This window comes from Carcharhinus amblyrhynchos, chromosome 9 (genome assembly GCF_965287045.1).
Source record: "Carcharhinus amblyrhynchos chromosome 9, sCarAmb.v2.hapA, whole genome shotgun sequence".
In the NCBI taxonomy this organism is placed as follows: domain Eukaryota; kingdom Metazoa; phylum Chordata; class Chondrichthyes; order Carcharhiniformes; family Carcharhinidae; genus Carcharhinus; species Carcharhinus amblyrhynchos.
In genome coordinates this window covers 18,279,101-18,400,996 of record NC_137332.1, presented here as the reverse complement: position 1 = coordinate 18,400,996, position 121,896 = coordinate 18,279,101, and the positions used below count along the sequence as shown (strand labels likewise).

Here is a 121,896-nt window from a genome sequence, read left to right as displayed (position 1 = left end):
ATAAAAGTAGGGAGGTCTTGTTGCGGCTATATAGGGCATTGGTGAGGCCGCAGCTGGAGTACTGTGCAGTTTTGGTCGCCGTACTTACGCAAGGATATTTTGGCCTTGGAGAGAGTGCAGAGGAGGTTTACTAGGCTGATGCCAGAGTTGAGGGGGTTGCGCTATGAGGAGAGGCTGAATAAACTAGGCTTGTACTCGTTAGAGTTTAGAAGAATGAGGGGACATCTCATTGAGACATATAAGATGATGAATGGGATGGATAGGATAGAGGTGGAGAGACTCTTCCTGCTCAGAAAGGACAGTAGGACTAGGGGGCACAGCCTCAAGATAAAGGGGGGGGGGGGCGGGTGGCTTAGAACGGAGTTGAGGAAGATCTTCTTCACTCAAAGGGTGATGAATCTCTGAAATTCTCTGCCCGTTGAAGTGGTGGAGGCTACGTCGCTAAATATTTTTAAGTGGGTTGATGGGTTTTTGATGAGAGGGGATTAAGGGTTATGGGGAGAGGGCGGGAATGTGGAACTGAGCCACGGCAGATCAGCCATGATCTTATTGAATGGCGGGGCAGGCTCGAAGGGCCAGATGGCCTACTCCTGCTCCTATTTCTTATGTTCTTATCTCACCCCAAACTTGAAAGTTGCTTTGTGCAGGCACGCATTGCTTCGTTATGAGGGGTTCCAGATGGAATTGAATAGTATGTTTTTTAAAATTAATAAGATGTGGGCATTGCTGGCTGGATCAGCATTTATTGCCCATCCCTAATTGCCCTTGAGGCACTTACTAGCTCATTTAAGAATCAACATGGATCTGGAGCCTTATTATATCTGAACAGGTAAGGATGGCAAGTTTCTTTCCCTCAAGGAGAAGAAGCAACATGCAGGAATAAAACACGATTCTCCCCAACTAATAGTGGTTTAATGCAGATCTTTCTTCAGCTAAGTACAGCAAGTATGGTGGTAATTTGGTGATGAAAGCAGCTGTTAAATTACATTGGGTAGTTTTCAGCTTACATAATGAAAACCTCTTGTGAATTTTCTTTTGGAAAATATTTTCCAAAATTCTCCTTCATCACTTAGTTTTATTGGTCATCATTTAAAACAGCATGTAGGGACATTAAATAGTCAGGGCTAATGGAATTAAAGCAGTATCTTTCCAAAATCTCTAACTGGCATTTTGATCAAGACCTTGCATTCCATTGCTGGGTATTTTTGTATTTGTGCTTCATGTTTTGTAGCACAGTAAGGCATTGTTACAGCTCAGTGATTGGGAACCAGCCAACTCCCTGTTATAGCTTGCAGAAGTGGTAAAATTAAAAGTCCCATTTTCTTTCTGATGTTCTAGTAATAATGAAGCTAAACAATGCATCAATTGTTGTATGTTTATTACAGGCCTGGGACAATTTAACAGCTGAGCTCCAAGCCATCGCTGAACAAAGTCCTAGTTTTAAATGCATACGGATTCTTACATTTAGAACAGTGACTACACTTCATTGGCTGTGAAAAAAGTACTTCTGGATGTCCTGAGCACTATGTGAATTACATGTCATTTTCTTTCCTCCTACACTGTTCTACTTGTGCTCCAGTGTCAGCGAATGCTTTTTCTTTGCAATTGGATGACTGTCTCATAAGTGCTGGAGCTTTTCAAAAATAGAGAAGATCATGTAAATTACTGCTAGGGCACAGGATCAGCATTACTGCAGCGATCTTAATTTCACAGATGATGCTAATGAGAGCACAACGTTCTCCAGTTCCTTGTTTTCAATTTAATACCAAACTTTTGTAAACGGATACAGATTGGCTACTATGTGTATTAGAATCAAATGAAGGTTGGGATTCCACAAGAGGGGACACTCACTGTCTCATCATAATTAATCTTTCATGTAATCTGAATTTAACACTACCTGAGTAACTCCTGGTTATTTTAACAGCAATGCCACACATTTTGTTTTTCAACTCATTGGACAACTTAGTCAATGGCTGGGATTTTCTAGCCCCAGGTTCCCCAAAGGCATGTTTTCTGGCAGCAGAGGCAGCTTGCCATTGGATCTTCTGGTTCTGTGAAGATGTACAACATTTTGTATGGCCAACTATTGTGAAAATTTTTCCTAATAAGTCTAAAAAGATTAATTCCCGTTTCCCTCCCCCCTCCCCCCCGCCCTTCCCCAATAGTACTGTGGATGTACCTTTTCTACATGGATTGCAGTGGTTTAAGAAGGCAGCTCACCAACACCACATCAAAGACAATTAGAAATGGGCATCAAGCATTGACCTAGCCAACAATGCCCACATCCCTTGAATTAATAAAAAATTACCATGTGCAGTCTTCACAATCTTCAACAGATTGATGTGTTAGTGTATCAAGTCAATGTCTTAGTAGTATGTGTGTTCTGGAACCTAATTCAATCAATTAAATTATGACAACTTTAAAGTGCAAATTTTTAATTTTACAATGAGATTTGGGATAGTATAAATGTCAGTTTTTACATAGTGTTCTGTGACAGTACTAAAAATTGATTCAGCCAGTCAGTATCAACTCAAAAAGGTATTTTACATCTTTTAAATGAAGTCTCTTGTAAAAGACAGGACCATGAATTGTGATGTGATTTGAAGGATAGCTTACCCACAGCTGCTTCTATTAAATGCAAAATAGTTCAATATTGATCCTTGTTTTCTTGAATTAAACACAAAACATTTTGAGGGTCACTTCAATATGCTTCTGTGCTTGGTAAGTGAAATATTTGTAATGTAGATGATTAAAAAGGAGCAATTTTTTTAAATCGGCAGTGTCCTCAGCGTTAGAACTAATGGCAGTGAATGTATCTTCGCTACCAGGGAAATCATTCAATATCAATGTCCCACCGCATTCAGTTCATTTTGGTTACCTTAGGACTAGGAAGGAGATACTTTATTAGTTCTGAGCTTGTATTGCATGGAATTTACAGTACAAAAACATGCTGTTTCACCCAGCAGGTCAAGACTATTGCTTTGGGGCCACATGACTTTCCTCCCACCTTGACTGATCTACTTCCTCAGGCACTCTTAATTACAGGAAAAATGTCAGGGTGAAAAGTGAGTCAATTTAATGATAATTTCACAAATGTATGTGGCTATATAGTACCTAGCTACCTCTGTGCAGCTCCATCCAAATATTCAAGTCTGTCCTGCTCCCTGAAGCTAAGTAAGGTGGACCTGAATTTCTGATAAGTACTGCCAGCCCTTGAGGCCCACCAGCAGCAGAAGCCTTGACATTAACCATTTATTTGAAGATGCGACTCAAAGAAATCTCCCAACAGGTCAGCAGACTATTTAGATCCACAAGGTTCTATACTGTCCTCTGGGCATCATAGTGAGATTGGGATTCATTCTTACTTACACTGAGTTGGGAGTGAGCTTGCTACTTGGAACTGCTGCATTTTCCTCTATAGCAACTTGATAGAATCAGTGAGTAGAGGGCAGTTAAGGTTCGAACACCACGGTGGATCTGTATTCAAATATGGGTCAGAGGAGGAAAGGATGACAGGTTTTCTTGCTTCAAAGGTCACTAGTCATCCATTTCAATTCTTATGACACTGATAGCTTTGTGGTCACTTTTCATGATGCCATCTTATATAAGAGACCATGTGAGCTGGGATAAGCCTCAGTAGAAGGGATCAGTGAGTGATGTTAAGGGTTTACTACAATATATATATTACAGATACAAAAATTTTATAAAAATAAAACTTTTAAATGTTATTTCAAAAGAAGGCTGAAGCTCAATTCATTTATTAGCATTTCTTTCTGAGATTAGTGATTAGCATTGGTGTTTATGTATTTAACAGGACTATCCAAGTTCTGGTAATAAGAATTAACATGTCACAGCTCTCTAGTATAAAATAATCACTTCAATTAATGGCACATTAACAAATATTCTAAAAAGTTCATGTTTTCAATGAATATATTCATCTTCCCTGAAACATGGATGGTAGCACTCTCTTCAGTCATTAGCTACAGAGCTAACAGCCATGGGGGGAGAACTTTAGACCATTGCATATTTTATCTTTTAATACAAGAAAATTCAGTTTCACATGAACAGTTTGTGGGCAGACCTAACACAAACTGAACTAACAGTAATACCTTATGAATGGATGTTGGTGTCACAGTAAAGAGATCTCAGCATATCTTAAGAGATTGAACAACAAGAAAACATTTCTTAAGAAAAATGGATTACTCAAAATGGAGAAAAATACTTCTGTGTCGAACAGCCAACTTGAGATTAAATTGATGAGTGGGGCTTAGTTCTCCATTTGGCTTGCGGTAATCAAAAGTGAAGGGATTGTTGAAATGTTGATACTTTGTTCTCTGGAACCCCATCACGCTGTATTAGTGACCTGCTAAATAGGAAAGAGTTACATTGCAATTTTAATTCTATTAATCTACATATTAACAAACCACAGTATAATATATTCATACTACAGAAACCTGTTTAGGATCTGTCCAGTAGTGTAGTTTGCCACTTATGCAATCACCAGCTATGCTTTCCTCCCATTCGTTTTAACGGACAGGCAAACGACAGACTGAGAACTGGAAAACCCTGGCTCTACTACACAGGATTTTTGCTGCATAAATTGTTGAATGCTTTTAAGCAGTGTGACAGTGCTCCTGCCCGTGGGCCTTCTGTTTTGAATACCTTCAATCCACAAATGATTAAGCCCCCTCTATCCTACATGGACATTTTCTGAACTTCAAGTCTGAGGGCTGTACCTGGGACTTTATTAGCCTGGTAGCTCACAGTTTTGGCTTTACCTACCTCAAACCAACAATACACATCACAGTATGGGAGTCATTTTGGGAGGTCCAGACAGATCCCACAATCCTAAACAAATCTCTACCTCCTCCTTCCTCACATACAACAGAAGGCATGAGGTGCTCATGTATATTCTTTTCCAGACAATCCTCCTTCCCTTACCTTCCTAACCCCCTCAGGACTTTTTAAAAACTGTGTAGCTTCTTGCTTATGTGCTAAATCCCTTCGGACCAATTCTCCTCTGACAGCACGGGACTGCCCTGTTTAACGTCACCAATTATACCTCCCTTGTTCATTATACATTCCTGACTTTTCTGTTTAACATGGTTTAGTAGTCTATCCATCTCCAATGGACTTATATAGTTTTACAGCACAAAATGAAGCCCTTCAACCTATCATGTCTATGCAGCCATCAAACACCTATCTTAATCCCATTTTCCAGCACTTGATCCATAGCCTTTTATGCTAAGGCATTTCAAGTGTTCATTTAAATGCATCTTCAATGTTGTGAGGGTTCCCATTGCTAGAGTGTAGGAGGGTGCTTAAAAAAGAAATCAGGAGGGCAAAGAGGGGCCACAAGATATCAATGGCAGATAAGAGTAAGGTAAACTCCAAGTGAGAAGCTATGTTGCTCCTGCAATGATCTTTCCACTGAAACAATGCCAAATTCTTTCTAAGTCTTACAGCTTACTGACATTAAAATGGCTCCCGTTAGACCACCATTTCCTTCTGAAAACCCACTCTCAGCCTTCCCAATGTTTGCCCCATGTCTAACCTCCCTATTCTCTCAGCTCTTTGAGTCACTGCCACTGAGTTCAACATGATTGGTGGATGGCACAGTGGTTAGCACTGTTGCTTCACAGTGCCAGGGACCAAAGGTCAATTCCCGGTTTGGGTCACTGTCAGTGTGGAGTCTGCACATTCTCCCTGTGTCTGCATGGGTTTCCTTCAGGTGCTCCAGTTTCCTCCCACAGCTTGAAAGACATGCTGGTTAGGTGCACTGGCCATGTCAAATGCTCCCTCAGTGTACCCAGAAGGTACCGGAGTGTGACAGCGAGTAGATTTTCACAGAAACTTCATTGCGGTGTTAATGTAAGCCTACTCGTGACACTAATAAATAAACTTTAAAAACTAAATACCTTCAGATCAATTCTCCTCTGACAGCACCGGACTGCCCTGGTTGACGTCACCAATTGTGCTTCTCTTGTAATTCATTGTACATTCCTGAATTTTCTGTTTAATATAGGTGAATAGTGCATCCATCGCCTCTTGCGCCACCTTACCAACTTGCCACACATTTACCACCCCTTCAGGCAGTGAGTTCCAGATTCCCAACACCCTCTGGGTGAAAAAGATTTTCCTCAAATCCCCTGTCCCTTAACCTTAAAACTATGCCTCCTGGCTATTGACTCTTCTACTATGGGAAAACATTCCTTCCTATCTACCCTATCTATGTCCCTCATAAATGCATGTTGTTGAAATTGGTTTCAAAGAAAAAAAAATTACAGCACAGGAACAGGCCCTTCAGCCCTCCAAGCCTACAGTGACCATGCTGCCTGACTGAACTAAAACCCTCTACCCTTCCACGGACCACATCATTCCATTCCCATCCTATTCATGTATTTGTCAAGACACCCCTTAAAAGTTACTATTGTATCTGCTTCCAGTATCTCTCCCAGAAGCCAGTTCCACCAGGCACCCACCACCCTCTGGGTAAAAAACTTGCCTCATACATCTCCTTTAAACCTTGGCCCTTGTACCTTAAACCTATGCCCCCTAGACTCTTCCACCCTGGAAAAAAGTTTCTGACGATCCACTCTGTCCATGCCTGTAGACTTCTTGTAGACTTCTATCAGGTCACCCCCCTCAATCTCTATCATTCCAGTGAGAACAAATCGAGTTTGTCCAGCCTCTCCTCATAGCTAATGCCCTCAATACCAGGCAACATCCTGGTAATCTTTTCTGTACCCTCTCCAAATCCTCCACATCCCATTAGAGGACATGGCTAAAAATAATTGGAAAGTTTCATCTTTTGTAGACTGAAAGAGCTGTATTTCTCCCTTCAACTCGTCCATCCATTACTGTCTTTCCTTACTTACTTACTCCATAAACCTAACCAACCCAGGAGATTATACCTGCTGCTTAGTAACAGAAAATGATATCTACCTGTTACACATCATTTTAAATAGATAGAACCCACTATGAATGTGAGAGACGGATATAGAAATAAAATGCCAGTACAGCAATTTATACTCTTAACGCAAAAACAATTGACCACACTGACCATTGGCAGTAGTTCTGTGTTTTGGTTATTTTCAAGATTTGGTTTGTCACTTTGACTGGTCCTCTTGAGTTCTTGATTGCTTTTGTCAATAAATTCCTGGGAATGAGAAACAACATTTAAAAGATCTGTCGCGTTGTTTCAATAATTCATCTGTAAGCATGATTCTATATCTATTGCACTGGAGGAGATGCAGAGGAGACTCATCAGGATGCTGCCTGGGATGGAACATTTAAATTACGAAGAGAGGTTGGGTAGGCTTGAATTGTTTTCGTTGAAGGAGCAGAGAAGACTGCGTGGCGACCTGATCAAGGTGTACAAGATTATGAGGGGCATGGTCAGGGTGGAAAAGGAGTTCCTCTTAGTTGAAGGGTCAGTCACAAGGGGACATAGGTTTGACGTGAGCAGGAGGTTTAGGGGAGATGTGAGGAAAAACTTTGTTACCTAGAGGTTGGTGATGGTCTGGAATGCGCTGCCTGGGAGGGTGAAAGAGGTGGGTTGCCTCACATCCTTTAAAAAAGTACCTGGGTGAGCACTTGGCACATCATAACATTCAGGGCTGTGGGCCAAGTGCTGGTAGATGGGATTAGGTGTTTCTAATGTGTTGGTGCAGACTCAATAGGCCAAAGAACCTTTTCTGCACTATACGGTCCTATGATTCTACGGGATTAAAAGAGCTTACAATTGTAATGACAGTAGTGACCACACACACACCCCAATGTAGTTGCTGTCAATTATGAAATTGCTCTCCAATTCTAATATCTCTTTCACTTGAAGGATGCCAAGACACGCGAATATCAAGGGCCATCCTTGTGGAGTCCAGATCAATCATTAAAGAAAGAGCAACTACTGCCAAAGTGGATGAAAAGTTGCATTGCCCCAGCCAATCTCTCATTGCTCCAAGTAATGAGTGTGAGCTACAGATAAAAGCTGACTATTAATTGAAATTCATGGCTGTTACTATGTTTGCTTCTTCAGGTTATCAAAGTAAGAAATCAGTGTTTACACACACAGAGGGTCCGGTGCATTACTGGTTTTTAATTTGCTCATCCAAGTTTATTTATTAGTGTCACAAATAGGTTTACATTAACATTGCAATGAAGTTACTATGAAAATCCCCTACTTGCTACACTCTGGCACCTGTTCGGGTACACTGAAGGAGAATTTAGTGTGGCCAATGCACCTAATCAGCATGCCTTTCAAACTGTGGGAGGAAAGTGGAGCACCCGGAGGAAACCAGCGCAGACATGGGGAGAACGAGCAGATTCCACACGGTCACCCAAGCTGGGAAATAAACCTGGGTCTCGTGCGCTGTGAGACAGCAGTGCTAACCACTGTGCCACCGTGCCGCCCCAGTAGAACACTCAAAGACAGTAAGAGGTAAATTATTTGTTGCACTTATTAAAAATCCATGAGATTACAAGCTACTGAGGTGAAGCACGCCATGAAATTACATTTAGACATTCCTGAACACTCAAAAGTTTAGACAGATGCACTAGTGTACACAGTGCAACATCTGTGATGTTAAATTTAGTTCAAATTACTGATACGTACTGCCCCCTCCCCACCAACCAATCCCACTTCCTGTGATTTGAGAATGAGGGAGTGGAGATTAGAACAGTCAGTGCCTTTAATACTCACCATTAACTCCTTGTCCATGAAGTAGGGTTTTCCTGCCGACCCGTCATTAGTTGCCAGATCAACAGCGTAACACAGGAACAAGACATCCACCACCATTTCAAAAACTGACAAGAAGCAATGTGCCATCAAATAGGCAAAAAAGGACACCATTATCAGCGGGATAACCCAAACATTCAGATCACGATTGTAATTAAAGGCCACCAGACCACCAAAGACTGTAAAACACACCACAAATACCTGAAAAGAGCAAAACACATTGATGCGTATTACTTACACAAAATGTCATGCAAAGTCCTGTTACTCATTTAAGATGATTATTTCATTAATGATAATTTATACAATGAGGTTTTCTCAGCCAATTTCTTCCCTCCATCCTGGAAGACACTTTGCTGGGATCGAGGGAGCTGGTAGCCTCCTGGTACTTCATCCAAATAGTCATATTCACATCAACCTTGAAGGTGAGGTGCCTGCAAACTATTCATTGGAAGCACTGCTTTACGACAATCACTGGCTCAGTGGGTTTATCCAGGGAAGACATTCCAACAAAGACCTTTCCCCCTATGGACTGCCATTAGCAGCCTTTCCCCTTGTTTTTGTGGCTATCATTCATCTTTCATTCCCTCACCCTACAGTATAAATATCTCCTACTTTCTGTACCTTTGAACTTTGACAAAGGGTCATCTGGACTGGAAACGTCAGCCCTTTTCTCTCCTTACGGATGCTGCCAGACCTGCTGAGATTTTCCAGCATTTTCCCTTTTGGTTTCAGATTCCAGCATCTGCAGTAATTTGCTTTTATTCAGGAAGTTTCCCTGATTTAGCCCCCAGTTCTTGCCCAAGGCAGCACTAGAGGTATTGCATTTGACCTGTGTTAACAAGGGGTAGCTCAGCCTTTAATGATACTTTTCAGTTGACCTGTCCTGGGGATGTATTCCAGGAGGTTGTGAAAAAGGCATTTGGGACACTTCCTTTATCAATCAAGGCATAGATTACAAAAGCAGGGAAGTGTTGTTGGAGTTGTATAGAACTTTGGTGAGGCCACAGCTGGAGTACTGTGTACAGTTCTGGTCACCACATTATAGGAAGGATGTGACTGCACTGGACGGGGTGCAGAGAAGATCCACCAGGATGTTGCCTGGGATGGAACATTTCAGTTAAGAATAGAGGTTGGATAGGCTTGGGTTGTTTTCATTGGAACAGAGAAGACTGAGGGGGTGATTGGCTGAAATGTACAAGATTATGATAGACATGGAATGGATCGGGAGCAGCTGTTCCCTGAAGGGTCAGTCATGACGGGACATAGGTTCAAGGTGAGGGACAGGAGGTTTAGTGGGGATGTGAGGAAAAACCTTTTTACACAGAGAGTGGCAGAGGTGGGATGCCTCGCATCCTTTAAAAAGGTAATGGGTGAGCACTTGGCACATCATAACATTCAAGGCTATGGGCCAAATGCGGATAGAACCATAGAACCATAGAAAATTACAGCTCAGGATGAATAGGATTGGGTGGGAGATCAGGTGTTTCACATGTCAGTTCGCACTCAATGGGCTGAAGGGCCTCACCTGCACGGTATGATTCTGTGATTCTATAAAAATCCACCTGATCGGCTACTACAGGCAAACAAGGACTCAGTTTTAATGCCTCATTTGAAGGGATGACACCTCTAACCATGCAGCGTTCCCTCAGCACTGCCATGCAGTCAGTCTGGACAGCAGGTTGTACACTGAAGTGGTGATATAAATATTCGGCAGTACCACAGTCCTATAAAATGGTCTTTCTCTGAATGATGCAGCTTTAGGAATGCTCCAAAAACACCCTGATTGCAAACACTGCTGCAGGTTAGCCAAGTTATCTTTCGCACAGTGGTTAGCACTGCTGCTTCACAGCGCCAGTGACCCGGGTTCGATTCGCCGCTTGGGTCATTGTCTGTGTGGAGTTTGCACGCTCTCCCCGTGTCTCTGTGAGTTTCAGAATGTGGGAGGAAACCGGAGCACCCGGAGGGAAGATGTCCTGGTTAGGTGCATTGACCCGAACGGGCTGTGGCAACTAGAGGAATTTCATAGTAACTACATTGCAGTGTTTGTGTAAGCCTTACTTGTGATTAATAAATAAATAACACCTCCTTTGATTTTGCCCTGAGTTATTGGGATGCTGAAAAGCCTTGCTTGACTATCAACATAAGGGTGCAATTTACCCTCCGTTATAGTCCCATCTTGGTTACAGGTTGGATCGTGCATTACAACAACAACGTAGGGGCTTTAATCCCAAAGCACTTCATTGGAGCATTGGACAAAGGTTCAATGATATTACATTAATTATATTTGTTTACTATTATTATTTAGCATTCACCAGGCTATTAGACTAACAAGAATTCTCAGTTTCAATGGTCTGTGTAATAACAAAGTATGGAATGTGTTAATGATCCCAGTAAGAATGACAGGGAATATATTCTTGGATGTGAAAATAGCAAAGTTAATGCTGTTAATAATAAAGTATCAATATTCAGGGAAAATGCTTCATCAGTATAACAAGAAAGCAGAAGCCTTTTTAAAAGGGCATTAAAGTACTCACTTTTCCAAGAAACAGCAGAAAGTCTCCAAAGCAGTTGATTGCTGCCACACTCAGTGCATTGTTTACAATGAGAAAGAAAGCTTCTTTGGCTGAAGTGCAGAAATTTGTCCCATTGATTGCGGTGGCAATGTATGCATTCTGAAATAGAAGCGGGGGAATGGGGTAGTTCATTTTGTCTCACTGGGCTACTTACTAAATACTGGTCCAGTAGACAGCATATTTTGCACTTCCTTTAAAGCAACACCTTAAAAGTATGAATTTGAAATCATTTTCTCTTTCTGACTTTCCCACAAATATGCTTAGTAAGTGCCCTTGCTGCTTTGCTTCTCTAATAATCAACACCATCCATCCCCTTCTGATATTCCCTTGTTTCTTTGCCCCTCAGGTTACCACACAAAGGTCCATTTTAGAGGCATGAAACAAGACCATAAGAATCAACAGATCATTCAAACTGTGTTGGGTGAGAGAGGACCTGATTAAGATTTATCAAATTTTATAAGGGATTGATAAAGTAAATGTTTCTTCCTATGGGGTAATGTAGAACAAGAGGTCACAGGTATGGGGTGAGAGGCAGTAGATTTAAAATTGAAATGAAGAGGGACTACTTCTCACAGAGGGTGCTGACTTTGTGGAACTCGCTGCCCCACAGTGTGGTGGAGTCTGAATCATTAAATGGTTTCAAGAAGGAAATAGATATATTTCTGATTTTAAAAAGAGATATGGGGAACAGGTGGGGAGATGGATTTGAGATCAGAGAGAGATCAGCCATGATCTGATTGCATGGCGGAGCAGGCTCGAAGATGGGCTGAATTTGCCTACTTCTGCTCCTAATTCCTACGTTACGATGTCAACCCTCAAGGTATTCACTTTTTGGAAGGAGTCACTGCAGAATGATCTGCAGTTGGAACCCAGGCTGACTGTAACAGCTCCACACAATGAGGTTAAGTCAAACCTGCAACTGTCTAATTTCCAATACATTTTCTTATACGCTGTCAGCAAAAGGAAAGTTGGTTTCAACATAAAACTACTCTCCTGATTAAACCTAGACTGAATTTTTCACTCACAAATTGATTAACATTAACCCCAATAATATTACAAATTATTTCAGCATCCAAAATAACTGGCTTTGAATCGGACCCAAGATGACAATTTTGAGAAAAGAAGGCAGGGTCAGATGGAAACCAATGTAAAAGTGTGCTTTAAAGAAGTATTATTTGGGATCTTAGTCCTTTGAAACAAGTGAGTTAAATGAAGTCTTTGTTAATCTCAATCATAAACTGTTCCTTTTAGAGTCGCACGATGGTAGGGGAGTGCTGGGGGGTTGGGGGAAAGGCTCACTTGTTGTAAAATCCTACCTGGGAAGGCAATCTGTCATCCTAACCTGGTCTGGCCTACATTTGACTGCAAGACTGTGGTTGACCCTTAACTGCCCTCTAAAATGGCCTAACAAGCTACTCAATTGTATCAAAATCTCTACAGAGTCCAACAGAAATTAAAGCAAATGGACCATTCGGTATTGGCAGAGACACTGGAAATGACAGCGACAAACTCTGCTTTGTTGATCCTGCAAAGTTTTCCTTACTGACATGTGAGAGCTGTCTCACAGATTAGTCAAGCATCAGCCTCACATAGTCATACTCATGGAATCATACCTTATAAATAATGTCCCAGACACCACCATCACCATCCCTGGTCCAACTGGCAGAACAGTCCCAGCAGAGGTGGCAGCACAGTGATACACAGTCAGGAAGGGGATTGCTGTGGAAGTCTTCAAAATAGATTTCGGACCCCATGAAGTCTCATGTCATCAGGTCAAACATGGACGTGGAAACTTCCTGCTAATTACCACGTACTGTCACCCCTCAGTTGATGAATCAGCGCTCCTCCATGTTGAATACCCCTTGTAGAAGTACTGAGGGTGGCAATGCACAGAACGTACTCTGGGTGGGGACTTCAATGTCCTTCACTAAAAGTGGCCCAGTAGCGCCCAATTGTCCCCCTTTCACTCCAGTAGGGTCGGGCTGCTAGCTCCCCAAAAGTAGGGATTGTAAACACGGCTGGAGTGAAACACTCTGGTGGGGTGGGAGAGGCTAGCGGGCCGGGAGAATTCAGTCCCAGGCCCGCTAATTGCATTTAAATGATATGTGAAATATCATTTAAATGCTAGCCCCACCTCCCTGCCAATTTTAGTGCAGAACAGATCGCGCTGGAAATCCAGCGCTGGGAGGCACTAACGGGGCGCGAACCCTAGCATGAGTCCTGCACATTGCCCCCTGTGTGATTCTCCCAGCGTGCTACGCTAAGAAAATTAATGCAGCGGGATGGGGGAATTGCAGCCATTACTGCAGGAATTCCTCAGGGTAATGTCTGGGCCCAGCCATTTTTAGCTGCTTCATCAATGTTTCCATCCAACATAAGGTCAGAAGTGGGGATATTCACTGATGATTTCACAATGCTCAGCACCATTTGCTACTCCTCAGATACTAAAGCCATTCATGTCCAAGTGCAGCAAGATCTGGACAAGATCAAGGCTTGGGCTGACAAGTAGCAAGAAAAACTTGTGCCACACAAGTGCCAGGCAATGTCTATCTCCAACAAAAGAGAATCTAACCATTGTCCTTTGACATTCAATGATATTACCATTGCTGAATTCCCCATTATCAACATCCTGGGAATTACCATTGATCAGAAATTGAACTGGATTAGCCATATAAATACTGTGGCTACCAGAGCGGGTCGGAAGCTGGGAATCCTGCAGTGAGTGACTCCCCTTATCCCCAAATGCTGTCCACTATCTAGAATTCACAAGTCAAGAATGTGATGGAAACACTCCACTTGTCTGGATGTGTGTAGCTCCAACAATACCCAAAAAGCTTAATACCATCCTGGACAAAACAGCCTGATGATTGGCACCTAATCCACAAATATTCACTCCCTCTATCACTGACACATAGTGGCAGCAGTGTGTACTACCTACAAGAAGCACTGCAGAAACTCACCAGGATTTTTTAGAACATAGAACATAGAAAAACTACAGCACAAACAGGCCCTTCGGCCCACAAGTTGCGCTGAACGTGTCTACCTACTAGGCCTACCGATAACCCTCAATCCTACTAAGTCCCATGTACTCATCCAGAAATCTCTTAAAAGACCCTATCGAATCCGCCTTCACCACCACTGCGGCAGCCCATTCCATGCACCCACAACCCTCTGAATGAAAAACTTAACCCTGACATCTCCTCTGTACCTACTCCCCAGCACCCTAAACCTGTGTCCTCTTGTGGCAGCCATTTCAACCCTGGGAAAAAGCCTCTGAGAATCCACCCGATCAATACCATTCAACATCTTATACACCTCTATCAGGTCACCTCTCATCCTTCGTCTCTCCAAGGAGAAAAGACCGAGCTCCCTCAACCCATCCTCATAAGGCATGCCATCCAATCTAGGTTACATCCTTGTAAATCTCCTCTGCACCCTTTCAATGGCTTCCACATCTTTCCTGTAATGAGACAACCAGAACTAAGCACAGTACTCCAAGTGGGGTCTGACCAGGGTCTTATAAAGCTGCAGCATTATCTCCCAACTCCTAAACTCAATTCCTCGATTGATGGAGGTCAGTACACCATACGCCTTCTTAACCACAGCCTCTACCTTTAGGCAGCACCTTCCAAACCCATGACCATTACCATCTAGAAGGACAAGGGCAGCAGACACATGGGAACACCACTACCTGCAAGTTCCCCTCTGAGCCGCTCTTCACCCTGACTGGGAAATAGTTTGCTGTTCCTTCACTGTTCATGGATCAAAATATGGAAACACCCTCCCTATCAGCGCTGTGGCTGTACTGATGCCACATGGACTGCAGCAGTTTAAGAAGGCAGCTCACCACCATCTTCTCACGGGCAACCAAGGATGGGCAATAAATGCTGGTCCAGTCAACTATGCCCACATCCAGTAAATAAATTAAAAAATGAAGTACTGTTAAAAGTAAGATGCTGTATAAATATGCTGTAGCAGTAGAAAAGAATTGGATGGCAAGAGTTTTACGTAAAAGAAGAAGAAATCAGGTTCCCTCTTAGCACTACATCAAATTACACCATTCACCATGAATTTTCTCAACACTGTGTTCCCCAAGATGTACTGGCCATGATCCTGGTATAGTACTGAGACATCACCCAATGTCTGCCCTGGTGCTTATCTGGCTGTGAGGTGCCCATGCATGTTTGGCATTTGTCTGCCATATCCTGCTGAAAACCCAGGTGCCACCCACCATTGGGATTTGGGGAAGGGGTTGAGAGGTGCTCAACCTCCCCTCTACCCACATAGTTTCTCCCACCAAACCCTACTCTCAGTGTCAGGCGACTGATATAAAAGTTTCTGCCTCTGTAAGGGATCACGCGCTAACTTCGCCTGCAAGGGGCTAAATGTAAAAGCTGAGAAATTCGGGCAGGACCCTTTCCCAGATGCACAGTGGAGAGTGGTGGAGGATTATAATGTTACGTTCAATCCACTCTGACGAAAGTGGTCCCCTGCTTCTGAGTGCAAAGGGCTTAGTCTATTTCAAACATAGACACTGCACGTTATTTCCTTTGTCTGTAGATGGCAGACAGTACATGCTGGAAGCTCCTGTCCTGAATTTCTAGGCCCACAAGTGAAGGCTAGAATTCGAGGTATACATTTGGGGTGGCACGGTGGCTCAGGGATTAGCACTGCTGCCTCACAGCGCCAGGGACCCGGGTTCAATTCCCAGCTTGGGTGACTGTCTGTGTGGAGTCTGCATGTTTCCCCCGTATCTGTGTGGGTTTCCTCCTGGTGCTCCAGTTTCCTCTCACAGTCTAAAGATGTGTGGGATAGGTGGATTGGCCATGCTAAATTGCCCCGTGTCAGGGGAACTAGCTAGGGCAAATTCATGGGATTATGGGGATAGGGTCCGGATGGGATTGTGGTCGGTGTAGACTCGATGAGTCAAATGGCCTCCTTCTGCACTTGTGGGGATTCTATGTAAAATTGCAGAAGAAAGAGATGACGGGGGTATCAGCCCGTGAAAGAGGTTGGAAGGGTTTTTGGAGTGTACAGACAAATAAATGTTGTTAGGGGAGATAGGTAGCCATAGGGCAAGATCGTAGAGTGTGCCTTGATCGGAGCGCATTTTGAAGGGTTAGTTCTGCAAACATTGCTTTAGGAAAGTGAAAAGGGCACTGGAGTTGACGGACAGGATTTTGCAGCCATGCTCGCCCCCAAGACAGGAAAATCCTGCCCAAGTCAATGAGCCTTTGCATGGTCCTGTCCTGCCCACTGTGATTCCCGTGGTGGGTGGGAGGGGAAAACTCTGCCCCACGAGTCTGTGGAATTCATTACCGCAGAATGTAGTTGAGGCCAAAATGTTGTATGATTTCAAGAAGGAATGAGATAGAGCTCTTGGGAGCGAAAGGGATCAAGGGATATGAGGGGGGAGGATTAGGATATTGAATGTGATGATCAGCCATGATCAGAATGAATGGCGGAGCAGGCTCAAAGGGCCACAGGGCCTACTCTTGCTTCTGGTTTCTATGTTTCACTATGTTTAACACTTTGTCTTAACTCCCAGCAGATGGTGCATGTCCAGCACACCACAAAACCGTCCACAGACGTAATCCTCCAAGTATGAAGAAAAGATTAATGAGACTTGCAGTGAAGTTACTGAAGAAGGGAGTGAGCCAAATGCTTTACCGTCCAGTATGAGATTGCTCCCCCATCTGTTACTGAAGCGTGTTCGGTCGAATTGTCCTTTAAAAAGGCTGTATCTCAGTTCCCATACTTGGCAACGAATTGTACCCGCTTTACACATGCTTGATGGCAACAACAATCCCAATGGCTATGTCAGTAAGTTGCCTCAGGAAACTCTCGTGTCACTGTCCATCTGCACCACCAGCACTGATCCAGCTCACTGCCTGGAGATCAGCAGCTACATCTTTACCTGTTCTCCAAGAATGCTTCCTAATTACAAACATAGATTTCTGGTGTGGAGTTTGATAGATGTGCTTGCTACAGTAATGAATAACAAGATATTGGCTGCCTTTTCTTAAAAAAAAAATCACTCCATGATCCCTGCCAGGAAAGAATTTGCCCCGAGCACTTCAAATTGGAAGAGGTTTGTGCCAATGAACTCAGCTGTTGTGATCTGTGAAAAGTTTAATGCTTGGGACTAAACTGATACCCAGCGCTCACAGCTTCAAGGCTCCGAGATAATCTCTGTTCTGTGAAAAGCGCTGCTGAATTTTGGTACATTTTTCTCTGACTGGCGTTCCAGGAGTTCAAAATCTGGTGCCTCTGCAATGAGCTAAGTGAAATGCGCAGTGATCCCTGACAGTTATTCAGTCTCTCTTCTGTGTAACTATAAAGAGTGCTGTTGTTCCAGCTATGCTGGACTTGCTCAGATCAAAGCGCTGGGCCCCTTTCTCTTTGACCTTCTTTGCGAGTGTTGACAGAAACTGCATGTTGCAAAGTTATCGCCAGGAAGGTGGAAGGCTGAACCAGACACACTGATCGTAATAACTAGTGTCTAGAAGGTTATCACTACTGCGTAAATGGAAATGAGGAATTTAAGTCAAGCATTTTCCATTCACATTATGAAATAAATTCTAATCATAGAATCCCTACAGTGCAGAAGGAAGCCATAAGGGGGTGGCACGGTAATTAGCACTGCTGCCTCACAGCGCCAGGGACCCGGGTTTGATTCCCAGCCTTGATTCACTAACTGTGTAGAGTTTACACATTCTCCCCGTGTCTGCGTGGGTTTCCTCCAAGTGCTCCGGTTTCCTCCCACAGCCCAAAGATGTGCTGGTTAGATGGATTAGCAATACTAAATTCTCCCTCAGTGTACCCAAACAGGCGCTGGAGTGTGGTGACCAGGGGATTTTCACAGTAACTTCATTGCAAAGTTAATGTAAACCTAAATAATAAATAAACCATTCAGTCGGTGGAACCTGCACCGATTCTCTGACAAGAGTATCTTAGCCAAGCCCTATCCCCATATCTCTACATATTTACCCTGCTAATCTCCCTAATCTACGTATCTTGGATACTAATTTGTCATGGTCAATCCACCTAACCTGCACATCTTTGGAGTGTGGGGGGAAACCCACGCAGACACCAGGGGAACGTGCAAACTCCACACAGACAGGAGCACAGTGTATAAAAGTTAGAAAGTTTTGCAAACCCTTAGATCACCAGTTAGCCTTCAGCTAGACTACTGTATCCAATTCCAGGCACAATCCTATCGGAAGGATCACAAAACTTTGGAGAGGGATTTGAGGAGATTTCTCTTGGGCCACAGTGAATGTCTTCAAGATATAGAGACTGGAGAAGCTGGAATTATGTTTCCTAGAGTACAGAAGGCTACTGGAGAATTTAAAAGATTCAGATTTAATGGGGATTTTGATTAAGTTTAAAGCTTATTTATTAGTGTCTAAAGTAGGCTTACATTAATACTGCATTGAAATTAATGTGAAATTCCCCCAGTCGCCACACTCCGGTGCCAGTTTGGGTACACTGAGGGAGAATTTAGCATGGCCAATGCACCTAACCAATACGTCTTTCAGAGGAAACTGAAGCACCCGGAGGAAACCCCCACAGGCATGGGCCAGGCTGGTGGTGCAGACGCCACACAGACAGTGATCCAAGTAAGGAATTGAACCTGGGTCCTTATCGCTATGAGGCAGCAAGGCTGATCACTGTGCCACCTTGGCTGAAGTAACTAGAGGACTCAGGGTAACAGTAATTAGCAGAAGAACCAGAAGAGTGATAGAACAGAATTCACACAGCAAATGGATAATGGACTGAAAGCACGGTGGAAACAAGTTCAACAGTAATTTTCGAAAGGGAGCTGGATGTAGACTTGAAACAGGAAATAACCAGGGTTATGGAGGGACAGGGCGAATTTCTGTTTTAAACAGTCAGTGAAAATACAAATGGTCGGGTGGCCCAATTCTGCGCCATTAAGTTCTATGATAAACTTCAGTCTGTAAGGAAATTACATTTCAGAGCTAGGAAGTTTCTTGATTTTTTTTCAAAACAGTCACTGTGAAGATTGTTCCACTTTCATATCTCTCCCACCTGGGATATTACTAGTAACCCTCTTTCTACACAAACTGTGATTTACGTAAATTATTATTTGACAGGCTTGGAAATAGATTTATCTAAACAAAGATGTTTTCTCTAAATGGTGAGAGATTGCAGAGCTCCTGAAGTGTAGAGGGACCTGGGTGTCCTAGTGCAAGAATCACAATAGGCTGGACTGCAGGTACAGCAAGTAATTAGGAAAGCTAATGAAATGTTATTGTTTATTGCAAGGGGAATTGATTACAAAAGTAGGGAAGTTATGCTTCAGTTAAAGAGGACATTGGTGAGACCACTTCTGGAACATTATGGACAGTATTGGGTGCCTTATGTAAGGAAAGAGGTAAATGTGTTAGAAGCAGATCAGAGAAGATTTACGAGACTAATACTAGGACTGGGTGGGTTGTCTTATGAGGAAAGGTTGGAGAGGTTAGTTTTATATACTTAGAAATGTAAGAGGCGACTTAATCGAAACCTTTAAGATCCTGAAGATTATTGACAGACCAGATGTGAAAAGGATGTTTTCTCTTGTGTCAGAGAATCTCGAACTAGAAGTCGTTGTTTAAAAATAAGAACTCATTTAAGGCTGAGATGACAATTTATTTTCTCTCAGAAGGTGGTGAGTCCCTGGAACTTGCTCCTCAAAAGGCAGCAGAAGTAGAGACTTTGATATTTTTTCAAAGTAGAGCTTGATAGATTCTTGATTAACAAGGGGGTGAAAGATTATTGGGGGTAGGCAGAAATGGGGGGGGGGTCAAAGTTACAAGCAGATCAGCCATGATCTTATTGAATGGTGCAGCAGGCTCGAGGGGCCAAGTGGCCTACTAATGCTTCTGATTTACATGCATGTACTTACGTTCGCAGAAGTGTCCAATAGACACAGACACTGGCCTCAAACTGGCACCAGGGGAGCGTGATGCTCAATCAGTGGATTTAAGTTTACTGCTGACTTGCAATCGCACTAAACTCTACTGAAGAAAAAGATAAATTGAAGGCTTTGGAAAAAAGAGAGAAAATTGAAATACGACATGGCGGGGGTGGGGGGCGCTAAGGGAGGAAGGTTAAAGTTCCAGGGCTTTAGTGTAAAAAGTCTCCTCCTGATCCCCTATAACAAGTACACAGGAATGAAGAATCGTCTGAACTGTCCAATGAACTGCGCTACATAAAAACTGGACAGTAGCAACACGCTAAACTAGAGCGGGAGGGCTCTGCCCTCAGCGCTTCTGTTTGAACAAAAACAGCTTGCTGAATTATTAAACTGAGCCATCCATTGCGGAGACGTGTGATGACTTTTTTTTTCGAATGGTTCCATTGCTCTCCTCCCCATCTCGCTCCCAAAAGAATGGCTTTGTTTACAACCTAAATCAGCCTAAAGGAAAGTGCGGCCCTGTAAGGGATAGTGACAGAAGGAGCTAACATCCTCGGTATTGTACAAAAAGTCTGGAGCGATCACTTCGTTAGACATTCACTTCGCAAAAGTACGGATGTTTATGGAAATATAGATGTCTGGCCAGCCTCCAGTAATGACAATGGCAGGAGATCAGCCAGTCAGAGTCATGAGAACAGCACTCTGGGCCCCTGTCCAGTTTCTGCTCTTTTTCCATGGACTGCTGGCTGTGAATAATCAGTGCTTTGTGAAACAGCTGAACCCAGCGGTAGAATGGGAGATGCCCTGCAACGCACTCAGGCCACCGATAGATGGTTGTCATGGCAACAGCTGATCTCCCCTTCACAAGCTTCAAGTGTTCTTTCTAGAATTGGATACCTAGGAATGGCCAACACTGAAAACAGAGGAGAGTAGCAGTGTCCACACCGTCATTACACAAAAAAAAATCCCAAGAGACCAGCGCCTCCCCCTCCCCCGAAGGAACTACAGTCCTACAAAAGTTTGTGTCTGCGTTGAAGATTCTTGCAAAGTTTAAGTTTAAAGGTAGCAGAAGCAGTTTAAAGTTTTTTTTTTAGAAGTTTATTTATTAGTGTCACAAGTAGGCTTACATGAACACTGCGATGGAGTTACTTTGAAAGTCCCCTAGTCACCATACTCTGGTGCCTGTTTGGGTACACTGAGGAAGAATTTAGCACGGCCAATTCACCTAACCAGCATGTCTTTCGGAGTATGGGAGGAAACTGCAGAACCTGGAGGAAGTCCATGCAAGCACTCTGATTTGATTTATTGTCACATGTATTGGTATACAGTGAGAAGTATTGTTTCCTGCGCGCTATACTGACACAGGGAGAGCGTGCAGACTCCATACAGGCAGTGACCCAAGCCAGGAATCGAACTCACGTACGTCCCTGGTGCTGTGAGGCAGCAGTGCAACCACCGTGCCAATCTTAATACTTCCGAAGCCATCGCCCTTCAGTAACCTTATTGCATCTTTTGGCTTCAGCCGTCCCAGTAACATGGACAATCTCGCAGCTATTACCATGCAGTTTGATGCATTCACCCCTCTTGCCCCTTGTCTAAAAACACAACTGCCATCGCAGCAATGTGAACCACACTGTTCAACTGACTGGAAAATAACACATGGATAGGTGATTACAGACAAAAAGGTCAGCAAAGAGAAGCATTAAAAACTGGTTGTAAAATGAATGTGCTTTCTGTTTAAGAAATTAAGGGAATTTAGATAATGAGGCTAATCCTGATTAGTTTAAAACACAAGAAAAAGTAATGCATTTAAACAAGGAGCATATGGAAAGGCTGGTGTTAAAATTAAAATTCACACGGAAAAAGGACATCCCTAAAAGAAATCAAAAAAATTAAGGAAATACAGTTTTACTTCCAGAATTTTTTTAAAAATTGCCTTTAAGAGCAGAAAAACAAATAGATTAACCATGAAAAATGAGGTACCTGATTTTATTCTTCAAATTTAAAGCAGTTGTACATCTTTTGTTATTCAAATGATTTCTCTTTCCCCTGACCTTTTCTGACTCAATGAGAAACCTTTGACTTTGGCCATTCAGGCTGGTTTCCCCAAGCCATGAATAGCAAAGTTGGATAAATAGATTGGCTTTATACACCACACAACTAACAGATAAAATCACCACAGTTAAGTTTATTTATTGAAGTCACAAGTAGGCTTCCATTAACACTGCAATGAAATTACTGTGAAACTCCCCTGGTCACCACACTCCGGTGCCTGTTCGGGTACACTGAGGGAGAATTTAGCATGGCCAATGCACTCAGCACGTTTTTCGGATGTGGGAGGAAACCGAGTACCCAGAGGAAACCCACGCAGACATGGGGAGAACGTGTAAACTGCACACAGACAGTGACCCAAGCCGGGAATTGAACCTGCTGGTGCTGTGAGGCAGCAGTGCTAACCACTGCACCGCTGTGCCATTCCCTGGCCTGGAAGTCTGATCAATGGCACAGATTTCAATATAAAAGAAGCATCCAGTGCTACAATGTAAGCACGTATTTTCTGGAGAAAGACATGGGCAAAGACTGACTCAAGGATGGGCTGGTTTGCGACCATTTAAATGGATAATTTCGTGCTCAATAGGAGCCATTTGAAAGATCTGCCTCAGGCACATGCGAGTCATGTTGGAAGAAACTGCAGTTAGTTTCCTCTCTCCCTTTTTTAGATGACCCTTGAGAGCTGTGAAACAAACCCCCAAAGTTTCCTAGAAAGTGAAAATCAACTGCATGCATGCTACAATATCATAAGAACATAAGAAATAGGAGCAGGAGTAGGCCATCTGGCCCTTCGAGCCTGCCCCACCATTCAATAAGATCATGGCTGATCTGTCGTGGCTCAGTTCCACATTCCCGCCCTCTCCCCATAACCCTTAATCCCCTTGCCTATCAAAAACCTATCAACCCACGTCTTAAAAATATTTAGCGAGGTAGCCTCCACCACTTCAACGGGCAGAGAATTCCAGAGATTCACCACCCTTTGAGTGAAGAAGTTCCTCCTCAACTCCGTTCTAAACCGCCCCCCCTTTATCTTGAGGCTGTGCCCTCTAGTCCTACTGTCCTTTCTGAGCGGGAAGAGCCTCTCCACCTCTATCCTATCCATCCCATTCAACATCTTATACGTCTCAATGAGATCTCCCCTCATTCTTCTAAACTCTAATGAGTACAAGCCTAGTTTATTCAGCCTCTCCTCATAGTTCAACCCCCTCAACTCCGGTATCAGCCTAGTAAACCTCCTCTGCACTCCCTCCAAGGCCAAAATCAATACCTAAAAAGTTTTCATAGAATCATAGAATCCCTACAGTGCAAAAAGAGGCCATTTGGCCCATCAAATCTGCATCAACAACAATCCCACCCAGGCCCTATTCCCAAACCCCACATATTTACCCTGCTAATCCCCTGACACTAAGGGGCAATTTAGCATGGCCAATCAACCTAACCCATGCATCTTTGGACGTTTTATCAGTACATAAAACAATAAAAACTGGTGGCTAAAGAAGCAAACTTTTTTAAACCAAGCAAGCACAATAGAGTAACACATGGGACAGTTCCACGTGTGACAGTTTACAGCATGGAAACAGACTCTTTGGCCCAACCTGCCCATGCTGCCCCTTTTTTTAAAGCCCCTAAGCTAGTCTCAATTGCCCACGTCTGGCCCATATCCCTCAATACCCATCCTACCCATGTAACTGTCGAAACACTTTTAAGAAGACAAAATTATACCCGCCTCTACTACTACCTCTGGCAGCTTATTCCAGATGCTCATCACCCTCTGTGTGAAAAAAATTGCCCTCTGGACCCACTTGTATCTCCCCTCTCACCTTAAATCTATGCCCTCTAGTTTTACACTCCTCTACCTTTGGGAAAAGCTGTTAACTATCTAGCTGATCTATGCCCCTCATTATTTTACAGACCTCTATAAGATCACCCCTCAGCCTCCTATGCTTCAGGGAAAAATGTCTCAGTCTATTCAGTCTCTCCTTATAACTCAAACCATCAGGTCGCAGTAGCATCCTAGTACTTTTTTTTGCACTCTTTCTAGTTTAATAATATCCTTTCTATAATAGGGTGACCAGGACTGTACATAGTATTCCATGTGTGGCCTTACCAATATCCTGTACAACTTCAACAAGATGTCCCAACTCCTGTATTTAATGATCTGACCAATGAAACTAAGCATGCTGAATGCTTTCTTCACCACCCTGTCCACCTGTGACCACTTTCACTTTGTACCCCTAGATCTCTTTGTTCTATAACTCTCCTCAATGCCCTACCATTAACTGAGTAGATTCTGCCCTGGCTCAATTTACCAAAACGCATCACTTTGCGTTTATCTAAATTAAACTCCATCTGCCATTCGTCAGCCCACTGGTCCAATTGATCTAGATCCTGTTGCAATCCGAGATAAATTCTTCACTGTCCATTACGCCACTAATCTTGGAGTTATCTGCAAACTTACAAACCATGCCACCTATATTCGCATCCAAATCATTAATATAAATAACAAGTAACAGTGGACCCAGCATCGATTCCTGAGGCACACCGCTGGTCACAGGCCTCCAGTTTGAAAAACAACCCTCTACAGCCATCCTCTGGCTTCTGTCATCAAGCCAACTTTGTATCCATTTTGATATCTCACCCTGGGTCCAGTGAGATTTAACCTTATGCAACAACCTACCATGTCGTACCTTGTCAAAGGCCATGCTAAAGTCCATGTAGACAACATCAACTGTACTGATGCCATTTACCTTCCCTTCAAGAAACTCAATCAAATTTGTGAGACATGATTTTCCACTCACGAGACCATGTTGACTGTCTCTAGTCAGTCCTTGTGTCTCTAAATGCCTGTAGATCCTGTCTCTCAAAATACCTTCCAACAATTTACCTACCACACATGTGAGGCTGACTGGCCTGTAGTTCCCAGGCTTTTCCCTGCAGCCCTTTTTAAACAAAAGCACAACATTTACCACCCTCCAATCTTCAGGCACCTCACCTGTGACTATCCATGATTCAAATATTTCTGCTAGGGGATCTTCAATTTCCTTCCGAGCCTCCCACAACATCCTAGGATACACTTCATCAGGTCCCGGAGATTTATCTACCTTGATGCGCTTTAAAACTTCCAGCTCCTCCTTCTCTGTTATTTGAACACTCCTCAAGACATCACTATTTCTTTCCCCAAGTTCCCTCACATTCATGCTTTTCTCAACAGTAAATACTGATGAGAAATATTCATTTAGGATCTCACCCATCTCTTGTGGATCTGCACATAGATAACCTTGTTGATCCTTAAGAGGCCCTACTCTCTCCCTCGTTACTCTTTTGCCCTTTTTGTATTTGCAGAAGCTCTTTGGATTCTCCTTTGCCTTATCTGCCAAAACAATCTTGTGTCCACTTTTTGCCCTCCTGATATCTCTCTTAACTCTACACCTACACCCTCTTCAAGGGATCCACTTGATCCCAGCTGCTTATGCAAGTCATGTGCCTTCTTCTTCTTGACCAGGGCCTCAATATCCTGAGTCATCCAGGGTTCCCTACTTCTACCAACCTTGCCCTTCACTTTGAAAGGAACGTTCTTACCCTGAAACCTGGTTAACAGACTTTTGAAAGCCTCCCACTTACGAGGCATCCTTTTGCCAAAGACACCCAAAGACTCCCCCAATTAACTGTTGAAAGTTCCTGCCTGACACGATCAAAATTGGCTTTGCCCCAATTTAGAATTTTAACTTTTGGGCCAGACCTATCATTCTCCGTAGCTATCTTAAAACTAATTGAATTATGGTCACTGCTCCCAAAGTGATCCCTCACTAACACCTCTGTCACCTGCCCTTCCTTAATTCCCAAGAGGGGAAGTCAAACTTGATGTCTAGTTGGGCCATCCACATACAGAATGAGAAATTCCTCCTGTATACACTCAACAAATTTCTCTCCATCCAACCCTCTAATGCTATGGCTGTCCCAGTCAATGTTGGGAAAGTTAAAATCTCTGACTATTACCACCCTATTTTTCTTGGAGCTATCTGTAACCTCCTTACATATTTGCTTCTCAATTTCCCATTGAGTATTTGGAGGCCTATAGTACAACCCTATCAAAGTAATCTCTCCCTTTTTATTTCTCAGTTCTACCCACATAGACTCAGTGGGCGAACCGTCACATATTTCCTCTCTCAGTACTGCTGTGATGTTTTCCTTAATCAAAAGTGCAACTCCCCCTCCTCTGTTACCTCCTGTTCTATCTTCCCTATAGCAGCTGCACCCCAGAACATTGCGCTGCCAGTCCTGTCCCTCCCTTAGCCATGTTTCAGTAAGTCTTACAATAACTCAGTCCCACGTGTCCATGTCCTGCGTTCATTTGTCTTGCCTATCAGGCCTCTTGCATTGAAATAAATGCAGTTTAATCTGCTCAGTACAGACTCGATCAACCAATTGGCCTCCTTCTGTACTGTAGGGATTGCAAGATTCTATGAATTTATCAAGACCTCCACAACAAGAGGTCATAGTTTTAGGATTAGAAGTAACAGATTTAAAACAGGGATGTAGAAAAAAAACTTCAAAGGATTGTCAACCTTTGGAATTCACTGCTCCTAAGTGTTCTAGATGGTGGGATTTTGAGTAAATTTAAGGAAGATTTTTAATTAGTAAGGGTTTGAAGGGCTATAGCGAATGAGCAAGTAAGTGGAGTTGAGGCCAAGATGAGATCCGCCATGATCATATTAAATGGCGGAGCAGGCTTGAGAGGCTGAATTGTCTTCTGCTGCTCCTAGTTCTTATGGAGAGCTGTTTGACGAAGCAGTCAGGTTAAAGTGATTAGCTGGTCTGGCCTTCTCCAGCCCCAAGGCAAGGTGGCCAACTCCGAGCTGCACTTTTGAATGGCCCTACATGCCACTCAGTTCAAGGGCAATTGGGGACTTACATTTATTACGACACAATTTACAAGTTATGATAAAACAAAAGCAAAATGTAAAGGCTATTTTATCCCACTGATTAGTTGGGTGGCACAGTGGTTAGCACTGCTGTCTCACAGCACCAGGGATCCGGGTTCGATTCCCGCTTGGGTCACTGTCTGTGTGGAGTCTGCATGTTCTCCCCGTGTCTGTGTGGGTTTCCTCCGGTTTCCATTCACAGTCTGAAAGACGTGCTGGTTAGGTGCATTGACCATGCTAAATTCTCCCTCGGTATATCTGAACAGGTGCCGGAGTGTGGCGACTTGAAGATTTTGACAGTAACTTCATTGCAGTGTTAATGTAAGCCTACTTGTGACACTAATAAATTAACTTTAAACTTCCAACTCACTTAGAGGATCGCAGTTCTGTTTCCACAACAATCTTGTATTCTTAGAATGTTATTTTGAAAGTTTTACTGGCTAGCGCAGTGTGACTAATTGCTTATTTGTTACATTCAAACTCATGTCCAACGTTCTGGGAGAGGAGCCCATTTAGATGATTGAGCTCAAAGGAGACTGGCACTGCAAGAAACTTTTTAAAATTCTTCCATGGGTTATCGGTACCATTAGCAAGGCCAGGATTTGTTGCCCATCCCCAATTGCCCTTGAACTGAGTGGCATGCTGGACCATTTCAGAGGGCAGCTAAGAGTTGGCCTCCTTGCCATGGGGTCAGAGTAGGCCAGATAAGGTAATGATGGCAGATTTCCTTCCGTAAAGGGGATTACTGAACCAGATGATGCTTTTCTCTTACACCCAGTTTTACAACAATCAATGGTAATTTCATAGTTACCATTATTGAAGAGTGACATTTTTCTTATAATTTAGGTTGATACCCTGAATTCAAATTCCACCAGCTGCTGTTGTGGGATTTGAACCCATCTCCTCAGAGCATTAGTCTGGATTACTAGTCTAGTGACAATTCCACTGGGCCACCATGTTCCCATAACGATGACAAGATAATCACATGACACCTTCCGTAATGGTCTCTTCTACCACAGAGGTATTTTGGGATTGGTAATCTTTGGTCTAATCTTTGGAATTGTCAATGGGGTACCAGCAGAGCAGGATTGTGTGGGGAGGTCAGCTGTTGCAGTTCCAATTAAAACAGAAAAGAGCTGAAAATAAAATATCACCAGCCTGAACTCCTGATGGTCTCCATTTCACTGGAAGCCCCTAATGCTGCTGGTCTACATAATACCAACCAGCTCCAACTCCCACTGGCAATGACTCATAGAATCCTTACAGTACAGAAGGAGGCCCTTCGGCCCACTGAGTCTGTATCAACCACAATCTTACCCAAGCCCTATTCCTCCAACCCCACGCATTTACTCAGCTAATCCCTCTGACACTACGGTCAATTTAGCATGGCCAATCCACCTAATCCACACATGTTTGGAGTGTGGGAGAAAACTGGAGTACCCAGAGGAAACCCATGCAGACAAGGGGAGAATGTGCAAACCCCACACAGACAGTGAACCAAGGCTGGAATTGAACCTGGGACCCTGGCGCTGTGAGGCAGCAATGCTAACCACTGTGCCACCATGCCACCCTAAAACTACTATGCCACTGCCTCCTTCTCCTTTATTACATCAAATCAAGCAAGTTTGCCACAAGAGGATATTCAGCCCCTCTAGGCTATGCTGGGTCTCTGTAGCACAATCCAGTCAATCCCATTCTCTCCACTCTATCCCCGTACACCAGCAAGATTATTTCCTTCAAATGCCCGTCAGTGGTGTTAGCACTGCTGCCTCACAGCTCCAGGGACCTGGCTTCTATTCCAGTTTTGGGTGATTGTCTGTGGGGAGTCTGCACATTCTCCCTGTGTCTGCGTGCGTTTCCTTAAGGTGCTCCGGTTTCCTCCCACAGCCCAAAGATGTGCAGATCAGATGGATTGGCCATGCTAAATTACCCCTTAGTGTCCAAAAATGTGTAGGTTAGCTGGGCGGGTTTGGGTGCGGGGAGTAAGTGCAGACTTGATGGGCCAAATGACCTCTTTCTGAATTATAGGTATTCCATGATTCTAATTTCCTTTGAAATCATTGAACATGTCCACTTCCACTGCTCTTCTAGGCAACAATTTCCAAATCATTGCTACACACTTCTTAAAAGAGCTCATCTTTGCATTCCCCTGTATAGATTCCAATATTTTATTGGTTCCTTAAACCAGTGCTTTTCAAGCTTCTGTTCCCGTGACCTACTGTTACCAAATGGCCATCCCTTGTGACCCACACCATGCTCACTTACTACTTAATGTGAGCCTGTTTGGTCCTCACCGCACAGCATGCTGGCACAATGGTTAGCACTGCTGCCTCACAGTGCCAGGGGCCCGGATTCGATTCCAGCCTCGGATCACTGAGTGTGTGGAGTTTGCATATTCTCCCCATGTCTGCCTGGGTTTCCTCCGAGTGCTCCAGTTTCCTCCCACAGTCTGAAAGACGTGCTGGTTAGGTACATTAGCCATGCAAAATTCTCCCTCAGTGTACCCGAATAGGTGCTGGAGTGTGGTGACTAGGGGATTTTCACAGTAACTTCATTGCAGTGTTAATGCAAGTCTACTTGTGACACTAATAAATAACTTTAAAATAGGTTTGCTAGTGTCACACAGGAGGATAAAAACTAGTTTGGCAGTGGGGTGGGAATCAAAGCAAAGGTGAATTACCTGAAGGGGAACTAGGGAATTGGGCCAGTAAGACTCAAGAAAGAGCAAGCAGGGTGTGATTACTAATCAAAGAGAGTCTGGTGGACTGAAGTGTATTTGTTTCAATGCGAGAAGTCTAACAGATAAGGCAGATGAACTTAGACCTTGAATTAGTTCTACGAACTATGATGTTGTTGCTATTACAGACTTGATTAAGGGAAGGACAGGATTGGTAGCTTAACGTTCCAGGATACAGACGTTTTAGGCAGGATAGAGGAGGATGTAAAAGGGGTGGGGGAATTCCACTACTGGTTGAGGAGAATATCATAGCTGCGCTGCGGAAGAATACCTCAGAGAGCTCATACAGTGAGGCAATATGGGTAGAGCTCAGGAAGAGGAAGGGAGGAGTCACAATGTTGGAGGTTTACTATTGGCCACCCTTCAGCCAGCAGGAGGTAGGGAAACAGATATGTAGGCAGATTTTGGCAAGCTGTAAAAATAGCAAAGTTATTTTGTTGGGAGATTTTAACTCCCCCTATATTGACTTGGACTCACTTTGTGCTCGGGGCATCGGGGGCAGAGTTCGTAAGGAGCATTCAGGAGGGCTTCTTGGAACAGTATGTAGATTGTCCAACTAGGGAAGGGGCCATACTGGGCCTGGTATTGAGGAATGAGCTCGGCCAGGTGATCAATGTTTCTGTAGGGGAGCAGTTCGGGAACATAGAGTCATAGAGATTCACAGCATGGAAACAGGCCTTTCCGGAGAGATGGCAGATGGTATTTAATCTGGACAAATGTGAGGTAATGCATTTTGGAAGATCTAATACAGATAGAAAATATACAGTAAGTGGCAGAACCCTTAAGAGTATTGATAGGCAGAGGGACCTGGGTGTGCAAGTACACAGGTCACTGAAAGTGGCAATGCAGGTGGAGAAGGTAGTCAAGAAGGCATACAGCATGCTTGCCTTCGTCAGCCGGGGCATTGAGTTTAAAAATTGGCGAGTCATGTTGCAGCTTTATAGAACGTTAGTTAAGCCGCACTTGAAATATAATGTTCAATTCTGGTCGCCACACTACCAGAAAGGATGTGGAGGCTTTGGCGAGGATACAGAAAAGATTTACCTGGTATGGTAAAAGATTTACCTTGTACCTGGTATGGAGGCCATTAGCTATGCAGAGAGGTTGGAGAAGCTTGGTTTGTTCTCACTGCAATGATGAAGTTGGGGGGGTGACCTGATAGAAGCCTACAAGATTATGAGGGACATGGACAGAGTGGATAGTCAGAACCATTTTCCCATGGTGGAAGAGTCAATTACTAGGGGGCAGAAGTTTAAGGTGTGAGGGGCAAGGTTTAAAGGAGATGTATGAGGCAAATTTTTTACACAGAGTGTGGTGAGTGCCTGGAACTTGCTGCCGGGAGAGGTAGTGGAAGCAGATACGATCGTGACATTTAATGGGTATCTGGTCAAATTCATGAAGGGATGGGAATAGAGGGATATGGTTCCCGGAAGGGTAGGGGGTTTTAGTTCAGTCGGGCAGCATGGTCGGTGCAGGCTTGGAGGGCCGAAGGGCCTGTTCCTGTGCTGTAATTTTCTTTGTTCTTTGCTCTTAAAACACAGGATGAGAGGGCAACACACACATCAGGTATAGATTTCAGCCTTTGTGCTGTCTTCACCTTTTTGAGAATGGAAAATCCCAACTCACACAAGTAGGTAAAGGGCAATAGCAACAAGATGCTTGTTTTACTCAGCACTGGGTGCTCCTGGGAGATGCTAAGCCAAAATGATGACAACCTCATGGACTTGTGGAGTGGGACTTTACATCCTTGCTCATCCCAAAACGGTAAAATCCCGCCTGAGGTCAACAGACCTTTCCATGGTCCGCCCCTCGCCTGCTCCGATTCCTGTGGTGGGCGGGACGGTGAAATTCAGCCCTAGGTGTGATTTTAATGTGCTGTCACAGGTCAGTGGCAGCCAAAGAGTCTTCTCATTTGGAGTCAGCTGTAAGTTAATGACTGATACCGAGCTCTCAAACTCAGAGATTTTTCATTCTACCCTTCCGTTTCAAAATGTCAAACTTCTCCACTGGAAAGTAGTGACTAAAACTGTTGCTCAGTGCAGCCAGATGTGGCTGAATAAGGCTTGTCAGTCTATTGACATTCCTTTACTAATACTGTGTTCTTTGATGTGCTGTAGCAGTGCGGGGAACATGTAGTAGATGAGGCTTTTTGGTTGCACTTGCCAATCAGCTTTTGGAAAGTGTCTATTTGTTCCCCAGTATTTTCCTGCTAATAACTCATGTGGGCTTTACACCCTGATTTGCACTGGCACAATTGACAAAACTACACTGAAGAAACCACCGTTATATTGCTTTGTTCCTGATTTTAGGTTTTACTTCGCAAGTTGTTCACCGCATGCTCTGGTGCTCTGTTCATAGCTGAGATTAGCTCTGCTCTATTCTGTTGTGGACACAGTGGAGCAGGTAGTGCTCTCTCTGACAAGTTCAGATACAGAATCCTGGCCAGTAGGCTAACTGGCTATTGGCATCTCTGGTCCTCTCTTCCAAATACCAAAACGATCTATTTTAATGATCGGCTTACTAGAAAGGGAAAGAAAACTGGCGCCAACTGCACGTCCCTATAGGATGGTTGGCACCAAGTGCAGGTACAGGGTGTACTGTCCTGTTCATTGTTGCCGCACGGTGGCATAGTGGTTAGCACTGCTGCCTCACAGCGCCAAGGACCTGGGTTCGATTCCCAGCTTGGGTCATTATCTGTGTGGACTTTGCACGTTCTCCTCTGTGTGTGTTTCCTCCGGGTGCTCTGGCTTCCTCCCAGAATCTGAAAGACGTGCTGGTTAGGTGCATTGTCCGTGCTAAATTCTCCCTCAGTGTACCCAAACAGGCGCCAGAGTGTGGTGACTAGGGGATTTTCACAGTAACTTCACTGCAGTGTTAATATAAGCCTACTTGTGACTAATAAATAAACGTTACTTTGTTGCAGCAAGAATCCACCCAGAGAGACAAATGGAAGAAAAGGTGAGGCGGTCCTTTGTGATCATTTTTGGTGACCCATTTTTCACACCCAGCACGTGAAACGACCCTCACTTTGGAAAACGCTGCCCTCATCCTTGTGGCAGGACAAGAGGAAGGCAAAGAAGGAAGTACACTGACAGTTTAAGAAGCAGAGCTGGGATAAAGATTTGAGAGCAACACCAAGATGTTGACTGTTATTAAAGACCATGGAAGTTGGAGAGCCATGATCAACAACATTGTAAAACATGGTGCCTGAAGAAGAAGAAACCCTTGTATCATCAGCCTATGGGAACTGATTTCTTTTCTCTGCTATCCTTAACTTGTACACTTCTATCAAATCTCTCCTCAGCTTCCTTTGCTCCAAGGAGAACAACACCAGCTTCTCCAACCTAATTTTGTAGCTAACATTCCTACATTTCTAACATCCCGTATCCATTTTCTCTATGGAGTATGCTTTGTCCGTATTGTGTGCAAGAAATAATACTTTTCACTGTATGCTAATACATGTGACAATAATAAATCAAATCAAATCAAAAAAATCCCTTCAGCCACTCTGGTAAACCTCCCCTGTGCACCCTCTCAAGGGACCTCACATCCTTCCTGAAATGTGGTGACTAGAACCCAACCCAGGGGTGGCACAGTGGTTAGCACTGCTGCCTCACAGCAGCAGGGACCTGGGTTCGGTTCCCAGCTTGGGTCACTTTGTGTGGAATCTGCACGCACTCCCCGAGTCTGCACAGGTTTCTTCTGGGTGCTCCAGTTTTGTCCCACACTCCAAAGGTGTGCGGGCTGGGTGGACTGGCCATGCTAAATTGCTCCTTAGTATTAGGCGATTAGAAGGGTAAAAATGTGATATAATGGGGATAGGGCATGGGTGAGATTGTGGTCAGTGTAGACTCGATGGGCCCAATGGCCTCCCCCTGCAATGCAGGGATTCTATAATCCAATGCTCCAGTTGTGGCCTAATCAGAGCTTTATAAAAAGTTCAGCATTGATTCCCTACTTTTGGGAAGGCAGATGATGGGATCGCTGCTATTTCAGATTTACTGCCGGCCTTTGAGCCTTTCTGATTTTACAGTCTCTATTAAAATCGGATTACAAATCTCCGAATGACATTCAGACTTTTTAAAAAAGTGTCTCTCTCATGACCACACATCAATATTCTCAGATCTGGCCATCTTCACACATTGAGTGTTGCTGCAGCCAAGTGAAAAGCCTTTACACCCCCGCTCATTGTACAATACCCATTGCTAGCTCTTACAGGAATACCTGATTTAAAAATCGCAGCCACTTCTCCAGACAGCAGAGACAGCACGTACAGCACTTAACCAGACATCTGGCACAGGAACTTTCCTAAAAGAGAGCAAAGCAGTCCATCAAATCCAATCGTTCTGTCAAATCCAGCACATTTGCAGCCCAAACGTTAATCCCTCCTCATTATTCTTTCAAACCTTTCTTTAATGTTTGCGACGGCAATACACCCAGACCCCCTTTATTTTAAATTGAAAAATTAAAGAGATGAAGCCAAGTACACAATTCAGGAAAGTACCAGCGTTAAAAATATTACAAGAGAAAATGAATGATTGCAGTGTTAGAATCTGCCAAGGACTCTAGAGATACCAGGACAGAGATCCAGAAGTACTAAACGCAGACAGCAATCTCACAGGGAAAGTGGTCAAACAAAAAGTCACGGTGGTAACAGTGGAATGGTACGGTGGCACAGAGGTTAGCACTGCTGCCTCACAGCTCCAGGGACCCGGGTTCAATTCCTGGCTTGGGTCACTGCCTGTGTGGAATCTGTATGTTCTCCCGGGTTTCCGCTGGGTGCTCCGGTTTCCTCCCACAATCCGAAAGACGTGCTGGTTAAGTCCCGAACAGGCACCGGAATGTGGCGGCTAGGGGATTTTCACAGTAAATTCATTGCAGTGTTAACGTAAGCCTAATAAATACACTTGACACTAATAAATAAACTTAAAAAATGAAATGGATTCTGCCAGAGCTCAGATGATTGCTTGGTCTCAGCTTCCACTAGTTTGGAAGATATCACATAAAAACAAGTGAGTCTTAATAGATACAAGGAAGTAGCAGACCGGTTATAACAGATAGCCAAAGTAGCCCAGGGGAAGGGTTAGTTCGGTTCAGGCACCTCGAGGATAATGTGAAGGTAAAGGAAGACAGCCTCACATTTCTAAAGAACCTTTAACGGCCACAGGATGTCTCAAAGTGCTTTACAGCCAATTAAGTACTTTTGAAGTGTGGTTATTGCTGAAACATAGCAGCCAATTTGTGCACAGCAAGCTCCCACAAACAGCAAGGCGATAATGACCAGGTTATCTATTCTTTTTGGGACACTGATTGCAGGATAAATATTGGTCAAGTCACAGCAGATAAGCCCCCCCACCCCCGACTTTTTTCAAATATTTCCGTGGGGTCCTTTGCATCCACCCCAGTGGGAAGACAGGCCCTGGGTTTGACTCCCTTCTGCTTCTGACAGTGTAGCTCTCCATCAGTAATGCGGTGAAGCACTAGCCTTTGTGCTCAGACCCTGGAGCGGGACTTGAATCTTGTGACTGCAAGTCGAGAATGTTGCCAACTGAACTTTCAGAAAGAGGATAGAATCCGAGAATCCTGTACTGCAGAAGAAGGCCATTCAGCCCATCAAGTCTGCACTGACCATAGTCCCACCCGGGCCCTATCCCCATAACCCCATGCATTTACCCTAGCTAATCCCCTGACGCTAAAGGGCAATTTAGCTTGGCCAATCAACCTAACCCACACATTCCTGGACTGTGGGAGGAAACCGGAGCACCCGGAGGAAACCCAAGCAGACACAGCGAGAGCATGCACACTATGTACAGACAATGTCCCAAACCAGGAATCGAACCCAGGTCCCTAGCGCTGTGTGGCAACAGTACTAACCACTGTGCCACCATGCCGCCATCTGGTCATTAAAATCAATTGTAACGATGAAACAGAATGAAACAATAGAGGGAGGTTCTCCATCATAAACAAATGGCTTGTATTTACATGGTGCCTCTCACACCAAAAGATTCTCAAAGTCATTGAAGTGCTTTTGAAGGGTAGTAACATTAAAATTACAGATGTATGAGAAAAGAGAGCCAAAAAGATATGTTATTCTTTTCGAGGGATTAAAAACTGCAACACATGAAAAGAGAGGCTTAATGGAAAAGGTACAAAAATGTTTTCTATCAGGAAAAAGATACAAAAGTCTGAGGTCACGTACCAACCAACTCAAGATCAGCTTCTCTACCTCCTAGCTATGTCTGTAACACTGCATTCTGCACTCTCTCCTTCCCTTCTCTATGAATAGATGCTTTGTCTGTATAGTGTGCAAGAAACGATACTTTTCACTGTAAACTAACACGAGTGAGAATAATAAATCAAATCAAATCAATGCACCACTGAGTGCAGGTGAACTCCCTCCCTCCCTAAAGGCATTGTGGGACTGCAGTGATTCAAGAAGGCAGCTCACCACCACCTTCTCAAGGACAACTAGGGATGGGTAATAAATGCTGGCCAACCAGTGGAGCCCATGTCCCATGAGTGAATAAAAAAAGGAAGAGAATTGAAATGATTGAACTGAGATGTGCTTCAAATCTGAAGAACAAAATATCTCCAGTGGCAATCAGACAATCATCAATTAATAATAAACAATTTTATTGCACAAGTAGGCGGTCAGAAGCGTGAGTAGTATCTGGACCTGGGAGGAGAACCAGTGAATTCCACAGGCAGCCACCGTTGGCTGACTTATAAAAGGATGGATTCAAGGGAAGCAGTTTGACGGCCTCTGGGACCATTGTGTGAGGCTCAGAGAGCGCAGCCCTTGTGATGAGCAGGTCTTGGTAGACACTGTAAAGTCACTCCATGAATAGCACGTTCATATGCACCCTCCACAGCTTAATCCTTGCGATCCTTGTGTAAGGAATGAGACAATGAGGGGTGGGGACTGCACAGAACATCACAACTGCTGCAGTGAAAGATGACTGACCCGAGGATTAAGACATATCAAAGTCTTTTTAAGTCTTCATTAGTCACAAGTAAGGTTTACATCAACACTGCAATGAAGTAATATTTTATTTTACCAAAGTATGTTTCTGCTAAATTTTCAACCTTTGTTTTCGAAGGAAGAAGCCACAACAACGGACAGAAGGATTGAAAAAACAAAATGGAGGCATGTCTGTAACTGAACACTGCAGCTCTAAATTCAGTGTCTATCAAAATGGATAAGCGCACTGTAAGTAGAGGAATATTGCTACAATTGTATAGGGTGTTGGTGAGACCAATTGTATAGGGTGTTGGTGAGACCAATTGTATAGGGTGTTGGTAAGACCAATTGTATAGGGTGTTGGTAAGACCAATTGTATAGGGTGTTGGTGAGACCAATTGTATAGGGTGTTGGTGAGACCTATTGTATAGGGTGTTGGTGAGACCTATTGTATAGGGTGTTGGTGAGACCTATTGTATAGGGTACTGGTGAGACCAATTGTATAGGGTGTTGGTGAGTATTGTGTCCAGTTTTGATCTCCTTATTGAGGAAGGATGTGGTGGCATTGGAGGCAGTTCAGAGGAGGTTCCCACCAGATTGATTCTGGGATGAAAGGGTTGATGTAGGAGGAGAGGTTGAAAGTTTGTGCTTATATTCACTGGTGTTTAAAAGAGTGGAGGAGGGGATCTGATCGAGGTATATAAAATTTTAAAAGAGATTGCTAAAGTAAATGTGAACCAAATGTTTCCCCTTGTTGGGCAATCTACAACAAGAGGTCACAGGTATAGGGTGAGTGACGGTAGATTTAAAGCTTGAGATGAGGAGGAAGCTACTTCTCATAGAGGATGGTGAATTTGTGGAACTCACTGCCCAATAGCGCGGTGGAGTCTGAATCATTGAATGGTTTCAATAAGGAGATAGATATATTTCTGATAAAAAAAAACAGGTTAAAGGGATATGGGGAACAGGTGGAGAGAAGGATTTGAGACCAGAGAGAGATCAGCCATGATCTGATTGAATGGTGGAGCAGACTCGAAGGGTTGAACTTGCCTACTTCTGCTTCTAATTCCTATGTTCCTATAAATTATGGAGGTGAGGAGGGCTGTGCTTGACACTCCTCAGTACAGAGTAGCGCTTTGTCCTTGCCAAGGGATGAAAACCCATTTCAATGCTGTCTACAGGCGGAGGTGGCACGCTAACTAATCTGGCATCCTACCCAGCAGGACTAAGAACATAAGAACATAAGAAATAGGAGCAGGAGTAGGCCATCTAGCCCTTCGAGCCTGCCCCGCCATTCAATAAGATCATGGCTGATCTGTCGTGGCTCAGTTCCACATTCCCGCCCTCTCCCCATAACCCTTAATCCCCTCTCTTATCAAAAACCCATCAACCTGCGTCTTAAAAATATTTAGCGAGGCAGCCTCCACCACTTCAACGGGCAGAGAATTCCACAGATTCACCACCCTTTGAGTGAAGAAGTTCCTCCTCAACTCCGTTCTAAACCGCCCCCCCTTTATCTTGAGGCTGTGCCCCCTAGTCCTACTATCCTTTCTGAGTGGGAAGAGTCTCTCCACCTCTATCCTATCCATCCCATTCATCATCTTATACATCTCAATGAGATCTCCCCTCATTCTTCTAAACTCTAAAGAGTACAAGCCTAATTTATTCAGCCTCTCCTCATAGCTCAACCCCCTCAACTCCGGCATCAGCCTAGTAAACCTCCTCTGCACTCCCTCCAAGGCCAAAATATCCTTGCGTAAGTACGGCGACCAAAACTGCACACAGTACTCCAGCTGCGGCCTCACCAATGCCCTATACAGCCGCAGCAAGACCTCCCTACTTTTATATTCAATCCCCCTCGTTATGAAGGCCAGCATCCCATTCGCCTTCCTGACCACCTGCTGCACCTGCAAGCTGGGTTTTTGTGACTCATGCACAAGGACCCCGAGGTCCCTCTGCACCGTCGCCTGTTGCAGTTTTTCGCCACGTAAGTAATAACCCTTCCTACCATTATTCCTACCAAAGTGGACCACCTCGCACTTGCCAACATTAAATTCCATTTGCCATTTCCTGGCCCATTCGCCCAGCCTATCTAGATCCTTCTGCAGACTCTCCACACCCTCCGCACAATTTGCCGTTCCACCAATCTTGGTGTCATCAGCAAATTTCGACACCATACACTCGGTTCCCTCCTCCAGATCATCTATATAAGTGGTAAATAGCTGAGGCCCCAGCACCGACCCCTGGGGCACTCCACTAGTCACCATCCGTCAATCCGAATAGCACCCATTGACCCCCACTCTCTGCCTCCTATTTGACAACCAATCCTCTATCCACGCTAACACCCTACCCCCAACTCCATGTCCCCTGACCTTCTGCAATAACCTCTTGTGAGGTACCTTGTCAAACGCCTTCTGAAAATCAAGAAAGACCACATCCACCGGCTCTCCTCTATCCAACGCCCTAGACACATCCTCATAGAACTCCAGTAAATTTGTCAGACACGACTTCCCTTTAACGAAACCGTGCTGCGTCTGCTCTATCAAGCACTTTCTCTCAAGATGCCTCGCTATTTCCTCCTTGATGACGGATTCTAACATTTTACCTACAACAGACGTTAAACTAACCGGCCTATAATTCCCCGCCTTTTGCCTGGCACCCTTCTTAAACAACGGCGTAACATTAGCCGTTTTCCAATCTTTCGGCACTTCCCCGGAATCCAGCGAAGTCTGGAAAATAACCACCAAGGCATCCACTATCACCTCCGCCATTTCTTTCAGAACCCTCGGATGCATTCCATCCGGTCCTGGCGACTTGTCCACAATCAGCCCCTCCAGTCTGGTCGAGCACCGCCTCTCTAGTAACAGTAATGTCATTAAGACCCTCCAGTCCTGCCACCTTTCCATCTCTAACACTCGGCAAATTATTCACGTCCTCCTCCATGAAGACAGAAACAAAAAAGTTATTCAAGACCTCAGCCATATCCCCATCCCCTACCACTATGTCCCCCTTCTCATCCTCTAAGGGACCAACGTTCACCCTAGCCAGCCTCTTCCTTTTTATATATTTATAAAAACTCTTGCTATCCTTTTTTATATTAAGCGCTAGCCCAGCTTCATAGTTTCTCCTACCCTTCTTTATCAACTTCTATGTCAATCTTTGTTGACATTTAAACCTCTCCCAATCCTCTTCTCGCCCACTACTCTTAGCTACTCTAAACGCCTCCGCTTTTAATTTAACACTTTCCTTCACCTCCTTCGTTATCCATGGCTTATTACCTCTCCTCCTACGGTCCTTTTTGACTGTCGGAATAAATTTCTGCTGAGCACCAAGAAAGAGCTCCTTAAAGATCCTCCACTGCTCCTCAGCAGACCTACCTTCCAACGCGCTCCCCTAGTCAACATTCGCCAATTCTTCTCTCATCCTACCGTACTCCCCTCTGTTCAAACAAAGGACACATGTCCGGGAACCCACTTTCTCCTCCTCCATCTGCACCAGAAACTCCACCATACAATGATCGCTCTCCCCAAGAGGATCCTTCACCGCAAGGTCCCTAATTCTACCCGCCTCATTACATAACACCAGATCCAAGATAGCTCGCTCCCTCGTCGGCTCCAACACACACTGTTCCAGGAAACTATCCCGGCAGCATTCCAAGAACTCCTCCTCGAGCCCACCGCGTCCAACATAGGTCGACCAATCTATATGTAGATTGAAATCCCCCATAACTACGGCCGTCCCATTCCTGCACGCCGCACTTATTTGCGCGTTAACAGCCCGCCCCACCTCCAGATCATTATTCGGGGGCCTATAGACAACACCCACCAGCGACTAGATAGATGATCGAACATTTCCAACTGACAACACCACCATAACAGCCCTGTAGGACCACAAAAATTAAACCAAGCAGTTTTCGAGCATTCTGTAATAAACAAACCTGTCAGTACAGCTAGTAGTGAGGAAGCAGTTGGAATGTAAAAATTTTTATTTTTGTTTACTTTATTCCAATCCAATCAAGTCAAATTAAAGCCAATTCAGAGTCCCAACATGTTGGGACATTCCCGATCCAAGCTGACAAGACAGGGCTCTCACCACCTGTCTCGGGCTTGATCTACATGATCCAAGCTGATTGGAGTAGGTGTAGCTCCTCCTCCAAGGCTTGATCTCATTTGCATCTTAGCCAAAAGGCCGAAATGCCACTTTAAAAAATTGCTTCAAATGAAGCTGAAATGTAACCTAATGACTTCAACCAAGCGCAGCATGTTGATACTACACTTGATCTTAGCCAAAAGGCTGGAGCCGAGGGAACAAACATCTAATTGATGGACTGGGTCTCTGGGATCAGATTGGCTGCTCACTAATTCAAAGCCTTTCAAGGTGAACAAAGCAGCCTCAGAAGTGGAGTACAGTCAGTCCTTATGGTGAATATTAAAGTCAGCAAGGACGTGGGAAAGGTAGAGAAACCATTATTAACAGTCAAAAATGCTTGAGGATCATTTATTTATTTTTAATTAATACATGGGACATGATACACAAAGCACAGCACGTTAGCATTTTGTTAAATACATTCATGGAACATGAGCATCATTGGCTGACCAGCATTTACTGCCCATTCCTAGTTGCCCTTGGAGGGCAGTTGAGAGTCAACCACATTGCTGTGGCTCTGAGGTCACATGTAGGCCAGACCAAGTAAACTCGGCAGATTTCTTTCCTCAAAGGACATCAATGAACCAGATGGGTTTTTTGTGACAATTGACAATGGTTTCATGGTCATCCAGGTTTTTTTATGGAATTCAAAATTCCATGTGTGTGTGTGCGTGTGCGCGCGTGTGTGTGGAGGTGGGTGTGTGTGAGGATTGTCCAGCTGTGCTTGACCCAAAGCTGGAGAATTCCGTCTGTGGTCAACGGACCTCTGTGTGGTCTGCCTCCGTGGTGGGCGGACGAGAAAATTCTACCCTTTATGTTCTATGTTTCTATGAATTCACTGCCACAAATTGTAGTTGAGGGCAAAGCATTGGGGTGACATGGTGGCACAGTGGTTAGCATTGCTGCCTCACAGTGCCAGAGACCCGGGTTTGCTTCCCACTCTGGTCACTGTGTGGAATTTACACATTCTCCCCGTGTCTGAGTGGATTTCCTCCGGGTGCTCCGGTTTCCTCCCACAGTCTGAAAGACGTGCTGGTTAGGTAGATTGGCCATGCTAAATTCTCCCCAGTGTACCCAAACAGGTGCCGGAGTGTGGCGACTAGGGGATCTTCACAGTAATTTAGTTGCAGTGTTAATGTAAGCCTATTTGTGACTAACCAATAAATATATAAATAAATAACATTGTGGGATTTCAAGAAGTTAGATTCTTGGGGGCTAAAGGCATCTAGGGATACGTGGCAGGGGAGGGGGAGAAATGGGGACATCAGGATATTGAATTTGATGATCAGCCATGGTCATAATGAATGGCGGAGCGGGAGGAAGGGCCTCCTCCTGATTCTTGTTTCTGTGTAACTGATTTTCAAAATTGTAAAGCATCAGAAAAGAACCTAGCACATTCTCCCCATGTCTGTTTGGGTTTCCTCCAGGTGCTCTGGTTTCCTCCCACACTCCAAAGATGTGCAGGTTAGGTTGATTGGCCGTATTAAATTAGTGTCAGTGTCAGTAAATATGTGGGGTTGTGGAGAGGGGGCCTGGGTAGAATTGTTGTCGGTGCAGGATCGATGGGCATAATGGCCTCCTTCTACGCTGTTGACGTTCTATGATTCTAAAATGATGCAAAGCAGGGATGGCAGCATGCACTGACTGCAGCATCCACTGACTGCTGATTAGAGGCGATTGTGCGTAGATTAAATCAGAACACACTAAGGCATGGCTTTGCATTGGCAGGGAATATCATCTCGCCCCCTCATGCGTGCTGTCTCTCCCCTACTGCTACCAGTAGGAGCGATCCCATCCAATCTTAGATCCACTATCAGAGACATCTCACCGGTTCATCCCATTGTTTAAAAATGCGAGGGAAGGCATTCTGAAACATAAAGGTTAGAAGCAGATTCCCTCAGTCCCTTTAACATTAATAGTCCACCATCAATAGCTGATCTCAGAGGCAGACCTTTGACGCCAAGACAATTACTGGAAGAGGAATGCACTGAAGAAAAAGGACATTCCGAATCAAAGACAAAATACCCTATCATTAAGCAGCTGAACGTAGTTGGATCCAACTTTCTTTTATACATAGTTCACAAAAATCTGAGAAATTGCACGTCAGTAACATTTACCGTGGTTTGTCACGGGATAGAAAAATGTTACCATAAATGGTAATGTTCCCTTTAAACAGGAGGCATATCTTGAAACACATCAGATAGACTCAAAATGAAGCCCAGCCCTCCTCCCCCCACCCCGGCCCTTATCTTACCTTTCCTTTCAGAAGGCTGTAAACGTACAGGAGAACAATGCGTGGAATCCGGACAAGTGTGATTATAAATGAACCCTTAGCAACCGTTCCCAGGTGGTAGTTAAAGAGTCTCGAAACAGAAGTGAGGATTGGGTGGCTGGGTGGGTTATTTTTGTCCCTGAGGAAAGAATTTGTGTCGTTAGGGCTCCGTTCTCCAGCAATAAAAGGCGCTTAACACAACAAAGTAACGCTACTGCACCAGGTGTTTAAACCTACCGCTGAGAGTGATGCTGAGCTAAAGAAAATGCCAACAGGTTCATCGTGCCAGAGTGGCACGATGGCACAATGGTTAGCACAACTGCCTCCCAGTGTCTGGGATCTGGGATCAATTCCAACCCTGTTTGCATGTTCTCCCCATATCTGCACGGGTTTTCTCTGGGTGGCCTGGTTTCCTCCCACAGTCCAAAGTTAAAGTTTATTTCTTGGTGTCACAAGTAGGCTTACATTAACACTGCAATGAAGTTACTGTAAAAATCCCTGCATCGCCACATACCAGCACCTGTTTGGGTACGCTGAGGGAGAATTTGGTGTGGCCATTGCACCTAACCAGCACTTCTTTCAGACTGTGGGAGGAAATCAGAGCACTCGGAGAAAACCCACGCAGAGACGAGGAGAACATGCAGCTCCGCACAGGCAGAGATCCAAGCCAGGAATTGAACCCAAGTCCCTGGTGCTGTGAGGGAGCAGTGCTAATCACTGTGCTACCGTTCCGTCCCTTGGGTGGATTTGCTGTGCTAAATTATCCCTTAGTGTCCAAAGATATGTAGGTTAGGGACATTTGTTGGGTAAATAAGAATATAGGAACCAGGAGCAGGAGTAGGCCATTTGGCCCCTTGAACCTGCTTCGCCATTCAGTAAGATCATGGCTGATCTTTTTGTCGATTTAGCTCAACTTATGTGCCCGTTCACCATAACCCTTAATTCTTTTACTGTTCAAAAATTTATCTACCCTTGCCTTAAAAACATTCAATGAGGTAGCCTCAACTGCTTCATCGGGCAGGAAATGCCACAGATTCACAACCCTTTGTGTGAAGAAGTTCCTCCTCAACTCAGTCCTAAATCTGCTCCCCCTTATTTTGAGGCTATGCCCCCGAGTTATAGTTTCACCCGCCAGTGGAAACAACCTCGTTGCTTCTATCTGATCTATTCCCTTAAAATTTTATATGTTTGTATAACAGCCCCCCTCATTCTGTTGAATTCCGATGAACATTGTCCCAGTCTACTCAGTCTCTCCTCATAAGCCAACCCTCTCAACTCCGGAATTAATCTAGTGAATCTCCCCTGCACCTCCTCCAGTGCCAGTATATCCTTTCCCAAGTAAAGAGACCAAAACTGTACACAGTACTCCAGGTGTGACCTCTCCAGCACCTTATACAGCTGCAACATGGGGTTATGGGGATAGGTCCTGGGTAAGATGCTCTGTCGGAAAGCTGATGCAGACTCGATGCAGGAAATGTGAGCAATGCTACCTCGCTCTACACTGTAGGGAGTCTGTGACTCTATGAACTGCTGTTGTGCTTGGTGAGAGGCCTGAGTTAGCGGAGTCGGGGGGAGGGGTGGTGATGGGGGTGGACAGGGAGAAATGCTATTTAGATTCAGCTCTCAACAAGAGGCGGAAGTGATCAAGACGATGACCAGACTTCTGCTGCAGAGCTGCAAGTCCCTTCCCCCAGTCACTGAAAACTTGGCCTCATGTGAGAGATCAGCCGCTGTGGGGGGTGAACCAGAGATCAAATAGACCAGCAACTCGATCCCAGTCTGTCAGTGACCGTGAATCCAGCTCCATTAAGCCGGTGAAGAGGCGAGGTGTGAGAGATGGAAGGATCAGCAATGACTGAGGGAGCAATGAGAAAACTCAGCATTCCCCCCTCCACCATCTCCCATCCCCGCACCCACCCAATCCCTGCATCCACCCCATCCCCGCACCCATTCCATCCCCAACCCGCCCTATCCCTGCACCCACTCTGTCCCCGCATTCACCCCGTCCCCAACCCGCCCTATCCCTGCACCCACTCTGTCCCCGCACCCACTCCGTCCCTGCATTCACCCCATCCCCACACCCATCCCATCCCCGCACCCACCCTATCCCTGCACCCACTCTGTCCCCGCATTCACCCCGTCCCCGCACCCACCCCGTCCCCTTCACTCACCCCGTCCCCGCACCCGTCCCAACCCATCCCTTCACCCACCCCATCCCCACACCCACCCCACCCCCTACCCACCCATTCCTGCACCCACCCCATCCCCTACCCACCCAATCCCCTTCACCCATCCCGTACCCGCACCTGCCCCGTCCCCACACCCGCCCCATCCCCTTCACCCGCCCCGACCCCTTCACCCGCCCCGACCCCTTCACCCGCCCCGTCCCCTTCACCCGCCCCGTCCCCACACCCGCCCCGTCCCCTTCACCCGCCCCATCCCCTTCACCCGCCCCATCCCCTTCACCCGCCCCATCCCCTTCACCCGCCCCATCCCCTTCACCCGCCCCATCCCCTTCACCCGCCCCATCCCCTTCACCCTCCCATCCCCTTCACCCATCCCATCCCCTTCACCCATCCCATCCCCTACCCACCCATTCCTGCACCCACCCCATCCCCTTCACCCATCCCATCCCCTTCACCCATCCCATCCCCTTCACCCATCCCATCCTCTTCACCCACCCCATCCCCTACCCACCCATTCCCGCACTCATCCCATCCCCTTCACCCATCCCATCCCCTTCACCCATCCCATCCCCTTCACCCATCCCATCCCCTTCACCCACCCCATCCCCTTCACCCATCCCATCCTCTTCACCCACCCCATCCCCTACCCACCCCATCCCCTTCACCCACCCCATCCCCTTCACCCACCCCATTCCCACACTCATCCCATCCCCTTCACCCACCCCATCCCCTTCACCCACCCAGGATTTTCCTGCCCCGCTTGCCTCAAGGCCGGAAAATCCTGCCCAAGGTTGATGGACCTTTGCATGGTCCGTGTCCCACCCGCTACAACTCCCGAAGCGGAGGGGACGGGAAGATTCTGCCCCTTGTCTTTCTCAGTGGAGAATGGTCTACGCTTGTTCCTGTTCCTGAGGAGCCTGTCTGAAACAAACTCCTACCGATTGAAGTAACAGCACACCACAGCTCCAGCGATGGTCATCTGCTGACAGGCCACAAGAAACTCACTGGTCCAAATCAGTCCAATCACATGGTACCACCACATGTACCGTATTCCAGACAGTGATCGGTACTCAACCTGATTATCTGCTATAACATAAGCGTTACCTGGGGGGGAGAGTAAAACAAAAGGAAAATGTGATACACAGCAACACCCAACACCCAAGAAGAACAGCGTGATGACCGTGACATTTCTTCCCTCCCCCACCGTGAAAATCCCAGGCGAGGAGGTCTCACTTTTCCTTTAAACCCAATACTGGTCAACGTTCAAAGATGAACAAAGCAAGCAGAGTTGCCAAGAAAATTAAAATTGAAAAGTGAAGTCTCAACTGAATTGTAAAATGAGCCTACGCAGCCCCTGAAGCATATATTCTAGCCTTCGTTAATCGAGAGATTGAGTTTGGGAGTCGGGAGATAATGCTGCAGCTTTATAAGACCTTTGTCAGACCCCACTTGGAGTACTGTGCTCAGTTCTGGTCACCTCATTACAAGAAATATATGGAAGCTATTGAAAGGGTGTAGAGGAGATTTACAAGGATGTTGCCTGGATTGGGTGGCAAGCCTTATGAGGATAGGTTGAGGGAGCTTGGTCTTTTCTCCCTGGAGAGACGAAGGTTGAGAGGCGACCTGATAGAGGTTTATAAGATGTTGAGAGTCATAGATAGGGTGGATTCTCGGAGGCTATTTCCCAGGGCTGAAATGATCGCTACGAGAGGACACAGGTTTAAGGTGCTGGGGAGTAGGTACAGAGGAGATGTCAGGGGTAAGTTTTTCACTCAGAGGATGGTGGGTGAGTGGAATCGGCTGCCGTCGGTGGTGGTGGAGGCGAACTCATTGGGGTCTTTTAAGAGACTTCTGGATGAGTACGTGGGATTTAATGGGATTGAGGGTTATAGGTAGGCCTAGTAGGTAGGGATATGATCAGCGCAACTTGTGGGCTGAAGGGCCTGTTTGTGTTGTGGTTTTCTCTGTTCTATGTTCTATTCCAATCCAGCCAAACTATACAGCACTGTGGTTATTGGGCTGTTCATTCTCACGTCTCAGAAGGACCATCTCACACCCCCTTCAGCAACCTGAAGGGCCTGAGCTGTGTCAGTGGATGGTAAAAGGAAAATCCCATCATTCGCACCAATGTCTAGGTGATATTGTGTTTGTTTTTTGGGAGGGAGATTTCGGGGAGGGGATGGAATGCTGACTCTCCCTAATTTTATTTGGCCCATTTGCTAACACTCTGCCGGTGAGATTTTCCACTGCTGGAATCCAGGTCTGAAACTCCAAGATGTTTTACAAAGTTAGGCTGGACCATAAATTTTGCACATTGAATTTGGCTAGAGTAAGCATGAGATGTTTCACTCCAGGTATGGTTCAAGTGACCCACTAGGGAGCTATTATTAAAAAATGTTAATTTAAGAATACAGTTAGTATTTAATAAAAACATTAGCATAATTTGTACCAATTATAAAAAAAGGAACAACCATGATATTGCATAAACCTTAACAACTAAATATACAGTTCCAAATCAAACAATCCCCACAAACATACACCCCTTTCGAGGCTTAGCACAGAAAGCAAGTATGCTCACGTGATGCTGGGTTTTGCAGCTTTGCAATACGTGCTGTAAATTACTCCTCAGGATGTTGAATTGAAAACACTGAGGCCTCTTAGCTCTGGAACTTCCAGCACATCTTGAACACACACACACACACACACACACACACACACACACACACACACACACAGATACTGCTTGCCTCTAGCTTCTAGCTGCACCTCACACACAGCAGAATTTTCACTCCACAGAGAGAGAGCGAACATTGCTTTCAGTCTGCAGTCTAAACCACTTTGAAACTAAAACCTTTGGATATCTCCTATGAGAAAAAAAAACTGTCCAAAGACACCTGACCTGTTAATCATTTTTCAACCAACAGTTCCAAAAGGGCCATAAAACCCCAGGACACTGCATTAGGCCCAGATTAGAAATAAACAAGATACACATTATATCACTTTGGCAACAGTTAGAAGACGCTGGCTCAGACATCATGGCAACAATACAAAGGCACAGTATCATCACACTATATATCTAAAGATATTGTACAGATAAAAGCAAAATACTGCAGATGCTAGAATCTGAAACAAAAACAGAAAATGCTGGAGAACCTCAGCATCTGTAGAGAGAGAATAGAGCCAACATTTGGAATCTGGATGACCATTGTAACTTCACTGCAGTGTTAATGTAAGCCTACCTGTGGCACTAATAAACAATCTTTAAACTTAATCATTTGTCAGAGTGGAGAGCAAAAAAAAATCAGCAAAGATTTACACTATGAAGGTGGGTGGGGGAGTGAGCGTGGTGGGCTGTAATCAAACAAAGAGAATGTAAATGAAGATGAAGGTGGCCCAGAAAGGTGCTAAAAAGTGCCCATTAAGTGACCAGAATGTGTGAATGGCAGAACAGAGGGACAGATGGTTCAGGAGGTTTCACCTGAAGGGGGCGTGGGAGGGGGAGGGCAGGGGTGAGGGGGGGGGGATGGTGCAAGATGGAGAGTGGGAATAGAAAAACGGAAAAATGTGGAAGTGAGAAAGAAGTATGGTAAAAATGGATGAATGAAGTGAAAAGAAGAAACAAAGTGAAGTAAAATAAATGGAAAGGGGGTGAAGGCGGAGGGGAGAGTTCACGCTCTGAAGTTGTTGAACTCAATGTTCAGTCTGGAAGTGCCCAATGGGCAGATGAGGCTGTGTTCCCCCAGTTCCTCCTTTTTGTCAAAGATATTGTACGATGGCTCGTTGGTAATAAGACGGATCAATCACTGCTGAGTTAGGGCTTTGCTAACGGCAGTCCAAAAGCAACTGAATTACTTTGGGCAGTCGGGAGATACTGATAATGTTCTAAATGTGAAGGCCAGCTTTGTTTTGCTTCAAACTGTACAGAACGCTGCTGCTACTGAAATAAATTAGAACTGACAAATAACAGTCCTCTCCATAAAGACCTTTCCAGACAGAAAACCGTTCTAGCAGTCTCGGAAATCCCCCCAGCACGGAGCTACCACTCGCCTAATTCGGCAGAATGTGGTTCTCTGTGCTCGCAAACAGAAATGGCAAAAGCAGCACAGACGGTGGAGAGAGAGGGAAAAATAATAACACTTTGGAAATAATGAAAGTGCTGGAAAAACCCCACAGGTCTGGCAGTGTCTGTGTGCAGAGAATCAGAGCTCGCTGTTTGTGTTCAATACAACTCATCTTCAGAACACAGCTTGGGAACTGAGTGCTCCCAGTTAGGCAACGTCCGAAAATGGAACTGACACTGCGAACGGTTCCAGTCACTTTCCAATCTTCCCTTCTGGACGCAAAGGAAAAGGGAGAGGGAGGAAGCGACGGAGCAAGGGATGGAATGAAGGAGAAGGGGATGGAGGGAGGAAAGAAGGAATGCAGGGAGGGATGAGGGGAAGGCGCAAGGGAGGATGTGATGGAGTGAGGGAGGAGGGAATGTAGCAAGGGAGGAGGGGAGGGAGTGATGGAGGATGTGATAGAGTGAGGGAGGAGGTCACAGAGTGAGGGTGAGATGATGGAATGAGGGAGGAGGGACGGAGTGTGGCAGGAGGGAATGTAGAGAGGGGGACAGAGCGAGGGAGGAGGGGGACAGAGCGAGGGAGGAGGGGGACAGAGCGAGGGAGGAGGGGGGCAGAGCGAGGGAGGAGGGGGGCAGAGCGAGGGAGGAGGGGGGCAGAGCGAGGGAGGAGGGGATGAAGTGATGGAGTGAGGGAGGAGGGACGGAGTGAGGCAGGAGGGAATGTAGCGAGGGGGACAGAGCGAGGGAGGAGGGGGACAGAGCGAGGGAGGAGGGGGACAGAGCGAGGGAGGAGGGGGACAGAGCGAGGGAGGAGGGGGACAGAGCGAGGGAGGAGGGGGACAGAGCGAGGGAGGAGGGGGACAGAGCGAGGGAGGAGGGGGGCAGAGCGAGGGAGGAGGGGGGCAGAGCGAGGGAGGAGGGGGGCAGAGCGAGGGAGGAGGGGGGCAGAGCGAGGGAGGAGGGGGGCAGAGCGAGGGAGGAGGGGGGCAGAGCGAGGGAGGAGGGGGGCAGAGCGAGGGAGGAGGGGGACAGAGCGAGGGAGGAGGGGATGGAGCAAGGAAGGAGGTGACAGGGTGAGATAGAAGAGGACAGAGTGAGAGAAGGGACAGAACGAGGGATGGAGGGGATGGGTTGAGAGGGGGCACAATGATGGGGGGAGTGGGGGGGGGGCAAAGGAGCCACACCGATCGGGGGCATGAGAATGCACAGAAAGGTGGGCATAGGAATCATGGAAGTGGTGCCTTCAGTGTGACGGCACAACCTGAGGATACCTGAGGAAGAGAGTGTTTGAAGGGCAGGACCTCAGACCTAGCAGCAAGCCCATGCTTACAGGTACTGCCCTCTATGTGGCTCAGAGATGTGGATGTGTACAGCAGGAACCTCAGTCTCTGGAGAAATACCAGCAGCCCTGCTCCATAAGATCCTGTAAATCCACTGGCAGGATAGACACGTTCTCACTCAGGCAACATCCCCAGCAACAGAACATTGACCACGTTTGATCAGTCCTGCTGGATGGGCCATATTGTCCATACGCCTGACCTGAGATTCCCAAAGCAGGTACTCTACTCAGCGTTCAACACTGCAATCAAGTCCCGGGTGGGCAGAGATACACTGCATCGATACACTCAAAACCCCCTTCAAACAGTGAAACATTCCCACTGACACCTGGGAACCTGGTCTGAGACCACCTGGAGTGGAGAAAAAACATCCGAGAAGGAGCTGAACACTTTAGGGGTGATCTTACCAAAAGAATAAGTGCTGATCGAGCATAAAAATGGGAGGAAAAAGATCAAATTTTATGACACTCAGTTCAAAAAATGAGCCACAATTTGATTCTCACCAGCAGGGGAAGGGGTGGGGTCTGAGCTCACTGGCAAGCTGGCTGCAGACTGCTAGAGGGCACTATTGCGCATGCGCCCTGATCTACCAGTGTACTGCATATGTGCACACAGCGCACTGGGAGATCATCACTTCCCCACTCCCCCCAGACATTGCACCCCTACCCTGTCCGATCACACTCCCTGATTGCCGACTTCAATTCTCCTCCTCCCCCTCAGCAATCGCCGTCCATGCCAATCATTACCACACGGGTGCAATTAATTACCACAGGAAGTAGTTGACGCCAAAGCATTGAATGTATTCAAGAGGCAGCTGGATACAGCACTTGGGATGAACGGGGTCAAAGGTTATGGGGAGAAAGCAGGATTAGGCTATCGATTTGGATGATCAGCCAAGATCGTAATGAATGGCAGAGCAGACTCGAAGGGCCAAATGGCCTCCTCCAGCTCCTACCTTCTGTGTTTCTATCCCTGGCCAACTTCTGCTGCGAATCCCCCCTTTGCCACTTGAGAATCCATTTGGGAATGTGAACATGGGAGAGGAACACACATGTGTTTCTTCATTTAAGTTTGTCCACAACCCCATTGCAAAATTAATTAATAACTAGTGGATAAGGTGTAAAACAACTGGAGCAATAACACAACAACTCTTCATGGTCATTTTTCTGCTGAAATCTCAAAGTCTGTTAAAAACCACTGGATGAAAGCAAATTATTGCAGGTGCTGGAATCTGAAACCGAAAGAGAAAATGCTGGAAAATCTCAGCAGGTCTGGCAGCATCCGTAAAGAGAGAAAAGAGCTGACATTTCCAGTCCCGATGACCCTTTGTCAAACAGACCTGCTGAGATTTTCCAGCACTTCTGCTTTTGGTTTCTGTTAAAAATCTGCTGGTAGCACAAAGCTGCCACCTAGTGATCGATGTGAGGTAAGGCAGGTGGGGACAATCCCAGTGCAATCTTACAGCAAATTTCGATCAAATGGTTAAGCAAGCTAAGCCTGAGAGGAAGGAAAACCATCTAGCGCGCGTTAGTGTTTAAAATAAAACTGTGCCAATATTTGTTCTAAAGCTAGAAGTGGTTTATTTCTCTCTTCTATCTAATTCCCTTCTTTCAATTCCAAATTTTTATTGAATTCAAATTTCACCATCTGCTGTGGGATTCGAACCCCGGTCCCCAGAGGATTACCCTGGCTCTTTGGATTACTAGTCCAGTAACAATGCCATTATGGGTGCCACCTCCCCAATCCTGGCTGTCAAGTGGCTTACAAGCCCAGAGTATATTATAAGAAGATAATCCCTGGAATTCTCTGCCCATTGAAGTGATGGAGGCTACCTCACTGAATATATTTAAGTCACGGGTAGATAGATTTCTGATAGACAAGGGAATTAAGGGTTATGGGGAGAAAGTGGGAAAGTGGAACTGATCCACTTCAGATCAGCCATGATCTTATTGAATGGTGGGGCAGGCTCGAAGGGCTAGATGGCCTACTCCTGCTCCTATTTCTTATGTTCTTATGAGGTGATGGATGGATGGGATAACCTCAGAGGTAGGTAATAAATGTCTGCCCAGCAGTGACACCCTCACAAATTCCTAATCCAGCAAAGAATAGACAGGAATAATCTTTTCGGAATAGAACAGAAAATGAATGAATCAGGTGCTGTTTCTCTAACATTTTTCCAACAGTGACCACTCGGTCAATTCCAATCTCAACTAGGCAACTAGGGATGGGCAATAAATGTTGGCCAGCCGGCAACCCCCATGTCCCATGAATGAATAAAAAGAAAGCTCCAATGGTTTAATATCAACACACTGGTAACAGTGATACAACCACTCACCTGCAGTGCCCAAACTCAGAAGCACGGCCACCCAGTATACCCAGAATAAAGTGAGGATGATGAAGGTCCACACTGGTTGGAAAAGTAAGAGAGGAACATTCGCGAACAGGTTACTGGCGATCCGGAACAGCTGGACTGTCAGACCGATCCTCTTCCACATCACCAAGGTCAATGCTATTAGGATCACCTGCGGAGATGATGAATTTGTCAACACAATAACCCGGGAGAATCCCGCCAAGGCCAAACGCTGAGGACCCCGGGAATCTGAAACAAAGAGAGGAAGAGCTGGAAATGCTCAGCAGGTCGGGCAGCAACTGTGGAGACAGAGACAGAGATGCTCTTTCATCTGAATTGTGGGAAGTTTGAGATGTAATTAGTGTTGAGCAAGGTGGAAATGGAAAGTGGGGGACAGGGGGGCGGGTCTGTACAGCAGGGCCCGCAGGACAGATTAAATGAAGAGCGGGGGTTTCATTCAAACAACCTGCAAAATAAGAGACACGAAACAAAAAGGGAGCCGAGGGCGTGATCTGAACTTGTTGAACCCATCGTTGAGTTGTAATCCTCCGCTCTCACTGGTGGGGGTGGGAAGGTCGTGTGATTAGGCAGGATGGTGGTGTACCGGAATCCCGCCACCTTCCTGCACCCCCCCCCCAGAATTCCGAGCGGCAAGGCCCACAGTCCAACCTCCAGCTCGCCATCCCCGGAAGCCCTTAAGTGGCCACTTAATGACAACTTAGGGTTTGCATCCTGCAGCCACTGGTCAACCCAGCTGCAGCGAGCCTGTCGCCATGCATGGCAACTAAATCAGTGCAGCCAGCTTGTCACCTCCAGGGGAGGTGGAAACTGATCTGACATTGGGAAGGTGGTGGGGGGGGGGGGGGGGGGGGTGGGCTCTGAGAGTTAACCCCCATTATCCATACTGTTGATGCCCCCCCTGCCCCCCCCATACCCCTTACCCATCCAGCCTCTCACCACATTACTTACCTGTGGCCTGGGTCACTCTGCAATGCTGGAACTCCAATGCCTGCCCTTCCTGCAGTAGTTACTGCCTCTTCTGTGGCGCTGCTAAGCACAAAACCCACTGGCCTCCGACCAGCTGACAACTTTTGGTAGGTGAGACGCCCAGGTTGTGAATCTGTGGAATTCACTACCCCGAAATGCGGTGGATGCTGGGACAGTGAGTACGTTTGAGGAGGAGTTAGACGGACCTTTAATTAGAAATGGGCTGAAGGGTAATGGGGAGAAGGCAGGAGAATGGAGATGAGGAGCACATCAGCCATGACTGAAGGGCGGAACGGACTCGATGGGCTGAATGGCCTAATTCTGCTCCTATAGATTATGAACACCCCTCTGGGTCCTGACTACAAAGGGGAAGCCTGCTGGTGGCCTCTCCATTGCCTGATTGGCTTGTCTTCCTGAATAGAGGCGAGCCAGTCTCCAGCCAACAGGCAAAAGCTGCCATGCCTCAGGGTCCTGTTCCTGCAAGGCTGCATGGTGTAAAGCTGTGGAGCTGTTCCTCGAACATTCACTGAGCTCCATTAGAGCAGGCCAAGGATAGAAAAGTCAGAATGAGAGCGAGGTAGAGAACCGGAACGACAGGAAGTCAGAGACTATTTCCTTGGGTGGATGTAGCTGTTACTAGGGGACATAACTGTAAGGTTCATGGTGGGAGATATAGGAGGGATGTCTGAGGTAGATTCTTTACTCAGAGAGTGGTTAGGGTGTGGAATACACTGCCTGCTGTGATAGTGGAGTCAGACACTTTAGGAACTTTCATGCTGTTATTGGACAGGCACATGGAGCACACCAGAATGTTAGGGAGTGGGATAGCTTGATCTTGGGTTCAGACATAGCTTGGCACAACATTGAGGACTGAATGGCTTGTACTGTGCTGTACTGTTCTATGTTCAGGGTCAGGCTTACGGACTGAGTGGAGAAAGAAACTTGTACAATTCTAGCCTCTAACATACTTCACATCCAACCTCCTTCCTTGCAGTTCAGTCACTTGTTACGCACACAAACATGGCAGGATTCCACAAACAAAATGGGAATAAATGATCAGCTGAGGCATAATTCACCCGAAAACTAAAATAGCTGGGAAAGCAAACTGCAATGAGGAAATTAGAAACTTACAAATGAATGTGAATATGTTAGGTGAGTGGCCCAAAATCCGACAGGTGGAACTTAACGTGAAATAAGCGTGAGGCTAACCATTTTGGTCGGAGAAATGGAAAGGCAACTTGTTATCTAAATAGAGAGAATGTTTTGGTGCAGAGGGATCTGGGTGTCCTCATGCACGAATCTCACAAAGCTGGTACGCAGGTGCAGCATGTAATAAGGAAAGCAAATGGAATTTTGGCATTCATTGCTAATGGAATAGAATGTGAAAGCAGGGAAGTGCTGTTACAACTGTATCGGGCATTGGTAAGACTGTATCTGGGGTCCCGCGTACAAACTTAGTCCCCTTACTTGAGGAAGGATGTAAATGCATTAGAGAAGAGGTGGTTCAGAGGAAGTTCACTAAGTTGATTCCAGGGGTGAAGGGCTTGTCTAGTGAAGAGAGATTGAGCAGTTGATATTGGAGTATAGAAGAGTGAGAGAGATCTAATTGAGGAATATAAGATGCTGAAGGGGATTGGCAGGGTAAGGCGTAAAACGGTTGTTTCCGCTTGTTAGACAATCTAGAACAAGAGGCCATAGTTTTAGATTAAGAGCTGCCAGATTTAAAACACAAATGTGGAGGAATTGAGTTGAGGGATTGAGTTGATTGAGGGATACCGGAGTTGAGGGGATTGAGCTATGAGGAGAGGCTGAATAAACTAGGCTTGTACTCGTTAGAGTTTAGAAGAATGAGGGGAGATCTCATTGAGACGTATAAGATGATGAATGGGATGGATAGGATAGAGGTGGAGAGACTCTTCCCGCTCAAAAAAGACAGTAGGACTAGGGGGCACAGCCTCAAGATAAAGGGGAGGCGGTTTAGAACGGAGTTGAGGAGGAACTTCTTCACTCAAAGGGTGGTGAATCTCTGGAATTCTCTGCCCGTTGAAGTGGTGGAGGCTGCCTCGCTAAATATTTTTAAGAAGCGGGTTGATGGGTTCTTGATAAGAGAGGGGATTAAGGGTTATGGGGAGAGGGCGGGAAAGTGGAACTGAGCCACAACAGATCAGCCATGATCTTATTGAATGGCGGGGCAGGCTCGAAGGGCTAGATGGCCTACTCCTGCTCCTATTTCTTATGTTCTTATGTTCTTATGAATTATTTCATTCAAAAGGCTGTGGTTCTGTGGAATTCTCTACCCTAGAGTGTAGAGGATGCAAGAACACTGAACAAATTTGAGGAGGAGATATATAGGTTTTTGACTAGTAGCAGGATGAAGGGCAGGAAGGTGGAAATGAGATCATGATGAAATCAGCCATGATCATGTTGAATGGTGGAGTAGGCTCGAGAGGCTAAATTGCCCACTCCTGCTCCTAGTTTCATATCCTTATAGAAAGCTCCCCACTTCTTCTTTGACTTGTACCATGGGATTTTATTTACAACTACCTGGTGAGGCAGATGCAGTCTTGATTAATATCTCTTCCGAAGGCTCACACATCTGATTATGCAGAGCTCCTTCAGTATCAGCCAAGATTATAGGGTCAATTATTTCCTGGAGTGGTGTTTGATCCAATGACTTTCTGCCTCCGTGGTGAGAATACTGCATCAGCATCCTCTTGTGGCCATTTGGGTATTTATGTATACAAGTCAAACCGGATTAAACTCGTTCAGTTGGGTGTTAGAATTCAATGGCCGGAATTTTACCGGCACGCCTGCCCTGATTGTGGGAGTGGGCGAGGCTCAGAGAATTCTCTGTTGGACTCGGATGGGTTCGTACGAATCTTGGGCAGACCTGCCGGTAAAATTCTGCCCAATGTGTGTGTTTCAGATTTTTCTATCCTGCAGAGATGTCACAAGGACTACCACTGAGCCAAGTGTAAAATGGAAATTAAGCAAAGGTGAACACAGCCATCCATTGTGTGAAAATAAATTGTATCGCAGTCACTTTAATAGGACCCCAAACTGATACCATGGGTTGGCCAGAAGTAGCGTCATTGTTTTTATAGGTACGGTTTACATTGATAAACGGAACTTTGTGGAAACAAAATACAGGGGGAAACATAGAAGATTGGAGCAGTAAGAGGCCATTTGGCCCTTTGAGCCTGCTCCACTGATCATCCAACTCAATAGCCTAATCTTGTTTTCTCCCCATAACCTTTGATCCCATTCTCCCCAAGTGCTATATCCAGCCGCCTCTTGAATACATTCAATGTTTTGACATCAACTACTTCCTGTGGTCATGAATTCCACAGGCTCACTGCTCTTTGGGTGAAAAAATGTCTCCTCATCTCCGTTCTAAATGGTCTACCCTGAATCCTCAGACCGTGACCCCAACAGGATGTTATTCAATAGGGAAACAGGATGTTATTCAATACTCTGACATTTTTAGTGAATGATATATATTAAGATGTGGAAAACCCCTTGTGCTCATTGACTTAATTTTTACATTTACATGAAAAAAACTAAAAAATTGAACTTCTAACTATAGTGACAAAATGTTATTTTAGCATTAATCAGAGGGAGGGGACCGGGGAAACATTTGGGATTTCTTTGCAAAATTCCGATCCAGAATCTGTGTTTGTTTAGTCCTGACTGTTCCAGTTAGTTCATGACCTGAACAGTCACACCTGTACACGGGTGAGTCACGCCTGTTCAATTCAGATTTCAACTCTGTGCTGTACATTTACCCCAGCACTTCCTCTGATATATTAAAACTACAGACGTGAAACGTTCCAACTGAAGTAAAATGAACAATTTTTTGGGTGGCATAATTCTGGATACGGCTGATGAAAATGGACTACTTTCAGTGCCCAGCTAAATAACAGACAGCTCAAAGCAGATTTCTGTCAGTGGAACAAAATTTGCCGTGCTAAATATTTGAGAATAAATGCACAGATATAGCCTGATACTCCACTGTCAGCATTTATCACATATCTCTTTCTTTAAAAACGGACACCTGAAAATAAGTATTTGATGGACATTTGTGTCGAATAAATGGAAATAGTGGAGTAAGTCATCCATGATGATGAGTTCTTGTAAATACACTGTATAAAAAAAAGACTGCATTGGGATACCTTTGAACTTGTATAATGTTTGAAATGATACTCGAAACTTGTATCAGATGTACAAGCTACGTGTAACTTTACAAGATGTAAATTTTAAATTTAAACTCGGGTTCGATTCTGGCCTTGGGTCACTGTCTGTGTGGAGTTTACATGTTCTCCCTGTGTCTGCATGGGTTTCCTTCAGGTGCTCCAGTTTCCTCCCATAATCCAAAGCTGTGCGGGTTAGGTGTATTGGCCATGCTAAATTGCCCCTTATTGTCAGGGGGACTAGCAGGGTAAATGTGTGAGGTAACGGGAATAAGGCCCGGATGGGATTGTGGTCAGTGCGGACTTGATGGGCCGAATGGCCTCCTTCCATACTGTAGGGATTCTATGATGATGATATAATTGCAGACCTGAGGTTGGCAGTGGATTGATCTGAAGCCTGTCTCACAGATGCGGCTTTTCTACAACTCGACAGCTTCCGGTTGCTCAAGGCACTCCTTCAAATCGTCAATAACCCAGAAGGATTTCTATTTCTGGTATCTTACCGATATGATGGTGGCAGTAATAGCAAATCCCAGAAGCGCTTTTGTGTTTTCCTTCTCTGTTTCCAAGACGATGTTGGGATCATGCAGGTTGTCGTAGTACAGCCACCACAGAACGCCTGACACAACTGGACAAACAAGATACATCACAGCAAAATGAAAAGAACTTTACAGAGAATGGAATATCTTCACACTTACATTTGCGCTCTGTACTGTGTGTCATATGCTCAATATATGCTGCTTCCTGAGATCCAGATCTTTTTGAATATTTTATGTGTGTGCATGCATGATGTATATCTGTGTATATGTGTTGTATGTACGTGTACAGCATATACGTCTGTGTTGTATGTGTGAATTACATTGAATTGAATTGATTTATTATTGTCACATGTATTAGGATACAGTATTGTTTCTTGTGATCTGTTACACAGACCAAACCTATCGTTCATACAGTACATAAGGGAGAAGGGAAGGAGAGGGTGCAGAATATAACGTTGCAGTTACAGATAGGGTGAAGAGAAAGATCAGCTTAATGTATGAGAGGATCATTCAAAAGTCTGATGGCATCAGGGAAAAGGTTGTTCTTGAGTTGGTTGGTTCGTGTTTTCAGATTTTTGTATCTTTTTCCCGATGGAAGAAGGTGGACGAGAGAACGTCCAGGATGCGTGGGGTCCTTGATTATGCTGGCTGCTTTCCCGAGGCAGCGGGAAGTGTAGACGGAGTCAATGGATGGGAGGCTGGTTTGCGCGATGGACTGGGCTACATTCACAACCCTTTTCTTGCGTGTGCATGTATATGTATGTGTGTCTGTGTGTGCATCTGTGCTTATGTGTGTGTTTACGGATGTGGATGGAATGTTAGGTCACAGCTTTACAAAGCGAGCCCAGGTGTAGAACACCTGCATCGCACAGATCACACACTGGTCATCCAAAACAGAAGTATCAAACAACATGATTAGAACAATCTAGTCTCGGCCAGCAGCAAGCAAGAATTTGATGAAGCCAGCATTTAAAGCCAGCATCTTGCCTTCTCTGACCATGCAGCTCACCCCAAGAATGTCAATTAGAGCTATGATCCAATTCAGACTCAGGCAGTGGGACTGTGGCTCCGCAGCGCTGAGTCTCAGAGTGCGCCCAGGCTATATTCTAACACAGCCCAAATACAAAGCAGCTGGAGCAAGTGGAGGTGGACACTTTGTTAGAATTTTCGATTCTGCGCATTGTTCTTGTCCAGAATATTCACCAACATTTCCTCCTCTCTGATGCCTTTGCTGCATTTCCTGTTACCGTTTTCACCTCTTTTCCACCTTAATTCTTTATTCCGCTGCAGGATTTTACCAAAGCGGAACTCCCACATAATCTGGAAAGAAATAAACTGAACATTCTTTCTGAAATAGGGACATGCTGCATCCCCTCACTCGCCTCAGGATTCATAGTTGTCCTGGAGGGCTGCTCTTTCCTACTGTTTGGATACTCTGGCCTCCCAATCGGATGGCTTCTAGTGGGAAACGTACTCGGGTCACTACAATGTGACTGATGAAACTGGTTTAAAATAGACGCACTTACACAGCAATCCAAAAATGACCAGAGCAATGAAGATATGAACCAATAACGTGGCGATAAATCTGAAGACAACCACCATGATGAAGGAGAGGACTGTGGGATAGAGAGACAGAGAGAGGGTCAGCATGTTCAAACTATCTGAAATTCCGATTTCCATCATTTCAATAAAAATTAATGGTGAATGTAAAACAGGTTTTCCAATCCCGCGCCCGCATTTTCCTTTGCGAAAATTGACACTTGATCTCCCTTTCTTTCCAAATGTTAATGCTGCTTCTAGGCTGGATTTAACTCTCCCATTTCCCGCAGCCATTAACCTTACAGCCTCTGAAGAAAATTGATTGTGCGCCTTGCCTGTTGGTGAATTGGAGGCAGTTTCATGATGAAGGCCTGTGTCCAGAGGGTGGTGAACCAGTGGAATTCGCTACCACAGAAAGTTGTCAATCTTTTTGGCTCAACCGAATAAACTAAACCAAATTAATTCATGGATAAATTAAAATGGGCAGCCCCCAAAAGGAGGGGAAAAGCCCGAAACAAAAAAAAACAAGAGGAAAGGAAACTTCAAACATCAAATTAAAATGTAATCGAAAGGATCAATAATACACCCCCGCCTCTGCGGTGTCCAGCGTGCATGGAAGACCTCCACAGTGCCCTCGGACACTGCATGTTCCTTCTCCAGGGACATCCAGCCCCAAATGTAGCCATGGTAGAAAGACAGACAGTCGGGTTGGATGACCCCACCTTGGTCATCCACTGTCTAGACCTGTTGATGCAAGCCTTGCCAGACCCAACAGCAGGTTCAGAAGGAGACCTCCTCCTTCCCCGCCCCTTTCTGTCCTTAGATCAGGAGCGTGGGGCTGAAGTGCAAACAAAACATCAGTAAAAAGTTTTTGAGAAAATTAAAAAGGGAGTGCAGTCCAAAACATGAAACATAGACACGGTCCACGAACTCCAGAAGATTGCAAAAAGGACATGTTTCTTGGGAGTCTGTGAACTGGCACAGAAAGTAGTTGAGGCCAGAATATTGGATGTTTTCAAGAGGCAGTTAGATATAGCACTTCAGGAGAGGGGGATCAAAGGATATGGGGGGGGGGGGGGAAGGCAGGATTAGGATATTGAATCTCATGATCAGCCATGATTATAATGAATGGTGAAGCAGACTTGAAGGGCTGAATGGCCTCCTCCTGCTTTATTTTCTATGTTTCTGTGTCCATTGGAAAGTGGTTACAGGAGCACAGGGGATCATTTTAATCTACAAAACGGGTGGTCAGTCACTATTTCCAATCTTGCACTTGACACTAAAGGTTATGATGACTCCAGGGATGCAGAAATAATTGAACACATCAGGTACCCAGGCTCTTTATCAGGAATGTTCAAACCCCAGCCCAAAGTCCAGGTGCCTCAGCTCCACTGTGTTTGTATGGCTTGTCCCAGTTTGAATTATGTGGGGGTGGGGGGTAGGGGGGGGAGGTGGGGTGGAGGTGGGAGGTGGGAGAGCAGAAGTGAATTAACCCAATTTGTTTCCCAGGAGTGTAAAAAAACAATCATATCTGACATTGAGCCAAAGGAGCAGAAATTAACACAGGTCAACAGAAACCTGTCTCTAAAGTGGAGCATAGCAAAAAAAGCGGCGAGACAAAGTTTAGAAGATATAGGAGCTGAGTGAGGCCATCGGCCCATTGAGTCCACTCCACCAGTCAACCATGGCTGATTTGCTCCTCAATCCTATTTTCCTGCCTCCTCCCCATAACGCTTCAACCCATTACCAATTAAAAGTCTGTCTAACTCCTCCTTAAATTTACTCACTGTCCCAGCATCCAGCATACTCTGGGGTGGAGAATTCCACAGGTTCACAATCCTCTGGAAGAAGTAGTTTCTCTTCAACTCTGCTTTAAATTTGTTACCCCTTATCCTAAGATAATGACCAAGGTTTAAGGAGTTATCCTAATAAGGACAGCTAGGTCAGTTAGTGGAAAATATGAAATTAATTGCAACATTGATGTTGATTTTATATCAGAGCTGTAAAGCTGCAGAGGGGAAAGTTAGAGCATTAATGCGAATTTACAACCTCATTTCTGTAATGATCTTTGATGCCAGCAGAGGGGGCATGTTTGCATCTAGTCAATCTGGGGACCACTCACTGGTACAGCCCAGTGCACCAGCCACTGGCACATCCAGTGCACCAGCAATTGGCATGGCCCAGTGCTCCAGCCACTCGCATGACCTAGTGCGCCAGCCACTGGCATGGCCCAGTGCGCCAGTGACTGGCACGGCCCAGTGCACCAGCCACTGGCACGGCCCAGTGCACCAGCCACTGGTACAGCCCAGTGCACCAGCCACTGGCACAGACCAGAGCACCAGCCACTGGCATGGCCCAGAGCGCTACCCACTGGTACAGCCCAGCGCACCACCCACTGGCACAGCTCACAGCACCAGCTGTTGGCACACCCCACTGGCATGGCCAGTGCACCACCCACTGGTACACCCGAGTGAAACAGACACTGGCACATCCCAATGTACCACCCAGTATAGACTAGGGTGGGTGGGTGTGAATGTTTACAAGGTGAGATGGGTGGGGGTGGGTGGGGGTGAGGGAAGGACAGGTCAGAGTGGGTGGGGTGGGGATGAGGGTGGAGTGGGGGGAGGTGGTCATGGTCAGTTTCTGGGTTTAGGGTCTGTGTTTGGAAACTGGTAGCTGATTGGCTGTTGAGCATTTCCTATTTGTCTTACCTAATCCAGGAAATAAACAGCTGAACCTTATCTTCTTTTGAAAAGTAAGATTTCTTACTGCTAGTAAAATGTTTTATGTGTTGGGATCATTAGTGAGGTTTCTCACTACTTGGAGAAGTTTATGAATAGTATTAATTGAATTTAAATTCCACCAGTTGGTGTGATTGCCATTATTGCCATGTCCCCAGCTTTCTCCGCCATCTGTGAAAAAACAGATACGAGTAGCAAAGAGGGAGTACGATAAGAGACTGGCAGCCAATGGGCGGCACGGTAGCACAGTGGTTAGCACTGCTGCTTCACAGCTCCAGGGACCTGGGTTCGATTCTCAGCTTGGGTCATTGTCTGTGTGGAGTTTGCACATTCTCCTCGTGTCTGTGTGGGTTTCCTCCGGGTGCTCCGGTTTCCTCCCACAGTCCAAAGACGTGTGGGTTAGGTTGATTGGCCATGCTAAAAATTGCCCCTTAGAGTCATGAGATGCATAGGTTAGAGGAATTAGCAGGTAAATATGTAGGGATACGGAGGTAGGGCCTGGGTGGGATTGTGGTAGGTGCAGACTCAATGGGCTGAATGGCCTCCTTCTGCACTGTAGGGTTTCTATGACTCTAATGTAAACGGAATCCCATAGTCTTCTATAGGCTCATAAGTAGTAAAATGGTGGTAAAAGGACAAAGGGTCAATGAGGGACCAAAAAGTGATGGAGACAGAGTCCATAGCTGAGGTATTAAGTGAATACTTTGCACCTGGCTTTACCAAGGAAGACGTAAAGAGAGGGTTAAAATACAAGAGCAGGGATGTACTTCTGAGGCTGTATAAGGCTCTGGTCAGATCCCATATGGAGTATTGTGAGCAGTTTTGGGCCCCAGATCTAAGGAACCATGTGCTGGCCTTGGAAATGGTCCAGAGGAGATTCACAAGAATGATCCCTGGAATGAAGAGCTTGTTGTATGAGGAACGGTTGAGGACTCTGGGTCTGGGAGTTTAGAAGATGAGGAGGGTTCTTATTGAAACTTACAGGATACTGTGAGGCCTGGATAGAGTGGACATGGAGAGGCTGTTTCCACTAGTAGGAAAAACTAGAACCAGAGGGCACAACCTCAGACTAAAGGGACGATCCTTTAAAACAGAGATGAGGAGGAACTTCTTCAGCCAGAGAGTGGTGAATCCGTGGAACTCTTTGCCACAGAGGGCTGTGGAGGCCAGGTCATTGAGTGTCTTTAAGACAGAGATAGACAGGTTCTTGATTAATAAGAGGACCAGGAGTTATGGGGAAAAGTCAGGAGAATGGGGATGAGAAAAGTATCAGCCATTGAATGGTGGAGCAGACTTGATGGGCCGAGTGGCCTAATTCTGCTCCTATGTCTTAGGGTCTTATGATGCTACCCAGGCCATGGTGAAAGAGGAGGCAATTCTAACAATAAAACAGTTTATGTTTGATCAGGAAGTGGGCTTGGATAGGCTGAATGAACGTAAAGTTGATAACACACCAGGGCCGGATGAGGTGTATTCAAGGATAATGAGAGAAATGAGGGTGGAAATTGCAGAAGCCCTGGTCATAATTTCTCAGTCTTCCTGAGACACAGGGGAGGTACCAGAGGATTGGAGAATTGCAAATATTACCTACTGTTCACAGAAGTTACTAAAGTGCCCAGCAACTATAGGACAACCAGTTTAATGTTGATGGTGGGGAAACTTTTTGAAAAAACAATTCAAGACAAAATTAGTAATCACTTTGACAAATGCAGATTAATTAAAGACATCCAGCATTGATTTCTGAAGGGAAAATCATGTTTCAATTACTGGAGTTTTTTGAAGAGAGATGATAAGAGTAATGCTGTTGATGTGGTGTACATAGATTTCCAAAAGACATTTAATACAGTGCCACACACAGACTTGTGAGCAAAGGAATAAAAGGGACAGCAGCAACTGTTCCATCCAGTGTCATGGCCCACTCACCCAGTGCCATGGCCCACTCACCCAGTGCCATGACCCACTCACCCAGTGCCAGTGCCATGACCCACTCACCCAGTGCCATGGCCCACTCACCCAGTGCCAGTATCATAACCCACTCACCCAGTGCCATGGCCCACTCACCCAGTGCCATGACCCACTCACCCAGTGCCAGTGCCATGACCCACTCACCCAGTGCCATGACCCACTCACCCAGTGCCAGTATCATAACCCACTCACCCAGTGCCATGGTCCACTCACCCAGTGCCATGGCCCACTCACCCAGTGCGATGACCCAACCTGCAATGCACCCAGCCTTTCACAGATAATCTGTTAATGAAGAGTTACAGCCCATTTGTAACATAAAAAAACATTATAACATGTCACCAGTGGGCCATGTCTGTTGCTGCTTCTAAACCTTGCGTTGCTTCAACATTGGACAATTGGCCAGATTGCAATACATGATAACAGAGTCTACATGGCCTTAATAATTGCTCCATCAGTCTCACTATTATTGGTTGGTCACCCTGCACAGGGTGTCTCTAACACACCTTTCCCTGCTGTCACCAAGGACAACCTTCTCTAAAGTTAGGGCAGTTAGACATTAATCCAGTTCCTAGCAGAGAACAATCTTTACCTACTGCGAAAAAGCTGAGTCCTATAATGTATTCTTTGTTCGCCATGACGCCACCAATGACGCGCTGGAAGAAGTCACTCTCCTTGACCACGTTAATAAGGACAGTGAGAAAGTGGGAGTAGCAGGCAGGGCTCCGGGGAACACAGCGATTGAAGAGTGGGAATGACTTGCTAGGAGAAGAAAACGGTTCAATCGTAAATAACAAACACGTCATTGTGTAAAGAAGGAACAAACTGACATCAATATGGTGCCTTTCATAATGTGGGTATGCCGGCGTTGGACTGGCGTAAACACAGTAAAAAGTCTGACAACACCAGGTTTTAGTCCAACCTATTTATTTGATAATATACTCGCAAGCTTTCGGGTTAGCCCCTTCGTCAGGTGAATGGAGAGTTCTGGCCTCAGACAGAGCATATAAAGCACAGACAGTTTAGAGATTACTGATTAGAATGCGAATCCTTACACCTAACCTGCTGTTCAAGACCTGAAGTGGCTGATAATGTGAGTGGAAGGAGCACTGATCACAGTTTAAAGAGATGTGTATTGTCTCCAGACAGTACAGTAAGTGAGGTTTTGCAAACCCAGGCAAGTCACGGGGGTTACAGATAATGCGACATGAACCCAAGATCCCTGTTGAGACCGTCCTCATGTGTGCGGAACTTGGCTATCAGTCTCTGTTCAGCGACTCTGCGCTGTCGTGTGTCGTGAAGGCCGCCTTGGAGAATGCTTACCCGAATGCTTGACCTTCGGGTAAGCATTCTCCAAGGCGGCCTTCACGACACACGACAGCACAGAGTCGCTGAGCAGAAACTGATCGCCACGTTCCGCACACATGAAGATGGCCTCAACCCGGATCTTGGGTTCATGTCACACTACCTATAACCCCCACCATTTGTCCTGGGCTTGCAAAATCTCACTAACTATCTTGGCTTGAGACAGTTCACATCTCTGTGATTATCCCTCTCTCCACTCACACTGTTTGTACCTGTAAAGATTTGATTACCTGTAAAGACTTGCATTCCAACCATTATCTTGCAATTATGTCTCTGTCTATGTATGCCGTGTTTGTGAAACCTACTTCTCCACTCACCTGATGAAGGAGCAGCGCTCCGAAAGCTTGTGATTCCAAATAAACCTGTTGGACTTTAACCCAGTGTTGTGAGACTTCTTACCATGCCCACCCCAGTCCAATGCCAGCATCTCCACAGCATAACGTCATAATATCATAGAATCCCTACAGTGCAGAAAGAGACCATTTGGCCCATCGAGTCTGCACCAACAACAATCCCACCCAGGCCCTAACCCCGTAACCCTAAGGGACAATTTACAATAGCTACTCAACCTAACCCTTTGGACTGTGAGAGGAAACTGGAGCACCCGGAGCACCCTAATGGGATTGAGGGTTATAGATAGGGCTGGTAGGTAGGAATATGATCAGTGCAACTTGTGGGCCGAAGGGCCTGTTTGTGCTGTAGTGTTCTATGTTCTAAACCCACACAGACACGAGGAGAACGTGCAAACTCCGCACAGACAGTGACCCAAGTTGGGGATCGAACCCATGTCCTTGGTGCTGCGAGGCAGCAGTGCTAAACAGTGTGCCACCGTGTGCAGTCACTGTTGGAATGTGAGAGAATGGCGCAAAGCAACTGAGCACAGCAAGCTCCCACAAACATCAGAGGCAAGGGAGAAGAGAATGTGTTCTGATGGTGCTGACTGAGGGTTGAATATTGGCCAGGACAAGAGTGTTGCAGCATTCTTCACGTTTGCCCGAGAGGAACTCACTTTACCGTCATATCTGAAAGGACGCACCTCCGACAGTGTAGCACTCCCTCGGTGCTTGACTAATCGGTCAGCTTGGATTCTGCGTTTAAGTCTCTTGAGTCGAACTGAACACCAACCTTCTGATTTGGATCGGAGAGTGTTACTCACTGAAGGACAAGGAAACTTGTTTTCACAGAGACACATCCAAACTTTGTTTAATAATAAATTCAAAAAGTACGGATGAGATAGTTGATGGGGTAACAATAAATACAGATGTGTGAATCCCTCTTTGGGAGGTCATTACCCTCGTCCCACTAAAGCATTAATCCCTTTTCAAGTCATCTTTAGGTGGCACAGTGGTTAGCACTGCTGCCTCACAGCGCCAGGGACCCCGGTTCAATTCTGGTCTCCGGTAATTTTCTGTGTGGAGTTTGTACATTCTCTCCCTGCGTTTGCGTGGGTTTCCTCCGGGTGCTCCGCTTTCCTCCCACAATCCAAAGATGTGTGGGTTAGGCCATGATAAATTGCCCCTTAGTGTCAGGGGGACTAGCTAGGGTAAACGGGATTATGGGATAGAGCCTGGGAGGGATTGTAGTCGGTGCAGATTCGATGGGCTGAATGGCCTCCTTCTGCACCGTATGATTGCATGATTCAATGTGTGGGTTAGGTTGATTGGCCATGATAAATTGACCCTAGGGTCAGGGAGATTAGCAGGGTAAATGAGGGTTACGGGAATAGGGTCTGGGTTGGCACAGACTTGATGGGCCGAATGGTGTCCTTCTATACTGTGGGGATTCTATGATTTCTAATGTGCACTTCACATATTTCCTTGAATAATTATTCAGTATAATCTATGCAAACTTATTGTTCCCATTCATTTATTGAACAAATGGAATGGCACAAAGGCTCCACTGTGCAGATAATCAACAAGTTCATACAAGAGAGCATTGACTCTGAATCACTCTTTATTACAGGGATATAAACTGGCACAAGATAACTTCAAAAGGTCTAATCACAGGGGACTGTATCAAGGTACAATGAAATACATGGCTTCAGCTTGTCTAGGCAAGATATGCTTCTCCGAATGGTAAACAGATCCACATTGAGAGCCATAATTGATGGAATAAACTCACCTTGGGGGGACCGGTAACTGGGGACAGAAGCGAGCTGCTTTAGAAGGCTCTGTGTAATCAGAGACGTTTAAACTGTACAAACATAAATAGGAACCTGAGCAGGAACACAAAGATCAGGTTAATCACAGCAGGAAGCTGGGATCAGAAACTCAGATTAAGAATGCAGCTTTTGAATGTTTGATCAGTAAAACAAGACTGTGTTGCTATTTTACTTCTCCCCACACTGGGGCAGAGCTTTGCTGTTCATGTTTGGTATAGTGAATCACAAATAACATTGGCAAATCGACAGACCTTTAGAAACCTCCAGATGTACACACAAGCATGCATACACATATATACACACACACACACACACAAACATACACATGTAACTGTGCATACACACACACACACACACACACACACACACACATTCGATTTTCAAGTTTGCTGATGGCACCACCAAAGTAGGTTGGATCTCAAACAGAAATGAGACGGAGTACAGGAAATAAGTAGAGAAGTTGGTGAATTAGTGGGATGACACTAATTTCTCTCTCAATGTCAGTAAAATGAAGGAGTTAGTCATCGACCTCAGGAAGTGTAGTGGAGGACATATCCCTCTCTACATCAACAGGAATGAAATGGAAATAGTCAAGAGCTTCAAGTTTTTAGGTGTCCAGATCATCAACAACCTGTTCTGGTCCCCCCATGCTGGCCCTATAGTTAAGAAAGCCCACTAACGCCTCTAATTTCTCAGGTGACTGAGGAAATTTGGCATGTCCGCTACGACTCTCATCAACTTTTACAGATGCACCATAGAAAGCATCCTTTCCAGATGTATCACAGCTTGGCATGGCTCCTGCTCTGACCAAGACTGCAAGAAATTACAAAGGATTGTGAATGAAGCCCAATCCATCACGCAAACCAGCCTCCCATCCATTGATTCTGTCTACACTTTCCGCTGCTTCGGAAAGCAGCCAGCATAATTAAAGACCCCATGCACCCGGACATTCTCTCTACCACCTTCATCTGATGGGAAAAAGATACAAAAGTCCGAAGTCACACACCAACCAGCTCAAGAACAACTTCTTCCCTGCTGTCATCAGACTTTTGAATGAAACTAAAGACAGTAGGACTAGGGGGCACAGCCTCAAGATAAAGGGGAGGCGGTTTAGAACGGAGTTGAGGAGGAACTTCTTCACTCAAAGGGTGGTGAATCTCTGGAATTCTCTGCCCGTTGAAGTGGTGGAGGCTGCCTCGCTAAATATTTTTAAGAAGCGGGTTGATGGGTTTTTGATAAGAGAAGGGATTGAGGGTTATGGGGAGAGGGCGGGAAAGTGGAACTGAGCCACGACAGATCAGCCATGATCTTATTGAATGGCGGGGCAGGCTCGAAGGGCTAGATAAGAACAAAGAACAACACAGCACGGGAAACAGGCCCTTCGGCCCAACGAGCCCGCGCTGCCGTCCCATTGTCTCAGTGACCTATTCATGATTTTAGTCTACGCCTAATGTGCGAGGATTATCCAATATAGGGACAATTTGTTACCCAATCAGCCTAAAAGCACATCTTTGGGATGTGGGAGGAAACCGGAGCACCCGGAGGAAACCCACGCAACCACGGGGAGAACGTGCAAACTCCCACAGACACAGGCCCAAATCCATGTGTCCGCACAGCAACAGAAATAGTCTCTGAGCTGTCATGTTGCCCTCGAGATGGTCCAGTTTAAGCACACTAACGACATGAAGCAATAGGCAACTCCCGAAGCAACGTCCAAGAGCAGCCCACTACAACCTGCCGCATGCATGCCCCTTGCTGGTCAACAAGGTGGACTTAAATGCCTGTGGAGACAAAAAATTCATTATTAAACAGGCAAAGACTGTAACATCCCTGAGGCAAAAAACGTAATCCCAAGCCTACAATGTTTAGTAAGGCCTGCTATATCCCCCTATACGTAGACTGCTCATGTGGCTGTCTAAATGTCTCTTAAACAACCCTAGCGTGCCTGCTTCCACCACCTTACTCGGCAGTGCATTCCACACCCCCACTACCCTTTGTGTGAAAAACTGCCCTCTAATATTTGTCTTATACCTAGCCCCCCTCACCCTAAGCCCGTGACCCCTCGTTCTATCCATTTCTAATAGTGGAAAAAGCTTACCACCATTTACTCTATCTATCCCCTTCATAATCTTATAAACCTCTATTAGATCCCCCCTCAGCCGACGTCTCTCAAGGGAAAACAGCCCAAGTTCGTTCAATCTTTCCTCGTAAGACAGCCCTTCCATACCAGGCAGCATCCTGGTAAATCTCCTCTGCACTCTCTCCAGGATCTCTACATCCTTCCGGTAGTACGGCGACCAGAACTGGACGCAGTACTCCAAGTGAGGCCTAACCAACGTTCTATACAACTGCAACATCAGACTCCTACTCTTATATTCTATACCCCTTCCCTTATTGGGACATCCTCGGCCTCTTCCCTTACCTGTACCCTCTCCTTCACTTTAGACCCCGTAATGTCACCTACCCTCGCACCCTCCCCCCCCCCCAATTAGTTTAAAGCCCTGTCTACAGTCCTCTTTACTCTATTCGCCAGCACTCTGGTCCCAGCACGGTTCAGACCAACCCCATCCCGCCCAAACAGGTCCCACCTACCCCAATACTGATGCCAATGCCCCATAAATTCAAACCCATTCCTCCCACACCAATCCCTGAGCCACCCATTCACTTCCTTAATCCTTATTCCTTAATCTCGGTGAAGCCTCAACGGCCTCCCTTCACTTCAGCGGGTTCGGGCCACTAGCTCCCTGCAAGTGGGGAGCTATACTTAACCCAGATGGATTGAGCCAGTTCTGGCAGGTGAGGAGGTGCTTGTGGGCCCACTAATGACTACTTTAAATGTTAAAATTAAAATTTAAATAAATTATGCAACCCCTTGCCAGAAATTGGTGCAAAGCTGATGGCACCGGAAATCTGGCTGCCAGAGACTCGCAGAGACCTTGGCGTCCAATGGGGAGCCTGCGAAACAGCCTCCACTTGAGTCTCCCAGCCCGTGTGCTACAAAAGCAGCGCAGCTGGCTGGGAGAATCGCTCCCATACCTCTGATGAAATGTGGAATAAAGGGCAATGGGGAGCAGGCAGGAAAGTGGAGTTGAAGCCAGATAAGATCAGCTATGATCATGTTAAACGACAACACAGTTCAAAGGGCTAAATTGCCTACTCCCACTCCTAATCCCTATGTTCCTATGAACCATGACACAGATAATGTACCCATTAACCATAATCTCATTGAATGGTGGAATAGGCTAAAGGGGTTGAATGACTTTCCTATGTAGTGAAAAGGTTTAAGCTAATTTTTTTACCATTTTAGCTATAATAGAGTGCTTGTTATGTTAATAAAAAGGAAATAAGTAAAATCAGTTGTCAAATCCCAGGCCACTTGTCTGCTTATACAAGGTTCTGTTCGCTCTAGTACCTAGTTGTCAATATTATTTCACATTATGTGCATTACTATTGCAAAGATATATATATTAGAATAACAGATGTGATCATGATGGCCTACTCCTGCTCCTATTTCTTATGTTCTTATGTTCTTATGTTCTTATGTTAAGTTGATCTTTCTCTACACTCTAGCTATGACTGTAACACTACATTCTGCACTCTCTCCTTTCCTTCTCTATGAATGGTATACTTTGTATAGTGCGCAAGAAACAATACTTTTCACTGTATACTAATACATGACAATAATAAGTCAAATCACACACATGCACTATGCACACACACAGACAAACACACACCACACATGCACAAACACACATGCACACACACTGTGCATAAACACATGATGCACACACAGATGTATAAGCAACACACATAATCATGCATGCACAGACATCATGCACAAATAGACGATGCATACGCACAGATACACGCAACACACAGACACTGCAGACTTTAAAAATAGAATATAGATACTGGTATCAGGTAATTATTGGTGTGGGGTGGAAGGTTGTCGCAGAGTTAGAAGCACAAAAGGTGGTTATTCAGCTCACTGAGTTGGAGTTGGCTCTTGTCTGACTGGAAGCAGTGTGTAGCCACTTCTAATCGCTTCCAATCAGATACTGAAACAGGTTTTTGTGGCAGGGATGTATAACTGAGTGTATCTGGTTACAATCTATTTGAAAGCTGACTTTCTAGTTCATCCACTGAAATTTCAGTGCTCGTGTTTACATTTGCTGATGTGAAAAAAACAAAATCTATTCTTTCTTTTGCCCCTTTCGACAGCAGAAAAGTTGTGATAAGCACAATAACCATGCTAAAAACATGACTACAGTTCCTGATCACTCACCAGAGTACAGTACTGTACTGTTACAATCTGATTTTCAAATTCCGCCCCAGGTTTGCTTTTTATTGCTACTAGCTAGTTGAGCAGGGTGGTACAAGATAAAACAATCTGTATCCAGGTTAAAGGCCAATAGAACAACAGCATCACTGGGTATCACGGAATCCTACTGTGCAGATGGAGGCCCTTTGGCCCATTGAGTGTGCCCCACCATAACCCACTTAGGCCCTATCCCCATAACCCCATTTTTAGCATTGGCCATTTCACCTAACTTGCACATCTTTGGACTGTGGGAGAAAACCGGAGCACCCAGACGAAACCCATGCAGGCACGGGGAGAACGTGCAAACTCCACACAGACAGTGACCCGAGGTCAGAATCGAACCGGGGTCCCTGGCGCTGTGCGGCAGCAGTGCTAACCACTGTGCCACCGCATTGCATCTTTCATAACAAAAATGTTGCGCTAAATTGTCAGGTGAGTGGCAAACCTGGGTTATCTTTTGTAACAGACACATTTTGCAAACATTTTCTGTTGACTTTTGATAGCTCCATTTCCTAAACTTCACACAATCTTGAATCCTGGCAGGATTTCCCCCAGAGATTAATGAGAGGAGGTGGTTGAGGCAGATAGCATGGATACAATTAAGGGAAAGTATGAGAAGGGGGGAAACAATCGATGGACGTGTTGAAATGCAGACATGAAGTAAAGACAGTGGAAGGAGATTGATGTGGTTGAATGGCATAGGGCAGCTAGACTGAGTGAGCTGTTTATTTGCTGTAATTTCTATATAACTGGACTTACCATTGGACTCTGCAAAATGTTTCAACTCTTCCAGCCCATTCAACTCCTCTTGAGGACAGTCAGACACACAAATAGACAAAGAATTTATTTTATGGTTCGTAATGTCCACAGTGCAGGCGTTCAGAAAGAATACATGTCTGTTTGGAGACAAAACATTTCATTAATGTCTGTTAAAAAGCATTTTTAGAATCCAGGCCAGACTTACAATTAACTTCCTGTCAATGAGTGAGCTTTTTAGCACACGGTTTGTTGAGTCTAATAATTGGTTTCATTGACACATTGAATCCCTTCAGTGCAGAAAGAGGCCATTCAGCCCATTGAGTCTGCACTGATTCTTACCCAGGCTTACTGCAAACCCCATGTATTTACCTTGCTAATCCCAACCTATATATCGTTGGACACTAAAGGGCAATTTGCCGTGGCCAATCCACCTAAATTGCAAATCTTTGGATATTAAGAGGAAACCGGAGCACCTGGAAGGAACTCACACAGATATGGGGTGAAGGTGCAAAATCTATACAGGCAGTCACCCAAGGCCAGAATTGCACCTTGGTCCCTGGTGCTATGAAGCATGTGTGCTAACCACTGTGCCACTCCAAAGACATAGACATGCTTGCTGTCAATAGTAATGATTACATCACGTCAAGTCAAAGACCACCCTGATATTGGCACACACCCGGCAGGAAAAGTTCCTTACAACAGTCTGGGGTACTGTGGTAACTAAAGAATATCTAGGGGCACAGTTTGAAGGAATTGCAGAGTGACCACATGTTGTCCGCTGGGGCCTCAGCTCTTTGCTACTCTGAATTCAGAGATTGTCCCCTTCAAAGTTACTGTTCAAAGAGATTCCGTTCTAACAGAAAACTTTTATCTTTCATATTTTCAACCATCAAGGATCATCAAAATTAGAGATCTTCAGTCTGTGGTTTTTTTCCACAGGCTGATACTTGTACAATCCAGCTACAACTCTCACCAACTTTTACAGATGCACCATAAAAAGCATTCTTTCTGGTTGTATCACTGTTTGGTATGGCTCCTGCTCTGACAAAGACCACAAGAAACTACAAAGGGTTGTGAACGAAGCCCAGTCCATCCATTGACTCAATCTACACTTCTTACTACCTTGGAAAAGCAGTCAGCATAATCAAGGACCCCACGCACATTCTTCCACCTTCAGGAAAAAGATACATAAGTCTGAGGTCATGTACCAACCCACTCAAGACCAGTTTCTTCCCTGCTGACATCAGATGTTTGAACGGACCTACCTCAAATTAAGTTGATCTTTCTCTACACCCTAGCTATGCCTGTCATATTACATTCTGCACTCTCTCCTTTCCTTCCCTATGAACGGCATGCTTTGTCTGTATAGCATGCAAGAGGCAACACTTTGCACCGAAAACTAATACACGTAACAATAATAAATCAAGTCAAATCAAATCACACACACACCACACACACTCTACGCACCCACACACCGCACTCTCTCCTTTCTTTCTCCCCTATGTACTCTATGAATGATATGCTTTGTCTGTATAGCGTGCAAGAAACAATGCTTTTCACTCTATCCCAATACATGTGACAATAATAAGAACATAAGAACATAAGAAATAGGAGCAGGAGTAGGCCATCTAGCCCTTCGAGCCTGCTCCGCCATTCAATAAGATCATGGCTGATCTGAAGTGGCTCAGTTCCACATTCCCGCTTTCTCCCCATAACCCTTAATTCCCTTGTCTGTCAAAAACCTACCTACCCGTGTCTTAAATATATTTAGCGAGGTAGCCTCCACCACTTCAACGGGCAGAGAATTCCAGAGATTCACCACCCTTTGAGTGAAGAAGTTCCTCCACAACTCTGTTCTAAACTGCTCCCCCCTTATCTTGAGGCTGTGCCCTCTAGTCCTGCTGTCCTTTCTAAGCGGGAAGGATCTCTCTACCTCTACCCTATCCATCCCTTTCATTATCTTGTATGTCTTTATCCATCCCCCCTCATCCTTCTAAACTCCAACGAGTACAGACCCAGTCTATTTAGTCTCTCTTCATAGTCTAACCCCCTCATCTCTGGTATCAGCCTAGTGAACCTCCTCTGCACTCCCTCCAAGGCCAAAATATCCTTGCGCAAGTGCGGCGACCAAAACTGCACACAGTACTCCAGCTGCGGCCTCACCAGTGCCCTGTACAGTTGCAGCAAGTCCTCCCTGTTTTTATATTCTATCCCCCTCGCTATAAAGGCCAGCATCCCATTCGCCTTCTTGATCACCTGCTGCACCTGCAGACTGGGTTTTTGCAACTCATGCAGAAGGACCCCCAGGACCCTCTGCACCATGGCATGCTGCAGCTTTTCGCCCTTTAAATAGTAATCCCTCCAACTATTATTCCTGCCAAAGTGGATAACCTCACACTTGCTAACATTGTACTCCATCTGCCAGGTCCTCGCCCACTCGCTCAGCCTATCCAGATCCCTCTGCAGACTTTCCACACCCTCCGCACAATTTGCTTTTCCACTCATCTTTGTGGCATCAGCAAATTTCGTTACCCTACACTCAGCCCCCTCCTCCAGATCATCTATATAAATGGTAAATAGCTGAGGCCCCAGCACTGATCCCTACGGCACTCCACTAGTCACCAACCGCCAATCAGAATAGCACCCATTGATACCAACTCTCTGCCCCCTATTAGACAACCAATCCTCTATCCACGCTAACACCTTACCCCCAACTCCAGGCCCCCTAACCTTCTGAAGCAACCTTTTGTGCGGCACCTTATCAAACGCCTTTTGAAAATCAAGAAACACCACATCCACCAGTTCCCCTCTGTCTACTGCACTAGTCACATCCTCATAGAAATCCAATAAATTCGTCAAACACGATAATAATAATTCAAATCAAATCAAAGGCATGAGAGAGCAGAGCACCAGGGGCACAGTGTAAGGTTGCAAAAACACATAGCAGGGTTAAGAGGTGGAATTTATCTAAGTCAGTGCCAGCTGTTGGGGGAAGAAGGTGTAAATCAAAGCCACATTCAACTCCACAGGAAGTGTGGTGCTTCTTATGTAAACCCTGCACCTATCATGGCCAGTTGTAGAACAGGTTTGGTTGCTGGGATGTGAAGGAGACGGGAAAAACCTTGCAAAATGGGATCAAGAAGGCTGGAATGCTAAATACATATTTTCTAAAGTGATCACATAACTGCAAAGAAAAATGATTTTTCCACCTTCAACACCAGCACAAATTTATCTCTTCATCCTCTTCACTCTGAAGGCTTTGAGTGCTGGCTGGGGTTATATTATTAAATGTATCGATCATCTCTGGTGCCTCACGTTCTCTTCAGGCCGTCAGAGTGTTGAACACTGTTGAAAGTTTTGAGGCTGATCCTGACCCAATTGAGTCCTGACTGGGGCTATTCATGGGCATCGGTGGAGATAGAACATAGAACATTACAGCACAGTACAGGCCCTTCGGCCCTCGATGTTGCGCCGACCTGTGAAACCAATCTGAAGCCCATCTAACCTACACTATTCCAATATCATCCATATGTTTATCCAATGACCATTTAAACACCCTTAATGTTGGCGAGTCCACTACTTTTGCAGGCAGGGCATTCCACACTCTTACTACTCTCTGAGTAAAGAACCAACCTCTGTCATCTGTCCTAGATCTGTCATCCCTGGGTCTGTGGTGGTGGCATTGCTACAGATCACTTGGGAAATCTGAGTTGCTGTAGCAACAGGCATGTTGTAGCCTGGAGCTATGGATCGTGACAGTAGAGGCTACAACGTTCCATCGCATGGCTGATCAGGAATCTCTTCCACTCCTACCACCTGACAGTGGCATGTGTTGGAAGAATTTGCAGGTTGATATCAACCTGTTTGGGCAGGATTGTACCAGCCCTTTTAACATCTAGGCTGGGTACTTAGAGTTGTGGTCAAACATGAGATTTTCCCGACTCAGTTGGTTTAACCATCCAAGTCACCATGGAGGTACAGTCATCAGCACTGCTATCACAAAATGCCAGGGACCCCGGTTCGATTCTGGCCTTGGGTGACTGTGTGGAGTTTGCACGTTCTCCCCATGTCTGTGTGGGTTCTCTCTGGGTGCTTCCTCCCACACGCTAAAGATATGCAGGTTAAGTAGATTGGCAATGCTAAATTGCCCCGCAGTGTCCTGAGATGTGTTAATTAGAATGATTAGTCATGGTAAATGCGCAGGGTTACGGGGATAGGGTAGAGGATGGGCCTGGGTAAGAACTCTGTCAGAGAGTTGGTACAGACACACTGGGCTGAATGGCCTCCTTCTGCACTGTAGTGATTCTATGGCTTGAACATTGAAAGGTCAGCAAAATGCAAAGTTAACTCTTCACAAATTTTGACCAACCCGCTGAGGTGCTTCCCAACGCTTTGTTTCTATTTTGGGCATTATCTGAAATATTTTGCTTTTCGGGATCAAGTCTCTCTCACTTGGACACAAAAACTCACCGCAGGAGAAGGAAATAGATTCTCAGCAAGTCTCAAGGGACTCATGGTTTATTATCTTCATTATTCTTCACAAGATCAATTCCACTCACAGCCATCCATTTGTGAGGCACACAACTTGACATTTGTTCACCTTCCCCATTCCGTCCATATTACCTTCTGCCCAGCCTCACCCTTAAAGTCCTTTGAGACATCCTTTTGTTAGTGAGGGGGACTGCAGAAATGCCAGTTGCTACAACAATAGACCTTGATTTAAAATCAGAGTCAAGCTGCCTGGTTTATATTTTCAAACAATGCTTGGCAGTTAACTGTCAGTCACTATTAACTGGTGCATTCTTTACGACAACACTTCTACCAATCAAAATCCACTTGACAGCTAATCAGCTGTCTCTCCTCAAACAGTATAAAGTTGCTGTTTCCACTGACATTGATATTCTTGCAATTGTCCCGATGAGTGCAAGATGAAAAGATTCGACAAAATATCTTTTTTCAACAACACTAAAATCTCTTCACTCCTGCTCCTTCAATAGCTTGTTCATCCTAAGCTAAGGGTGGATAATGATTAATTTCAGGAACAAAGGTTATTATCCAATAGGCACATCAATAACACTTAAATATCGACAATTCTCTGGACTGAGCATACTAACAATGCTTCTGCTGGGAAAATTTTGTTTGAGGGAGTGATCAGAAATAAAAACTGCCTCAACATCAACTGTGGTGTAAGCTGAGCTCAATAGCAGCACTGGTACCTTGGAGTGGGAAGGTTGTAGGTTCAAGCTTGACTGTAGAACTTGGAATACATGATGTGCAAGAACTAGGGAGTGGCGACACTGGGGAACTAATGTCGATTGGGATAACGTTACAGGAAAGGGTATGGAGAATTTTTGAACTTTGTTCAGGAGCACTTCCTTGAGCAGTGTGATCTCAACCCAACTGGGAAGGAAGCATTGCTGAATCTGGTGCTGGGATGAGGTGGATAAAATGGACTAAATAAGAGGGGGGGGCAGTTTAGATCAGAGTTGAGGAGGAACTTCTTCACTCAAAGGGTGGTGAGTCTCTGGAATTCTCTGCCCATTGAAGTGGTAGAGGCTACCTCGCTGAATATATTTAAGTCATGGGTAGATAGGTTTCTGATAGACAGGGGAATTAAGGGTTATGGGGAGAAAGCGGGAAAGTGGAACTGATCCACTTAAGATCAGCCATGATCTTGTTGAATGGTGGGGCAGGCTCGAAGGGCTGGATGGCCTACTCCTGCTCCTATTTCTTATGTTCTTATGTAAATCTCTATGGGGGGCATTTGGGTAAGAGTGATCATTGCACTACATAAGGTTTAGATTATTAATGGTGAAAAGCAAGGAACAATCTAATATAGAGCTTCCAAATTGGAATAGGGCTAATTTGAATGTGATGAAAAGGCATCTAGCCGAGGTAAAATAGAACCAGAGACTGAGGAAAAACAATAACTGAATGATGGGTGATCTTAAGCAAGAAATGATTCAGGCACAAGCGAGATACATTCCAAAAAGGGCAAAAGGTAAGGGTACTGTGATGACTTCAGCCAGGCTTGCTAGAGTATGGACTATCTGATGGGTTTTAATTGATGGTTAAATCAGGGAGCCTCATGCTCCCTATTTAAAGCAGGTATGTCAGACTCCCAGCCTGCATTCAGCAGGGAGCAACTGGAGAGCTGACTGTGCACAGATGCGTGATGTAAATAAAGTAACTTGGTGATGGGGCTTTTCGCCTCTGTGGAGTTATTACAGGTACCAAAAAAGCCAGTTCATTCCTCAATGGGATCACAAATAGAGGTTTTACTTATAGGAATCATTCCTGGACTGTGGTGTACAATATCAAATTGTGGATAAACTACACTGCCTGCAGGATTAATGGATCATTTCAAAGCAATACCAACAATAACAGATCTCTTTACCAGAGCAATTTCAATTCACTCTACACCATGGATAGGCACACTCTTACCTCAATACCCTTTACCAAAACATTTTAATACCACAAATATTCTGAAGAAAGGTCTAACTTATTTGCTGACAATAAGCTTTGAGCTGAACTCTTAGGATAACAATCTTTTTAGGTTCTTGCTGGAACATGAAGGGCAGCACAGTGGCACAGTGGTTAGCACTGCTGCCTCACAGCGCCAGGGACAAGAAATCGATTCCTGGCTTGGGTCACTGGCTGTGCAGGGTCTGCACATTCTCCCTGTGTCTGCGTGGGTATCTCCCGGGTGCTCCGGTTTCCTCCCACAGTCTGGAAGACGTGCTGGTTAGGTGCACTGTCCATGCTAAATTCTCCCTCTATGTGCCCGAACATTCGCCGGAGCGTGGTGACTAGGGATTTTCACAGTAACCTCATTGCAGTGTTAATGTAAGCTTCTGGTGATACTAACAAATAAACTTAAAGATGAAGTGGAGTGACTTCCCTTCAAATATAAATGCTTTCTAACCCCTCACGTCTCTGCTTATGCCCAGAGTAGAGGCATGAGAAGTGATGGGTTTCTCACAAGCTACACTCTTTGCTGCAGCTTTCTTTAGATAAATGCAAGCCATGGATACCAATGCCACTGGTTTGCTCACTAACAGTTTGCCTTAAAACGTCCGACTTTCTATCAGTGAAAACATGCCAATCTTTCTGATTCACCCTTACCTTCCACATTCCCCACTCATGGACAAACAATCGAGTCTTAGCTGTTCAAATAATAAAAGCAAATTACTGCAGATGCTGGACAAAGGGTCACCTGGACTCGAAACGTCAGCTCTTTTCTCTCCTTACAGTTGCTGCCAGGCCTGCTGAGATTTTCCAGCGCTTTCTCTTTAAGTTTCAGTTGTTTGATTGGCCAGCGCTAACCCTTTGTCAACCACCTTCTTGTGTGTTTGTAAAACACCACGTGCAAAAAGAGAGTAATCCACCATCAAATATAAACAGTACGTCCGCACTGGTAGATCTTTTAAAAGGTACCTACTTTCTGCTGGTCATGTCTTGTCCTGACAGCGAAGCCCCCTTAATGGGAGAGTTTTTCTTTCCACAGATGTTCCCAAAGCTGTCATACCCAAAGATGAGTCGTTCTGCGGAACCGACTGTCACAGCATAGCCAGCAATGAACATCTGGGTGGAGAGAACAAACAACCGCTGTCAATAAAGAGGAAGAAGCAATTGTTCAAAAAACATCTGAAGCTCCAAATAATGTTCTAAAATTGACTATATTATAATCATCAGTTGGGAGGCACAGTGACACAGTGGTTAGCGCTGCTGCCTCACAGCACCAGGGACAAGGGTTCCATTCCTGGCTTGGGTCACTATCTGTGTGGAGTTTGCACATTCTCCCCATGTCTGCGTGGGTTTCCTCTGTGTGCTCCAGTTTCCTCCCACAATCCACAGATGTGTGGGCTAAGGGGATTGAACAGAAAGAAACCCCACAACACCAGTTTGAAGTCCAAACAGGTTTATTTGTAGCAAAAACCGCAAGCTTTCGGGACAGCCTGCCCCTTCGTCAGGTGGCTGGGCGTCACTATATCATGACTAGGTGGATTGGCCATGCTAAATTGCTCCTTGGTGTCAGGGAGTCTAGCTGGGGTAGAGGTATGAGGTTACAGGCTTAGGGTCTGGATGGGATTTTGGTCAATGCAGACTCAATGGACGAAATGGCCTCTGTCTGCACTGTATGATTCTATAATTCGACGTACTATTTGTTTTATCCTTACCATTATATTTCCCCTTAAGAGTTCTGCAATTGTACTCCCCACCCCCGCCAACCCGTAGTCCTACAGAAGAGTTGGGGTTCATTGAAGTGATATTACCCCTTTGGACAAAGCAGCAAGATTTTTTTTGTGGTTCCAGATGTAAGAACAATTAGAATTGGGGCGGCACGGTGGCACATTGGTTAGCACTGCTGCCTCATAGTGCCACAGAGCCGGGTTCAATTCCCGGCTTGGGTGACTGTCTGTATGGAGTTTGCACATTCTCCCCATGTCTGCGTGGGTTTCCTCCAGGTGTTCCGGTTTCTTCCCACATTCCAAATATATGCAGGTTAGGTGGATTCGCCTTAGCATCAGGGAAACTAGCTAGGGTAAATGTATGGGATGATGGGGATAGGTCCTGGGTGGGATCATGGTTGGTGCAGACTCGATGGGCTGAATGGTCTCCTTCTGCACTGTAGGATTCTATGATCTAGAATTGTGTCTCAACACATTATAAAGTATTTTATCTGCAGTGCAATCAGAATTGCAACATTGTTTTTTATTTTCCAAAGCAAACATTGTCAAAGAACTTTGGATGTCAGGCTTGGGTTGAAAAGTGGCATCTGCACCACACAAGTGCCAGACAATGACCAGCTCCAACAAGGAATGGTCTAACTAACATTCAATGGCATTACCATCGCTGAAGTCCTCACCATCAACATTCTGTGGGGAGGGATCACAACTAACCAGAGATTTAACTGGACCAGCCACAGAAATACTGGGTGGAATTTTCCCATTCCGCCTGCCACGGGAATTGTAGTTGGGCAGGACACGGACCACACAAAGATCTCTTGGCCTCGGGTGGGATTTTCCGGTCTTAGGGCGAACACGGCCAGAAAATCGTGCCCCACTGTGCTTGTAGGAGCAGGTCAAAAGCTGGGAATTCTGCAACGAGCAGCTCCCACCTTAGTTCCCCTGTCCCTACACCGACAAGGCACAAGTCAGGGGTTTTTGATTTGATTTGCTTTAATTTATTATTGTCAAATATATTGACATACAATGAAAAGTATTGTTTCTTGTGCCCTATACAGATAAAGCATACTATTCATTGAGTACATAAGGGAGAAGGAAAGGAGAGAGTGCAGAATATAGTGCTACAGTAATGGTTAGGGTGTAGAGAAAGATCAACTTAATATTAGGCAGATCCATTCAAAAGCCTGATGTCTGCAGGGAAGAAGCTGTTCTTGAATCGGTTGGTATATGATCTTAGATTTTTATATCTTTATCCCGACAGAAGAAGGTATATATCCAGGGTGCGTGGGGTCCTTGATTATGCTGGCTGCTTTTCCAAGGCAGCAGGAAGCATAGATGTGTTTGAATACACTCCACTTGCCTGAATGAATTTGACAACATTTTGGAAGCTTGACATCATCCAAGACAAAACAGCCCACTTGACAGGTTACCCAGCCATTAACTTAAGCATTCAGCATCAACACATCACGTCAGCAGTGTGTACCATCTCCAAGATGCATTGCAGCAACTCACCAAGGCTTCTACTGTGTCACCTTTATTCCCCAAAACATGCTTTATTTATAAGAAATCTGCAAGAACATTACAAACATTCCAAAATGACTATCACGCAAAAAACAATAGTATTCAGGTTCTTTACATACAGCAAGCAACAACACTCTGTGGGATGCTGCAATACAATCAAAGAAACATTGCACACATTTTACAAGAGTCCTTACAATTGGAGAAAAGATATTTAAGGTTTAGAAGAGTAAGAGATGATCTCATAAAACCTTATAAAATTCTCACAGGGTTAGACAGGGTACATTCAGAAAGAATGTTCCCGATGGTGGGTGAGTCCAGAACTAGAGGTCAGAGTTTGAGGATAAGGGGTAAACCTTTTAGAACGGAGGTGAGGTGAAATTTCTTCACCCAGAGAGTAATGAATGTGTTGAAGAGACCACCACAGAATGTAGTTGAGGCCAAAATGTTGTCTGGTTTCAAAAAGAAATTAGATATAGCTCTTGGGGCTAAAGGGATCAAGGGATATGGGGACAAGTTGGGGGGGGGGGGGGGGTCAGGATATTGAATTTGATGATCAGCCATGATCATAATGAATGGAGGAGCAGACTCAAAGGGCTTTTACTTTCTATGTTTCTAAAGGTCACCTACGTAGAACAAGTTGCACTCCGAGGTGCTTCAGTACAAATGAGATACATGTAATATTCACTGTATGAGTACAGTGAGTCATTCAGGAGGGAGGAGGTTCTGCTCCCTTTAGGCCACTGTAATTGAAAGCACTTCGAGAGTAACCTTTGGTTTCTACTGTAGCACCTTCTGATTAACCGCTAATACCTGGGAGAGTAAACATAGCAGACGCATATGACCATCACCACCTGAAATTTCCCCTCTAAGTCACACAACAGCATAAACAATTACTCATGCCACACACACTGCGGCTTTTCACGAAGACTGCACACCACCAACTTCTCAACAGTGGTTAGAAATGGGTGACAGATTTTGACTTCACCAGTGACACCAACATGAATGGTTACAAAAACCAAATGAGTTAGTTTGGCAGTGTCGTCACTGTTGTGTGAACAGATACATAACAGGTGGCAGGGTGGCACAGTAGCTAATAGTGCTGCCTCAAAGCACCAGGGACTTGGGTTCGATTCCGGCCCTGGGTGATTGTCTGTGTGGAGCTTGCACGTTCTCACCATGTCTGTGCGGATTTCCTTCGGGAGCCCCGGTTTCCTCCCACACTCCAAGGTTGTGCAGGTTAGATGGATTGGCCATGATAAATTGCCCCTTAGTGTCTCAAGATGTGTAGGTTAGGGGGATTAGCAGGGTAAATACATGGGGTTACGGGGATAGGGTCTGGGTAAGGTGTCCTGTCGAAGTGTCGGTGCCAACTGGATGGGCCAAGGGATTCTATGAAATTCAACAAACATGGCAGTGCACAGTAAGGTCCTACACCCCACGCTGACTTGAAAATATATTGCCATTCCTTCACTGTCACTGGATCAAAATCTTGGAACTGTGGATGTACCTACACCTCATGGACTGCCGCGATCCGCGAAGGCAGCTCACCACCAACTCCATGAAAGAATAATAAAAAAAACAGCAATTCAGATAAACGCGCAGTTATTCTGTTTTTGGTGGTGTGGGTAAAGGAAGGAAATGTGTCTGGGGCAAGGAGAATTCCCTCCTCTTGAAGTATCAGAGCTTGTGGATCAGAAACTGGATTCTGCTATTCAGTGGTGAACCCACAATTGGCAAATCTTGCAGATGACTCATGGGTCCTGCAGTCTGCTGAAGTATTAATTCTTGCTGCTTTGTGCATTTAATTGCTCAAGCTGTGTTTAAAATTCCTTCAAGACGTTCGAGACGCAAGTAAGTAAACCACAACTGCTGGCTGAGTGACAGACAAATCCATCAAACTGCTTGGAACCATAGCAAACATGATTCAAAAGAAAAACACAATTTAACAAGTGTTAGCAGATGCCACAGACATAGCTGTCAGCTAACTGTGTTCAGAACAACCCAGGAATTCTAGTGGGCGAACTTTCGGTGGGGGTGGAGAGAGGTATTTGCTTACACTGCCTTAGGTATGGGGGTGTGTGTGTGTGGTGGAAATTTATTACGGGGCTTTGGCGAGTGCTCAGAAATAAGGTTTTGTTTTTATTTATTAGTGCCACAAGTAACACTGCAATGAAGTCCAAGCATCTGCTAACACTTGTTAAATTGTGTTCGGGTACACTGGGGGAGTATTTAGCACGGCCAATGCACCTAACCAGCACGTCTTTCGTAATGTGGGAGGAAATCAGAGCACCTGGACAAAACCCATGTACACAGGGGGAGAATGTGCAGACTCCACACAGACAGTCACCCAAGCTGGGAATCGAACGCAGGTTCCTGGCGCTGTGAGGCAGCAGTGTTAACCCACTGTGCCACCGTCAAGGTACAAAACTGAAAATGTTGCCAGACTTTCACTGGAGTTCTGTGGCCGATTGTTTCTAGGAGACCAGACTCGTAAATTTTAAATGCACATTCCGCCTGGAATAACCAATGCTCTTTGCAATGCTGGATTCAAAACACATTTGGTCATCTCTTGTGTAACAAACTGAGAGAAATATATGATGTAGGGCATGATTTTATCATCTGGCAATCAGTGCAGCAAGCTGGGAAAATCTGCTAAAAATCTGATTTGCACCCACTGTGAAACGGTTTGCTCTCTGTAAAGTGACCAATGGCCTATACATCCAGGCAGGCAATTATATCCACTTCAGTGTGGGCTGGGCCTAACAGGGTGCCCGGGCTGTAGGCTTCACTGCCATTGCCAGGACGCCCCATGTGTGGGGCTATAGATGGCACACACATTGCCCTGTGGGCCCCGTATGATTAAGGGGTGCCCTTCATTAACAGGTAGGGGTTCCACTCACTTAAGGTTGAGATTGTGTGTGTGAGCGCATTCTGAACATCATGCAGGCCTGCGCACAGCACCCAGTCAGCGGGCATGACATCTGCATCCTGCAGAGGGCAGACATTCCTGGGATCTTTGAGGAGTACCCCAGGCTGCCAGGATGGCTCATGGGGAACAAGTGCTACCAACTGCAGTCATAGCTGGTGACGCCAGTGCAGAGGCCCCAGACTGATGCGTCGCCGCTATAATGAAGCCCAGGCTGCCACCCGGTTCATTGTTGAGTGAGGCACCAAGCTCCTGAAGATGCAATTCCACTGCTCTGGTGGCACACACTCCAGTACAGCCCTGTGCCGCTTCAGCGTGGTCTTCTGTGCCCTCCACAACTTGGCACGGCAGCAGGGGGACATCCTGGAAGAGGAAGAGGAGGCCCGGGGTGAAGCTCCTGAGGAGGAGGCCCAGGAGAATGTGGAGGACAAAGCGGAGGAGGAGCTGGAGGATGGAGGAGGGGCAGCTGCAAGGGTCCAGTAGGGCAAGACGATGAAGGATGCCCTCATTGTCACAAGGTTCTCCCACTAGGAGGCATGGTGTCCTGCAGCTCCAACCCCCCAACCTGGCACACTGGCAGCACCCACTGAAAACCTTCACACTGCCAACTGGGCTGTGGGCAGTGCTGGGGTGAGGTCTGAAGGAGTGGGGGCATGGCAAGGGCAGGGCCACGATGGGAGAAGACAAGGGGGAGCTCCATCAAGATACTCTGCATCAGGAGTGGTGGAGATAGGCATCAGCCTGATTGGCGCTGGGCTGGGGTGGGCGGCGGTTGGAGATTGGCATTGGCTGGATCAGCACAGGCCAGGGGAGCAGTGCCGGGGGAATGACCGGAGACGTGCACCCTGTGTCTACACAGTGCACTGGGAGATCTGGGAGCCTGTGCAATGGTGCCCCTAGAGGTCAGCAACCTGGCAAGAATATGTTCACTCCCTCACCCTGCTGGCGAGAATCACATTTGGGCTCTTTTTTTCTAAGTGCTGTGCAATTGCATCTGGGAGCTCCCCCCAAAAAAAAAAATCGATGCAATTCTCTCCTGTTTTCATGCTCATTCAGCACTTGGATTTTTTTTTTTGGTAAGATTATCCTCTTAGAAATTTTGGTGGGGAAATTCCACCCATAATGTAACATGCCCGTCCATTAGTAACCAAATAGATTATACACCTGGCCCTTTTACCACTTAAATTTCCAGTGGGCAGAGGGAAGAGCGAGGTTGCCATCCAGTGCCCAGGGATAAGCACTCTCGTTACATTGCTATTGTGATACCAGGGCCAAGATCCAATGACTGAGTGGGCTAAGGGGAAAAAGCAGATAAATATATATTGGAGTGAAAGAAGCCAATGAATGAGCCAAAAAAATATACAAAGATCGTTAAAGTTGGTGGTTTGAAGGGAACTAAAGAGATAACCACAATAATGTTTCCATTGGAGCTTTAGGCTACCTGACATGGAAGTGTCTAAAGTTCAGACCCACTCCAGATGCACTGCTCCATTTGGCCACCAGTGGTGCTATTGAGCTGCGAGCATTTTTGAGGATGAAGATCGGGAGAAAGTTACAATTCGTTTATTTTCCGCTCAGTTGCTAGATTTGAAGCTGCATTTTTCTAAAAGGCCAGAGCCTTTCCAAATTAGTAAAGGCTTCCTGGGTAGCCCACTGGAATGCAAATCCAATTAGTTTTAGGATCGCGGTGAATTCAACCCCTTGTCTTCAGATAATGACCACAGTCTGTGCCCCCCCTCATTCTACTTATTTCTTATGCTGTGTTCCGAGGGCAGTTGACCTTACTATAAACACAGAACACGGGGTAGATAGTTCAGGGTTGCAATGATATGATATGTGTTGGGTATTCTGTGTGGAGTTTGCACATTCTCCCCGTCTCTGCGTGGGTTTCCTCCGGGTGCTCCGGTTTCCTCCCACAGCCCGGAGATGTGTGGGTTAGGTTGGTTGGCTATGCTAAACTAGTGTCAGGAAGACTAGTAGGGTAAATATGTAGAGTTACAGGGGTAGGGATTGGGTGGGATTGTTGTCAGTACAGGGTCAATAGGCCGAATAGGCTCTTTCTGCACTGCAGGGATCTATGATTTTTGGAAGATGTAAATAGTCTAATGTTTTGTGACAAAATGAAACTCTGAGCAGAATTTACCCAAAAAAAATGACCGGCACGGGATTCTCCGGCCAATCATGCCGGTGGGATTTTCCCGTCCTGCTGCAGTCAATGGAGATTTGGCTGAGCTCCAAATTTCTCTGTTCTCTCTGTGGTGTGAGCTGCTGGAGAATTCGGCCCAAGTGTCATTTCAGGTGAGAAAAATCGATCTTCCTGCACTTAGTCATTTTTTGGGAGGGGGGTGAGTTTTCCACTGGTTCAGAGAACCTGGTTTCACACAGTTTGGGTGCAGTTTTTAAACTTTTTTTTGTTCCTTTACAAAAGCCCTTCCTCTCCCTGTTCCCACCGGGCCATATGTCATTGTTCTTAGGCTTCACGACATTTTTGTTGCAATCTCTCCCAGTTCCGACGTGTATAGAATCATGTTTTCCCTCCCCTTTAGTTCGAAGAAGGGTCATGTGCACGATATAATTGCAAGCTGTTTCTTTTCTTGAAGAAATCAATCATTGCTGTTAAAACGTTTGACTTTGATGTTCAGTAACAATACAACAAGCTCAACTTACTGACTATAAACTCAGGTATGGCTCTGCCATCTTTCCCATGCTGATCGACCCTGATGGCACAGTGGCACAGCAGTTAGCACTCCTGCCTTACGTGGGTCACTGTCTGTGTGGAGTCTGCATGTTCTCCTCGCGTCCGTGTGGGTTCCCTCTGGGTTTCCTCCCACAGTCTGAAAGATGGGTTGGTTATTTGTATGGACCAGGCTAAATTCTCCCTCAGTGTACCCAAACAGGCACCAGAGTGTGGTGACAAGACAATTTTCACAGTAACTTCATTGCAGTGTTAATGTAAGCCTATTTGTGACTAATAAATAAACTTAAACCAATAGCCCCACAAATTTATGGTAGCAGTTTATGTCTTAATTGTCACAATGGATGGTGGATGCCAATGGAATCTATTGAATCAATGCTTCTCCATAACGAATGACTGAGAACCGTGATGATTAATGAAACAGAGGCCGCGATTCTCCCATTGCGACCCGTGACTTTTCTGTTGGGTCGCAGTGAGAGATGCGCGCTTGTGGCCTTGAACAGGGATTTGCGCCGGAGAACAGTCGCTGGTCAGGCCAAGCTGGAAACCAGTGGGAAGGCAGGTAAGTAATTTAAATCTTTTCTGTATTTATTTTAAGTACGTACATGAGTTAACCATCAGGACCTGAATCTCCCACCCTGACAACAATACTTCATTTCGTCAGGGTTCAGACTAGTTCCCCCATGTTCGGGGAATTAGCGGGAGACACCGCCGGAATGAAAGGGGAGCAACCGGGCCCCCCCACCCACCCCCCCCAAGGGGACGGGCAGCAAGGTGTGGCGCTGCCCCCCCACCGGGCATAGGCACCTTGGCAGTGCCAAACTGTGCCTCCTGGCAAAATGCCCATGGGGCATCTTGGCACTGCCCACCAGGCAGTGCCAAGGGGGTGGGGCAGGACCTACAGTGGGTGGGGCCTATGCATGGTCAGTGGGGGTGGGGGGTCCCGCTGCCACACCGCAGGCACGATTGGCCTGGGATGGAGAGAGGGCAGTGATTGGGACGAGTTGGGGGGGGGGGGGGGGGGGGGGGCGGCGTGGGGCTGCCTCCGAGGGAGTCAGTGGGGTGGGGGAGGGCTAAGGGCTACCTCTGGGGAGGAGTCTGCCTCTGAAGAGGGAGTCTGATCCCAGGGGGAGTGTGACCCTGGGTGGGGGGGTGGTTTGCCACAGTGAGAGGGTGGGGGGATTGCCACTGCTGGGGGCTTGCGGGGAGGAAAACATCCAGGCCAGCCCAGGAATTGCTGTGAGGGCTGCAATTGGGCCATGGGGGGAGTGTAGGGGCAGCACTGTGGGGGGGGGGTCCCAGGCAAAATCGGGCTGGCAGCAAACAGTAGGTTGACATATTGGGAACTCTGTGCATGTGCAGAGCTCCAGAACTGTCAAACTCCAGCACGAATAGACCCCCCGCCCCCCAAGGTTTTTAATGACATCAGGACTGGGATCTCTGCGGTGCACAGAGTGCAGAAATTGAGGTGAGAAGCTGAACTGACAGAACAGTCGGGATTTAGAACCGTTCTCCCATCAATTCAGCATTTTTGGGAGAATTGCAGCCAGAGTTTCATTTTTTCAGATATTATACGATCATTTCCAAAGAACTTCTGGCAATGAACATTAGCAGTATACAAAATCCAGAAAATGGAAACACATTTAACAAGATTTATTATTTTATCCTTCATTTGTTTTAGATTGGAAGTGGTTTATATGTTTCAAAACTTAAATGTCCTTGAGTATGAGACAAAACAGACTTTACAAAGCCAATAGCTTGACAAGAATATTCATCTAGGCACCATCTTGCTGTGACCTTAATCCTTTATCAAGGAATTGGGGTCCACCACCTTCCCCACTTGACAATACTGCAGCCAATCACTAGCGAATCAACATAGCTTTAACCAACAAGGCCATATTCCTCTGTTCCCTGACCTTAATAATATTTCATACAGAACATTGACAAAATCCACTTCAAAAACCTTGGCAAATTTGAGTGAACAACCCTAGTTGGGCTTAGAATAAAGACAAAATTTAGTAATATAAGCAGTCAACATGCAAGATGCAGTCCCTGCTCTTGGGTGAAAGACTGCTGTAGTGTGTGAAGGTCTGGAATTTACAGGAATTGAAGGATTAATTGAATATCGCTTCTCGGCCTTTTAGCTAAGATCAAGATGGGGTGCAATGCCTTATCTTGTCAGCTTGGATCTTGGGTGGCATGGTGGCGCAGCGGTTAGCATTGCTGCTTCACAGCACCAGCGACCCAGGTTCAACTCTGGCCATGGGTGATTGGCTGTATGGAGTTTGTACATTCTCCCAATGTCTGCATGGGTTTCCTCCAGTGAGGGTTAGATGTATTGAGAATGCTAATTGCTGCTTAGTATTTGGTTTGATTTATTATTGTCACATGTATTAACATACAGTGAAAAGTATTGTTTCCTGTGAGCTATGCAGACAAAGCATACCGTTCATAGAGAAGGAAATGAGAGAGTGCAGAACATAGTGTTACAATCAGAGCTAGGTTGTAGAGAAAGATCAACTTAGTGCAAGATAAGTCCATTCAAAAGCCTGATAGCAGCAGGGAAGAAGCTGTTCTTGAGTTGGTTGGTACATGACTGCAAACATTTGTATCTTTTTCCTGACTAAACAAGGTGGAAGAGAGAATGTCCGGGGTGCATGACGTACTTAATTATGCTGGCTGATTTGCAACGGGAAGTGTAGACAGAGTCAATGGATGGGAGGCTGGTTTGTGGGATGGATTTGGCTACATTTGGGCCAGGAAATGGCAAATGGAATTTAATGTTGGCAAGTGTGAGGTGGTCCACTTTGGTAGGAAGAATGGTAGGAAGGACTATTACTTACGTGGCGAAAAACTGCAGCAGGCGACGGTGCAGAGGGACCTCGGGGTCCTTGTGCATGAGTCGCAAAAACCCAGCCTGCAGGTGCAGCAGGTGGTCAGGAAGGCGAATGGGATGCTGGCCTTCATAGCGAGGGGGATTGAATATAAAAGTAGGGAGGTCTTGCTGCAGCTGTATAGGGCATTGGTGAGGCCGCAGCTGGAGTACTGTGTGCAGTTTTGGGCGCCGCACCTGCGCAAGGATATTTTGGCCTTGGAGGGAGTGCAGAGGAGGTTTACTAGGCTGATACCGGAGTTGAGGGGGTTGAGCTATGAGGAGAGGCTGAATAAACTAGGCTTGTACTCGTTAGAGTTTAGAAGAATGAGGGGAGATCTCATTGAGACGTATAAGATGATGAATGGGATGGATAGGATAGAGGTGGAAAGACTCTTCCCGCTCAAAAAAGACAGTAGGACTAGGGGGCACAGCCTCAAGATAAAGGGGGGGCAGTTCAGAACGGAGTTGAGGAGGAACTTCTTCACTCAAAGGGTGGTGAATCTCTGGAATTCTCTGCCCGTTGAAGTGGTGGAGGCTGCCTCGCTAAATATTTTTAAGAAGCGGGTTGATGGGTTTTTGATAAGAGAGGGGATTAAGGGTTATGGGGAGAGGGCGGGAAAGTGGAACTGAGCCACGACAGATCAGCCATGATCTTATTGAATGGCGGGGCAGGCTCGAAGGGCCAGATGGCCTACTCCTGCTCCTATTTCTTATGTTCTTATGTTCTTATGTACATTCACAACCTTTTGTAATTCCTTGTGGTCTTGGACAGAGCAAGAAGTATACCAAGCTGTGGTACAACCAGAAAGAATGCTTTCTACGTTGCATTTGTCAATGTTGGTGAGAGTTGTAGCTGACATGCCAAATTTCCTTAGTCTTCTGAGAAAGTAGAGGCGTTGGTGAGCTTTCTTAACTATGGTGTTAGCATGGGGCGGGACCAGGACAGGTTATTGGTGATCTGGACACCTAAAAACTTGAAGCTCTCGACCCTTTCTATTTCAGCCCATTGATTGAGACAGAGGCATGTTCTCCACTATGCTTCCTGAAGTCAACGACAATCTCCTTCATTTTGTTGACATTGAGGGCCTGTTCCTGTGCTGTACTTTTCTTTCTTCTTTGGTCTTTCTTAATATGACTCATCTTAAATTAATATCTTATATATGCAGCTTCTAATATTTTCCTGCAAATGGAAACATCAACTTGATAATTATTCTATCAAACCCTTCAGTAATCTTGAAGACAGCTCTCAGCCTCGTTCTCAGTCTTTGACAATATTAGAAATGCAGGTCCCTTTAAGAGTAAACCAATCTTGCCTCAGAGTGAATTGGGGGCAGGCGATCCTCATTGAAACTTCTATCTACTGGGAAGTACCCCATTAGGGGGTTGCTTCTGGACAGGGAGAAGATCCAGGAGAGAAACCAATGTTTGCATTGAATTATAATATCACAATAAAACAGTTGTGAAGCATCCAAATATCTTATGCTGCCTAATTCGGTAAAAGCATATTCACTGATAAAAACATATTCATATAGGGATGGCACGGTGGCACAGTGGTTAGCGCTGCTGCCTCACAGCGCCAGGGACCCGGGTTTCCCGCTCAAAAAAGACAGTAGGACTAGGGGGCACAGCCTCAAGATAAAGGGGAGGCGGTTTAGAACGAGTTGAGGAGGAACTTCTTCACTCAAAGGGTGGTGAATCTCTGGAATTCTCTGCCCGTTGAAGTGGTGGAGGCTGCCTCACTAAATATTTTTAAGAAGCGGGTTGATGGGGTCTTGATAAGAGAGGGGATTAAGGGTTATGGGGAGAGGGCGGGAAAGTGGAACTGAGCCACGACAGATCAGCCATGATCTTATTGAATGGCGGGGCAGGCTCGAAGGGCTAGATGGCCTACTCCTGCTCCTATTTCTTATATTCTTATGTTCTTATGTTTGATTCCTGGTTTGAGTCACTGTCTGTGCGGAGTCTGCACATTCTCCCCATGTCTGCGTGGGTTTCCTCTCACTGGCCAAAAGACATGCTGGTAAGGTGCTAAGTTCTCCCTCAGTGTACCCAAACAGGTGCCAGAGTGTGGTGACTAAGGGATTTTTCACAGTAACTTCATTGCAGTGTTAACGCAAGAAAGTGTTATAATGTAAGTGTTGATGTGATGACACTAATAAACTTCAAACCAGTAATATATTTCCTGATAGGTACAACCATTCTAGTAAATGAGCATCTGTTTTATAATATGTAGACCCAGGCTAGTGCAAGAATATTTGCCTTATGAACTTTCAGCCAATGTGCAAACCACCTACCCTAACCCTTTTCATTACTCCACCACAATTAATTTCCAGAAAGGAATACGGCATAATGATCCGACTTTCACTCAAACTCATGGATAGTTGTTATCCATGGCCTGCCCTTAGCCCTCACTGGGATCTCAGCCTCCTGAGTCCCATTCCGCTGTGCCACATCCAGGGTACCATGTTCCTCTGGCACCTCTTAGATTTGCATGCTCTACTCCCGCACCTCCCGTGAGACCTTAACCCGCATCGCGAGATTGTCACCGTGCCTTTTTGAGTGGCTCAGCTCGGACATCCCCTAACCCCCGGCTACTCAATTCAGCTGCCCATTCAGAATGAAGTCATAATATCATTTCAAAATTTCAGGCTTCCGGTTTGGCTTCGCGACAGCCCACCTCAAATCTTGCCTCCCAAGGCCTAGTTTGCCTGGTGGTTGCAGCCACTCTCTGGGGACCAGAACTGCCCACAAAACTCCAAGTGTGGTCTAGGCAAAGTTCGATAAGAGTTCGCAGGTGTGTTTAGGGATGTTGACCTTACAGGCAACACTCATGCTGTGGACGGATAAAATAAAAAGTTCAAAATATCATCTCTTTAGAAAGGAAGCTTAATGTTTTGGTTGCTTTTCTTGTGGCCTCAACAGGCGTTAAATATATATTGATCAAAAAGAAATGTAAGTTCTATAGCCACATGTGTGCCACATTAATTTCAGGCAACAATTAAAATTATTTTCATTCCATTGTTCCAATATGGAGTAACAAATCGCAGGTAGATAAATGTCTATTCGTTATCTGTTCTGTTTGTGGCTATGCAGTATAGGCCACTTTGGGTTCAGGTTACTGTCAATTCCATAATAAATACTACAGCTGTTGCTATCACTATAACACCAGACCAAACCTTTAAGTCACCGCCATACTTAAAGGACTTAGAGTGGTGTATCACCCTGTGTGAAAGATCCCATGATGTGGAGATGCCAGCATTGGACTGGGGTAAACACAGTAAGAAGTCTCACAACATCAGGTTAATGTGCAACAGGTTTATTTGGTAGCAAACACCACTAGCTTTCAGGGCTCTGCCCCTTTGTCAGGTGAGCGAGGAGTTCTGTTGGGTGAGATACTCTGTCAGATTGGGTACAAACACGATGGGTCTCTTCTGCAGTGCAGGGAGTCCAGTTTGTGATCAGAACTCCCCACTCACTTGACAAGGAGGCAGAGTCCCAAAAGCTAGTGGTGTCTGCTACCAAACAAGCCTGTTGGACTTTAACCTGGTGTTGAGAGACTTCTTACTGTGAAAATGCCATGACATTAGTTTGAGGAGAAGCAGGGGAGTTACCCAGGTACCCACAACCAACACCACTTAAAAACAATATCTGGTCATTATTCCAATGTTGTTTGTGGGATCCCGCTAAGAGCGCATCAGCATCCAAGTTTCCTGCATTACAATAGTGACCGCATTTCACTGGTGGTAATGTCTGGAGGTTGTGAAAGATGCTATATAAATGCCAGTCTTTCTCTAAGAGGGAGTAAGGCAAGAGAGAGGTTTTGGAGAGGGCCAAACTCAATGGAAGGGAATGGCTTCTCATGTGCTTTTGAAGACACTAATAAAACTAAGTTAAAAACAATTATCCCACTTTCATGAGGAAATCAAGTACAATGAAATGTCAGTCCATCTGATAAACAAGAATGTTCTAAAAGAGCAAAAAACCCAGGTCAATCTCCTGGACAAGAAAAATATGCAGATTTTAAATGTGCAATTGTGACCAGTGCAGGTGAGTGCAAATATTGTTCTGTGTGGTTTTGTTTTGAATTAAGTGCACTCAAGCAAAACATTTCCAAAGCACTTTGCACTTTGGGATGTTTGCCAATACATATACTTTGGCAGAATATGCAGAGATAAATGTGGTTGTCACACATGAATAAACAGGAAATTAATATACCCCCTTGAGGACAGGAGTTTGTGTTTATGTATCTGGAATGAGAAAAAAAATCACCAGACTTGTAAATTCTTCAGCCAGTTTTACTCCCAAACATCAACTCAGAGACAACAAGAAGCAAAGGCCTGTAGTTTATTACGAGTTCCCTGTCAAAGTTCCACATGGTAATTAGACTGCAAAGATGTCCAAAAATGTGCAGGCTAGCTTGATTGGCCATACAAAATTGCTGTTTAGCATCAGGGGGATTAGAAAGGCAAATGTGCGGGATTATAGGGATAGGGCTTGGATTGTTGTCAGTGCAGGCTTGATGGCCCAAATGGCCTCTTTCTGCATTTAGGAATTCTATGACACCTGCAAAGTCCATTAAAGACTATCACATCATAGAATTCCTGCAGTGCAGAACAGGCCCATTGTTTTTGTGCTTAATCCCAGAGTATCTTATCCAGGCCCTCTCCCCAACCTGACAACAGCACCACGTGAGACAGATCTCAAACAACGATGAGACAGAATACAGGAATGAGAGAGAGAATCTGATGAATTGGTGCAGTGACAATAATCTTTCCCTCAATGTCATCAACATGAAGGAGATTGTCATCGACTTCAGGAAGTCAAGAGGAGAATGTGCTCCTGTCTACATCAACGGGTGGTCAGGAAGGCGAATGGGATGCTGGCCTTCATAGCAAAGGGGATTGAATATAAAAGTAGGGAGGTCTTGCTGCAGCTGTATAGGGCATTGGTGAGGCCGCAGCTGGAGTACTGTGTGCAGTTTTGGGCGCCGCACCTGCGCAAAGATATTTTGGCCTTGGAGGGAGTGCAGAGGAGGTTTACTAGGCTGATACCGGAGTTGAGGGGGTTGAGCTATGAGGAGAGGCTGAATGAACTAGGCTTGTACTCGTTGGAGTTTAGAAGAATGAGGGGAGATCTCATTGAGACGTATAAGATGATGAATGGGATGGATAGGATAGAGGTGGAGACTCTTCCCGCTCAAAAAAGACAGTAGGACTAGGGAGCACAGCCTCAAGATAAAGGGGGGGTGTTTTAGAACGGAGTTGAGGAGGAACTTCTTCACTCAAAGGGTGGTGAATCTCTGGAATTCTCTACCCGTTTAAGTGGTGGAGGCTGCCTCGCTAAATATTTTCAAGAAGCAGGTTGATAGGTTTTTGATAAGAGAGGGGATTAAGGGTTATGGGGAGAGGGCCGGAAAGTGGAACTGAGCCACGACAGATCAGCCATGATCTTATTGAATGGTGGTGCAGGCTCAAAGGGCCAGATGGCCTACTCCTGCTCCTATTTCTTATGTTCTTATGTTAACGGGGACTAAGTAGAAAGGGTCAAGAGCTTCAACCTTTTAGGTGTCCAAATCATCAACATCCTGGTCCCCCCCATGTTGACACTATAGTTAAGAAAGCCCACCAACACCTCTACTTTCTCAGAAGACTAAGGAAATTTGGCATGTCAGCTACAACTCTCACCAGCTTTTACAGATACACCATAGAAAGCATTCTTTCTGGTTGTATCGCAGCTTGGTATGGCTCCTGATCTGCCCAAGACCACAAGAAAATACAGAAGGTCGTGAATGTAGCCCAATCCATCACACAAACCTCCCGTCATTGATTTTGTCTACCTTCCCACTGCCTCAGCAAAGCAGCCAGCATAATTATGGACACCACACACCCCAGACATTCTTCCCTCCACCTTTGTCAGGAAAAAGATACAATAGTCTAAGGTCATATGCCAATTGACTCATGAACAGCTTCTTCCCTGCTGTCATCAGACTTTTGAATGGACCTATCTTCATTAAGTTGATCTTTCTCTACACCCTAGCTATGATTGTAACATTACATTCTGCACTCTTGTTTCCTTCTCTATGAAGAGTATGCTTTGTCTGTAGAGTGTGCAAGAAATAATACTTTTCACTGTATGTTAATACGTGACAATAATAAATTAAATCAAATCAAAACCTTTAATCCCCTATCCCCACACATTTACCATGGCTAATATGCCTAACGTACACATCTTTGGACACTAAGAGCAATTTAGCATGACTAATCCACCTAACCAGCACATCTTTGCACTGTGGGAGGAAACCAGAGCACCTAAAAAGAAACCCATGCTGACAAGGGGAGAATGTGCAAACTCCACATAGGCAGTGACCCGAGGCTGGAATTGAATCCGGGTCCCTGGCACTATGAGGCAGCAGTGCTAACCACTCTGCCACCGTGCCGCCCACAAATAGGGGAAGGGGGTGCATAGGAAGGGGAGATGGGTGGGGGGGCGGGGGGGGCAGCATTGATTCTAATGAGCAAAGCATAAGGAGTTCTCATGCATGAAAATCGAGTTGGGTATTCAATGAAGGCTAACACAACCTGTGCTCACTATCTGTCAGATTTGGTAATCCTTGCTGTTTTATGTTTTAGCTCAGTCAATGCAGTCAACTTAAGAGCTGCACTAAGATAAGTGGCAAAAGAACTAGTGGGGGAAGGGAAAATGAGGAGAATTTAATTTTACACAGTGAGAGCTTGCAATCTGGAATGCGCTGCCTGAAAAAAAAAGGTCAGTAACTTCCCAAAGGGAATTTAATAGATAGTCAAAAAGGAAGGATTTAACAAATGTTGAGGGGAAGAGCAGACAGAGGGTGTGGGGACCCAAAGCACAGGTTCAATGCACTGAATCGTCTCCTTTGTTGCTCCAGGATTCTATGAAGACAGGAAAGCGGAGGAAGAAATGTATTTGTGGTCGTAGCTGCAGGCTGTGGCAAATTAAAGGGTGTGGTGAGGAGAAGGTGGATTAGTCACCATTAGCTTCTAGGCACCTTCGTTCTTCAAATACTCCACATACCTGGAGTCAGGTGACCCAAGCTGCAAGAGTTCCACGGTTACTTTTTTTTTGGTTTGATCCTTTCAACATTTTGACTCTCATTTCAAGAGAACTCTCACCAAATAAGTTCTTACATATGAAATACATAGAAGCTCAAGGTGCGGAGTTGCTGGTCTAGTGTCCTGTTCTGAAGTAAGCATTGCACACAAATAAAGGAGGAACCTTCATTCAGTAACTGTCTGCCTTACACATGGGTTCTCTCACTGTGGTCAGTGAGGGAAGATTTTCAGATGCTATTTCACAGAATCATAGAATCCCTACTGCGAAGGAGGCCATTTGGTCCATCAAGTTTGCACCAGCTCTCCAGCAGAGCATCTTACCCAGGTTTATCCCTGTAACCCCACACATTTACCATGGTGGATACCCCTAATCACACATCTTGTGACACTAAGGGGCAATTTAGCATAGGCAATGCACCTAACCTGCACACCTTTAGACAGGGAGGAAACTGGAGCACCCGGAGAAACCCATGCAGATCTGGAGAGAATGTGCAAACTCCACAGTCACCCAAGGCCAGAATTGAACCCAGGTCCATGGTGCTGTGAGGCAGCAGTGCTAACCACTGTGCCACCCTATGCCTGCAAGCCTGAATAATCTCAAAAGTCCCAAAAGTGCAAAAGAATCTGGGTGTCCTTGTTCATGAGTCACAGAAAACTAGCATGCAGGTACAGCAGATAGTAAAGAATGTGAATGGAATGTTGGCATTTATTGCTAAAGGAATAGAATACAAAAAAGGTAAGGAAGCATTATTGCAACTATACAAGACACTGGTGAGGTCGCACCTAGACTATCCTGCACAGTTTTGGTCCCCTTATTTGAGGAAAGGCATAGTAGCATTGGAGGCAGTTCCAAGGAGGTTCAGTAGATTGATTCCAGAGATGAGGGGCTTGTCATATGAAGAGAGATTGAACAGTTTAGGTCTATACTCTCTGGAATTTAGCATAATGAGGGGAGATCAAATTGAGGTATACAAGATGACAAAAAGTATGGATAAAGTAGATGTGGAGTGGGTGCTTCCTCTTATGGGGCATTCTAGGGAGAGAGGTCATATCTTAGAATAAGGGGTAGCAAATTTAAAATAGAGTTGAGGAGAAACTACTTCTCCCAAAGGGAGATGAATCTGTGGAATTTGCTATCCCAAAGTACACTGGACGTTGGGACAGTGAGTAAATTTGAGGAGGAGTTAGACAGATTTTTAATTGGTAATGGGTTGAAGGGTTATGGGGAGAAGGCAGGAAGATGGGAGATGAGGAACATATCAGCCATGATCAATGGCAGAGCAGACTTGATGGGCCAAATGGTCTAATTCTGCTCTTATATCTAATGAACTTATGAACTCTGTTATAACTATATCAATTCTGCCCGAAGCTTGCTTTTATTGGACGGGGCATAGAGTATAAAAGTTGGCATATGATGTTGCAGTTCTGTAGAATGTTGGTTAGGCCACATTTGTAATACTGCGTCCAGTTCTGGTCGGCACACTACCAGAAGGACGTGGAGGCTTTGGAGAGAATGCAGAAAAAGTTTACCAGGACGTTGCCTGGTATGGAGGGTACTAGCTATGAGTTGAGATTGAGTAAACTAAGGTTGTTCTCCCTGGAAAGACGAAGGTTGAGGGGCGACCTAATAGAAGTTTATAAAATTATGAAGGGCACAGATAGGGTGAACAATTGGAAGCTTTTTCCCCAGGTCAGAAATGACAAACACAAGGGGTCACAGATTCAAGGTAAGAGAGGCAAGGTTCAATACAGATGTGCAGGGGACTTTTTTTTTTAAACAGAGTGGTGGGGGGCCTGGAATGCACTACCAAGCAAGGTGATTGAGGCAGACAAGCTAGAATCATTCAAGACTTATCTAGATCGCCACATGAACAGACTGGGAATAGAGGGATACAAACGGATGGTCTAACCAGGAACACATGATCGGTGCAGGCTTGGAGGGCCGAAGGGTCTGTTCCTGTGCTGTATTGTTCTTTGTTCATGAATTACTTAGGATGTTTGGCCATGATGTACATTTTGACAGAATGTGCATGTGTGTCACAAATTGCAATGGGAATGTGGAACAGGTACAACACCTTTGCTACATTGATATGGAAGCGATAGCTGGATGTGGGGCCAAAGAGGCTTTGACAGTGGATGGGATAATTTCTTTGTGGGTGGAGTGATGAGCAGGTGAAACATTCACATCCTCCTCGATGTTACAGAAGGTAATGGGAGTGCTTACAGGGCAGCCTCCTGAGGAGGATTTAAGGGTCACTTTAAGGCCATTCTATGTTGAGTTCCACCAGGCAAAGCTTATAAGTGGCAAATAGTTCCTACTCCTACAACCCTCTTGTAAGCTGTAGTTCAATATCACCTTGCCACACCTCTTGGAAATTGCCCTATCTTGTATAATAATGTTTGCACCATGTATGCATCATGCACATTGACTGACGGTTAAGTGAAAGTAAGTCTGTCAGTGAGCTATAACATTAGAGTAGGAGTGACTAGAAGTAGTTCAGGAAAGATGAAATCTAAAGTCGGGTTCCAACTCAAATTCCTTCCCCTTGGTCAACATGCACAACCAGACAAAACAGAATTTCAGGACTTATCTCTTTCTGATAATAGATTAGTGAGTGCAGTGGTGTCATTGGAGACCTTCAGAGTATTTGAACCATATTTTAAGATAAGATGCTTTTGCAATCACCTTCAGTCAGAAGTGCAGAGTGGATGATCTATCTCGGCATCCCCACGAGTCTCCAACATCACAAATGCCACACTTCAGCCAATTCTATTCACTCAACGTGACATGAAGAAATGGCCAAAGCCACTGAATGCTGCAAAGGCAATGGGCCCTGACATCTGGGCAATAGTACTGAAGAATTGTGCCCCTGAACTTGCTGTGCCCCCTGCCAAACTGCTCCAGTACGGCCACAACACCGGCATCTACCCAGTAATGTGAAAAATTGTTCAAGTATACTCTAACCACAAAAAGCAGGACAAAAGCAGCACCAGCATGGTACATTGGCACAGCAGTTAGCACTGCTGTTTCACAGCCCAAGGAACTGGGTTCGATTCCTGGCTTGGGTGACTGTGTGGAGTCTGCACATTTTCCTTGTGTCAGCGTGGGTTTCCTCTTGGTGCTCCGGTTTCCACCCACAATCCAAAAGACGTGCTGGTTAGGTGCATTGGCCAAGTTAAATTCTCCCTCAGTGTACCCAAACAGGCATTGGAGTGTGGCGACTAGGGGATTTTCACAGTGACTTCATTGCAGTGTTAGTGTAAGCCTACTGGTGACTAATAAATAAATTTTACTTTTAGAATTTGACTGAGCGTGGCATCAAGGAGCCCAGCAAAACTGGAGTCAACAGGAATCAAGAGGAAAACTCTTCACTGGTTGAAGTCACACCTGGAACAAAGGAAGATGGTTGTGGTGGTTGGAGGTCAGTCATCTCAGCTCCAGGACATCACTGCAGGGGTTCCTCAAGGGAATATCCTTGACCTAACCATCCTCAGTTCCTTTGTCAATGAGCTTCCTTCCTTCATAAAGGTCAGAAGTGAGGATGTTTGCTGATTATTACACAATGTTCAGCACCATTTCTGACTCCTCAGATACTGAAACAGTCCATATCCAAATGCAGCAAAATCTGGGCAACAAAGCTCAGGCTGAGAAGAGGGAAACTGAACTGGACTAGCCACATAAATAATGTCTGAGGCTGAGAATTCTGTGGAGACTAACCCACCTCCTGAATCTCCAAAGCCTGCCCAGCATCTACAAGGCACAAAGTTAGGAGTGTGATGGAATACTCCCCACTTGCCTGGATGGGTGCTGTTCCAACAACACAAGTTTGACACCCTCCAGGACAAAGCAGCCTGCTTGATTGGCATCGCATCCACAAATATCCAGTCCCTTCACCACCGATGCTCAATAGCAACAGTGTGCATTATCTACAAGATGCACTGCAGAAATTCACCAAAGATCCTCAGACAACACCTTCCAAACCCATGAGCACTTCCATCTAGAAGGATAAAGGCAACAGATAGATAGAAACACCACCACTTGCAAGTTCCCCTCTAAACCACTCACCACTCGGACTTGGAAATATATCATCATCCCTACAGTCGCTGGGTCAAATTCCAGGAGTTCCCTCTCTAACAGCGTTGTGGGTCAACCCACAGCACATGGGACTGCAATGTTTCAAAAGGCAGCTCACCACCACTTCAAGGCTACCTAGGGATGGGCAACAAATGCTGGCCAGCCAGCAACACCCAGGTCCCACGAATGAATTTTTTTTTCACTGTTATATTTATGGCTCATTTGAAAATTTCAGTCGGCTAATCATAAACTCAACAGCTTAAACTGCTTGCGGTTAGACCATCGCTCCAAAGATAAGAATAGATGAAGTCATCGTTTTGGCTGAAGAATATATTTTTCCTGCTAGCTCCAAGTACAACAGACTCACCATTCCAGCCCAGAAAAGACAGAAGATCACGAGCCATAGAACATCTGTGGACCTCCTGTAAATCTGTGGTCGCCATTCTCTGTGTGATACACCTTCGCCAGACACCTGAAATAAAACATCAATATTCTTTGATCCATTCTCATTTCTGCTATGACGTTTAAGCATGCATTGAGTTCTCATGTATTCTGAGGACATGGCATCAGTAAGTAAGACATTTTGCAAGGTGTGCATTGTACCCAAGGATTCAGTTTTACAGACTTTTTTTTTTAAACAACAAGTCGATAATGTTGGCATGTTAATAAATGATGGTTTAGGGATTAATTTAACCACAGTAGTTGCCAGATAAACTGGGACACAGTCAAAACCACAGTGCAACTAATATAACGGATGTTTAATCATTCTAAAGTTTGCAACAATGTTAAAGGCTTTCATTTTTAGATTTATTTTCATTAATCTTTCATGGCATCATTGGCAAGACCAGCTAATGCTGCTCATTCATAACTGCCCTTGAAATGAGTGTCATGTTAGGCCATTTCAGAGAACAGTTAATAGTCAGTCATGTTGCTATGGGTCTGTAGTCATAGGTAGGCCAGACCAGGGAAGGACATTAGTGAACCAAACTTTTACAATAAATGATGAGATTAGCGTCCAATTCCAGATTTATGAATAAAATTTAAATTCTACCAGTTGCCATAGTGGGAATTCAACCCAGGGCATTAGCCAGAGCCTCTGGATTACCATTTCAATGATATTAAACAGAATGCCACCATTGTTTCATTATGTGCCTGCAAACCATTGTAATGTAAAAGGTACTCAGCATGCCAAAGCTTAACATGGGACTGAAAAATAGCACTGCCCAAGGTATGCTGTATAGAGTCACGTGGTAATAGACTCAGAACACTCTGGAAGCCTACCTGCATGGAAAAGTAGCTCCATTCATGAGTAACCTGGGATCTATAAATAGTTAAAGACTGACAATAAATAGTTCATGATTAAACATACAAATCTCAAGATCTAATCATCGGGACACTAAAGTCTCCATATGACACATGTGCATCTGAATCTATTACCATGTGACTCTATACATCATACTGTGCTACTCTCCAGTTCTGATACATGCCCCTTAAAGAAGCCACTGGGATTGCAAGACGATGATGATTTTTTATAGAGCCATGGAATGGTTGCAGCACAGGAAGAGGCTATTCAGCCTGTTGTGTCTGTGCTAGCTCTAAGAATAACTCACTTGGTCCCACTCCCTTGCCTCCTTCCCATTTTCCTATACTTTTCTTCTTCAGATATTCAATTCCATTTTGAAAGTCCTGGTTGAACCTCCTTCCATCACAATCTCAGGCATTGTGTTCCAGATCCTAACCACTCGACTGTAAAAAAAGCCTGTTCCTCACGTCACAGTTGCTTCTTTTGCTAAGCATCTATGTTTTTTGATCCTTCCCCGAACAGGAACAGTTTCTCCCTATCTACTCCATACGGATCCCTCATGATTTTGAAAACCTCCATCAAATCTCCTGTTAATTGTTTCTTTTCCAAGAACAGCCCCAACTCCTGTAGTCTACCTATGCAACTGAAGACCTTGGAGCCAGTCCTTTGTGCTTTCACATCAATGGTGGAAATCCAATCGCAGAGATTTAAACATGGATTTGCTGGGAAGACGGGCACGGATTTGGGAGATGACAACACTTTCAAGAAGTTAGGAGCAACAGAGGAATAACAAGGAGTTGGCGGCAGAACAGAAGCTTTTGAGGAGTGGGGTGAAAACTGATAGAGACAGGGAGTTGATGACAATAATATAAAAACTGCATGGTGACAGTGCCAGGGGCCCAGTACAATTCCAGGCTTGGGTGTGGAGTTTATATGTTCCTCTGGGGGCTCCCACGCTTTCCTTCCACACTCCAAAGATATGCCGGTTAGACAGATTGGCCATGGTAAATTGCCCCTTAGTGTTTGTGCAATTAGCAGGGTAAATGTGTGGGGATAGAGGTGGAGAGACTCTTCCCGCTCAAAAAAGACAGTAGGACTAGGGGGCACAGCCTCAAGATAAAGTGGGGGGGTGGGGGGGGGGGGGTGGTTTAGAACGGAGTTGAGGAGGAACTTCTTCACTCAAAGGGTGGTGAATCTCTGGAATTCTCTGCCCGTTGAAGTGGTTGAGGCTGCCTCACTAAATATTTTTAAGACACGGGTTGATGGGTTTTTGATAAGAGAGGTGATTAAGGGTTATGGGGAGAGGGCGGGAAAGTGGAACTGAGCCACGACAGATCAGCCATGATCTTATTGAATGGCGGGGCAGGCTCGAAGGGCAAGATGGCCTACTCCTGCTCCTATTTCTTATGTTCTTATGACAGGGCCCAGATGAGATTGTTGTCAGTGTAGGTTCGATGGGCTGAATGGCCTCTTTCTGCACTGTAGGGATTCTAGGAAAATACTGTGGATGCTGGAAAGCTGAAATAAGAATCACAGAATCCCTACAATACAGAAGGCGGCCATTCGGCCCATCAAGTCAGTACTGACCACAATCCCATTCAGGCCCTATTCTGGTAAACCCATGCATTTACCCTGCTAATCCCCCTGATATTAAGGTCAATTTAGCGTGGCCCATCTACCTAACCCCACATCTTTGGAGTGTGGGAGGAAACCAGAGCACCCGGAGGAACCCCAATCAGACACGGTGAGAATGTGCAAACTCCGCAGAGGCAGTGACCCAAAGTGGCTGGAATTGAACCCAGGGCCCTGGTGCTGTGAGGCAGCAGTGCTAACCACTGTGTCCCCATGCTGCCCAAGATCCAAGCTGCCAGAACCGCAAGTGCAAGGAGCCAAATAAATAGTGTCAATAACAATGGCAGAGAACTCCTCAGGTGAAGTGGTGAAGTGTCTAGAGAAAGGTTAATGTGAAGAAAAGATGCCTGGGTTATTTTTTGACTGTGATAAAGTGACTAGTCTTTGCCCTCCTGAGTCAAAAAAAAAACTTTACCCCCTCCAACAAAAAAAAATTTCCATCAAGACCTGTAATTTGAATTGAAAACATGCCATGATAAAGTCTATTTTAGTTTCAATGTTTCATCAGGGTCAGAACATCTTATAAATCAGTTCCAAAAGAGATTCACTTTAAAAAAAATTCTTCAAATAAAAGATTTATTAGAAAGTTAACTGGGTCACAGAGCCAGAGAAGGGTGTGTGTTTGCACAGGTGGATAAGAAATTTTTTTTTAAATCAGCTGGACTCCCTTTTAATTCCAGCTGGAGTCAGCAGCAGAGTGCCCAGTGTAATGTGAGGGCAGCAGGGTGGCATGGTGGTGAGCACTGCTGCCTCACAGAGCCTTGGACCCAGGTTCGATTCCCAGCTTCAGTCACTGTGTGGAGTTTGCACGTTCTCCCTGCGCCTGCGTGGGTTTCCTCCAGGTGATCCGGTTTCCTCCCACAGTCTGAAAGACATGCTGGTTCGGTACGTTGGACATGCTAAATTCTCCCTTAGTGTACCCGAACAGGCTTTGGAGTGTGGCAACAAGGGGATGTTCACAGCAACTTCACTGCAGTGTTAATGTAAACCTTACTTTGTGACTAATAAATATACTTTAATGTGCTCATGGTGAAAGTATGTACTTCACCAGTTCATGGGGGTGGGGTAAAGGTTTCAGTCTCTTTCCTTCCAGGGCGGATGTGATTAATTAAACTAAAGATTGAATAACAACGAGTGAGTTGATGACCCTGTGAGCCTTTGGCAGCCAGAGCACCCTAACATCACAAACCTAGCTCAGTCTGGAGGAGCTCTGTCACTTTGGGAGCAGCAGCGATTATAGTGAGAAGTACTTGCAGTGACTCCCGCTGCACTGTCACCTTTATCTCTGCCGGTAACTTTTTAAACCAAGGCCCCAAACATCACACACTGGAAGACATAAGAGGCACCTCTGGCTTTTCCCCATATAGAGACTGTCTTCGGTACAAAACAGGAGTCAGACAGATAGGGGGTCCCCAGCCCCGGTACTGACAGCGAGGACTCACCTCATATTGGCCCCAGCAAGCCATCCCCGCCCGGGGCACGCTTTAACGCCACAGGTAACTTCAGCCCAGCACTCCACAAGAGTGAAGTTTCGCCAACTGCACCAACTCACCTGCACGGGAGGGAGAGCCAGACAGGCGGCGATGGCGAGCTCACTAAGCTTTCCCTAAGCTCCTATCAGCCTTTACCGACAGAGAAAGTTTTATATCAAAAGGTTCTTTATTATTTGCAGTGACCCCATGGAAACGACAGCGTCTCACTGAACCAGTAATCCAGAGGTAATATTCGAGGGATAGAAACACAAAGTGTTGAACAAACTCAGCAGGTCTGGCATCAACTGTGGAGAGAGAGAGAGAGAGAGAAACAAAACGTACCAGTAAGCTGTAATGCTGATTTGATACATTATTGTCACACGTATTTGTAACAGTGAAAAATATTGTTAGTTGCTGTATAGACAAAGCATACCGTTCATAGAGAAGGAGAGGAGAGAGTGCAGAATGTAGGGTTACAATCATGGCCAGGGTGCAGAGAGAGATCAAATATAAAGTAGATCCATTCAAAAATCTGATGGCAGCAGGGAAGAAGCAGTTCTTGAGTGAGTAGGTATGTGACCTCAGGTGGCTTATCTGGCATTTTCTGTTTTTATTTCAGATTTCCAGCCTCTGCATATTTTATTTTAATGTTCCAGAAATACAATTCAAATGACAAATGGTTATGAGCGTAGCCCAGTCCATCACGCAAACCAAGCTCCCATCCATTGACTCTGTCTACACTTCCCACTGCCTTGGAAATAATCAAGGACAACACCACCCCGGGCATACTGTCTTCAGTCTTATTCCATCGGGAAAAAGATACAGAATTCTGGAGGTCACATACCAACCCACTCATGAACAGCTTCTTCCCTGCTGCCATCAAACTTTTGAATGGACCTACTTTATATTAGGTTGATCTTTCTCTACACCCTAGCTATGATTGCAAAATGTAGGGTTACACTCTCTTCTCTATGAACGGTATGCCATCAGATTTTTGAATGGATCTAGCATACATTAAGTTGATCTTTCTCTATGCCTTATCTGTGACTGTAACACTACATTCTGCACCCTCTCCCTTACTCTATGAATGGTATCTTTTGTCTGGATAATGTGCAAGAAACAATACTTTTTGCAGCATCCCAATACATGTGACAATAATAAATCAAATCAAAAGCAGGGGAATTTAAATTCATTGATCTAGAATGAAATGCTGGCTCTTATTAATAATAGTCATTTAACTACTGGATTGTTATAAATGCTTATCTGCTTCACTTGGTAGGAAATCTGACATCCTTACATGGTCTGGCCTACCACATGACCCCAGGTCTAGAGGCTGACTAATTGTTCTCTGAAGTAGATCTAACAAGTTGTGCATGTCAAGAATGTGGCTGAAAGGGATGGGCAATAAATGCTGGCCTATTTAGCAACACTCAAACCCCCACAAATCACATAAGAAAAAGCACTCAAATAAAAGCAAAATATTACAGATGCTGGAAATCTGAAATAAAATAGGCCTGGATGGGATTGTGGTTGGTGCAGACTCGATGAGCCAAATGGCCTCCTTCCGCACTGCAGGGTTTCCATGATTCTATGATAAAACATAAAATGTCAGACAGACTTCAGCTCTGAAGAAATGTTGGCCAGGATTTTCTGGCCACTCCTGCCCTGCAGACACTGCAAACGAGATTGGAGAATTTGATGCTCAGCCAAATCTTTGTCCGCTGCAGCAGGATCAGAAAGTCCCACTGGTGTGATGGCTGGAAAATTTAAGGAGAGGCAATGGTGTAGTGGTATTATTGCTGGACTAGTAATCCAGAGACCCAGGGTAATGCTTTAGGACCCGGATTCAAATCCCACCATGGTAGATAGTGAAATTTGAATTCAATAAAAATCTAGAATTAAGAATCTACTTGAACCTGTCGATTGTCAGAAAAACCCACCTGGTTCACTAATGTCCTTTAGGGAAGGAAATTGGCTGTCCTTATCTGGCCTAGCCCACATGTGACTCCAAAGCCCTAGCATTGTGGTTGACTCTCAACTGCCCTCAGGCAACTAGGGATGGGCAATAAATGCTGGTCAGTCAGTGGCACCCATGTCACATGAATGAATAAGCTAAAGGGTCAATGTCTGCAGCATGAAGTGAGGTAGTAATGAACAAGCTAACTATTTTTCAGTCTGTCCAATCTTCCCACACATATTCACAGAACAAAAGTTCAAACTCTTCTTGTGGTCCAATTTCACAGTCTTATGGTTTCTTGAATTGAAAATCTTGTCAATATCAGAGCTAAGTAAAAATTAACATGTTGAAAATTGGTTCCAAATCACCACGGGTCCAGTTCAAGCCATTGGCACAAGTCCATGACTTGGGTCAGTCATGGCTCCATTGGTGGCACTCTCACTTCAGAGTCTGGATGTTCTGGGTTTGATCCCTAAAATCAGAGCTGAAATTCCAATGCAGGGCTGAGTGTGTGTGCTGTTAAATGCCCTGAGGCCAGAGCTCTCCATTCACCTGACGAAGGAGCAAACCCTGAAAGCTTCTGAGTTTACTATCAAATAAACTGGTTGGACTCTAACCTGGTGTTGAGAGACTTCTTACTGTGTTTAGCCCAGTCCAACACCGGCATCTCCACATCAGGAGTGCTGCCCTGTCAGAGGTGTCACCTCTCAGATGAGATGCTAAAATGAGACCCCAACTGTCTGCTCCAATACTGTAACATATCCCATTGGTAGTATTACAAAAGGAGTAAAGGAGTTATCCCCAGTGTCCTGACTAATTCTATTCCTCAATCACAAAAACAGATTATCTGGTCATTATTAAATTGCTCATTGTGGGAGCTTGCTGTGCACAAGTTGACAACTGGGTGACTACGCTTCAAAAGTATTTCATTAGTCGTAAGCCATTTTGAAATAGCTGTTGTTCATGCAACGTACTAAATAAATGCAAACTTTTCTTTGATTTGTATTGGGATACAATGAAAAGTATTGTTTCTTGCGTGCTATACAGACGAAGCATATCATTCATAGAGTACATATGGGAGAAGGAAGGGAGAGGGTGCAGAATATAGTGTTACAGTCAAAGTTAGAGTGAAGAGAAAGATCAGTTTAATAAATGGTAAAAGTTAAAGTTTATTTATTAGTCACAAGTAGGCTTACATTAACATTGCAATGAAGTTACTGTGAAAATCCCCTCGTCACCACACTCCACTGCCCATTCAGGTACATAGAACATAGAACATAGAACATAGAACATTACAGCGCAGAACAGGCCCTTCGGCCCACGATGTTGCGCCGACCAGTTACAAAAACAATGACCCACTAGCCTATACCAATCCCTTTTCGTCCATAAACCTATCCAGAGATCTCTTAAACGCCCCCAAACTAGACGCATCTACAACTGCAGCAGGCAGGGCATTCCAATCCCTCACCACCCGCTGGGTAAAGAACCTACCCCTGACATCCGTCCTGTAGCTACCCCCCCTTAATTTAAAGTCATGCCCCCTCGTGCTAGCTTTCTCCATCCGAGGAAAAAGGCTATCACTATCCACCCTATCTAAACCTCTAATCATCTTATATGTTTCAATAAGATCCCCTCTTAGCCGCCTTCTTCCCAACGAAAACAACCCTAGATCCCTCAGTCTCTCCTCATAGGACCTCCCCACCATACCAGGCAACATCCTAGTAAACCTCCTCTGCACCCTCTCCAACGCCTCCACATCCTTCTTGTAATGCGGGGACCAGAACTGCACACAGTACTCCAAGTGCGAGGGAGAATTTAATATGGTCAATGCACCTAACCAGCGTGTCTTTCAGATTATGAGTGGAAGCTGAAGGAAACCCACGCAGACACGGAGACTGTGCAGACTCTGCACAGACAGTGATCCAAGCCGGGAATCAAACCCGAGTCCCTGGTGCTGTGAGGTAGCAGTGTTAACCACTGTGCCACTGCACATAGCGTCAGTGTGGAATTCCTTAGAGATTTGAAGGGTTTTGCTATTCAACCTTTCAGGAGTGACAAAAAGTAGAATGTTGAACTAGGTAGTTGAAATACTGGAGTAAACGTCACCAAAAAGCATGTTTAATTTGCATAGTGCTCTAATTAGACCACACCTTGAGTACTGTGTTCAGTTTTGCTCACAATGGAAACAGTCAAACACTGCAAGCAATTGAAGATTCCTCACAGTCCAAGTGACATGGACTGCAACGATTCAAGAAGGCAGCTCACCACTACCTTCTCAAGGGCAACTAGGATGGGCATTAGATGCTGGCCAGCCAGTGATGTCCATGTCCCACGAATGAATGAAGAAAAAAGGACCAACCTTTAAAGAAAAGACCAAAGAAACTTGAATTTTTGGCCTTGAAAGGAAATGATTGAGGCGTGACCATGCAGGGTAAATAAGACAGAAAAAGGTAGACCTAGAACACTACTCCAAACCAAACAGAACAAGATTTAAACTAATAAAAAATAAATTTTGGACTGGAGTCAAGAAGTTCTGATTCATGCACCTTAGTAATGCACACAGGCATGGATTTTCACAATCATTTCAAAGATGGTGGATGAGATTGAAATCTGGAGGTCTCACTCCTGAATACGACACCTACCATTTTTGCGGTGCGGGTCAGGATTTGCAGATGTGCATTTTGTGGAGGCAACTGACCACATAAAACAGCAGCAGCCTCCAGTTGTGTCTGAGGTTCGTTCGCTAGGAGTGGGAAACACCTTGGGCAGAATTTTAGCAGCATGTCTGCCCGTGATATGTACAGCCCCACACGAGGTCAATGGAGAATGTCGGTAAAATTCTGACCGATGTGTCCAGATTAGACCTGGTAGGAGCAGATATAAAAACCTTGCAGATTTGTTTGGAGAGTTGAGATATCCTTTTGGAGAGGTAGGGCACCCCTTTAGATATAATCCCAGACCAACTTTGTGGGAGGTCAGGTGTCCTTTGGGAGAGGTGATCTTTCCTTTTGGAGAAGTAAGAAGTTCTTTGGTGTTATTGAAAGTAGAAATGTGTGTAAGAAGCGCATAAACTTATTGAAATTATCAGGGGAACTATGAAAAGGAACTGTCAAAAGTGCTAAGAGGAACTACTGAAAATGTCAAAAGCAATTGTCATGCTGTCAAGCCAGTTAAAACCTCTGCTCTTTAAATAATTGGAAGACAACTAATGTTCTTTTTTTAAAAATCAGTGTTTGCTAATTCAGTCTGTCTATTGACAGAAGTGTGAGGCTTGCTATTACTGGATTAGTGCTGACTGACTAATTTCACAATCTTCTATTATCACAGTGGATCCATTCAGTTCATAAGTTAATTGATAGCTTCAAGTGGTTATAGATTTTTTGAAGTTGGACTACATATTCCAATGATTATTTTTATAAGGGACTGAAGGAATTTAAAATATAATGAATGGGTTTATCAATGAGAGTTCTTTTCGTCCAAGTGTCTATTGAAGAATTAACGAATTCTTCAGTAGACACTTAACTTTATTCTACCTAATCTTAGCAGGGGTCTTGAAGTCCGTCAATGCTGGATACTGGATGAGCTGACATGGTTGGTGTAAGGGAAAGGGATAGTGATGGAAGTAGGAGTTGGGACCACATTGGAATAGGGGCTAAAAAGGCCTTGGGGGATAGTTAGAGGATCATAGGTTGGCATGGAGGATATGAGGGACCAGGCCGTGGGAGATGGTAGAGAATCATAGGTTACATGAAGGGATGGATAGAGTGTTGAGGTGACATGGATGGGGCAGAGAGAATGTGTGGGGTTTTGGGGAAAGTTTGAGGGCTGTTTTATGTTTTTTTTTTCCTCCAGTCTTCCAAATAATGCCAGCACTGTGCAATAAATGCTGGCCAGCCAGCGACACTCATGTTCCACGAATGAATGAAAAAGAAGGATCAATCTTTAAAGAAAAGACCAAAGAAACTTGAATTTTTGGTCTTGAAAGGAAATGATTGAGATGTGACCATATTAGGTTAAATAAGACAGAAAAAAGGTAGACCTGGAACACTAAACCAAACAGAACAAGATTTAAACTAATGAAAAACAAACTTTGGACTGGAGAATAGACTGGGTCTGTACTCGTTGGAGTTTGGAAGGATGAGGGGGGATCTTATGGAGACATATAAGATAATGAAGGGGATGGATAGGGTAGAGGTGGACAGATTCTTCCCGCTCAGAAAGGACAGCAGGACTAGAGGGCACAGCCTCAAGATAAGGGGGGGCGGTTTAGAATGGAGTTGAGGAGGAACATCTTCACTCAAAGGGTGGTGAATCTCTGGAATTCTCTGCCCGTTGAAGTGGTGGAGGCTACCTCGTTAAATATATTTGAGACACAGGTAGATAGGTTTTTGGTAGGCAAGGGAATTAAGGGTTATGGGGAGAAAGCGGGAAAGTGGAACTGAGCCACTTCAGATCAGCCATGATCTTATTGAATGGCGGGGCAGGCTCGAAGGGCTAGATGGCCTACTCCTGCTCTTATTTCTTATGTTCTTATGTCAAGAAGTTCTGATTCACGCACCTTAGTAATGCACACGCAGGAGTGGATTTTCACAAATCATTTCAAAAGCGGTGGATGCGATTGAAATCTGGAGGCCACACTGAACATGAACCAGAGGGATTCACTCCTGAATATGGCACCTACCATTTTTGCAGGGCAAATCAGGATTTGCAGATGTGCATTTTGTGGAGGCAATTGACCATATAAAACAGCAACAGCCTCCAGTTATGTCTGAGTTTTGTTTGCTGGGAGCTCCCATGCGCATCTTTGACCAGAGATATTTTAAGTCCACCTTAACAGGCAGACTGGCCATGAGGTTAATATCTCATCTGATAAACAACACCTCCAATCACACAGGGCTGCAGATTTGATGTTTCAAGTTGGAACTATTGTGTTCCTGTTTTAAAGAGAGACAGGTAATTCTCCCAGTCCAATGACCACATTCATTCTGCTGTTAGGGATAAGCTCTAGTGATAAGGTTGTATAAAATTTTGTTCTGGCCGCAGTCAGAGCACTGAGCAGTGTTGGATTCCCCATGATAGAGAACATTAAAGCCCTATAGTTCTTCTCTTCTTAAAAATTGTGCCACAATTTGAGGTGGAGTTGCTTCCACAGAGCTTCAATGGGTTTGGAAACGGCTAATAAATCCAATGCATCATCTTCACACTCTGCCACATGGATTTCAAGGGTTGGGTAGATGGGTTTGGAGATTTGTGTGTTTCATCCAACACCTTGACTTTGCCCCCTGCACATTCCTGATAAAGACTCTCGATGTGCTCAGTGCTTTCCCAAATAAATTCTCCATTTTGGGCAGTTCAAATCCAGGGTCTCCCATGAGTCAGAGGGAAGTTATTCCTTTTCAGGGTTGAGGACATCTCTGAAGTATGGTGCTAAATCCAAAATAAAATTGTTCATTTGAAACTAAATTACAGTCAGCTCCAGCAAGTAGCCTGCAGAAAATGAGACCTGGCCAATGTTTGAATATACAGAACTCAGACAGGGTGCCAGGGCATGTCGGGATCCACCCTATCAAAAACCCATCAAGTGCTGATCGTTCCTATTTGATATGCACCGGCCGATTGTCTGCAGCCTACACAGGGCCAGACTCCAAAGTGTCAGGGGCAGGCTCAGACATCCTGTCAACAGGTCATCAACTAGACCATTGGGCACTGAGACCCTCCCTCTCAGCTGAGGCCCCATTGATAGAAGATCAAGGGCAGTTGGAAAAATCCCCCACAGGAGGATAAAATAGGCATTCTGGATACTTGGGAGTGAGATGGGAGATGACCAAGACCAGACCAAGATCAGAGAAGGAAGGAAGCAAGGAAGGAAGAAATGACCAGCAAGAATCACCTTCGCAAAGATGAACCAGAGGGCCTCACAGACTAGATGTACAGCCTTCCATGCCATCTTTATGGGTATTCTAGCCAAATCCTGGGTGCTTCTTGTATAGATAATGGGTAATTTACAGGTTAACCATATTTAGTAAAGTTTGTTGCATTATATATCTATGTCCATACTTTGTTCTTCTCATAAATAAAGGCACCTGGGTAAAACTTTGATTCAGGGGCTGGTTGAAGTATCTGACTTGGACAGATACAACAGAAGCATGTCCACCTTCCTACTGGCAGGGGCTGCTCCAGCTGAATTCTGAATAGAATAATTGCTTTGGCAGTCAGGTGTCAGACATACAAGCTCATAGCCTGTCCAGCAGAGTTGGTTTCAAATAATTAGTGCCTCAATCATGAGCAAGTTGGCTTGGGAGAGAATGCTGCTGTTAGGCAGCCCAAAAGTGCAAAGCATAAATTCATCAGATTTCAGGTCGAAGAATACATAATTGAGGAGAAACAATGATTCTTTCCTTTAGTAGAGATAAGCTAAGAGAAGGCAATGGGGTAGCGGTATTATCTTGTCACTGGACTAGTAATCCAGAGACCCAGTGAGACTCGACATCATGGCAAAAATAGGAGAAATGGCTGGAAATGCTATTAGTAACTATCGTGGATCGAGAAATTTAGATTCAATACAAATCTGGTATTGAAAGCCAGCGCTGACCATGAAACCATTGTCAGTTATCATAAAAACTCATCTGCCTCACTAATGTCCTTCAGGGAAGGAAATCTACCACCCTTGCCTGGTCCAGCCAAAATGGGACTCCAGATCCACAGCAACATGGTTGACTGTTAAGTGCCCTCTAAAATGACCTAGCAAACTGTTCCATTCAATTAGGGATGGGCAGTAAATGCTAGCCCACATCCCATAAATGAATAGAAATATAGAAACATAGAAGATAAGAGCAGGAGGCCATTTGGCCCTTTGAGCATGCTCTGCCATTCATCATGAACATGGCTGATCGTCCAATTCAATAGCCTAATCCTGCTTTCTCCCCATAACCTGTGATCCCATTCGCCCCAAGTGCTATATATAGCTACCGCTTGAGTACATTCAGTGTTTTGGCATCAGCTAATTCTTGTGGTCATGAATTCCACAGGCTCACTATCCCTTGCTTGAAGAAATGTCCCCTCATCTCCATCCTAAGTGGTACACCCTGCGTCCACAGACTGTGACCCCTGATTCTGGACACTCCCACCATTGGAACATCCTTCTTGCATCTACCCTGTCAGGATTTTATAGGTCTCTATGAGAACCCTCCTCATTCATCTGAACTCCAGCGGGAACAATCCTAACCTCGCCAATCTATCTGCATACACCAGTCCCACCATCCCCAGAATCAACCTGGTAAACCTTTGATAAATGACAGACGTTAATAAATTAATTGATGAAATCAGCTTTCACTGTCCAATTTAACATCATTAGGAGTGAGAATAAAGGCAAGGAGATACTTCCTCTGAGACTTGTTGGAAAACCTGTGGTTATGGCAGAGGATATCGCATCTTTTCAAGGATAATTGGATGAACGTTTGAAACAGTGGAAGAGAGCATGGAATGGTTTGGATTTCTCCAGTAAGGAGCTAACAAAGACCAACTGTGGAAACCAAAAGTCTTCTGTCTATACTGAAAATTTCTGTGCCCTGTTATTCCTCTCTCGGAGGACACCGGGTGGATAATTGAATACATTAACTGCCCAATGGTGAACAGCTGCTCTCAATAACTTCGTTGGCAGGATGTTTGATCCTCTTTGTTTACAGATTAGTTTGGCAGAGTTCTATATCCACCAAATGTTTACTTCGAAGGAATGTTTTCCCACTAAGGACGGTTCCAAGCAAACATCGTCCACTATGAACTTTGGACACCAGATTTATCCTATACAACCACTAGGACTGCCATCCAGTGGGAAGAAGAATCTTAAAGCTGGAATATTTCATTGCATAATGCAGCAGGTAAATTAGGCAAAACTGACGCAAAAATGTGACAGGACAGGCTGATAAGGTGGTTAAGTCCTTTCACTTATTAGCTGAGATACAGAATATAAGAACAGGGAGGTTATGCTGGAACTATAAAGAACATTAATTGGGCCACAGCTTGCAGACTGTGTGCAATTCTAATCACTTTGTTACAGAATTTAATATAAATAAAAGCAAATTACTAGAATCTGAAACAAAAACAGAAAATGTTGGAAAATCTCAGCAGGTCTGACAGCATCTGTGGAAAGAGAATAGAACCAACATCTAGAACACTCTTTGTCAAAATAATGTAAATGCTTGAGAGACAGTGCAGAGGAGATTTACAAGGACGTTGCCAGGACTGGAAAACTGCAGCAATGAGGAAAGACTGGGAAGGTTGGGGTTGTTCTCATTTGAACAGAGTAGGCCGAGGGGAGATTTGATTGAGATGTACAATATTGGTTGAGGGGCCTGGATAGAAAGGATGGGAAGGTCCTGTTCACTTTGGCAGAGACTAAGGGGCATAGACAAAGTGATTGGTAGAAAGTTTGGAGGGGAAACCCAATAGGTTGTGGGGGGCGGAGGGGGGTTTGGAACTCACTGTGAGAAACGATAGTAGAAGCAGAAAACCTCAACTCATTTAAAAGGTATTTGGATATGCACCTCAAGTGCCATAACTTGCAAGGCTATAGACCAAATGCTGCAAAGTGGGATCAGGCTGAATGACTCATTCTTGCAGTGCAGACTCGATGGGCTGAGTGACCTCTTTCTGAAAGATGAGCTTTCTATAATACACGCACTTACCTGATTTTTTTTTTGCAGGTGTGGGATTTTGGTGAGGATGGGCAAGGGGGGATACAGGGGTGGGTGCGGAGGCGGTGTGTAGAGTGATTCTGTCACCAAAACAAATCAAAGTTCCCAGCAGTTGTAGAACTTGCATTATTTTCATACAAGTGGCCTGAGTGTGCTCTTCCCCAGTGGTGACAGGTAACGACTGATCTAACCAAAGATCCTTAGAGGGAATGATAAGGATCACATGAGAAGTGACTCAGGATTTTGTGGGTGGGGTGGGAGGAGAGAACTTTTCTCAGGACTCTGTTCTTCTCAGCTTCACGAGATTTTGACAGTCTGGCATCTGCTACCAACCTGTGTGCAGCCCCCTCTGGGTTAGTGCCTCCAGAACATCCCCATCCAGATTGGGACAGGAGGCTGTCTGTTTCCCACCCTGGGGCAGCCAGTGAGCCACGTTGAGCCTTTGACATTGTCATCGGGTGAACGGATAAGGCGGCTTTAGAGACTCCCGAACGGTTTGGGTCAGAAGATGAACTCCAACTGCTCACTCCCACCACCCTCCCAACATGTCACACTTGATAAACACAGAGGGTGGTAAATGTCTGGAACCAGCTGCCAGAAGTACAATTTTGTTTTTTTTTAAAAAAAGCATTGAGACAGTTACATGGGTAAGATGGGTATTGAGGGATATGGAGCAATTGTGACTAGCTTAGGGGTTAAAACAAAAGGGGCAGTGTGATGATTTCAGTCAGGCTAATGAGGTTGGCTCACTAGAGTATGAACTACCTGATGAGTTTTAATTGATGGTTGAGTCACTAACCTCATGCTCCCTATTTAAAGCTGGTATGTCAGTCTCCCAGCCTGCATTCAGCAGGGAGTAACTGGAGAGCTGGCTGCGTACAGATGTATGGTGTAAATAAAGTACCTTGGTGATGGGACTTTGTGGAGTTATTACAGGCAGCATGGACAAGTTGGGCTGAAGGGCCTGTTTCCATGCTACAAGCCTCAATGACTAATCAGGACCCTGCACTGCAAAAGCTTTTGATTTTAGGTGCTGCCAAGTTTTTATTTTTCTTGTAATCTCTTTACAAAGATTATACATTTCACACTCCCCTCAGTAACAGAACAATTCCTGTGGAATGTGGTAGAGTTGTGTTCCGACATGCCAGGTGAAAAATAAGTCAATTGGTTGTAACCTAAAGCACGGCATTCATAAGTAATGGATGCAAGAAATGGCAAGCATAAACCTAATCAACAAAGCAAAGAAAGAGCAGAATGTACAATCTTAAATTGCAACATGAGGCATTAAGGATTTCCGCTCTATCTGATCACTCAGGACAAGCCTGACAGCCACATGAATATCCCCAGACCCATCTATAATTTGAAGAAAAAGTACTTTTGAAACAGAACCAGTTTTCTCAGTTTGTTTTACATCATTAACAATGTCCCAACCATAGTGCAGTGGCATCTAATACACCCAGGAGATTTATAGGGATCAAGTTACATCTTGGACAAATTTGGTAACAGAAGCCAAGTAGATATTTGATAGCAGAGTTAATTCTGAAATAAATACATTTCCTGCTACTTATAAGCACACGAACTTAAGACAAATCAAAAAAGATATGTGGGTAAGATTTTAACTCACTTGCAGCTCACCCACTTGTACAAAGCTAAAGGGGCTTTTTGCACGATCCTTACACACTCTAAGAGAAATTTCATTCTATTTTGCTATAAGCATTGCTTTCGGCACAACAACATAGTTGCACAAAACGCCTCGATTGAACCTGGTCAACCCCCACACTTCCAGGCAGTGCATTCCAGACCCCAACCACTCGCTGGGTGAAGAAGTTTTTTTTAAAAACATCACATTTGCTTCTTTTGAAAAATCACTTTAAATCTGCACCCGCTCCTTCTCGATCCTTTCCCAGGCAAGAACAGTTTCTCCCTGTCTACTCTGTTCCAGTCCCCCTCCCGATTTTGAGCATCCCCATCAAATCTCTCCTCAGCCGCTTTCTCCCCCGGGAAGAACAGTCCCAACCTCTCCAATCTATCCCCAAAACAGGAGTTTCTCATCCCTGGAACCATTCGTGTGAATCTCTTCTGCGCTCTGTCTCTCTCTAATACGCTCATATCCTTCCCACAAATGCGTGTGCAAGGTAACCTGCAGAACTCAAATGGGATTGCCCTATTGTTTGCTAAGCCCTTTCCTAACCTGGATCTGTTATGGAAATGGGGTCAGATTGCAGGGTTGCCTCAGGTTACAGCGTTGTTAGGGCAATCAGTAAAATTCAAATGTGAAAACAGTGCCAGAAAGTGCAGAGCTGAAAGAAACACAGAACGATGGCCACACACCAACTAATGGGTTTGTAAAACATTGGGCTTAAAACACAATTTGAGAAACAAAAAAAAATAAACATGCAAACCAGCAAATGAAGAGTCCCCCCCTCCCCCCAATATTGCTCACAAGTAAAAGTCATTGGGGAAAGGGGGCCTTTGCCAGCAACCATCTAGTGACATTTAACAAGGATTCAATCATATTCGATTGTGAGACGTGGTCGAACGACTGGAATCTGCACTTCAGCTTAATAGAAAACCATACAAGAGCTCAGGCAAAGGCAGAAGAGAAAATATAAAAACACTTAGCAAATTACAAGCATATAAAAGCAGTACTGTAACAAGGACTTGGGCTGAGACATCACAGATTTATTATGGTGCAGAAGGAAGCCCATCGTGTCTGTACAGGCTCTCCATATGAGCTTCATGACTTGGTGTCATCCTCCTGTTTTTTTTCCCCCCGTACTCCTGCATAATGTTTCTGCTCAAGTAGTTATCTAATTTTCTCTTAATCGCCTCGTTTGAACCTGCCTCCAACATACTTCCAGGCAATGCATTCCAGACCCCACTCACTGTGACAAAATGTTTTTTTCACCACATTTTCTTCTTTCGTAAATTAGTTTAAGTCTGTGCCCTCTCATTCTCGATCCTTTCATGAGCAGGAACAGTTTTTCCCTGTCTGCTCCTTCATGATTTTGGATATTTCTATCAACTCTCCCCTCAGCCTTCTCCTCTCCAAGGAGAGCAGTCCCAATCTCTCCAATCTACCCTCATAACTGAGGTGTGTCATCCTCGTTCTTGTAAATTTCTACTGTGTTCTCTCCAGTGTGTTCACACCCTTCCTGCAGTGTGGCATCCAGAACTGTACACAATATTCCAGCTGAGGTCTAACCAGTTTTGTATAAGGTCAGCATGACCTTCTTGCTCTTGTACTCTATGTCACTATTAACTAAGTCCAGAATACAATATATTTTGTTAACTGCTCTTCAACTATCCTGTCATCTTCAACAATCACAAGGCATTTTACAAACTGTGTAAGGAGTAACAGAAAACTGGACTGTATTGAGAAACACCCAGTCCACCAGGCCTTTGAAACAGTCCGACAGTGTGTGAGAGGAGGAGGGGGAGCCTACTGGTATTGTCACTGGACTATTAACTCAGAAACTCAGTGAATGTTCTGTGGCCTCGGGTTCAAATCCTGCCACAGAAAAAAAAACACGGAATTAAGAAACTACTGGATGGCAGGTAGCACAGTGGTTAGCACTGCTGCGTTGCAGCATCAGGGATCCAGGTTTGATTCCCAGTTTGGGTCACTGTTTGTGTGGAATTTA

At 45.2% G+C, this 121,896-nt stretch overlaps 1 protein-coding gene across 2 annotated transcripts; it reads right to left on the bottom strand.

The window, feature by feature from the left end:
* Positions 1-2,418: 2,418 nt before the first annotated feature.
* Positions 2,419-107,674, bottom strand: LOC145347624 (choline transporter-like protein 3). 2 transcript variants are annotated; one of them, XM_080195263.1, is made up of 16 exons: positions 107,573-107,674; positions 103,563-103,667; positions 81,268-81,410; positions 73,827-73,963; positions 68,707-68,800; positions 65,813-65,982; positions 60,505-60,594; positions 58,943-59,067; positions 53,248-53,434; positions 46,451-46,616; positions 43,309-43,465; positions 34,172-34,255; positions 11,272-11,409; positions 8,702-8,938; positions 7,064-7,159; positions 2,419-4,366 (listed from the first exon to the last, which is right to left on the bottom strand). In XM_080195263.1, the coding sequence occupies exons 1-16, from the start codon at positions 107,594-107,596 to the stop codon at positions 4,346-4,348; spliced, it is 1,974 nt and encodes a 657-aa protein (XP_080051389.1). In that variant the 5' UTR covers positions 107,597-107,674; the 3' UTR covers positions 2,419-4,345. The 2 variants fall into 2 exon arrangements, with proteins under 2 accessions (XP_080051389.1, XP_080051390.1); XM_080195264.1 differs by having other exon boundaries at positions 2,419-4,363.
* Positions 107,675-121,896: the final 14,222 nt, after the last annotated feature.

Excerpts from the sequence above, each read along its gene's own strand:
- LOC145347624 (XM_080195263.1), bottom strand. The coding sequence starts at position 107,596 with ATGGCTTGCTGGGGCCAATATGAG. Across the intron at positions 103,668-107,572 it reads CTTGCTGGGGCCAATATGAG|GTGTCTGGCGAAGGTGTATC; the intron begins GTGAGTCCTCGC and ends GTTTTATTTCAG. Across the intron at positions 60,595-65,812 it reads ACTCAGCTTTTTCGCAGTAG|TCCTCTCCTTCATCATGGTG; the intron begins GTAAAGATTGTT and ends TCTATCCCACAG.